General features: G+C 30.6%; 5 protein-coding genes across 10 annotated transcripts in view; 2 read left to right on the plus strand and 3 right to left on the minus strand.

The window, feature by feature from the left end:
• LOC111617873 (sodium/glucose cotransporter 4-like) overlaps positions 1-3,993 on the minus strand; it is an 18,848-nt gene extending 14,855 nt beyond the window's left edge. Inside the window, exons 1-4 of the mRNA XM_023359205.1 lie at positions 3,801-3,993; positions 2,806-2,877; positions 1,780-1,884; positions 497-556 (exon numbers count right to left, since the gene is read on the minus strand). Of these exons, the coding sequence (XP_023214973.1) occupies positions 497-556; positions 1,780-1,884; positions 2,806-2,877; positions 3,801-3,890 (327 nt within the window). The 5' untranslated portion in view covers positions 3,891-3,993. The remainder of the gene's footprint in view (positions 1-496; positions 557-1,779; positions 1,885-2,805; positions 2,878-3,800) is intronic.
• Positions 3,994-18,691: 14,698 nt separating this feature from the next.
• On the plus strand, positions 18,692-51,724 carry LOC111617874. The gene is made up of 5 exons (XM_023359206.1): positions 18,692-18,962; positions 33,306-33,374; positions 40,853-41,122; positions 45,774-45,908; positions 46,795-51,724. The coding sequence occupies exons 1-5, from the start codon at positions 18,884-18,886 to the stop codon at positions 48,870-48,872; spliced, it is 2,631 nt and encodes an 876-aa protein (XP_023214974.1). The 5' UTR covers positions 18,692-18,883; the 3' UTR covers positions 48,873-51,724.
• Positions 51,725-52,612: 888 nt separating this feature from the next.
• LOC111617875 (argininosuccinate lyase-like) lies at positions 52,613-69,961 on the plus strand. Of its 2 annotated transcripts, none has more exons than XM_023359208.1 (17): positions 52,613-52,844; positions 53,717-53,824; positions 54,931-55,017; positions 55,089-55,172; positions 55,283-55,342; positions 55,417-55,514; positions 58,473-58,550; positions 58,665-58,742; positions 58,816-58,865; positions 58,929-58,991; positions 59,599-59,710; positions 59,796-59,880; positions 62,460-62,519; positions 62,595-62,678; positions 62,759-62,839; positions 69,434-69,540; positions 69,604-69,961. In XM_023359208.1, the coding sequence occupies exons 1-17, from the start codon at positions 52,821-52,823 to the stop codon at positions 69,797-69,799; spliced, it is 1,455 nt and encodes a 484-aa protein (XP_023214976.1). In that variant the 5' UTR covers positions 52,613-52,820; the 3' UTR covers positions 69,800-69,961. The 2 variants fall into 2 exon arrangements, with proteins under 2 accessions (XP_023214976.1, XP_023214975.1); XM_023359207.1 differs by having other exon boundaries at positions 52,616-52,844; positions 59,596-59,710.
• Positions 69,962-71,033: 1,072 nt separating this feature from the next.
• LOC111617876 (protein-tyrosine sulfotransferase 2-like) lies at positions 71,034-111,989 on the minus strand. 5 transcript variants are annotated; one of them, XM_023359209.1, is made up of 5 exons: positions 111,751-111,989; positions 72,532-72,721; positions 72,213-72,452; positions 71,704-72,152; positions 71,034-71,632 (listed from the first exon to the last, which is right to left on the minus strand). In XM_023359209.1, exons 2-5 carry the CDS (start codon positions 72,661-72,663, stop codon positions 71,245-71,247), a joined length of 1,209 nt encoding a protein of 402 aa, XP_023214977.1. In that variant the 5' UTR covers positions 72,664-72,721; positions 111,751-111,989; the 3' UTR covers positions 71,034-71,244. The 5 variants fall into 5 exon arrangements, with proteins under 5 accessions (XP_023214977.1, XP_023214982.1, XP_023214978.1 ...); XM_023359214.1 differs by lacking the exon at positions 111,751-111,989 and adding an exon at positions 91,000-91,153; XM_023359210.1 differs by lacking the exon at positions 111,751-111,989 and adding an exon at positions 75,722-75,811.
• A 17,695-nt stretch (positions 111,990-129,684) lies between these two features.
• LOC111617860 overlaps positions 129,685-144,179 on the minus strand; it is a 14,653-nt gene continuing 158 nt past the window's right edge. Inside the window, exons 1-3 of the mRNA XM_023359187.1 lie at positions 143,185-144,179; positions 142,029-143,109; positions 129,685-129,738 (exon numbers count right to left, since the gene is read on the minus strand). The exon at positions 143,185-144,179 is cut by the window's right edge and continues 158 nt beyond it. Of these exons, the coding sequence (XP_023214955.1) occupies positions 129,685-129,738; positions 142,029-142,727 (753 nt within the window). The 5' untranslated portion in view covers positions 142,728-143,109; positions 143,185-144,179. The remainder of the gene's footprint in view (positions 129,739-142,028; positions 143,110-143,184) is intronic.

Genomic DNA, 144,179 nt, shown 5'->3' on the forward strand with positions numbered 1-144,179 from the left:
CTTGGGTTTGTTCTGAAGATAAACTCGTCTCTAGTTCCTTACAATTGATAAAACTTGAAACGATTTCTATAAAATTTGCAATTATTATAGATAACATTTTCTATATTTACAAGGACAAATTAAATAGCGAGATGTAAAGATGAGTAAGCATTGGTTCACTTATCAGATTTACTCATGCCACTTAAGATTAAGTGCTTCAAAGATACCGATCGAATTGTCTATCATGTTTAGTGTTCGGTAAACAATCCAGTAGCTAGATATTTACATTATTTATTTAATTTTCGGCATTTACAGTTCATTTTATTTACTGTTAATCAATAGCGAAGGAAAGTTTACGTTGTACACTCGGATACCAAAACGTGGAGACGTGTGACGCCACTTCATATGTGCCACCTCTTGTTGACTTTGGATACCGAATTATCGAAATTTAAGACTAGACCCCATGATCCTACACCCAAAAATTCACGCAGTAAAGCCAGTAAAACGTTATACTCACTCCGGATGCCATGTAAACAGGAACGAACAGCCATCCCAAAATTAACAGAATGTATAATGCCTAGGATAGAAAATTAAATTATAATTTAAAAAAAACAATAAAAATAATAAATTATTGAAGTATTTTAAAGTATAAATGTGTAAAGTACTTAAAAGATGAGCCGTAATTTATCTAAAAGCGTAAAAGTTAAACCTCTAAACACGGTCAAAATGGCCATTATTAAAAGGTTAATTATTACTTTATATACAATCGAATCTCCAGTAACGGCCACCTCCGAACAACGGCTATTGTTGGGTCTTTCCATCAGTGTCCGTTATTCAGAGGTTTGACTTTTACACTTTTAATTAAAGAGATAAATAAGTACTTACTCATACTTTACTCATTTATACTAAATTAAGATGTAAAATCGAAGTAAATACAGTAAAACCTGTTCAAAACGGAAACCTGCCACGTGAGACCTGTTAATTAACACAGGTTTTACTGTACTTTAAAATACAAATGCAATCTACTCTTACTTTACTTTATATACAGTCGAACATCTAATAACGTCCACCTCCTAACAACGGCCATTTTAGTACTTTATTTTTCATAAACTTTACTTGATTTTAAATCATAAAAGATAAATTACGTATAAAATACTAAAATTATTTAATGGCCGTTGTATCGGAGGTTCGACTATATATTACTATAATCGAAGTAAAATACAAGTACAAGTAAAAGAATTAATTAAATTTAAATTTATAAATGAAGAAGAAAGTAAATAAGAGCTTTTAAAAGTAAAACCTGTGTAAACCGGAATCGAACAGTACCGAATATACAAGTCGACCCCCCTATAACACTGTTGATTTTTCCGTTTTATATGAATTCCATGTTGTACGAGTCACTTAGATTTTACAAATACGTGTGCCGGGCTGTGAACGGCTCACGTATTTGTAAAATCTAAGTGACTCGTACAACATGGAATTCATATAAAACGGAAAAATCAACAGTATTATAGGGGGGTCGACTGGATTATTTCCGTTTTTGCACGTTTCCCCTTTAATCAGGTTCCGTTTTAGACAGGTTTTACTTTAATATATAAAAGCATAGAAGTAAAATTTACGGAAAAATAAACAATTGATAAAACTGAAATAGTTTTAATGCGGTATTTTATTATTATAAAGTGATACTGTTCAAACTTTGGACCCTGTTAGATAAGTAATTCGATTTACCTGTTCAGGTAAATTATATATAATACATAAAACAATATATTTAGTAAAAAATACACTTAAACATAAACTTACATTCAATTCGAACGTTGCAATTCCAATACCGGAACTTGCACCCGAACCAGCTAAACCAATAAAATGTCCACTTCCTATGTTGCTAGCAAATAGGGATGCACCAACCTGGAAGTTAATTAACGTTTATAATTAATTAATTAATTAAATTTAATTAAACTTATCTAAATTATTACTTAGTTAATTATATTCTAATTACTTCTAAATTCTTACGAATTTAAAATTCTGTTAAATAAGCGCGTATTTAAACTTTGAAGTATGGAACCGAGTATTGAAGGAAAACAATGTTAAAAATACATTTTAAATTGTTCTGTTTGAGTAATTTAACGGTTGAAATGAATATAAATCAATTAGAAATGTTTTCTTTTTCTTATTTTTAGTGTGAAGAGTGTGAAGTGGTGTTTTATTAGCGGTTAAAAAAAGGTGTCTTATGATGAAATTTTTAAATCGTTCGTAGAAAAATTTTTCATTAAACTTTTCTGAGAATTGTAAAATGCCTGAATCTAAATAGAAATCATTAACTCTACACGAAGAGAATACTTAAAAAACTAGTTTCCTCGTCTTATATAAAGGGTGGCCCAAAAGTCAGTTTAACCGCTGTAGACTGAAACGTTTCTGTCTGCAGGAATTTAAGTAGAACGAGCATAAAACAGGTGGTCCATAAAGATCGATAAAGTACTTTTTTTGGGGGGTTCATTAAAAATTGTTTAGTTAAACGGGTTGTAAGTGTACACGACAGTTAAGGATGCAAATTTGACACTACCTCACCCAATTTATTGTGTCGTTAGAGTTATTATTAGCAAGAAAAAAAAAAAAGAGAAGAGTCGATAAGGGACAGTCAAAGTTTGGGAAAGCCCTGACTTAACACAGCGAGCTGTTAATCGATTTTTGGGCCACCCTGTATATAAATATATTTAACAGTTTGTGGTGGATTACGAGCATTATAAATCCGGATCTTCGAGGGGGTGCCCTTATAGAAAACCCTTTAAAAACTACTATAATTCAGTTTACAAATTGTAGGGTACTTACAGGTATCCAGTGCATGCTCCTGTTTGCTAGGAAATACCCACTGACGCTGTCTCTTATGCTTTTGTATGACGACTAAAAATTAAAATAATTAAATTATTTAAATAATTTAATTTTAACAATGAATTTATTATTTTAAATTAAAATATAAACACGACTCCACCCCAGAAAATACATGAATCACATTTATAAAATGAATTGTCACGAAGAATAAACACTTTATAAATATTAAATAATTAAAATATTTATAAGAATTTTTGATTATTTAAGCAAAAAAACAAAAAAATATCCATTTTAAAACGCTGAGAGAATTAAAATTAAATTTATTATTTTATAAAAATCAATTCTGGGGTCGAATTGTTTAGAATTCTGTCGACTCGTCCCTATTGAGTAATTTATTTTAACGCACGGAAAAGAACGTTTAATTGTATTTCCTGCTGTAAAAAAATTAATTGAGTTGTGTATTTTTTTTTAATTATTTAATTCTCATTAATAATTTATTATATATTTCATGGGCAGAAATACAATTAAGAGCATCATTAATGGGCTTCTTATACAGTTTGTGAGCCATTTTTTTCTTGTATTTTTACTTAATTATCAGCGAACTGTCAGTTGTATCGACGGGTGACATATCGAAATTAACTAATGCTTAATTATAATTAAACGGGAATGTGCAATTATTTCTTAAAACGGAATTAAAATTATGCAAAGTTTAATTGATAAATTCGAATTTCGCAAATGATAAAGATCGTTACTTAATGCTGCTTTAACGTAATCCGCGCCTTAAACACGTAAATAAACGGGTTAAATTGGCCCAAAAATATGGACCCAAAAGTAAAAAAAAATAAATAAATGTAAAAAACTAAAAGGGAATTACTTAAATAAGTTTAAGTAATCGAATTGACGTCACAAATTAACTTTAAAATTAATAATCTAAGTAATTGTGGGAGATTTTCGTATTGTACTTACTGTTGTAGAACTTATTATAATTAACTTACCCATAATCCTACAGCTAAGACGAGTATAAAGTATATAACAATGACCAAAATGTCTTCCCAGTATAGTTCTGTATTACCTACTTTACCCATTGTTTGTGTTGTGTTCTGTATTAAAAGTTATCACAATTGCAAATAACCATAAACGAGCCGCATCAATGGAGCACTAACGATAAATACCTGCCGGATTTTACAACTACGGCGTTTGTGGGTACTGCGAACTGACGTCACAATACTAGAACAGGTGTTACACGATGTGATGTAACTCAGACGTCATTTCTCGTTTAGAAAACTTTATCCTTTATAATTATAACATCTTTTAACGTTAATACGCGAATAATACCTTATAAGATTACACTAGAAACACTAAAAAAATCATTGAAGTGTGACGTAACAAGCACGGAGGACATTACACCGAGATAACGAAGACACTGGTAGAAGTGTATTAGAGGTAGACCACACTAGAAACAATAAAGAAAATCGATGTTTAGGGGTTCTAGTGTAGTTTATGTGTGACGTAACTAATCTTGTGTAGGGTATAAACAGAGATAACGACACTTATAAAGGTGTATTTCGCACGTCAAGGTAGACTACACTAGAAACACTAAAAAAAATCGATATTTCGGGGTTCTAGTGTAGTTTACGTGTGACGTAACTAGTGTGGAGGGCATTACACCGAGACAACGACACTTATAAAGGTGTATTTCTCACGTTAGGTAGACCACACGCATAAAAACTATTTTAAAAATTAATATTTTATCGTTTTTTTTTACACGATTTTAATTCTAAAACACACCTTCGTGTGCAGAAAACTCTGCTAAGAAAGGAAGGATACAATGGGAAAGTGTACTTGGAACACGTTCTGACGATTCATTCCGTAAAGGAAAGACAAAAATTGTGCAACTTTTAACTCAAACATAAGCAATTTTATTACATAAAAATAATTTTTTCAGTGTTAAAGTTACAAAAAGGAAGTAACACGAGGTTTTCGTCTAGTAATATTTAAAGAAACGAGCGAGAAAAATTCGTCGGGACGAGACATTTTTCGTCTGTTATCAGCTCCTGATAATGATAATAAATTGAAAGTATAACACAAAGATAATTATTTAACACGATTTAAATTAACTTACAGATAATAGGGAGATAATTTAACATTGGAATTTTATAGTTTGAATCATTGTTATTGTTGTTGACACCAGAAAAATTGATGATAATTTGCGGCATGTTCTCGGTATTTACAATACAAGGAAATTACTTTGCATCTTTTAGTTTCGATTTCCAGTTTTGTAACCGGTTAATGTAGGCGTCAGGTCAAAAATTCAAACACATAAAATATAAAAATTTACACGTTTCTCCCTCAGAAAAAAATAAAGCAATGTCCGCAGTTTACAGGTGGCCGTGGTTACAGGTCGGACTGTACTTTTAAAACGTCCTTAATATACGAATATAGGTTATTAAATAACCTATATTTATAGTATCTTGCAATTATATAGTAACCTTGGCACTCTTTTTGTTTAACTTGTAGGGAAAATTCTGCGTTTTTTTTAACGAATAAAACTTAAAAATATAATTAATTTAATTAAAATTTTATTGTATTTTTTATGTTTTTAAAGACTTATTGAAGGTAAAAAAACGCGGATTTTATAGTGATGAGATAACGAGCGCCATTGTAAAAAATGCAATTTTATTGTAATCGATGAAGCGTGCTTCGTGTTCATTATTTTAAAATGTNTCTTCTAAAATTAATTTTAATATATATATATATTTAAATAATATAATTATCTGTCAAAGAATTCTAATTGTTAAACTAGAATTCACATACAGAGCATTGTAATGGATCCTTGAAATTCTGGATGCAGTCGAGCATTCAGCAATGGCAACCTGTCTACAACGGACGCCTCCATTTATCCGGAAACGTTTCTTTGTAAAAAGCCTACACTAAAACCTGTAAATAACGGCAATTATTACGTTCCTACCAGTGGCCGTTGTTTAGAGGTTTGACTGTATCAAGTATTATTTTGACTTCCTGTTAACACTGGGTGTTCAAATATGGTTAATCAAGACCTCTGACCCCAAGCTTTCTATATCCGGTCTCGATTTTCATCTATTTAACTTCATTAACAAAATATTTAACATTTCATTTCATTTTTTCCCTTATTTTTATGAATTTTAGTGATTAAAAAAATCAATTAAATGATAAATTACAATAACTTCGTTAATTTATTAATACAGTAAAACCTCCAATGACGCTCACCTTTAAACGGCGGCCATTTTTTAAGGAAGGTTTCTGTTTAAAATGCACGCAGAATCATCTCCGAACAACTCCTCCACTCCCTGAACGAGAGCCATTTTACGTTCTCGTCAGTGTCCGTTATTCGCAGGTTCGACTAAATTAAAATTAAGTTTCGGTTAATTTACATAGAGTGATAGTAAACATCAATAATTTACAGGAAATAAACACTTTAACTGGATCAAAAGTGTGTCATGACAGCGAGATTTCAATAGGATTTCGCAATTACTTGTGATATACGATTTAAAATTTCGTTTTACAGAGAAAGTCAAAAAATGACCCCAATATTTTTACATTTTTAGACTTAGGACACATTTAAATGTCGAGAAGTGCAAAAAAATTTGGGGTTTTTCCTCTGTATGCATGGTTGTTAGTGTGAGTGTATGAGGGGCACGATTATATTCCCCCATTTTAAAGCTTAATAACTCCTGTGCCTTTTGTCAGAAATTTCTGAAATTTTGCATAGAGGTTTGTATATTCGGGGAATAAATGTTCTTAAATTTTAGTGTTTAAAGGTCGAGAGGTTGAGGAGATAGAGAGATTCGTGTGTAGTATCTCGAACTTAATGACGATTTTACTCGTTATTTTGTTTGTTTTCAGAATGTCAACTTTGCAATATTTTATTAAATTTTGAGTGTATTTTAATTTATTTATGTAAAATATTAAATTAAATGTTATGAGTTTATATAAAGGTCTTTACAACTTGTAGAATGCTTACAATTTATTGGGCATTACGTATGAATTTTGGACATAATTTTAGACCTTTGTTTTTGTAAAACATTTCTATAAATATTTTATTATTCTTTTATAAAAATTCCATTTGTAACCGCTTCCTTCATTTCTCGCTTCATTACGTTAAAATCATTCATAGTATTTTGAAAGAGAAAGTATCTCACAAGCGATGGGATTTCCTGATCGTTTTCTTCACCCACCTTTTCCTGATTACTAAAATTCTCGAATTTCTGTTTATAAAATTACCAGAAAAAAAATTAATGTATTGTACATATAAAGAAAACATACATTTATTTCCGTTAATTACGTCAGTTTTCTTTGTTTAAATCATAATTGGATAGTCCATTGCAATTTAGGATGGCTGAATGCCTTCGCTTTGCATAATTCACGTTCTCAGCTTGTTTCTCTTGTTTTAACATAAATTATGGAAAAATAATACACATAAACAATGAAAGTAAATAATTATAATTAATTTTCTTTGTACAAGTCAAAATTTGATAGTCTTTTGCTATTTAAAATTGCTGAATGCCTTCCCTTTGCAAAATTCACTTTCTTGGCTCGTTTTCCTTTATTTTTGCGTAAATTATAAAAATATATAATGCTATTTTCAAGCGAATAAATGTTAATAATTCATATTTTTTTGCTAAACATAAGTGACATTACTATACATTGATGCAATTTGTAATTACTTCCCAATATGCAATCTCAGAGTTCATTCAGGAAAACCGATTAAAGATATGAAAATATTTAATTTATCCTTTATATACGAAGTGTATGATTATTATAAAGGTATTTAAATAGTAAATACTTAAAGAAATACCTTTTCAACGTTCATTCAAACAAGTTTAACTAGTTATCTACTGAATCAAACCGGTTCAATCACGAAAATATTTTAAATGTTTGATCGTATTTTAACAATAGAAATCTATAAAATTGCATAAAATAATTTTATTTAGTATCAATTTAATAATTAAACTTTAATTACTTAAATGTCTATTAATTAACATTAAATTGAGAAGTGTCACACTCAAAATTAGTGGCAAATGCACGATTTGGCATATATTTATTATATAATCTTCAAGGTCTTCTGTAACTGGTTGGATCTATTTTATCACCCTTATGTAGAGGACAATTTATTATAATTGTTTTTTTTTTATTGTCGGATGATCGAAACCAGATCATTTATCTATTTTTTTCCCCTCTCTTCTTACTCGAGGATTCATTTTCTCACGTTTATCTGAAGTTTGCAAAGGGTACTCCTGAAGATCCGAGAATGGATTTAAATCAGAGAAATTAATTTTAATTTTATATTTGTTATAATTTTCACTGTAATTTCACAACAAATGAGCTAGAATGTAATTTATTTAATATTATACGACCACAAATTTCTAAAACAGCTATGGGATACGATAAAGCAACACGTGGTCGATTTGACAAAGGGAGTGCCCGTAGAGAGGACTTTCTATGGTAAACTAGTCCATATTTAGGTGTAAGATACGTGAAGAAAACCCCGAAAACCCAACTTGGTCAGCTGAACTTGCATCCTAATGGACGTTAGTAGAATCTGGGAGAATAATTCTAGAAAAATTCTAGAATTGCTCGCCCAGATTCGAATTTCTGATTCTTTAACCGCCTCGGCCATAAAGCCTTCTTCTGTACTGAATTGTTTAGTATTATTGCAATACGTTTAAAGTACACAATCTATGAGTTACGTTTTAGAAAATTAACAAGGTATAAGGCCTGTAATAAAAGTCAATATGCCAAAATTTTTCCCTTTTAGCTTCAACAAAACGGCCGGATTTTTAAGCTAGACAAACTATAACTTAGGGCCTCATGCACGTGAAATTAGCCTAGAAGCGAGAATACAGGCCTACTCATTTAAGTTTATATATAAGAGGCCCTTCTCAACCTATTGGTGGAACAAGAGGGCCGGTGAGAAGTGTAAATTGGGCCCTTTTTAACAGCATTTCCATTAAATTAAAGTGTACTTTCTCCATTTAATTATTTTTGTATAATTGTTCTTCTTTCTGTTAATTAAAATGCTGCTATTTAGTAGTCCAGTAGATAAAAATTCTACAGTGTTTTAAGTTTTTATTATTAAATGCCAATAAACTTTGTGTCAATTTGGATTTTTTACGTGGCACTCGGTGGATGAATAAATAAATATATACAAATGTGTGATGCATTGCTTCAGTGGTCCTTCCTGGAAAATAAATAAATCCATTTTTGCTGACTCGTTCAATGAGTAATATATTTATAAACAAAATCGTCCACACGAAACTAACACCGGTCGCGGGTTCGGGCCACACCAACGGCTTGTTGCGTGGAATTTTTCGGGTTTACATCACGTGTATTACTAAATAGGGACCAATCTCCTATAGAAATTCCTCCCAGAAAGCCTCCCTCCTTGGCAGATGGCTCATGTGTTGATTTTCCTTATCCCATTTTATTTTCGTTTTCTTTCTCTGATAATCTCTGTTATATTATCACTATAATGGCGCCATTTATTCACCTGGTGGTGAGTTTTAGAACGTTCTTTTGGTAGAATTTTTCTCTTTAAAAAAACATTTCGATGAATATGATTGTACAGAAGGTGGACAATTATTGAACTGTACTTATGCTTACAAATGTATAATCGTTTATTTATATTCTATGTTAAATACAAAGTAATCATAATGTAGCAATTATTTAGGAAAAATTATTAATTAGTCATTATTTACCAATTATCCTTAGAAAAACTTTTAGTTACTTTAGATACAGTACATTTACTGTATCTACCTGTTCTGTTACAAACAACATTACCATTTGAAGTGGAGAGAAAAACAGTAGTTTGATGAATGAAACCATCAGGAATTTTAAACAATAAACAATAAACAAACATTCTGGTTACACATGTATCATTTCTACAAACAAGGTCATTTGAGTTCGAAACTTATGGTGTCAGTTTACCGCTCGGAGGAATTCGGGAACGGGTCCATATTTGGGGTGGTCCATCCTAAATATGTCGAGTCTCTTCCTTGCCATCCGACCGCCCTATTGTGAGCCCCGAATCCTCAATAGGCTCGAATAAAGATCCTCTTTCTACCCACAGGCAATAGCGCGTTATCCTATGGGGAAAGAAAGGGAAATTTACTGAGGCCCCCACCAATTTTTTTAAATAAAATATTCTTGGAAGAAAAATAGCTGAAGTCAATACTGTATATGGGGTTCCCTAATTCAAATTCGTCTGGGCTCCATGAAATTATAACGCTCCGCATGATGGAAAGAATAAAAAATAAAACCTGATCCAATCCTCAGAGCATACTGCAAATATGTCTACACACTGAAGTTAAATTATTGTTTATTTATTTATTTTTTAAATAAGACATTTTTAGATTGTAGATTCTCAAATAGCAATAAGTTTCGTAGTCATTCTGGCTGTTTATTCATAACAATTCTATAAAATAAACTTGTTTTATTGTTCGATTTTTATAAGTAATGCCGTCATTTTCTTATTTTCTTTTCAGAAACTAGAAATCAAAAGTTATTTTTTTATTTTTCCAATATTCAATTCCTTTTCTAATTCTTAGAAGTGAATAAAGAGCTTTAAACGTACTTTAAAATCCATAAAAATAATTATTAATGACATATCATTATATCGAAAAGATAAAGAAGAATCGATCTTCTTTGTCAACTTGTTTTCCAAAATGGACTATTATAAGATATAATTGAAGGACGTTTTTCCTTTTTTAAACTCTTAACTGCCATTTATTTTTCTAGAAGACACGTTAATAATTTTCATTAAGTTGTCAGAATTTTTTGAAGTGTGTTGATAAACGGTTGGTTGCAATTGACAAGTGAATTTTCAAAAATTATCAACAGTCAAGTGAAGAAATATTTTAAAAAGCAAAGTAAACTTTAAACTTGTATATATGTATATACATTATTATAGTGTATATACTCTAACACGTGTACAATCTTAATATATTCCAATATATATTAAACACTGAACCACCAGTGGAAGAATGGATAAAACCACTGAGCACTACTAGTTAATCCTGTGTTCTTGCCCGCTAACAGGCTGACCACATGGAGTTTTCCGGGTCTTCTTCACGTTAGTAACACCTAAATATGGGCCAGTTTTTTATAGAAAGTCCTCCTGGGAGACATCTCCCTGTTGGCAGATCGCCCACGTGTCGCGGTGCCCTATACAACAAATCCAATCCTAAATACTAATCGCGGGTGACTGACCAACGACCTAGTCATGTGGAGTTTTTCGGCTTTTCTTCACGTGTTTAACACCTAAATAGGGACGATATTCCCATAGGAAGCATCCCTTTCGCCTCTCCCATGTCCAAAATTCTTTCCAGTAGTCATCTCCTCTTGACAGATCGCCTATTGGTTGCGTTGCATTATCCCACGCTACCTCTCATGCCTTTTTAGAAATTGTAGTGTCATATAATATTGAATAAATTACATTACAACCTGCTTGTTGTGAAGTTATTGAGAAAATTACAACAAATTTAAAATGCAAATTTATTTTTCTGATTTAAATCCTTTCTCGGATCTTCAGGAGTACCCTTTGCAGACTTCAGGTAAAACGCGAGAAAATGCATCGTCTAATAAGCTATATAATAAAATAGTTTGAAATATAATCCAAGGTTAATTCAGTTTGAATTTTTTAGTTGAAAATTAAAAAAAATATATATTAAATTTAAATTTTATGCTGGTGAACATCGAAATGAAATTCTAACGAAACCAGAAATCGCTATTCTAGACCTTTCGGCATAAGCAGATAAAAGTTTCTAATTTATAAATTTTGTATTATTAATTGTTATTAAACTAATAGAAGATAAATAAAATTATAGTAAACATAGTTTAATTTCATAAATGTATTAAGTAATTACTTTTAGACTAAATATAGATTCGTCATTTCATTGTTTTTGAAATACATTTTCAGTAAAACTGCCTGTTATTTCGTAATAATAGGCTATATACTATACGATACTGTAATATAATATAAATTCACCATAAATCTCTATCTTCACAAGGTATGGAGGCTTACGTGCACCGACGTTCCTTAAAAAAAAACTATACCAGCTTAAGCAAAGCTACTGGCAGGATCTCCCAAGCTGGGCAGTTCGATGGATAAATGTCAGATTAAATAAGACACCTTGTTCTTTTTTAGTATACATTTGAGGGTCTGAAGTTACCAGGTTATAGTTTAGAATCTCACGTATTTAAATTTATTGCTTCTTGATTGAAGGGCCTCTTATCAGGATATGGGAAAAAAGGCCCTCTTAATGCAACAAGGTAGAAAGAGTATAGTTTTATATACAGGCTTACATTTATATTTTGAAAGTCTTTATATCATTCAAAAATAAATCTGTTGTTAAATAACATATTTAAGCATCAAATCCTATTAATTTAGTAATGCTTGGTTGAGCATTTCTCGTATCTTGGAGGCATTTTTCCTCTTCAATATACCGTGTAATTTGTAAATTATTTTCTGCATCAAATCTCCGAATCTCTTAAATACAAAGTAAATTTTAGTAGAATTCATTCAAAGGTCGAATTTAATCATTGGTTGATAAATATTTCGTTTAACACAATGCCTAAGCCACTTCCTAGTATCGTTACAAATTGTAAATGCTTATTTTAAGCATTATAAATATTATTCTTTTGTTTATTTACTCACATTATAGACTTGTTATAAAGGAGACTATTCACTAGAAAACAGAATTATAGCAATGCTCGATGATAATTTAGACACGAATAACGCTCTATCCTTTTGTTGAAGATTACAAGAAAGCCGAGTTTTCATTTTAGTTGTAATTAATAGAGAGGTTGCGGCCGAAGTTTTCATCTTTAAAACGTGAACGTCGAACGTCGAGCGCCGCTATCTTGTAAGCGGCGCTCGACGTTCGACGTTCACGTTTGAGAGATGAAAACTTAGGCCGCAACCTCTCTAATATGCTTGTACTGTATTGTTCGAGGTAAGCATAAGATTCCCTGTAAAGTGATGTAATCGCTATACTTAACATATCTATCATAATAATCGTTAACTATAGAACACATAGAACAAATTACATGTGCTCTTCAACTGTACAGTATAGGCCTAATGCAATACAAAAGCCTTTATGCAAAATACAAACCACCCGAAGGGATGTGTTATCTGTGCATATAATATGTACATTCAGTTAAATATTACCCACATATATCGTATTCTATGACTTCTAAATGTATAATAACGTAAATTTTTTGCCAGTGTATGGAGACTTTTGAATCACCCTGAGTAAATATTATTAAAATTTACGACGTGATTAGAAATTCCACAGAACGTAAACATGTTGTAAAGTTAAACACATTCATTTTTAACGCAATAATTGATATAAACTTAGGAAATTATTTCAAATAAAATGTTTATTTTACGAAAAATGATAACTTTCAAAATAAGAAAGAATTTTGAACCGTATTTTGAAAGCATTTCAAAATATTTTTCTCTGAAGTCACGAATTTATCTGTAAATTAATCATATAAAGGATATTAATGACTGATAATTCATGGCAGGATGTTATTTCACACGACGCTAAGCTGACTCTCACGAAATTTTTCTCATTAGATTTAAATAGAAAGTAAATACAAACCGCATAAACCAAATTACAGTAGACCTCCTATAATACTGTAGATAATTCCGTGTCATATGAATTCCATGTTGTACGAGTCACTTAGATTTTACAAATAGGTGTGCTGGGCTGTGAACGGTTCATGTATTTGTAAAATCGAAGTGACTCGTACAACATGGAATTCATATAACACGGAATTATCTACAGTGTTTTAGGGAGGTCTACTGTATTTATGATGCAAACTGCTAAACCAATCGAATGACGAATAAGATGAATAACAGCGTAATTAATATTGTTTCATGCAAAAAACACCGTTTTCATTTTCATGGTGTTTGGGTTTTAACATTTCATGGTATAAAGAAGGATTGGATTGGACGATCTAACATAGGAATATGCCTGCAGTTATCTAATCTCGAGCTATATGGGTATAACACGAATTTGTTGTGAGTGTACTCCTTCAGTAAGAACATTCACTGAACTAGTACCAAGAAATTGTATGAATATCACGTAATACTAACTCAGCAACATGTGATATTCACACCATTTTGTGTTATTACTCACAGAACTCGAGATTAGATACTCTGGAAGAACTTTCTATGGAAAATTACTTTTATTGAGGTGTTAGATGCGTGGAGTTTCAAGGAATTTTTTCACGTTTCTAGCACTTAAACAGGAGCCATTTTCCCGTAGAAAGTCCTAAAGTAAAGTATCCAACTTTGGCAAATCGCGTAAGTGTTGCGTTTCCTTATTCCATCAATCCGATCCATTTTACACGATTTAATATAGTATCTGGCCATTTTTATCAGTCTTTCAGAAATCCGGAATTACAGAAAATCGGCCATTTTTGAACAGTGGCGGCCTTAGGGGGTGGCGAGCAGGGCAATCGCCCGGGGCCTCGCTCTTGGAGGGGCCTCGCGCAACAACCCAGTAGAAAAAAGTTGATATTTAAAACTTTTTATTTTATCTTTGGCTATTAGTTATAACAATAAAATAAATTTAATTTATAGTACAGTATATATTAATATTAATAAGTGCCTACTATTTCAATTCACATACTTTGCACAAAGGACAAGGGCCTAGCAAAGATCTGCCGCCAAGAGCCTCGCAATGGATAAGGCCGCCGCTGTTTTTGAATTCGGTGGGCTGTAGTAAAACTGTAATTTGCCTCCCAGCCGCCTTATTTTGGTTTCAGTAGTGTGTGTCACTACTTCCAGTATGACTGCTGACATATGACGTTAAATATATTTTCGTCGGTTCACTCTCCATTGTTTCATATATTTTTCAGTATATATTTAGCTTACGTACAGAAAATTCAGAAATTCGGATCACTTCCGGTTCCAAGCTTGCCGGTTATTGTATTAAATTCTTCTATATATAAGCGTATAAAGATTGTTCGAAAGTCAGTTAACCGTGTTTGCTTGTATTTTTCACGTAACCTTGTGAATGTGACCCGCATACTCCCTTGAACCAAACATATATTGTATAAAATCATGAACACTGGCGAAAAGTACATCATTGAACACTACGAAGAGGGAGGGGATCAGAACTAGCTCAAAAACTGTAAACGTAATTAATTAATGGAGGGTCCCTATAGAGCCTATAGTAATATTGTTTTTTTTTTTTTTTTTTTTGTTATTTTGCAATAGCATCGTATATTAGAATATACTTATTTATTTATTTTTAAAATTAATTTAATAATAATAATAAATTTAATTATTTTGAAATCCAGTACAATGAAATTCTGTGTTTAATTACAATTAAAGCAGGCGTTAGTGTAACATTTTGGTTTTACGATCACCAGAGGGAGCTGTCTAACTAATAACATTTGTCTGCCGAAAACGTAATCCATAGATAAATAAAATTAATTAATATTTGAATGAAAGAAATTGTTTTGTTAATTTTAACTTGTTTGATATTTTTAAAAAACAATTTTCCAATGAAAATTAATTTAAAAGGAAGAAAATAGGCGCGTTGTCTGGTGAAGTTCCTTTTATAAAGCTGGGTGAACAAGCCAATGATAAAGCCCGGTTCAAATGAAACGGAGTACGTCATTGGCTTGCTTACCAGATATGTTAAATCTTAATGAAATATTTTCAAAAGTTACTAGCTTACATAACATTCAAATATTTTTTAAACACTATATTTATCTTATATTATTTATATTATCGTTATATATTCTAAAAAAAGCTCCATTTCATAATTAATCATTGGTACTGTACGTTTGGTACTGTACATTAAACTTTGGTATCTTTTCTGCGTATAATTAATTGGTTAATACACATAAAACTAGTGGCACCATCTATTGTAATGTACTGTATTTAAAGATCTTTTACCGTATTCAATTATAAAAAATAACTATTGATTTATATACTGCTGTAATTTCCCCATTGAAATTATATATAGGGAAAAAGGGATTAGAACACGAACGTGGCCTTCTATCACGTAGGCCACGGGCTGCACCGGTGTAAAGCAAAATTTGCTAAAGCATTGCAATGGCTTAGATCTGGCGAAATTCCCCGACTCTACTCCATAGGGTCAATATTTAGAATCAAGTATTTAAATTTTATAATGAGTGGGAATTTATATGTTTATTGGACTACAATTTGATAAAATTGTAGCCCAATAAATCATTTCACAGTCACTAAAGCAATTGTGACCTTTTTAGAAGTGATATACAAATTTTGTTTGTTACTTGTAGGCTTACACGTATGCAATTTTGTATTAAAATGTAGTTTGATCAATCATTTTTTAAATGCACATTATGATTGCTTTTCACACTGGGGACCACAAAAATTGTTCCCAATTGGGTCCCGCACCTCTTAAGGTCGACTCTGTCCCAGGAGATATTTTTTTTTAATAGAAAACTGGCCCCTATTTAAGTGGTAATTAATGTGTGAGAGCGTATGTATGAGTTAAACGATTTTATTCGCCCATTTTGAAGCTTAATAACTCCTGTGCTTTCTGTTTAAAATTTCTGAAATTTTGCAGGGAGGTTTGTATGTTACATGCATTAATGCTATTAAATTTTGGTGGTTGAAGGTTGAGAGGTGGAAAGATTGAAAGGGTCGTGTGTTATCACTCGAGTGTGGTTCGACTTAATGAATATGTTATTCGTAATTAGCATGTACAATTTTTTCACGAAACTCACCTCCACCCTCAAATTTAAGTTTTTTTTCCCCCGTTTTATAATAATAATATAAAAATTTAAATACCGTAATAACTCGTGTACAATTTGTATCCTTCCTGAATTAATGTAGGTCATAGCTTAAAGTAATTACTTATCGAGTTTTTATAAGAGCTTTTATATTTTTTTATGTTTACAACGCAAGACGACTGAACGACTTACGACAAACCATGCGTATACTGCATAATTTAATTAAATAAAGCGGATTTGTGGAGGAACCGGAATCGGATCCGGTCTAGAATCTCACTGGTTCATTTTTTTTACGCTTTGTTTACAATAAAAATCCAACGATTAGTGATCTCACTATTTTAAGTTACATTAACCATTAAATATAAAAGTATAAAACAATACAAGCAACAATATAACATATTGTGGTACTGTATAGTACATACTATTTACTGTGATACATACTTTATTGTGATATTTACTGTGATACATACATACATACATACTATTGTTATATGTAATTATGGCATTAGTGATACAAAGATGCTATATTATAACTTTGAGAATGTACTATTACAATTGTTTATACGCACGTGGACGATTTTCCGAGGGGGATGCCTTCCTGAAGGAATTTCTACAGGAAACTGGCCCTGTTTAGGTTCGGTTATATTCGTATTCGTACGGAAACGTGATGCATAGGGGATCTGCCGAGGAGAATGCCTTCCGGTAGGTCTTTTATGGAAAACTGGCTTCAGTGGCGTACCGTAGTGGGGGCGGCAGGGGCGGCCCGCCCCGGGCGGCACTTTTTAGGGGGCGGCAAAATTACCTTTCAGGGGCGGCAAAATTTCACAATAAATAATAATAATATCTTGTAAAAACTTGAAAGATCCTAATCTATACTTGCATCGCGCCTACAATAGTGCTTTCGTCCGGATAGTCCGGGAATCGGCTCGCCGTCCGGGTGAAGTAGTAATTTTTTCATCCGAGGAAATCCTGCGAAACCTGTTGACCTTTTCTTTTCTTTTTCTTTTATTTTTTATTTTTTGCTCGTACGATTCATTCGCGTTCATATACACCACTAATATCCAATAGAACTATTTTAAACAGGTCGCTGCACTACCACCGAATTTTTCATTGCTTGTTCTGTGACAAAACTGAATTTTGGCTATTTAAATTGAAATACCTAAATAAAGGGGAGCCGAAATTTTCCTCCGCCCCGGGCGGCTGACACCCACGGTACGCCACTGTACTGACTGGCTTTAGTGTTATTAACGTGAAGAAAACGTTACTAACATGGTACCTAACTCATTGGCGAACGCTATCCCAAGACAAAATAGAAATATTCAGTAGATTTATCCACTCGGCACTCCTGTTTAGGTATTACATATATAAAGAAAACCCGAAAACTCCACGTAACCAGTCCGTTGATAATGCACAAATCCCCGAATAATGTTTAGTAGTTTTATCCACTCGCCTACAGTTACAATTATACGTGACAATATCAGCTGTATTGTCATACGTAATAGTGAAATGTATGGCTACCTAATCAAGCGTGTTATTTATCAATATCATTCATTTTATAATTTTGTCATTTAAATAAAACACCGAAAACCGAAACCTCTAAATAAATAACGAAAATATAGAGTTTACAGTTATTATATACTCTACAAATAATTTCGTCATTTATTTAAATCCCATTATAAAACATCGGTTTAAAAATGCATCAAGCAATAAAAGAGTAATACAAAAAATTCAAAAAATTTTTGGACTATTTCCATCTGCCGAATATAAATATTTCGTATGACAATAAAATTAAAAAAAAAAGTAAAATATTTGTGTATTTTAGAATCTAGATCGCTGCGATTTCCAACAGTGACCTTTATTCTAAATATAAATTCCTTGCCAACGCTACTTATCTTCTTATACTTTTAATTAATTAATAAATTTTCGTTTCCGAATCGTCCTTAAAATATTCAAACGAAAAATAAAACGTACACAAATTTAATTATTTATTTTTTACACAAAGTAATAATATTTAGTGTTTAAAATACAGTATGACTTCACAGATTAAGGCCATTGACGTAGTACAGTAAAGGCTAATTTATACCAACAGATGGCGCTGTTTATTTACTCATGCGCAATATGTTTTAGAATGTAATCGGCCATTAAGTGGTAAGCGATAGTGTTGATCAGAATGTAGATTATCAATAAATTAAAGGAGAAAATCAATAGAAATAAGTAAATTATCCAGTGTATCGGAATGTAAGCTTCGATTATATTACAATATGACATTAAATATTTATACCGAGAGAAGGTAAATTGCGATCGAATGCTACAAACTGGAGAGATGAATTCTGTAGTATTTGTCATATTTTTGCTTATATCTAAAAGCGTGGAAGGGAAAGCAGGTAAATAATTGCTTATTTTCTAACTAATTGCTTACTTATTTAACATTAAGTAATCACTTTCTACCTGGTTTCATTCACAGATTTTGAATCAATATAATTTTGTTTTTTATGTTGCTGAAGTGATTTTATCATGTTTTTAAGTTAAATATCTCACAGATATATTCGTCAGATACTTAATAAACACTGCTGCGAGCAGTAGGTGCGGTTGCAGCAGTTAAAGAGACTGCGGCGGTACGATTAGTTGGGACCTTGTCGCAGTCATAAACTGTACCCCGGGAGAGAAAAAGTCAAAGGAACAGTACCTCTATATGCGACCCTTTGCAGGATAGGCCCCCCGAAATCTGGTCGCTTCCCGATCGCGTGGCTTTGCTAAGACTCGCGTTTAACTATTTTGTCCGTGTGAATGTGGTGTTAGCATGGAGAATAGGTAGTATACTGGTTTGTGGTAAAAACTCACCGTTGGAGGTGAATATCTAGGGAAGGGTCACGTGTACGGGTGTTGTTCCTTCGAAATTTTTGCTTGTATTGGCGGGTGGTAAATTCCTTGGTGCTTTTCCGTTAACTTGGACGCCATTCGATTCAATTACAATGAATATGTTTATACACATGTGTATGAACATATTCATTATAATGTTAAATGTGTGAATTACAAAATAAAATATAGATTTCGCTAAAAATAGTAGTAAAAATGACTGGTGCCCAGTTAAAGAAAAAGTACCTCATTTGGAGTTTGCATATTACTATGGTTGTTGCGTGTTCCCAGTCTAGTCTTATACTGGAAAATGTCAGTTTATTACAAAACAAAATGGAAAAAGTTACGGATTTGTTTAATTTTTTTCCAAGTTAGCTCATCGTAAAATAATAACCAACTATAATTTACGCATAATTGTCGTACTGATATTTACAATACTATACTTACTGATAAGTAAATATGTAAATAAAATAAGCAACTATAGAAAATATAGGTTATTAAAAATAGCACTGTTAAATTTTGCCCGAAATTTAAATTCCAGTACCAGTAAATCTACTGGCTTGTGACAAATTTGAATACTGGTAATTCTACTTGGCCGATAATATTTTTATATCTGTTTCTATATATGTGATTGTAAAGTACCGGATAGTTTATTTTAAATTACTTTTATTACGTTATCACGTGTTCGAGTTATATGAAATTACACGATTAGGATTTTGTTATAATTTGTTTCTATTTTGAATATAATTTAGAAAATAAAATAAAACTAGAACTTGTAACTGTATTAATAAATCATAAAATTTTTTAATATTAAAATCACTAGTAATTACTTTTATAGGTTAAAATTTATTTCTGGCTTAAGAATTGATATCGTAAAAGTGATTTTATAGCTTTACAGGATTGTAAATCATTAAGATTTAAAATTATAAATATCAAATACAGGCTATTAAAAAAGTTATTTCCTTTACCTAAGTATTCAACCTTATTCAATGAAAAGACGTTCTTTATTATAGTATTAAATTTTGTTACATTAAGAACATTTAGCTTTTTATTTTTTTATAAAATAGAAATTGAATTTTGAAACTCAAAATGTTTAAAAGTAGAGAGCAACTGGAAAAAATTAAGTCATGCATTTGACATACATTAACTATGCCCGTAAGGTATGAAACTTTAATAGGGATCACAAAAGTCATGGTAAAGGAAGTATTGATAATGATAATAAATATTTTACTAATTTTATTAAATTCTCTTTATTATAATAAAACTAATTATACTATACTATTACTCCCTGTAATAATACTTAGTATTCTAAATTTGCATAATTATTTAATAAAATATATTCTAATACTATATATTGAATAACATTTAAGTCTTGGCGGAATAAGAACAATACATTGAAAACAGAAGACTAACAGATAATATTTTAAACTAATATTATATGAAACGTTTAGTGGGTTGAACAGACCTATTAATTTCCACTGTTATCCATCTGCCTGTCTATTGTTCTCTATTTATCTTGAAAATGGAGTTACTTAGATGAAAATTCAAACCAGATACAGAAAGCTTAGTGCTAGAGGCCGCAATTAATTTTTAAATTAAAATATGATTAAAAATTGCAGCCTGGCGATGTCACGATAAGTAATTAAGATTTTTTTTTAATATTGTGTTACATTTCATATTTGTATCAGTGTTTTTATTAGCTGATATTTTAATCATCAGACTATCATTAAAATTTTATCAATGTAAGTAAACAAAATTATCAACTTATTTGATATTTAAAGTAAAATAGATATTTTGGAAATAAATAAATCAACTTAATGCAGATAACACTTTACAGTATCTGAACCATAAATATCCATACAATAATCATTATTTAGAAAGCATTTTAATATACGAAGTGATTTCAGAATTTTTACTTATCTTTTTCGACTTGTATAAAGTAATGAATTGCAATTAATTATTTAAATTGGTAATTCAGATTGTCTTACAAATATTTTTAAGATTATTATAATAAAATTTAAGTACAGAATATAATTGTAGCAAATATAAAATGAAATTCAAGTAGTAATAAAGTAATTAAAGGTAATAGACTTGTGCTAAAAAAAACTAATAACTATTAATTTTTGGCCTATATCTCAGGAACTACTCATCAGAACATCATGAAACTATAAGCAGAACCTTGTAACTTTTATGCAGTGAAAACAACTGGAAAGCAAAAATTTAATTAAATTACATCAAAACCAAAAACAAAAAGAAAAAATATTAAGTTTTGTTTTGCACAGTAATGATTAATATGGTGTGTGGGTGCTTTCTGCATATATACACACTGTACAACAGTTGCTCATGCTACTTATAAAATCTATTGACTCTCAGGAGCAAAGTCTGTTATTGAACATCATCATCATAAAGTTCCTAGAGTGCTCTTGGTGGAGGCTGAGAAAATGCAGCTCCACCAAGAACTGTTTTTCATCTGATCTGCAGTAAATTTCACTAGTCTACAGAAAAATATTTCATTGTACTGATGCTAGTGCAGTTAATTATGGGTGACATTTAAATAGTAATCTACAATTACTGTACGTACTTTGTTACATACAATAACTCTAGATTACTATTTGAAAGTCACCTGTAATCAACTGCATCAACGTCAATACGGTCAAATATTTTTCCATAGACTTGTGAAATTTTTTTGCAGACTGGCACCAGTTTATGAAGCAGAGTTTAGCTCTAGAGCAGAGTTTCCCAACTGGCCGTTGGGAAACTCTGCTCTAGAGCATTTCTCACATTCTCTATGGGATTTATATCCAGCAATTTTGCTGGCCATCCCTTGCAACTAATATTGTCACTGTCAAAAAACCCTACCAGGAGTGTAGCCTGTATGTGTGAGCACTATCATCCATGAAAATGAAGTCTGCACCCACAGTATCTCAGAAAAATCTTGTATTGAATTCCAAAACCTTGTCTCTGTACTTTTATGGTACTATATTGGGATTCTTGCCCTCTTCACATTCTGTTGTGATGAGAAACGTTTTGTAGACTACCTGGACTCATCTGTGGATTGGACAATTATGCTTGTCTTTTGGATATGAGTGTATGAACAAAAATTTTATATGAGCAATTTAGTTATTATTATTTTAAAGCTCTAAATTTTATTAAGGCAGTCTTTTCTTGTATTATAGGTTAAGTTTTTGACAAATTTATTATATTATTAATTATATCCAAATTAAGAACTTTGTCAGTGATTTGAAAATGTTAGGTTATCTGCTTGTAAAAATAATTTTTTCCCCCATAAAACTTGTTTATTCTTTTCAAGTGTTTTCATGAAAAGCTATGGGGCTAATTACCATTTATAAATATTATTATGTTCTGAAAGCTTTCATTTAAACATACTACAATTTAATAATCAGTTACTAGTACTTTAATTTACTAGTCAAATTTTATTTGTTTTTTCTATAAGTACTGGTATTTAATTACCAGAATTTATAAATTTAATTAGTGTTTCATGAATACATATGATTTTTAATCAAACTGAAAGATTAGGAATATTTGATTAGTAGGCCTGTGAAAATTAAGCAGCAGAGTAAACAAATTTATGTTAGTTTGTTTAGTAAGTGTTTAAAAATAATTACATCCTTCATTAAACTGTGGATACTTTTGATAAGAACAAATAATTTTTAAGAGATAGATATTGTACGTAGAAGATAATTAAGCAGTTTTAAAATCATTGGATGTTGAATTTGAAAACTAATAAAATTATTTATTTTTTAAAAAGTTAGTAAATAGTCTCTATAGAGGTGTCTCTACTACTAAATAATCATTAGTCCCACAAAAAAAGAATATTTAACAAGCAAAATAAAATTACAATAAAATACATTAAGAAAACAATTGGTAAAATATATATCTATACAGTCTATAATACTCGGGTGAATTCTCTGGGCTTGCTTAGCATATGCCGCATGCTTAAGAGAAAGTTTTGACTGTCAATATACTTTTTATATGAGAACAAATATGCCAATAATAATGTGTAAACTCTCTTATCAGTTGTGTTTGCTTTTACATTGATAGCTATTGGCTAGTCATTTTAAATCAGCGTGATGCTTGTGGGAACTCAATCACTTGCTCGTGTGGAGGTTTGCCACAGCAAATAAGTGTGCGTGCATGACGTCATTCGAAGCATTTAACGTGGCCAGATTGTATCGAAAGCTTGCGGTACCCAGTCAGCATACATATATTGTGTACAGGGGCATCTACATAGAGATTAATAGTCACGGACCCAGAAAATTTAAATTATCATCATAAATTTTTAATACTTTTTCATTATAATATATTTCATGTGTAGGTATAATGGGCCTTATAATAGTCCATGCTTTTTTATTCACACCAAATAATGATTCTGCCTATTGTTTGGTGCTAGAGATAGGCCTATTATTCTTATTACAACTTTCAGCATGCCCAAAAATTTTGGAAAGGATTTGCCCATGATAATACTGGATATGTAAAGAAATATTCATAATATATAAACAACTCCACTAATCCAATTACTTTAATTAAAACGAGATGATCTATCAAGTCTTTGGGGCTATAATTTGGCAGATCATCTGTTTTAATATTCATAATAATATAATTTTAAAAAATGTAACAAATATAATTAATGTACAGGATACAAAAATCTTTTCTCAACTGTTTTAAGTAATTGCATTTATGTTTTAAATTTAGGAATGTAAACTAAATTTTACTAATTTTAAAAATAATTCAAGTCACTAAAGATAAAACTAAAGAATTAGTTTAAAATGTAATCTGAAGATAGGAAGTAATTTTGTAGTGTTTTGATTTGATCTGGTGGCTTTTTGAATAATGAATTGAACATTCAGTGATTTAGAAATCAATATTTTATATATGTGTACAGGTATACCTCAAGTTACATCGTTCATGATTATACGTCGTTTGTCAAAAAATATATGGAAAAATAAACGTCAAGTTCAAGTCATTTTATTCGACTTTACGTCTGTTTGCCACATATATTGAAGTTGTAATATCACTAGAAAAGAGTTAAAGTACATAAAATCATATTAAAATATGTACATTTACAGTAAATGTTAATGTAATCATCATAAATCCTAGAGAACAAAACATGAAAATATCTGTGTTTCTGTGTTGTCGTCTTATTTAGGGGTCTTTAATATTGGTGTTTTCCACAGTAGCTCCAATATCTACCATTTGGTGTCGTCGTCAGAACCATTCGATATTGGTAAATTTAATATAAATTAGTTTATTTTCTACTGTCGCAAGATAATTTTAATAACTATTTGTTACTTAACCTTACAAAATCATCTTATTTTATAATGTCTTATAGCAAACCACATTCACAAATAAAGAGTGCACGATGTACTGTAAACATCGCCAAATTGTAAACATGTACCTTTACAAGTACATACTGTACGCATATGAATTCGTAAATTTAGATTACTTTTTCTGTACTATATTAAAAACTAAAATTTCTTTGTTTGTAAGCTTAAAATAGATTCTTATTAACCATATATTATTAAAAATGCATTTATAAATAAAATAAAGAACTGGGAATGGTTATTTGTGGTTTAGCCTGGTGACAAGTAAATTCGACTTACGTCATTTTTCGACTTAAGTTGCCTCTCCTGGAACCAATTACCGACATAAGGCGAGGTATACCTGTATATAGATTAATCCATTCCAAAATCCCAAAATATACTTAAAAACCATTTTAACTGGAATATAATACACGTTTAACAAGAAGTTTACAAGCCTAGCATGCATAAATTATAAAATAAAAATAAATGCAAAGAAATGAGAAAGTTTACAGTGAAATTTAACAAAGTTGTGCTCTATATATATATTATATAAAATGTAACATTTGAGAATGTGTTAAAATGAGGTGTTTTATTTTAGCCCTGTTTCCAATTTATGACATAATATATTTGAAACAAGCAGTAAACTGATATTTATGAGAACAGAATATTTTAATCACGAGTGCAACGAGATTTGAAATTCCCACAAGCTTTTATTAGATGGTTTATAGGTTGCAGTCTTCTTTCTCTTCATTTAATTCACACTGTGTTTGTTCATTAGGGGTAGTTCTATTCTTTCTAACACAGTTGTGCAGTTTTTCTCTATGTTATAAATGCTCTATCAGCAATTATAATTTTATTAATTGAAAGGTGATTTTATTTTACTTGTTTTCTGCTTAGTCTTAACTATCTAACTTTTGTTTTCTTGCCATTAAATAAAAGAATGTTTGATAACTTACATACTTATTTCTTTTATCTTGGTGAATAACCTAATCAACACTTTTGTTTATTTTATTTAGAATCATTGTTCATAGATAAATACGTATTCTGTAGTAAAGTAGAGTCTTGATAACCCGGCAGTCTGGATAACTCGGCCACACCCTGGCAGGGCAAAAAAATCCTTAGTTAATTAATTTTCATTATAGACAAGATTTATGCCTCATAAAGTATTTTTCTGAGGTCTGTCTTATCAGGTAAATTACCGTACACAGTGTATTCATTAATTTTCATTTTCATGTAGTAAAGGCTCTATGCCTTTATAAAGGACATACTTTTCCTTTGTTTAAGGGTATTTGGGCAGTTTATTCTCTGTTGTATTCTCAAGTAAACAATACATACAAGTACAGTACAGTATTTTCTGAGGAAACACTCATACTTATTTTTTTAACCCCATTCCCGATAACCTGGCATTTTCACAAACTCGGCCACCCTTCGGTCCACATTAGGCCGAGTTTTCGAGACTCTACTGTACTAATGTTATATACCAGAATAAGATACAAATTTTGATTAAGAAATAATAGACAAGCTTGTTTCTACTTACAAGATTTCAATTGACAAGAGGTTCAGGAACAAGTATGCTTGTATGTCAGTATTACACTGTATGTAATTGATATTATTTTATTTTTTCAATAGATAAAACAAAACTTAACTCTTGGATCTGTTAAAGCTGTTTAACATCATTATATAAATTGATTTATGTACATTTAATATATTTGCTAGAACAAGTACTGTTAACGGTAGGCAATGTTTGAATAGAATATAAACATATGTAGTTAAAAGATTGTTTTGACTTTCTAATCTGAAGAGAGAAACATTAATTAAGGAATCACATAAACTTCATTATTAGAATCATACTTTGTAGGCATCAAATTTAGTAAAAAAAATCGAACTGAAACGATAGAGAATTTAATTGGCTAATAAGTTATATGATAATTTGATTCTCTCTGGCTTATCCACCTCAATAAAAGTTATATAATGTTTTTTACTGCTTCAGTCTGTTTTTATGCTTACTCTCTCAATAAGTCTGAACGTATTTATTAGAACTGCACATTCTTATGCTAACTTTTTATAATATCTAATGCCCTGTGTGGAGACAAGCAGTATCAGCTTGTCCGTATCAAAACTGACCTGTAAATGAATATCCTATTACATTTATGACAGCACAAAATGAGTACAATCTGCCTTTGAAAACATGCATCATTCTAAGCAATCTTATATCTTGTGAACCGAATGCATGTAAAGCAAAATAATTAAATTACATAAAGTACAAAATAATATACTTGTATATGCTAACATACACATAATTTTATTTGTAACTTAAATGGTCTGGCTTCACACATTTCAAATGTTTATTCTAGAATCTTTTTTTTTTTTTCAAATTACTGTTTTGTTCAATATTAACTTACATAATGTACAGTAATTGTTTTAAAGATTATTTTCTGTTAAATTTTATAACTATGTTGATTTGGATTTTTAGAATGATATGAATGTATGATCTAATTGTTACACTGTTTATTTTAATATAATTGTTTTCCTAAGTGGTGATCCTTAAGTGTTGTTGTTGACCTTGTGTATTTTTTTGTTTTCTGCCATATACTATGCTCTTGTTTTAGAGAATAAAGAGTTTAATGTTGCAGGAACTATTCGGATAGTGTGACGTTAGTTTAATGTTGCTTATTTGATATTATGTACAATGAGAAATGACAGAATTTGGTAAATTCTGACAGTCTTAACACTACTTATTGATTTCAATCACTTCAGTAAGGTTATTAACTTGTATTATAAAAAATTATTTGATGTTTTTCCTCTTGTGTATGTTGTTTCTTTAACTTGAGTTTTATAAGGAATGATTCCAAAAAGCTTTGATACTCTAAATTTGTGTTTAATATAAAATTTCTAATAAAGATAAATATATATACAAAATTTTATTAAATAAAAATTGGTTCTTTAAGTAGATTGGTGTTATAAATATTCAAAATGATACACTTTTTTTTTTGCTTTAAATTTGAAAGCTTAATTTAAATTCTGTAAATGCTGTTCAGACTTCATAAGGCATGATTCTTTGCGTGTAAAATTTAAAATGTGTTTTGAGATTTTGTTAAGAGGTTATAAAATAATGAATAAAACAGTTGTAATGTTTGCCTTTGTAATTTATGAAACCGCATTTATTCTGTTCCAGTTTGGAAAGTTCAATTCTGGACAAACTAATAGGAGATTTTTAACAGAATGACAGTATAGATATTCAATATAATTAAATCTAAAACCGCTTTTATTTTTTGAATTAAAGCCTATTAAAGCTAATTTTTAATTAGCAGAATTTGATCTGAAGGTACGAAAGTATACCACCATTTAGTATAAAGAGTAATAATTAGATATTTGTTAATGATTTATAAAATTCTAAAAGACAAGATTTATCCAGAGTGGGACTTTAATTAATCAAGTAATGGCAAACTTCTGACCCATATGACGTTTTCAAGGTATTATAAATTATAAAAAGATATTTGATAGATTTCAAAACTTTGCATATGTAAAGTGAAAGCAGAGTCTGTTATAAAAAGTTTTAAAGGCCACCAATTATGAACTTCAGAGAGAAAAAAAATTATAATCAAATAAATGGCAGCAGATTTTGCATTAAATGAAATATTTGTTTCTGTTAAAATCACAATAGAGAGATTGGGGCCAATGTTTTCATCGCAAAAATGTGTAATTCGGACGTTCAGTGCCACCTCCCTGTAAGCCTAGAAGTTTGACAATGGCGTTTGAAACGTCAGTGGAATCACACTCGACATTCCACATGCCATTGTCAAACTTCTAGGCTTACAGGGAGGCAGCACTGAACGTCCGACATACACATTTTTTCAATGAAAATGTCAGCCTCAACCTTACTATTGTTTTCTTTATACTTAGTAGAGTTTATTGTTATTTTTATCATACAGATTAAAAATTAAATAAAGTAAAATTTGTAAGGTTTTTTTTATTTTTACTCAAATTAAATGTTTGATTTGTCATTTGAAGTTACTAAATTTTGAATTCAATTTTGACTCACTCTCGGTAAAAGAATTGCTGTAATCCGTAAATCCTACATACTGGACAAGCATTTTACCAACCACTCTATTCATACTTATATAGCCAAAAGGACTGGCGAGAACACACTATTATATTGTGTGCGCTTTGTATGAATAAAGTGCAGCTGACTATATACTATATGAAAGATCTATAGACATTAACTAATCTCAGTTGATATAGCAAGGTCATATATATATGATTATATTAGTTTTAAATTGATCAATGATAACTAAATTTGTAAAATGCTTAACCGGATACAGGTCCCTGNATACTATATGAAAGATCTATAGACATTAACTAATCTCAGTTGATATAGCAAGGTCATATATATATGATTATAGTAGTTTTAAATTGATCCATGATAACTAAATTTGTAAAATGCTTAACCGGATACAGGTCCCTGAATGTGGCCGAAAATGTTTGTTTATTAAATTGTTACCGCTTAAAAGTGTGAGAAAGGTGTGCATTTTCTTTATTATGTGATAGTTCCAGTTTACAGATTCAAGCAGTTCTTAGAGACTAATGCTTTTAATAATAATTTTCTATAATTACTACATAGTGCCTAACAGAAAATTAAGTAATTTGCATTATTTAATTAGTAGGATTTGTTTGCATTCTTCATATTAAATTTTTGTAGAAAGAAATGAAGTGATTTCACAATAATTATTTTCTTTCCTTGGTTTTATTGTTTGTTAATACTTCCATAACGTATAGCATATGGTAAATCTTTTGCCAGATCTTTTATTTTTATTGATTTTAAAATTTAATTAAATCGTTTTAATTTTTTAATAAATTTTACAATCAAGCAGGTAATAACAGATAATGCAATTTGTTTTCATTTAATTCAATAGTCTTTGGATAGAAGTCTTCTTAATTTAATGATTTTTCAAAATGAAATTTCTCAATTTTTATGTAGAAACACTTGAAGTGAAATACTTGTTTAGTAATTATTACTTGACAGTATTAACATATAACTCTATATAATTTCACATAAAACTGTTTGTTCGATAATAACTAGTTATATGGATTGGTAGTTAAAGTTTTTTCAGCTTGCTGTATATTTTCTAATATAATTCTTCAGAATTTATTAGCAAAGGTTAGGTATGTTTAATATCATAAAGAATTAATTTTATTCATTAGTAGTAAATCATGTTTTTACATAATTTTCAAACAGAAATAATTATATAAAGTTACAAAAATAGTAGAAGTTGTATTTAATAACAAACTGTTTTGTATTTTTATATACAATACACCACTGAATTTCAGGCACCTTTTGTTCCAAATTCTTTCCAGATTAACAGTTTTTCCAGACTAATTGTGATCATTTATAATAATAATAATGCATCAACACCTCTCAAACTTATTATCAATAATTATACACTTCCCATGTGTCTAAAGTATATTATGGACTGTTAGAAACTTAAACTGAATAAATATTAAATATAAATTATGTTTGACAATGCTACTGACTCTTTCATCTCTTAGAAGTCATAGATAGGGTTAAATTTAAGCAAAATAAATTAAGAATATCAGAAAATTGCGACATCATCACCAACAAGTACAGTATAAATAATGTAAATAAATGCCCTACACTCAATACCATCTATGACCACCCTGTATAATAGTCTGGCGGCTGCAGGAATTTTAAGTTTGCTCTCTTAATTTTGTCTGAATTAAAGGAGGTGCCTGAAAATTTAGTGGCGTACCTGTGTTTAATAAGAAATTATCATGGATGTAAGACCATTTAAAGTATTGGCTCATTTTAGAGAATATGAAGTTAATTGTTAATGGTATCAGGACTGTTGACTGTGTCAAGTTGTTAATTATTAAGGTAGTTAATCTGAGAAAGGGTTAATAAAATACAGAGGAAATTATACATTTTAATTTAGTAATTATTACTTATTTACTGAATTTTAATTGATTTGATAACGGAGTTATGATGGATCCACATAGAAAACAAGTAAAACAGCAAAACCGTACTTGGGACAAAACTATGTCTCGGAGACAGAATCACTTTGATGTTCAAGGCAGGTCTCGTTCTCATTTTCCTTTCTTCTTTGATATTGCTGCTTTTGGGTGCAATCGTTAAAACTTCGCCTGCCTTGGCCGCGAGGTCATCCACAAGCCATTTTTGGTGAATGTTCTGTCGGTAAAAATTTACTAAGAAACTGATAATTTACTTAATTTGTATTGGCAGCGCGATATTTACAATAGCGTTGATATATAATATAAATCCAAGATCACATGGCTGTCGACTCGAAATGTCAATTAACGTGAAGTGAAAAAATGTCTCTTCTACCTTGTTCCTGATGTCCACGTTGACCTCAACCACGTGTTCTGTGTCTTTTGTTCTGTTGTTAAAAATTTACTAAAAAACTGATAATTTACTTAATTTGTATCGGCAGAGTGATATTTGCAACAGTGTCAATATATAATATAAAACCAAGATTAGCACGAATCAAAAGGTAGTAAAAAGATGTCTCGTGCAGGCTCCCTCAGTCCTAAGGTCAGAGTTCACTTCTTAGAATGACTGTGGGTGGTACTGTCCCCTACCTGACTTCGGTGGGGTGAGGTGGCTGTTTTGCCTGTTTGTAGAAGGTTACCATTTTGGATTTTATTTTGACTCGATTCTAGGTCCTCTGACTACCTACGAGTCTGGATTTTTTTATGCGCAAACGATTTGGACACCTAATACTCTGTGCCAAATATCAACTCTCTACATATACTCCTTCATACCTCTATGCTGATAATATTAAGTGACAGTACGATTTTATAAAGAAGATATAGTCTTGTCAATTACATATGATATGTAGTATCATAATTTTCTAACTGTTTATATAGAGTTAAATTATATATATTTATTTTTCTTTGTATTTGGTACAATATAATTCAAATACTAGATAATAAAATCATTATTATTTAGTACATTAATTATAAATATATGCATGTGACTTGCTTTCAATATAAACATTCTCAATAAAGAACAGTGCTATTAAATATAAATTATTATAAATTAGAAAGTTGATCATTTTTTAATTATAGTCAATTTCTTGTTATAAATTGTATCTAAGCATATTATAAATTTGAAATTCTTGTTTATGTAGGAAAACAAACTGGATGTACAAGTAAAAAAGTAATAAATATGTCTTCTGAAATTCTAGTAATTCAAATTTACTTAATACAAATGTCTTTTTGGCCATGTCTAAAGGCCTTTCTTGTGTCCTTCTTCATCGTACAACCCGAGGAAAGATGAAAATGTTTGTTTTGAACAAATTTGAATTGCTGAATTTTGAAATCTGTATTCATTACTGAAATTCTTGTTATCCTTGAATGCAATCAAGTACTAATTAATTTATGACATTTAACTGTTTATATATAGTGGAATGCAGTCATAAATTTAAATTTTACACAATTACCATTTCACAAGTTTCATTTTGTAAGTTGGAATTTGATCAAAATTTTTTAAACCCACTTTAAAAAAATTAATTTTTAAAATCGTAAAGAGCTAATGTTGTGTTAATGAAATGCAGACCAAAGTTTTCAAAAATATAAAATTTGAATCTTGGTTTTAAAATGAGGAATTCAAGATATAACTAACTTTACTCTGATTATAATATGTGAAGATATATGATATAGCAGGGTTAATATATTTGCACTTACAAGGAGAACTTCACTACATGCAAGTTGCATAATACTTAGTACTAACATTTATATGATAGTTAAACACACACTGTTTACATATCTGGAAGGATATTTTTCTATGGTCAATACTTCTATTTCTTTTATAAGATAGGAACTTGCTTGCTTGTTAGACTGCTATCTGAAGAAAGTAAAACACAGATTATTTTGTGAGCGGAGTGAAGATGTTAAGCCATTTAAGTGATGTAATTGCATTATGACAAAACGTGTTGCATCACAGGTTGGCGAGAAAATCTGAAATCGGGTATTAAAATTTGCAGCTTTTAAAGAAAGAAAAAATAAATATTATTATAAAAGAAACCACACTTCTGTACACAAGTTTTAATTGAAATAGATTCAGCTACAAAATTCAAGTTGGTAGCATTTTATTGTACAGTACATATATTTGTTACGGTTCATTGCTAAAAAACTGTATTAATTTAAACAAATTGAAGGCAAAGCGATTTATCGGTGCAAAGAAAAGCATAAGTGCTTGCTAGCAATCGCATGGCCGAGGACACCAGCACGTTTCATCATAATGCAGTGATGTCACTGCTAATCAGCTTTACACCTTCACTCTGTTTAACAGATAGTCCATGCTTTACTTTCTTGTGAAAAAATATTGACCATAGAGAAATATCTTCCTAGATAGGTAAATAGTATATGTTTAACTACCGTATAAATGTTAGTACTGAATATTACACGACTTGCATGTAGTGACGTTTTCCTTGTTAGTCAAGAGATATTCAGTATTTGTAAGAAATAATTGTAAAAATGTACACTTCATTATACCATCTTAATTTATCACAGCACCTATGAAGGGAATTATGAACTATGAAGCCTATCATCTGCTGAATCTTTCAGAAATCTTCAATAAAAGTAAGTTGGGAATTTGATTACAGAAATTATTTCAAATACCATTTCCAAATTTATAGAAGATATTAATGTTAAAATCTTCAAAAATTGAATACTTTCAATTGTAATAACTAAAACATTTTTTAATACATATTTACATTTAAAATTTTAAAATATTATAGAGAAATGAAGCATAAAACAATAAAATACAAATACACAATATTAAATTATTTATTATTTACTTTTTAATGACGTTTTATTGATAAATTATCATTATTACAAGTAGAAGTAGTATTTTTATTCTTAAAGAATAAAAATTTAGAGAGAGAAAATGAATTGCAATTGATTTGAAAAATATTTGGAGATTAGAAATGTTATTCTTGAAAATAATTTACGATACATATTATACTTCTATTTTTACACTTTATAGTATTAATATTTGTTTCATATAATTTATTTTAAGACAAAATAGCAATATTACTTCATATATATATATGAAGTAATATATATATATGAAGTAATATATATATATATATAGTTTTAACATATATATATAAACAGTAGAATCTTGTTTTAATGGATCGTGGAATTGGAATAACAGATTTTCCAAAATAATGTATTTTTTTTCTCAGGTCAAGCCAAATCAATGTAATTTTACCTTCTTTTAGTGGATCTGTAAATTGGAATAACACACAGCACACAACTTTTCACAGTGCTAGTGTTGGTTTTGTGCGTTGTGTGTTTATACAATCCAAGTTTTGGAGAGATATTGGAATAACGGATTTTTTTTCTAGCCTCATCTATTGTAAACTTTGCATTTTTTTCAATGTTTATTTACTATTTAGGTGTTTCTGAGAATTTGTAGAGTTTGACGATGCGTTTGTTACATCTAGAGTCAGCAGGCTGATACAATTGAGGAGGAGCCACCTAGTGAACATTATGATGTTGTGCAATGCCAAAATTTAATGAAACCATCAAGTCGTGAGGACCTTCTGAAGAGTTTCGGCATAAACAAACAGGCTCTTTTTGCACTTAGAGTATAAAGTTTCCATCAGTTTTGTTATTACATACATACAACATAATACAGTGGTACCTCAGGTTACGAATGCCCCAGCATACGAAATTTTCAGGATATGACATGAAATTCAAACATATTTTTGCTCCACGATACGAACAAAAACTCACCATACGACGTTACATTAGTTCGCATTTTTCATTTGTTTTTCTTACTACAGTTATTTTTTTTAATGTATTACTTGGCTTTAATTTGAGTATGTTTTTCGCGTTGGAACGAATTATTTGGTTTTACGTGTAATCGTATGGGGAAAAATGATTCACCTTACGACATTTTCATGATACGATCTCAGTTTCGGAACGGATTAATTTCGTATCCTGAGGTACCACTGTATATGCTCTTGTAACGTACGCATTTCTATAGAATAAAGAATAGAGATTCCAAGAAGATAAATAATTTCAAGTATACATAATTCTTAAATGTAGAGGCTAAATGATTATTTTTGTGGAAAAATTCATTATTTGATCTCTAGATGTGGGAAATGTGTGGGAAATCCATTGTTCATGACATAAAGGATTCTTGGAACAACTGATGATTTTTGGTGACCCAAGCAATCTGTTAAAATGAGATTCTACTGTAAAGAAGTATGAAATTTGAAAAGCTTAATTATTATTAAACTTTTCAGAATTATTTAGAATTTAAAATTTGTACAGATGATGATAATTTTTTCACAAACATCTTATTTTCACTTTCCCGGCTCTGTTATATATAACAGAGAGACAAAATGGTAATCAGTTAAAAAAAATGAGTCTCAAGATTTTTACATTTTTGTACTCAGGATCTTTAAGTGTGGAAAAATGCAAAAAATCTCGGGGTTTTTACACCCCTGTATGTGGATATTTGTGTGGGCATGCGGCATGATTTTGTTCACCCTTTTTAAATGTTGCCGAGAAAGTTAAGCAACTTGTTGCTGGATTTTTTTATAGTTACAATTCAAAACAAGTTGTAACTGTTTCCAATTTTGAAGGGGAAAACAAACTCACTAAGTTGATCAATTTTGTATTTTGAATCACAAAACTTTCACAAAATAAAATTTGTGAAAGTTTAACAACCAAATTTATCTGAAAGTTTTTGTTCTTAATATTTTTATAGAATTTAATGCTTATACATAGTCATAAAAAATTAACAGTAATAATTATTCAGTAGAATTTCAGTCATTTGATATTTGTATTTTGTACCTTCCAATGATAAGTTTATTATTTGTTTTACAGTGTAAAATAAACATAAAGCGTAACACAATAACTAAACAAACACAACTGAATACAGTGTTTGAAAAGTTACTGTGCAGTGAGAAATTTCTAATGACAGAAAACTTACGGGTCTTGCATGCAATGCCTTACATATAAGTTGTATATACAGTCTCGCATTTCCATTTGTGGTAGATGACATCACTGCTCACTTATGTACGTTTTGGGGTTGGACTATAGTTTTTGGAAGACTTGCTTGCCGATTTCGTAATCTGTGGAATTGGGTCCACTCTCCAGACCTGGATTTTGGTATCTTTGGGACATTTCCAGCATTTGCTGTGGGACAAGCTGCAATATTGTATGCAAATTTTTAATAAAAATTAAATCTTTTCCACTGCACAGTAACTTTTCAGGTACCCTGTATATAAATATTTGGCAGGAGCTTGATGAAGTTGTGGAAATATTTGAATTCTAACAGACTAACAAAACTTAAAAAATATGTTTTTGTATTGTTTATGAACTTTTGAAAGTCATAAATAATAATTTATGACTTTCATAAGTTGTTTATGAAGTCTTTATGCCATTAAAGCCTTTGTTAACATGAATTTTTGTAAATTGAAAATAGTTTTATACCAAAAACTAAACATTTTTTAATAATTTCAATCAGATATATAAAGATGTTGCTGTAATTTCATTTTTTTTAGGTAATTTCATTTTTTTTAGGCTCTTTACAGTAGAAATTAATAATAAGCAGTCTTCGTTAAAGTAATAGTAATAAAAACTGCCATTCTCCTAAAATTGTTTTTTAAATATTTGAGTTTTGCTTTCTATATGTGATTGCTACTCATGCATATAAAACTCAGTTCAATCTATTATAATTAGTTTTTCATGAATAAAATATTTTGTAAAGATTAACCACTTGATATTGTTGAGTTATGAAATTTTTACAAAAGAGGAATTTGATTTTATCTTATCAGAAGCTATCTCGATATTCTCGAAGAATGTCTATATATCAGTCGACTTGATAAAATATACTTCTCTATATTTCTCCAAGTTTTTTGTCCTTATATATTTTCTCTTTGACGCTTATTGGAAATATCTCAAAAATTGCATTAATTTTCGGAATGGTTCAATGTAAAGTCTGACAAATTTTAAGTCCAAGCATTTCTAATTGCTATAAAAGGCAAGGAAATGCTATAAGTCTAATGAGAATGCAGTTACTTTATTAGATTAAAAAACGATTAGAATTGAAAGAAATAAAATTATCTTTTAATATGGTTTATAATAGACATCTAGTTTCATAATAATCAGTTATTTAAGGTCAAAAATTGAACATAAAACAGACATAAAAACACCTTATTGATTGTTAAACTGGACACTAAGTGAAAAATTTTCAAAATTTTGTACATAAAAGTCTTTATTTCAAATGATCATGATTCCAAACCGTTTACAAATTACAACTCACAGACATCTTCAATACTTATTCCAGGAGATGATTTATTGGAAAAATGAATGTTTTTAATCACTTTCGGAGACCTTCGTCAGGTTATAATTTAGTCATTATATAGCTAATTTTAGATTTAATAGATTCTACTATACTCTGTATTCTCAAGGCTTTTTATAACTAGTTTGGCAAGGAAGACAGCTAATGATGAGCCATTCAATAAACCTTTGTTCTTTCTATAAATCTTGCCAGAAAGTCTATTGATATGCAAATTAAGAAAGGTAAAATTCAATCTTATCTTTCAGAACAGTCATCGAAAGAATAAAAATGCAGCATTTTTTTAAACTGATCCAAATTAGAAATACACAGATTTAAAGTGCAGTATTTAAAAATACTTATTTACATTATCTGTAGTAATAGATCTGCGATTAAAGATTTAACAAATAAAATTACTTTTTAAATCATTTTCCAATATTCGTCAATCTATATACTTCAAATAAAACCTAATATTAAAATTAATTATTAAAATTTAATGTAAACTGAATCTAAACCTTGGTGGGAAGCTGTATCTTATTACACTGAATGTAGTTTTTTTCAGTAAATTTTTAAATTTATGTTGTGGAGACATACACTTCAAAAATATCAGAAAATAATGATTTAAAAATGATTTTATGTATCTTATGTATCAAAATCTGATTAATTTAATAAATTAGTTTGGAATAATGCTTGACGAATCTATAATTTCTGTCCGAAAAATAATTTTTGATATGTACTAAATCCGACAAACGGTTGCGATTGCCTGTCATTTTTAAACTGGCATAAGGAAATATGATTAATAAAACACTTGATAATTCCTCCAAAGAAATTTTATATGATTAATCATATCAATAAATTTGTGAAGTCACATCACAGATAATCTAATTGACCGAATGTACCACATTGAAATTATAAAATGATGGGCGACTGCAACTTTTTTGTCGGGTAAAGTAGTACTATGTAATGTAATGAAATAATATAAAAGTGTGCAAATTATACATAATTTAATGAACTTTTTGACATGTGCCACTTTGAAATATTCAAAAATAAAAAGTAGGCCAAGCAGAAAAACACTCGTAGGAAACTACATTGAATTCTTTTCAAATACAAAAGAAATTTATAACATTTATATAAATAAATGCGACATACAGGTTATTCAATTTTTATTATATCTGATCTAATTCCAGTTTAGATGCAGATAATCTGTTGCGAAATTTAATGTCAAAATATTTTTAAGGTTATTTAACATAAGAATTTTACTACTACAACACAACAAATACCTTTGTAAATCCAGTAAGATATTTAATATAACAATGAAAACTATATGTACTGACGAATATTTTCAATCGCAGCCAGATCTTTGTCGGGTCAAATAATGTTCTAAAAATAGAATGTAGAGGAACAAAATATAAAATTTTAAATGATCACATAATTTTTACAATAAAGTGTATGATAAAACAAAAGACGACAAGTATGTTTACAGCATTATTAACTGACGTGTAAGAAATTAAAAATGAATAAAATTTGTGAATATTTCAAAAAAACAATATTTGCACAAGTGCAAAATTAAACTATAACAGATTATCCTGGTTTATTGTATGGCAGGCTTTTTTCTTTCTTAAAGTTTATACACGTGCCTTTAATTTTGGATTAGTGAATTTCCAATGTCTCTTACTCCCGTATTCATCAACATGAGTTAGAGTTAAAAGTTAACTAATGAGCATTTGCGTACTAAAAGTAAAGCAAGCGGTGTTTGGTTAACTCGAGATTTAACTCTAACTCGTGTTGGTGAATACGGGGGTTAGAGTTCTGAGGTGGTTGACATGCTGGCATCATTGTTATGTTAAATATCTTACCAAATTTACAGAGGTATTTGTAGTGTTCTAGTAATTTATGGATATCTAGTCATAAGAAGTTAATACAGTTGAGAATTTTGTTACGTCAGTTATGTTGTTTTTATATTATTCAGTACAAATTTATGTAAGTAAATAAAGATATGGAAACAATACAGCCACTCTTCACTTAATGACTGTTGAGACTTACAACTACCTCTCCCTTTCTTAATCTTAGTCTAGTTTCTTCACTAAGTGAAGTGTTCACAAATCTCCAAGACTATGTAATTTGCTTATAATTTTGTACTTTATTAAGCATTTGAAGGATTTGGTGACTAAAATATTCATCTGAACTTCAATGTTTTTGGTACATCATTTTTATAAATTTTGCTGATTGTACTTTTATATTCTGTAATATGTAAGAGATGCAAATTAAAACAAAGTTTTAAGCTGGAGTTTCCTTTATCCAGAATAAATAAAAATGATTAAAAGCTTCTTGTTTAAAAACCAATTTCCTTAACAATCTAGTCATAGGAACAGAACCAGAAATAAGTGAGGAATGCCTTATTCATTTAAAGATAAATATTTTGATTAATGCCTTTTTCTATTAATATAATAAAAATCCTTTAAGTAGCTTAACCATTAGAACTAGCATCTTAAAGAATCATATAAGAGGTGCAGTAATTTTTCCTTTGCGAGTCTTTGCAAAAATGGATACTCAAGGGATTGATTTGAGTTGAGGGATTGACTGACTGACACAAGTTGGCAACTGCTGCTGTTGTTGAAATTCTTAAAAATAGCAAAATTTAAATCGATAGCCAAAAAAATTTAGAATATTACTTATCATTATTAGATAAGAAATTGCAATTCAAAAAAGATTTAAGTTAAATTTATTTATAATTAACAAGAAATGGCATCCTGGTGGCTGGCCTCTGCCAAACTACTTTGTAATTATCTAGTTTTAATAGTCCAATAATGGAATCTGACTGTTCACTTGATGTATTAAAAAAATTAATTTCTTCCACACCATTCAGTTATAATTAACAAAACATTTTTGAGTGGGAAATGAATGGAAACTTTAAAATCTTGTATGATGATTTAATATACTTGTTTGAATATTTGAAAATCTTTTAGAATTGTGAACATTAATAAATATTCATATAATACTTGATATTTAAGAAAACTAAATGGTGTTCCATTAATAATGCCAGATGTAAATTGAATGCTGTTGACATAGAGGTTTGTCAAATCTCATGTCAATATCTACAACCTGCCGGCAATTCTTGACTTGTTATGGAGATTTGATGCATTATGGCAGAACTGGGCCGGAATTATGTGGACACATCACGAGTAATTTTGTGAAAAGAGTACATTTGTGCCACCATAATTGCGAGGAATATTTGGCAGATACCATCTTTCATATGTAAAAGTAACTTAGCGCTGAAATGGGTTGTAATTTTACTTTAGTAAAAAGTAAAAATATCCACAGTTATTCAATAAACAATGCATTTTATTCCACAGTTAAATCCAGTATGCTATTGGGACACCATATATATGCTAGAATGAAAAACTTTTATTATTATTCAAAATAATTTTTCCAACTTACACATTTGGTTTTGTGCATGGAATTTTTTAACCTCATTTAAATTTAATGTACCAGTCTCTGTCGCATTGCTTTTCATGTATTCTCTACTTTCAAAATGTTTTTGTTTTAGTATTCATTTGACTTTGGAATGCAAGAACAGTAAATTGCAGGAATGAAATAGGTGATTTCGATCTACACTTTCAAAAAAGATGAATCGTTGTTTTACCATTTTAAATTTATGTATTTTTTAAATCAGTTATGAACATTTGTTTCTGACAATGAACACAAAACAGAAAAACATTATTTTATATTGTATCTAAAAATCACATTTTTGTTTTCATAGGTTCGTCTGTTTCCGAAGGTGCGTGTCTCGATCACAGAGGGAAGATCGTGGATCGGGGAGAACGTTACTTTCCGCTCGGAAGTGATCCCTGTACTCAGTGCACCTGCGTAAATGGAAAACCGGAAATGTGTATTTCTGTCTTCTGCTCTCCTCCAGAGAATTGCCGTCAGTATCACGCACTCAGTGACAAATGCTGTGAATTCGTATGTTTAGACAGAGATCATTCGGATAAAACGTATGGTGGTAACGGAAATATTACCAGAAAAGAAGGTATCGTCTTTTAATATTTTTATGCAATTTGTGTATTAATTCATTTATAGTTAGAATGAATAAATCGTTTTTTTAAAAATAAAATTTAAATTTGCTTTACTTGATTGCTCAGAAATGCTAGAGAAGCAATGATTGATTTTAATTGTATGTTCCAATAAAGCAGAATTCAGATTTTATTTTCTTTATTTCACTTTTATTGCAATTTATCAATACTTGACAATTAGACATTTAAATAAAAAATTTACAAATTTTCACACTTATATAAAATTAAATAATATAAATCTTAGTTTTTCTGTTTGATAAAGTAATAGAAATTAGAAGTAATCCCATGGTGCTACTTTAATGATAAAACAACAAATATAAACACAATTAAGGATAACTTTGAAATACATAACCCGAATTTTTCTTGTTGGTGATAAATTTATTTTACTGAAAGTGCTTGCAATGTTTTACTTGTTGTCTTGACATTAACACTAAAAGACGTGTTTTTTTTTCTTCTTTGGCTGTTATATATAACAGAGGGAAAGTATGGCGATTGGTTAGAAAACAACTCCGAGATTTTTACATTTTTGGACAGAGGAACCTTGGAACATCAAGAAATGTAAAAAAATTTGGAGGTTTTTTCTGTATGTGTGGGTGCATGTGTGTGAGGGACACAGTTTTGTTCACCCTCTTTGGAGCTTAATAACTTCTGTGCTTTTTGTCAAAAATTTCTGAAATTTTGCTGAGAGGTTTGCGTATTCGGGAATTGATGCTATTAAATTTTGGCAGTTAAAGGTCAAGGGATGGGGAGAATAAGGTCTTATCATATCCTGAATAAGGTCGGACTTAATGACAATTTTACTCATTATTAGCATTTACAATTTTTTATAAAACCCATTCCTACTCTCACAATTAATTTTTTTGTTATTTTATAATAATTAAAAAAAATATAAAAAGTTTTTTACTAAAATATCATAACAGATGGCGCCATCAAATGTTGCTGTGTTCTTTTTGTTTTATATACTAAATCATTCTTTTTTTTATAGTTTTATAGAAATAAAATTTATACGTTTAGAAAAATTTTCATAATAGTGAACACAAGCATAGTATATTTGCTTCAGTTAGATGTTGATAGTATTCTTTACATTAGAAATTTATAAGTGTAGAATTCCTATATGTATTTGGACTAAATTTAAAGGAACATTTAATGTTGTTGAATTTGTTACAATGCTATAATTTAACAATATTTTATTAATTGTTTGAGAGATATCAGATGGATTAAACTTTTCAAATTGTAGATTTATTAATCTGTTAGCTGGTGACCAAGGTTGGGTTATTTTAAGAAAAACAGATTAGAAAACTTTGCAGGGTTTTGCTATTTGGTGAATATATATGTTAAATAATTGCTTCTGTTACAGCATCAATAAATTTTGTTATTTATCTTTTAATCCTTTCTTAATGAAGTCTGTTTTTTTTATTTGTGTCTTTTTATAGACTTGTTCCATTGTATTTTACAGAACTCTTTTCAAATGATCTGTAGCAAGACAATTTAAAGTGATGTATTTCGAGTGACAATAATTACATTTTAAACAAATATTGAAAGTAAATGGAAATAATAAGATTTTCTAAATATTTTTTAAATATTCGTGCATCATTAGATTTTTGATTGGAAGTGGTAAATTACCGGTATTCCGTTGAATGAACTTTGATTAAATATTAACAATAGTTAGTCTGTTTTAGCCAGTTGCAAGTTGTTATTTAGATCTTCTGTTCTTAATAATTTAAATTGCTTTATTCATTTATGTTTCCAAAAGGAAAGTGTGAGATTCAGGAAATTGTTTTTCAGTAGAATGTTAGCTAAAAGCCAAATTATAAGAAACTTTTCTTTATTTCGTCTGTTTCTCACAGAATTAGCTTAACTATCAACATCCATCTGTTAGTACAGAGTCTTCAAGGTAACAAGCCTCCCTCCTCTCTTCAACCTGAGAAGTTTTGGGGATAGAATTTTAACAACTAATTGTTGATAGATGGGAATGTGGACTCTTAAACAATTACACAGTGAGAATATAACATCAATCAAAAGAAATAATAAACCATCTGCCTGGATTAGTCATATTCCCACTGTCTTAGCCGGCCCAGCGATGACACATATGGAGTGTCATCGCTACTAAACAAGGTCACCTGATCAAATTCCCACACCTGATGGGGATATAATGATCATGCACCCAATCTTTGGGGCGATCGTTCACCAAGGATTATTCTTTTATTTTGTAACTTATCATTCAGATCGTCTCCCCAGACATTTGCCTCTCAACTACTGAATAACAGTAGAGAGGTAGGATGATTAACCGATTTTAAGTAAATTCTCTCTTGGTTTGTTAGTTTGTAAGTACATTGGAACGTGAAGACCTGTATTTCTAGAATTTATTCAGGCTTGTAATCATTTAGTTTTTATATTTAATTTGTTGAATTTTAACAATGGTTGATTTCTCTCATGTATCGCCAACATCTTATTGACGACCTCACTAACCCTCTCACTTGCACTAACTAAATAAAAATTGAGAACCGCAGAGAAATGCATAACATAACAATTGCCATCCACTGACACTGTGAGATGTCTTCAAAGAACCAACATCAGAGAAAGGGTTAAGTCTCGTGCCTCAACCCCCAGCTTCTCAAATAAGTAATTGAATGTCAAGTTAATATATGTTGTGTTCTTGGTGATACCTTTGTCTGTAGTAATGAAATCATAGATTCGTTTGCTAAAATGACCATAAATAAATATGTAAATAAAAAGAAACAATAATTTTCTGAACAAATGTTGAGAGAAAAGATGAAATTCAATGACACTGTGAATCCAAAAACAAACCTGTCTGCAAAACTTCACAAAATACAATGTTGCCACAAACAAAAATACAAACTAAATGTTCTTTTTTGTAATAGAAGTCAAGAATTATAAATTCTAATCATTTTCATAATTAATAAAAAATAAATAAATTTACAATTCTTGGTTTAATTTATTTAATATTGGTTAATTAATGAGAAAAATCTAGCAATGAGTTGCTTAATTTTCCTAGCAACATTTGGTTGTGCCATCTGTTATATTTTATTTAAAAAAACTCTTTATATTTTTAATAATTATAAAATGGGTTTTTATAAAAAAAAATTGTGAATGCTAATAACAAAATTGTAATTAAGTCCGACCCTACTGGAGATACACACGATCCACTTTATCTCCTCACCCCCACAACCTTTAATCACCAAAATTTAGTAGCATCAATCTCCCTAATAAACAAACCTCCATGCAAAATTTCAGAAATTTATGACAAAAATTATGGGAGTTAAGCTTCAAACATGGTAAACAAAGTCATGCCCCACATGCATACACAAACAAATGCAAACATCCATACATAAAGAAAAAAAAATCCCCAAATTTTTTGCATTTCTCAACATTTCAAGGTCCCGAGTCCAAAAATGTAAAAATCTTTGCCAGACATTTTTTGACCGATTGCCATACATTTCCTCTGTTATATATAACAGCTGGGAAAGGAATAATATAATATTTATAATGATAGTATAAAAGTGAAGTTTTAAATGTTTCATTTTATATGAGTAATTTTGAATTTTACTTGGCGGGGAAAAATTCCAAAAGATCTATAATTTTAAAGTTTAATGAGAAAGACTTGCCCACCAGTGGCCGAGTGGTCTTCGTACCCTAAACACTGGGAGTTCGGTCGTGGGTTCGCACCGCGATCGGACAGGCTGGCTGCTTGGAGTTTTCCGGGTTTTCTCCTTGCCAATAACGACTAAATAGGAGGCCAGTTCCCCATAAAAGTCCTCCCGGAAGGCATTAGTTCCCCTCGCGCAACATCGCGCCCCAGAGAAGGCAACGGGAAACCACTCTGGGTAGTAACTTTCCCTAGTATACACCTTGGCGGATTACAAACCTACGCCAGGTGTCGCCGACGTCAGGAATCTGATATGGCACCAAGAAGAAGAAGAATGAGAAAGAGGGGGAAAAAATACAAATTGTACTTTTAATTATTTAATATGATGATTTATTGTTCGATCATTATAGAAGATGCAGAATAGTATTTGTGATCATATGATTTCACCGTAAAATTTCTTTTTCAAAAATTAAACAACTTAAAAATGTAAATTTATTTGTAGTCATAAGAAAATATTATTTAATTGAACATTTTTGGAGATAATTTATTTCTATCCTCAAAATAATACTGCTTGAATTTTGTAGTAGTAGAAGGCAGTAAAGGAAAATTTTTGAAAAGGATAGATAAAATAACTGTAAACATTCAAGAAATTTTCTCATTTAATATTTTTCTGTCGTCTTAGATTCAATTACATTTTTTTAAGTACTAGCATTATGTCTCATGGAAACTTTTCCAATACATTTATTTATTTTATATTTACTTTAGATTTGAATTAAATACTGAAATATATTCTATATAAATTAAAATCTCTTTTGAATAGAATATCCATAAAGTATATCAAATTATGTTCATGATTTATACAAAATTAAATTTTGTATAAACTGTTTGCTCTAAATTTTAAAATTTAGAACAAAAAATTTAGTGTTATTTAGAAAATAAATTAGTTTTCATTATTAATTACAACATAGTAATTTTAACTTCAATTAAATTTATCCTTTCAGACACAGAAACAATAAATGCAACAAATCTTGGATTGCGTCTCGTAGCGAGCACTGTCACGTCTTTTCTGATTCTTGCCCTGTTGTTATTTATGATACACAGACTTCATCAGCGTCGCCTTCTCTTAATGATAAGACGTAAGTTTCTAGTTGTCCTTAGCATGTTTTAAATTTAAATAAACCAAAACATGATATATCTATAATAAAAATATAGTAAACAAACTAAATACACATAAATTTTTTAAAGCTATAATTGCATATTTATTTATTTATAATTTGGAGAGACAAAAGAAATATTTTTTAAATTTTATTTAATTTTTTACATGGATGCAAATGTTTTAAAATTATTATTCAGATGTTAGTACATAATATTCATTAGAAGAGAGATGTTTAATTAATCGTTTATCAGATTAGTTGTTTTGAAAGACTTAAATATTTGTTTTAGTAGTATCATTTTAAAAAATTTACTATGCTTTATTATATATTAAAATTATATGAATTTATTACATGAATTATTGTAAATAACTGAAGTCACATGATAGTATATTTTCAAAGTGATTCTGGCTAAGGTCGTGAAAGTTTCTGAAAACAAACAAGAAATTTATTAAGATGTTTCAACATATCATATGCATGTCAGTCATTTTTTAATGTCTAGAAAGTGATTTTAAACCATTTTCAGAACTTAACTGAAGTTGTTCTAATATGTTTAATACATAAAAAGTAACAACAATTATAAATCAAAAGTAAAATAGAACATTTTTTTTCAAGGAGTCACAATCTAATTTAACAGACTGAAAGGTTCATTAAATAATAATGGAGTTAACTAATAATTCAAAGATGTAAAAATATCATTTTTGAACAGTTAATGAATACGATTTAAATAGTCTTTCTTTACAAATGTACATGCGTATAAAATTATTTTTGGTAGTTTGCGGCTAATTACTGATTGGAAGAATAATAATAAAATTTTGTTAAATACAGAACTAATGATGTGATTTAATTTCATTGTAATCATTTTTAATAGGTTTTCACGCTCGCCGTGTCGATAATGGTCCAAATGGCTCGCAGAGATATCCACTGGACGACGAAGGAAGTGTAGGTTATTTAGTTGGAGGAGATCACGTTGATTTCTCACAGTGTAGCGAACCGCCACCACCTTATGCCTTTTGGAAACCATCTGGAACGTACATTCCTCCGGGAGAAGCCCCACCACCGTACGAAGCATCCGTTGGCACAGTTCTTCCTAATTATAATGGTGCAGTTATAAGAAATTCTAATGAAAATGAAAATGTTGAAAATGATCAACAGAGACCCCAGCCACAACAAATTCCATCACTTATTCTTTCTACGACAATTTTACCCAACACTTATTTAAATTCTAACACCTCGGACACTTCAAACTGTCAACAGGCAGAAAGACACGGACGACTAGCAAGCATTTCTAGCGTTAGTATGATAAGTGATAATGACATAAATACCTTAAGATCGGACGCACATTACGAAGATGCGCCTGTCTATATGCCTAATAATGTTACAATTTTGCGAATCGGTCAAGGAGGTAGCATCGTTTCTACTGCATTGTGCGAAGAAGATTTAGCGAACGGAAATATTTTGCCTAACGAGTGCATCTCACCAAATGAGTGTGGTAATTTTTCTACTAATAAAAATAACAACTCTTCTATCAATAAGAAAGCAAAGCACAATTGTCGCTACAAGCACCATTCTTGCAGTGAGATTTTGGACCAACCTCAAAATTCTCTGTCAAGAAGAGAAGACAACAATAAGAGATGTAGTTTACAAACTTCTAATACTAATAAGTCAATTAATAAAGCATATCCCGATCCGACGTGGATGGGAGAAGGTAGTGAAACTTCGAGCAGTTCCAGTCCTACATACGAACAATGCACGTTTAGTCCTTCGAGCAGTGATTCGAGTTCTATGGAAGTAGATTTTTGTTTAGATTCTAATACTTTACATATAAAACAAATTGAAGATCAAACTGCAAAACCGTGCGTTACAAATAATTCTAGCTTCCAAGATGGACTTCCATGTGATAATGTTTCTACACCGGTGACTAGTGGAAGAAGAAAAAGTACTTCATTTGATAAAACTCTTCAACACCTTCGTAAATTTTCATTAGGACACCAGAAAAAGAAAAAGAAAAGTAAATTTGAAAGAGATCTTCCAGCAAATGAAAGTAATATCGAGAATAATTCAAAGTCAAAAAATTATTCTGTATCATATCAGTCAGGTGCCACTAATAATCCTGCGTTTCAGGAATGTGACCGTGTACATAAAACAGAAGTTAGTAATCAAAAAGTTTTCGATTCCTCCGACGGTGTCTTCCAACGTCCCGCTTCTCTATGCTTGGTCGTTAGAAATTCCTCAGAACTAACCGACGAACGTCCGCAATTAAAATCTGTCTCATTAGAATCTCAAGACGGGTGTACTCCAATTCCTGCAACCGTTGTCGCCGTACACTGTAGCGCCGCTGCCAAAGTCAATCGTCTCGGCACTGGCTGTCCGCACAGCATATCTATAAGTCCGGATTCAAATTCCGACGGATTACAAGCGTATATTTCCGAACAGTATGCCCTTCACGCAACGTCGCCTTATCAAGAATCCAGCCCGTCTAATTCTAAAAGTGGTATTTCGAGATCTGGTTCTATATGTTCCGAAACAGGAGAAAGACGTCATCACAGTAATAACTCTCCAAATAATTTTGAATGTTTACATTTCATATCAAGACATGGAAAGAGTCCAAATTTAAATAAAAATGTGAATTTATCCGACAGTTCAAATTTTTCAAAGGGTGCTCTGCATTGCGAAGATAACGCCTCCTTACATTTATCCGACTGCAGATTATATTCAAGAACTAATGGTTCTTCTGAAGATGACCGGAGACACAAAATGGGGACGGGCACGGAGAGTAGGTCGAGAAATTCGAATAAAGATTCTGAGAAATCACAACAGTTTTCGACAGACAATCCAAATCAAGAATTAGAATGTATATTTCCCAAAACTTCAAATGATAAATTTAAATTGTTAACATCTTTAAGCAAACCCGACGTTGCAGATGATTCTTGTAGTAGTCACCTGTGATAATTTTTCCCAGGTTTAAATAGAATTTCAAAGAATCGTAAACGAGTTGCTCAAGAATTAGAGACATTCGGTCGATCTTTCGAAGGATAGTTAAAAGAAAGTAAAGGGTAGGTTTAAAGCTTCGACATTACAGTTTGATTTATATATTTGTGGACAAACTTCTTGCCTAAAATAATATCCAAATATACTGCCACATATATAAAAACTGCATGTATTATACTGTATACAAACATCATATTATATATACTTTACACAGGCCGTTTCGAATAACTCAACTCTGTCTTTTTCAAATTGAAATTTTATACAGTTTTTAAGTAAAACTGTTTTATTTACGTAACAATTTAGAATACAAGATTAAATTTTTAATGGCAATAGGGCTATAATTCACTTTTAATTTATAAATTATACGATGAATTTTTACCAATTAGAAAAATGTTTGTTGTTGAATAGTTTAATTAGAAAACAAGGAAAAACACAATTAATTATATTGATTTTATTGTCCCTTTAGAAAAATTCAATGCGTTTTGAAAACATCTTTTTATAAATGTTCGTCAATCAGATGTTTTTATACAAACCGATGGCGAGTTCGGAAGCATCCATTAAAACAATTTTTTAGCATTGCTTTTAAAAAACAGAATATTCATTGGCCGAACATTTTATAATTTGAAAGAAAAGCATTTCAATATTATATAAACGTTAAGCATTTAGTTTTATAGTTTAAAACTTTATCTAACAAAGCATCAACTGTACTTCGACATACTATCAAATACGAAAGGCAGGGTTGAGTTATTCAAATTGCCTGTATATAATATAACATTACTTAATATGCCCAATATAAATACATATATAAATAAATATATTATATCGGATTTTCTTATAGGAATTTATTTGATATACAGTTTATTCTGTGATGTAAAAAGTGATATAATTATATAACCTTAAATTCATAGATTACTTTGAAAACTTATAGTTTGATTAGTAACTAATCAGACTTTAAATCCTCTCCAATGGAGAGAGTGAAAAAATATATATATATATCAATTATTATATTATCTCTTTCTTGATCTGAGTGTTGTTCCATAATATTTTAGCCATTTTTGTCTTGAAAATAATTTTATACTTTTTATTCGGGAATTAAAATCGAGGCGGATTCAGAAGGTTTTCAAAATGTCCTCTTGTCTTTATTTTCAAAATTCTATTTACCCGACTCATTTTTATGATGAGTCGAGTAAATAATCTCAAAGTTATTGGCATTATAGTTTCACGAACGTAATATTTTGTAATAATTTTGCTTGTAAACAGAATGTAGTATTTATTAAACAACAGTACATTGGCTCTACAAACGCTACTTAGATCTAACAAGTTAAATCTTTCTTCGCAATTACACTTTATACGTAGTAATTTTATTTAAAAATTAAGCCAATTTCTCATTACTCTAAAATTAAGAGCAATGTAACATTAACTTTAGAGAGAAGATAACGTTATATTGCTATTAATTAATCTAGAATAGTATATATAAACAAACGGCGAATCACCGAAAACTTTCTGAATCTCTCCCGCGCAAGCGTTCGTCATAGGAATATGGGAATAATACGACATTAAGCATATTAGCAATAACAGAAAATTTGAAATCCAAATGAGTATGTCAGTCTGTCTTGATGGAGAGTTAAATCAGTTTCGTCTCTGCACTTTGTAACCTTCTTAAATGTTTAATTTTGCACAATAACAATTTCGTACGCAGAAATCGGAGAAATGTCGAAAATCAAACATTGTTTCTTTGTGAGTTTTATCGGGCCAAAGCGCTTCAAATTTTACAAATAGCAATTATTTTTCAATTAAAAGTGGGCTATGAATGGGTCTCGTTTATGGAATAAGTGGAATATTGAATTTTTCGTAAATATTTTTAAATCGGCGGCGAGTCATTTATTTATTAGGAACTAGTATAAATTCTCCAATTTTAATGGTTTACTGACTGTAAATATTTTAAGAAAGGAAATTTTCGAGCCTAAAAAGTGAAGATTTCCGAAGTTGCAAAACCGGTCGATAAGATTGAATTGCACGAATATAAGCTTTATTTTCAAAATTAACGTCTGGATTTTGTAGGAGGATGTAAATTATAAATTGTTTTACGTTTGTGGATTATTACACGTGTCGGTGACACCATTAATCTTTCCGAACTTACAAAATTTGATCTATATAATCCTTTTAAAGTGTATAATATAAATTAATGTTTTGATTTTGTAATGTCTTACTTTATGAAATATTTTTGTAAAAAGTAAAATATTACTTTGTTAATTTTATTAGATTTTATTCACCGAGCGAGTGACGACAGATGATCGCTAAAATAAGTGTGAGAAAGTATTGATTAACCGAGTTTCTTTGATGCTAATTAATCTTATAATTTCATTTTTGGAAACTGTTCCCTGCCATTAACTAATTTAGAAATAATTATAAAATGCAAAACCACAAATTTTATTTTGTGTTAAAGAATTATATTGTTAATGAAAGAATTGTATTGGAAAATTGTAATTTGAGGTGTAAATTAATGATTACAAATCAAATGATGATAATTAGAGACTGTAAAGAGTTCTATTAAGTAGAGTCGGCATAAAAGAAGTATACGGATAGTCTTTGGTTAATGCGTTAGACATTCCTCAAATGTGGCATGTTCTCCGCACGGCACCCGTAACGACCCCTGAACCGCATTATACCAAAATGAGGTTTACAGTACAAAACTTGTCCATAATTAAAGCGCATCCTTACATTTAAGTGCATTAACAAAGGATTACCCGTATGTTGAACGTCCACGACTCGTTACGGGGTGTCTGAAAAGTTACCATGCAGCGAGAAAGTTATAACAACATCGAAGTTAAGCATCATGTTGTTGCACAAAAGACCTGTAACTTGTATGCAATACCGTACGGCGTAACTTTAACATCATTAGAAATTTTCACTCACAGTAACTTTTTGGACATCCCTTAGAAGATTGCAAAACGTTGATTTATTACTTTGCAATTTGTCCGCACTCTCGACGCTAGTAACGAATAGAATTCTTAAAATTGCCGGCCAAGAGCCGCACGTTTGATTTTTGATTTTTCGAAATGAACAAATGCCATATTTTTATGGATCGTATAATTGTGTTCGTATTATCAAAGAGTTCTTCACTCGCAGTCATTGTAAAGGCTACCGTAGAGGCGGCTCCATGCGTTCAGTATTCGCCGAACGCCGAGCGCCGAGCAATACCGAGTGGCGCGTTATAACATGCCAAACGGAAAGGGACAAATAGGCAGTTATTCTGCGAATACCAAAAGCGCGGAGCCACCTTAATATATAAAAGTACAAGAAATTTACAACACACTGTTTCCGATATTTTTTTTAATAACATAATCGTCATCTACTGTTACCTAGAGAACAATATACATTTTTTGTGACTTTATAGTTGTATTGAATATCTTAACAAAACCAAGTATACTGTAAGAAATATCTGTATAGCTGAATTAGAAAAATAAAAATATATAAAAGTATGAAAAATAATTTTGCAAATTATAGGTTTTTTTTTTATTCTTTGTAAATTTAATTAATTTTATTTAATGGATTAATATTTTTTTAATAAACTTATTTTTTCATTACGAAATAATTTTCATTCGTTTATATATTATATATAAAGATATATTTGCTAGACAATCATGAAACATATATTGTAAAGTAAACCTATGTATTCTGTACAGAATGCTAGTTTAAATAGAATTAAATAAAATTGTAATTCTTTTAAATGGTATCTTTGAAGTTGTATAATTTAATTTATTAATTCAAAAGTATTTAATTAAATTGCCTGGTGTTACGAAACGACAGAATGTAGTTTCCCACTAAGCTATTTTTTTTTTTTTATCATTTGATTGCAATTTCCTGTAGTGATGCAAACCTGTCTTATCCGGTTTCACTTCTGATATGGATAAAGAAAGTTCACAGAATGTAAGTAATTAATAATGTTTTCTTTTAAAAAAACCTGTGATATAATTTTATTGTTAATAAAATAATTAATTCTCATACTTCCTTTATGTTTAAGGCACAAATATATAATTTTTTTTTTAACATACACAATTTCCTATCCATACTTTCATATAATACTTAATCCCATTTAAAAGTATTGTTACTTATATTTAATTATTCGATAGAAATAAATTGTGAAACAAATGTCAGCTGCGTTATCAAGTAATTACATTGTCTGAAATACATAACAAATTACCGATAAAGTATTTATCGTTATTCTGTTTATATTAATTTTTACTGAAGTTTAAAATGACATTAAATACATTTTATCAAAACAATATAAATTTGGAACGTAACTATCCATTATGCAGGATATGTAGGAAAGTTAGATTGCCGGTTTACGCGTTTGCGGATCGGTCGTTGCAGTTTTGTGGAGCGACCTCCACGGTCGGCGGACTTTAACCCTCTCGATTTTTACCCATGGGGACACTTAAATTATTATGGAAAAAGTTCAAAAACTGAATTTTATACGGATGGCAAAATCTTAGATCGGCTCAATAATTACTTTGTACCACACACGAAAAAAATCTTTGACGTTTTCTTCCAACGGTTCTTGTCGCTAACAGGTATTCCTCAAGGCTCAATTTTACAAGGATTGGGTATAATGGTACTTTATGCTCTGTCTGTATTTTTAATTGATTTATTTATTTAAAGTTTCAATTGTTACATTTATTATCATTAATTTGGTTTTTTATTTTTACAATGAGGAAGAAAAAAATATTTATTTTTAACTGTGAAAGTAAGTAATGAATATAGGCGATCCAGCTAAATTGTTTTATCCCGTACTGTTACAGGATGAAAAATTATGGGGAGGTCGTTTCTCCGGGAAGCTTCATCCTCTTATGGAAAAATTCAACGCTTCTATTGGATTTGATAAACGTTTGTGGAAAGTTGATCTGACGGTATGCTTGTAAATAAATCTATATTTAAGTCGTATGATTGAAGTGCACGTGACTTTCATAAAGGCCCACGACGGGGTAGTCAGGAGGTAAGGGATGGAGTCCAATGTATCCAGATGGACTGCCCAAAAAATTCCAGGTGTTTTACAACTGATCTGGATTGATTTTGTGAAGTGATGGGCTGTCACTTTAGTTAGTAGACTGTCTTTAGCTTTTTAAATTTGCTTTATTAAATGATACATAAAAAAATTACCTTTAAACAGATTTTTAAACTGTAATTGAAAACGTTTTGAAACAATTATTGTATACATTATATAGGAATTTGTTTGTCTGGCTACTGTGTGTGGGCAAACGCAAAAGAGGAATGAAGAACCGACTGCATTAATTCGCCAGAAAATTGGGAACATCTCAACAAAATAACACTTTGCTACTCTTAACTATTGTTACATAAATAACATTTATTATTAGCATTAATATGTCAACTACAGTATAACAATTTCTATTATTATTATTTATGTAACTTCTGTTGCATCATAGGATAGTAATTGTAGCTATTATGTAGAGTTTTCCAGGTTTTTTCAGGTGTCTTAACACCCAGATAGAGGTCAGTTTCTGTGTAGAAAGTTCCGGTAAACAGTGGAATTCTTCCCCTAGCAAATTGACTGTATGTTGCATTGTTGTATTCCGTCAAGCCCCTCCTTAATAATTTGACTATAAGATTACATGGGAGCTATAAAATCTAGGCTAAAAGAGAAGCATGTGGAAGATGTACGGTCCAAGATAAACTCTACCGATCAAGCTCGATACAATAATTCTCGAGTATTATTGAACGTGATTTTAAAATGTGTGCGATTTTGGCTTTTGTGCATCTGTTTGAGACCATAACCATAATTTTTTCTACAGAGATGCACATTTCTGTGTGTGAAAATTTACATACAATTTTCATGTATACAATGCATCGATTACAAGGATTTTGTAACATATTAGACATATTTAGACAATTATTGTATGCATGTGTTCTGTTTGATAGTTTATGATTATTTTAATCATTAGCAATAATTTCACAGCCTTGTAACATAAAAAATTATTTATTTTTTATTGCTTTCAAGGCAAGTCAAGCATACGCAAATGCTTTACAAAAAGCAAAGTTAATATCCGAAAATGAGTGCCGTCAGATGAGAGATGCTCTTGAAAAGGTGTTTAATAATTATATAACTCGATATACTTTTAAAATATAAATTTTTATTTAATATTAAAGTTGCAATAGATAAAAGAAGAATGGGCCGAAGAGAAGTTTCAAATCAGAGATACAGACGAGGACGTTCATTCAGCAAATGAAAGGCGATTAAAGGTAGATGCCGATTTTATATTTGTTAAATTAATTCAGAGATGATGTAGTGTTAAAAAGAATTAGTTTGTGTAATCTATTTTAGAATTTATTATTATACTGAATATTTTTAGGAATTAATCGGTAACGATGTAGGGGGAAAGCTTCATACCGGAAGAAGCAGAAATGATCAGGTATTACTTCGTATCATTTTTATATGCTTATATTGTTTCTATATTCAAAAACACTTGCATTTTTTTAAATTAAGGTGTCTACAGATATGAGGTTGTGGTTAACGAATGAAATCGATACACTGGAATATTATTTGATAAATCTTATAAGTTCTTTACGTGAACGTGCCAAAAGGTATTTAAGAATTCATTCTTAACTTTTACAAGAGACGTTTTCTAAATTGGTGCTTCTCAAAGTGTTGGTATGCGGACCGGCATTGGTTCGAGAGCTGTCGGCTGCCGATCCGACGGTAAGTTTACGGGAAAGAAAACGTAGTAAAATATTGATAGTTGCATTGTTATAGTATTAGTTACGAGTGTACTGTTGTCTGGCATTCAAATACGATACAATAATATATTCGCAGAAATAATTCCAGTCCACCATACTAAGTTTGTGAAGCACTGCTCTAAACATTTTAAATACTTATACAGAAACTTAACCTTGCTTAATGTTGTCGGGTTCTCAGAAACTGGAACGTTAAGCAAAATGATGCCATAATTTTTGTTCTCTTATGTCCATAAAAAAAAGAGCATGGTTTTGATGTGATATTTTATGCCTTTCTATTGTGGCGCTTCTTGGGTGTTTACAGAGTGTCTGAAAAGTTACCATTCAACAAGAAATTTGTAACAACATTAAAGTTATGTGCACAGCATTGCATAAGAGAACCGTAAGTCTGCTCGCTCACAGTCATTCTGTTTTTTTAGACTTCAGTTTTCAGAAAACTGCTTAAAAATCACATAATCTCTCATGGAATCTGGCCTGCTGGGTCTTGGAACCTCTCCCCAGATTTTGGAGTCTCCAGGAGACATTTCTGGCATTTGTTGCAGGCAAAACTGCAATATTGTAGTAAAACTTCACTTTTATTAAAACTTTTCTATTATGCAGTAACTGTTTGGACACCCTGTATTTCCCACTTTGTATAAACAATTTTACTGTTTATAATCTTTTTCAAAGACATTATAATTAAATGATGTTACACAAAACTATGGTAAGTGAGGACTTGGTGTATAATCTACATAATACATTGACACTGAAAATGAACATTAAGTAGACAAAAGTATAAGTTCAAGTGGTATTTTTAGATTGTAAATAAATAAATTGTTTAAATGAAATGATAACATGCAAAAGTAATCAATTATATCTATTATTTTGATATGTTAAATAGTTTTGTAGTCACAAATTATAAGTTCACTGTAAATTTCATGCACAACCATAGAAAAAAGTATGAAAATGAAGTTATATCAAATGTTTGTTTATAGCATACAAAGAGATACATTACTATTAATAATCATTGGAAAAACAAGAAACATACCAAATGGATGTCAACTCAGAGAACCCGAAACTAAGGATTCTGTGGGAGTTTCTTCATAGATCTACTTACAAAGATGGGGAACAATTTTCAACAGTTGCGGAACGAAAACAAGTCATTCAAATACGTTGAAATGAAATTCTGGATGAGTTGTTGATTAAATTAACAACCTTCAAAGTAATTTCCAATGATATCGCTGTTGATGACAAGAAGTGCAATGAATACCATCCATTGTCCAATCTGGTAATCTCGTGTTGCACTGCGTTGGCAATGTCTTCTTGTTTACGGAATCGTTTCCCATGCGATAGAGCTTTCAACTTGGGTATCAAATCATAATCGTAGGGTGAAAGATCTGGGAAGTAGTTGGGATGAAGTAGTACTTCCCATCTCCAGTGCAGTAAACAGTTGTTAATACACTGTGCAGTGTGGGCTGTAGCATTATCGTGAAGGATGATTGCATTGTGCAGCAATTTGGTACTTTTATTCCTGATTATGTGGTGTAGTTTCTGCAGATAAGTGGTGTAGTAGGCTGCATTGGGAGTTTGACTGCGTGAAACAAAACGACACAAAAGAATTCCTCAAATGCCTTAAGTCAAAGTGACCATTAAGTTCACCAGAGACAGATTTTGACAAACTTTGTGCTTCTGCAGCAATTCTGGGTATTGCCATTCGGCAGACTGACGTTTGAGCTCGGGTTCATAGGTCCAGGTTTTGTTAATGGCAATGATCCTGTTTGGCATGGTGTCTCCTTTGTGTTCATATCGTTGCAAGTTTATACAACACATTATGAAATGTGTCGAATTAACTTGGGTATCAATGAGTTCTGTCAGTGCACTTGGCACCATTTGGTAGAAATTTTGCACATTTGCAGATTGTTTCATAAAATTTTATACACAGTTACCTGATCAATACCCGTTTGTGTTGCCAACTTCTGTAGAGACTGTCGCCCTTTGTCCTGTAAGAATTGGGTAATCACGGCATGAGTGACATTGGTACAAGGCATGTCAGCAGTTGCCATTCTTCCATGATCGAAAGCTGTTACCCACCTTGTAACAGTTCTGTATGGGTGAGTATGCTCACCGACAGCTTCTAAGAGTTGTGTGTAACATTTCCTTGCATTTTACCCACGAAGCACTGCAATTTTTACATATGCACGTCGTTCCAGCTGACTCACATCCATACCGAACAACGGCCGAAAATTAACCGACTTTGCTCTCCACTTACTCTCGACATACTCGAAAATCCACACACCTACACCATCCTTGTGCAACAATACATCTCAGTGTTGTAACCGTGTATCAGAAAATGTGGATTGCAGTGCTGGGATTCTGCAGAAAAAAAAAATGTTTCTACGACTTACAATTTCCCTTTACATGGGTCACTTACTGACTATATGGGAGCAGCAGTAAGGATCTAGAAGAGCAAGCCACATGTGCTCGTGAGCTGTAGTTTGGCCACCGAGGATATACATAAATTCCGTAAATTTGCTTATATGCACACACAAAGCAAATTTCTGTAACGTATAGAAATTATTATATAAAAAGACAAATAATTTAGTAGTAGGGCTTGTACAGTTAAATCAATAATTTTTTTAAAGTTATAGTTGTAAAAGAGTTTATAAAATATTTCTTGATATTTATTGATATCTGTTTGATGATAAACATGATGTAATACTAACAGTTATTTCATTTAATTAAAAATTTAAAATATTCTTTTTAAACATTTCAAATTTTCTTACAAAAAGGAAAAAAATTGTATTCTTATTTTTTTAAATTTTCAAATAGGGAAATAGATATTATTTTTCCTGGTTACACACACCTTCAAAGGGCACAACCCGTAAGATGGAGTCACTGGCTTCTTAGGTAAAAACTATTTATATATATTGTATTCTTTGTATTAAAATATTAATGGATAAATCAATAAATTTTAATTTCTTTATTTTCTCTAATTATTTGAATAAACTTTATCTTCTGTAGTTATGCCTGGTATTTTCAACAAGATGCAGGAAGATTAGAGTGCTTGAAGGAAAGAGTTAACGTATCTCCTTTGGGGAGGTAAGAAGTCTTTATTCTGCATTTTAAAAATATTAAATATTAAAATTGGTTGCAATAATATGTAATTTTTTAGCGGAGCTCTGGCCGGAAATCCCTTTGTGGATCGGGAATTATTAGCAGAAGGTAATTTGGCAATTATTTTTTTCCCCTTTATAAAGCTTTTCAGTAAACTTTGATTCTTTGCAGAATTGAATTTTTCTGGTTGCACTCAAAATAGCATGCACGCCGTTGGCGATAGAGATTTTATAGGTAAATTTTATTTTTTGTCACTTAAATATCATTGTGGTTTCATATTAACTTGTTAACATCTGTAAGTATGTAGTGATCTCTTGTACGTAGAGGATATACAGTAGTCTTTTCTCTTTTTTTAATGAAAAAGAAAAAGGACATCGATTTAGTGTGCAATTCTTTCTGAATTATTGTTAGTTGAGACATGGTCTGCACGCAACTGGCCCACCTAGTACTTCATGTTTTACGAAGGTAGTTTTTTGGAAAATTCCACATTTTATAAGTTAGTTGGAATTTTTACTTTATGCCTATAATACATGTTTCCATTCTGATTTTGAGAAATTGGAAATCAATTGTTAGTTTCTTTCATAATATTTCAATTTTAAAATGAATTCTAGTTTCATGCAAAAAAAGGGGTGGCGGAAAAAACTTAAAAATGAAGTTGGAACCCATAATCTTAAACGTGATAACTCCCCCATTTAGATGATGGCATATTTTCTATAAAATGTGGAATCTTGTAAATGCCATATGCCAACACTAGAGTGGCCACCTTTGTCGCTCGTGCATTTGTATCTTGGAGAACTTTTCTGGAAATGAAGAAAAAACTTTTTAATGTGTCTTTTAGCAGAATTTGTATTTTGGGCATCGTTGACATCCGTGCACTTGAGCAAATTGGCAGAGGACCTAATTATTTACAGCAGCAAAGAATTCGGTTTTGTCACCATTTCGGACGCTTACAGGTAAATATTTTATTATTTGGTCATGATTTTAAAGTAAAATTAATACTAAAAAGAAAACAATAAATTGAATAAAATGAAAAATTAGTACTGGTAGCAGTTTGATGCCTCAGAAGAAAAATGCAGACGGTCTCGAATTGATACGAGGAAAGACGGGAAGGATTATTGGACACGTAAGCATGTTTCTACCATTTTTTAAAATAGTTTATATTCTGGTAGAGCAAATACGTTGTTTACAAAATTTAAAATTTGTGGAGTGTTATGAAATGGTAAAATAATTATATAGAAGAGTTTACTTATTTCAAGTTTCTAAATCTGAGTGGTTTTGGATTCCCTCAACCGTAATGGTTTACATTACACATTACAAATTATGCCGTGAACAGTTACGGTCGAGAGTCCACAAAGAAGGGGTATGGGAATCCGAACGTGCTTGGAAGCGGAAACTTCTAATATGTAAACACCAATAAATGTTTATTCTTCTATACATTCCATTTGTCTTCCATGCTTTGGAAATGGCCAGTCTTATGATTTCTGTTTTGATTCTTGTCTTGGCATAATTTGTTAATATAGATTAAAAAAAAAAATCTATTGTTGTTGCACTTCAAAATTTGACTTCCAATGTTTGCAAATGGGTTACTGTGACTAAGTGGATGTCTTAATGTTTATTTCTGATCTTTGCATTTGTCTCCATAATGAAAAGTTCATTGTAGAAAATTCCCAAATACCAATCATACAAATGTTATTTGTGGAGATGCTCAAATTTATACACAAATCACTTAACAGTTTATCTTTGGTAACAATTAGAGATGGAATTTCATATTATAAAATAATTAAGATTACAAAAGTTGTTAGTTATCGTGAGTACATAACTAATGAGTCAAAACATTTAGAGGGTTCTTCGATGTCCACCGTTGACTTTTAATTTTAAATTTTGAAGTACTGTACCTTGACCGGTGGGTTAGAGATTTTTAAATTTACGAATGAATATTCTTCGAAAATTTTTGTTTTTTTAGTGGCATTGTAAATATTGCACGAACGGAACAAAGATCATAATTAATGTATGCGAACAAAAACACAGAAAATAATGGCTTTAAATCATTGGGAATTCTGTTATTTTAAAATTAATTCTTAAATGAATGTTTTAAGAATCTTTTTCACCTAGGTCACTTGTTTGGTGCTCACTAAACTTTTTGAAGATTGTACATAAATTGATGATATTGTGGCACCAGTATAGCAGTCGACACCGATCGGTAGTTAGATATATGGTAATATTAATTATATTTGACTTGCAATGGTCATAACTTGAGTAAAATCTTATCTTTTTATATTATAAAGTATAAAATCATGTCTTTGTAACGATACATTCAAATGCTCTGTAATAAATAACTAGTTGAGAATAAGAATTTAAGCTCTTTTTATTATTGTCAATACATAAATATTCTGTAACTAATATATTCAATGGTCATTTTAAAATTATTCATTATTATTGTATCCATGATAATTTATATAAGTTTTGAATTACCCTAGCTTTCGGGCAAGAGCTGTATTCTTTACTCGTCTTAAAACTGGGAGCACACATTATTAGTGTGAGCCCGAGGGTTTACAGGGCGTAAATTTTTGAGTTTAACATATTTTTACATTAGAGGATGAAAAAAATTTATCACACGTTATAACAGAAATAGATCGGATGTCGAATCTTACACATCGTCCGTTTGTTAATTAGTCAATGTGCGCGTGATAATCAGTCAGCATAACAAGTGAACGACGTGTTGGCTCAGTGCTAACGACGATCACATAAAAACGATCATCACGGAAAGTTCCGGTCGATCGCCCCCTCAGTGCGACTGTCCTCCGAGCGATCATCTGGAAGGTCTGAATACAGTGTCTCCCGTCCCGATCCTGTCCAAGGAGAAGCTGGTAGAAGATATAAGCCTGTGACAGACAGCCAGCTTCCATAGTCCAGGATGATTGTCGCATACCGTCCTCCAACATAAGGTATAAATGACCGCCAATATCACTCTCTCACTCTAGAGCCTGTGTAAACTCTCTCACGAGACATAGTGAATAGTTAGAGCGATTATAGATATATTTGTATTTCTGCATCTAGGCAATAATCAGTAACTTGTATACTCCTGTAAATTACTTTAGTTATAGAATAAACATTTATTTTGTTATTTGTTAAACCTGTCTCCTGTCTATCCGAGGAAACCTGTCGACTTACCGACGCACTCCCCACTCATTTTGCCCTCATAGCCATCCGAACGACTCCGAGATCGGGCTTCACCAGCCTGTGCAGATTAAGTGGTCAGTGCCAGATTAACCCCTGACCCACTGCGTATCTCACATTATCTTTATGTGTAGTAATGCGACTGGCAGGAATAAACTTAACCTAATGGTGGTGGTTATTGGGAAATCAGTGAAAGTGAGACCTTTAAACACAAATGCAAACCTTTACAAGTAAGCACAGAATCACTATGTAGAATTTATTGTATGGAAACACTGTCAATTGGTTACATAGATTTTATTATACAAAAAGAAATGCATTTTGGACTATTTGCCCATTCTGGTACACAATAAATAGTTAAAACCTATATTCTGTATGTTTCTCTTAGGTTTTCAAAGAGTGATTGCTATCTGGCAAGGTTTACTTTACTTTTCATATTTGGATTAATTGGAATTTCAGATTATAAATATGGTAGGACTCCAATAATTTCATTTGAATTAAAATAAAATATTTTTTCTTTTTTTTAAGTGTACTGGAATTCTGGTTTTGCTCAAAGGTCTTCCAAGTACTTTCAATAAGGATTTGCAGGTATTTGGCCAGAAGAACAAATATCGCATTTCTAATCGAGATTCGTCCTTCTAAAAACGCTCATTTCTGTTTCAGGAAGACAAAGAGGCAATGTTTGACACGTACAACACCATAAGTATGGCATTACGGATTGCCGCTGGTACTGTGAGAACCTTAAAGGTATATTAATTCCCTCCATTCCTTTAAGGAAAGAATGGAATTAGCTTTTCCGGACTAAGACATATGTTAAAATATTTCAGGTTAATCCGGAAGCCTGTCTGGCCGCTCTTTCTCCGGACATGCTGGCAACAGACATTGCCTATTATCTAGTACGAAAAGGGGTAAGTAGAGAGACAAAATAATATTGTTTAAATTATACTGATGCTGAAAAGCTTTACAAAAAACTTTGTTACTAATTTAATGTAATAATTGCACATTATTTACATAATTATATAAATTTTTGGGTATTTTGCTTTTTGTGTATTATGTTGGATGAGTGTGTGCCACACTTGAGGGAATGGATGTTAAAGAACATACCTGAGCCTTTGGAAGACACTGTAAGATGTCATTCACTAAAATTTAAAATAATTATTTTATTATTCAAATAACAGCATAGTGACAGTGGGTAACAAGTTGTCGTTACCAATTGTGCTGCTAAGTGTAATTCCTATGTTTTCATAATCTAATTGTATAGTAATAAAACGAAAATTATTTTAAATATCTAATTTAAAACTAATCTACAATGCTAAGCTTATCTCAATGGAATCGGTTTTAAGCAATTCATTCTTGTGTTTAATAGTCGGTGCGCATGCCGTTAATGAATATATTCGACAAAGAAAAATGCTTACACCAGAGAATAAGCTCCCTAATTTTTAAACTAATGATTTGTGTTACAGTTCATTAATAACATTTTGTATAAAGAGAGATGTTAAATGATTCTATATAGCTTACGAGTTGTAACCACCAAATTGTTGGAAAAGTTGCCACTGAAATACAAATTGACCAAAGGACTGTCATGCTTAAATCCAGCTTATACAAGGAATAGAGAGAAAGTGCAAAAACTGCTAGATATAACATTAGAAATTCTTATGGCTAATAACTGAATAAATAATTCTACAGCTGATTAAAATTGCTAAGCAACGCAAAGACATTTTCTATGATTATTTTGTGATATTTACCCACTATGAATTGCATTATTTGTAAAAATTGTATAAGGTTCACGTTATAAGGTTGACAATATCAATTTGAATTTCTATATTTTAATAAAATTGTATATCACATATAGGTTCAACATGATAATCTTCAGCACATTTTGAAGCAACAATACATGAATTGATTAATCAAAATGAAAAAAAATTAATAAAGGAAATTGAATAGCCCTATAACTGAGTTTTAGTTAGTTTACAATTTATTTGATGTTGCCATTTTTAAATTATGCAGCAAGTTGCTTTCAACTAGTCAGGGAAATTGAAAATAGGAAATTGCTGCTTTAGTATCACTAATTTTCATCTATTGTTTCTGCTTCTTTTGTTGGTTAGAGTGAAAATGTATGCAGAAGAAATGCAAGGAATTCTCATGTCTCTTCTGCATCAACTCACTTTATGAATAATTTAGGTTAACAGTAATCGTAAAGAGTCTTTGGGAAAGGATTATTTAGAGTAGCCTTTCGTGAATGGTCTTTGTTTGCTTTTCTTTTTGGTGTAAAGAGGAAGGAAAAAATAATTTATTTACAACAATACAGAAGAGCTGGATGCTACAGGGATTAATTTATACAATTCTCTCAAGAATGCAGCAGTAATATCCAGAATTTAGTATGCAAGTGGATGAAGATGTAACAGAAGTTTCGAGGCCGTTTCAAGTAAGCCTAAATAAACTTTTTCAAGGAGTAATTTACAGGAAATGTCACACTTGATTTATAAAATCATATGTATTGCTAATTTCTCGATTTAGAATATAAATCCTGCCGACTCTGACCAATAGGGGCGAAGGTTATCCAAGTAGGTGGAATGTTTCCACTGATAGTGTGATAAACGAGGAGGTACACACATACAGTAATACACATAAATTACTATATTGTACTTCTATTACAATTGGCTCTATACAGAAGTTTTACCGAGCTTTATTACGTTATACCTGGTGAATTTATTATTATAGGAAATGAGCTCATAAGATTTCACAACTACAATATACAGCAATGTATAGTCTTTAGTAACTTACCGACTACAGTAATATAATGCCACGGTATCACAGATAATTAATAAATGTTTGACACCTGGAAGTCCAAGTATTTTACTGTTGAGAAATTTTAAATTAGACAAATTCTTTCAAAAAAGTATATGTTATATGTTCCTAATTAGCAGAAGTTTACCGTATTTTCAAACATTGTGCTGCTATTATACTTTTTGTATAATAGCAGCACAATGTTTGAAAATACATGTTTTTGTACACAATGTTTTTGTATAATGTTAGTGCTGAGAATTTCTCTGGTATACAGAATTTGACACTTCCCTCACACTAGGGAAAAGGCCATATTTATTTTTAGAAATGCTTGATAAATTATTTAGAGAAAATAGTCATTAAGTTACTAGAATGACTCAAACACAGTACACAGATATTTTAATTCATGTGTTACATGTATAACATGTAAGCTATTACAGTATAGTTGAGATCAGTAGGAATAATAAAATCATATTAATCTGAAACTGAGAATATACTTATGATAAAGAAGGTTAATTCTTCATTAATAATTATTTAGCGAATGCAGCCCTGCATTAACTGACTTATTCACCATGTTAATTAGAATTTATTAGTAAATATTCTCACACTATCGAAAAAATTTATCTTCTATAAAATTTTTATCATATGTAAACTGACAGTGAGGAACAGCCCTTTTCCCAGTCTAAAGACAGAGCAGAGGAAATCTTTATTCAAGTCAACAGTGCCACTTGCTAATTACAAATCAAAGATATGCACGCGTGTATTAAAACATGACATAATTACGGCCTTGCATTTCTGGTGCTGCTTGTCCCTCGTCTGCAGTCTACGGGCAGCAAATATTAAAATTTTTAAAAAACACAAAAAGTATATAAATATAAGCATGTTAAAAAGCTGAATCAACTTGTCTATGAATGTAAACTTCATGTGAAGATCTAAAATAAAATCTATTGAGTGTAAACTTGATGTGAAGTTATTGGATGGGGAAGAAGAAAAATATAAATGACATTTTGAGGAATCAATTCATTAAGGAAAGTGACAAATACCAACAAAATATGGAACAAATTTTAAATCTAATTCTATTCTATTGTCACGAGAGTTGAATACTTATTGCAGACCTTTGTGAAGGGGGTAGAAGGGCCCAGGATGTCGTTTGGTATTCTGATTACATCATGCTGTCAAATGCGTGTATGCCAGCATGTTTGTTTTAAAAAACTTGCATTTAAACTTTGATTTTAACTGGCTTGTTTTGACGACTGTTACAAAATTTCAAAAGGTATAGGTTGTAATCCTTACAACCTGTAAATTGCAGAGAATGACGAGCCGACATTTTAACTATGCGTATCTTTGATCTGCAATCGGCAAGTGGTACTATCGACTTTAATAAAGGCTTCCTTTGGTCTGTCTTTTGACCACAATAAGGAACAGCCATTTTTCTACTCAATGTTATTTAAGACAATAATGCAATTTAACATCAACCGACCTCCGACCTACCAATTGTGATCTGTAGATTGAGTTCTACATAGGTCAGCAATCTACAACTCAGAACATGTTTTGTCAGATATTGGGTCAGATGATCCGGATGGCTGATCTTTGCAGATCCACAAAGTGATTTCTACAGAGGATTTTTCAGTTATTTTTGAACAAGTTTGTTACATTAACTTCTCTTGTAATAAATCGTTATGCAAATTTTTATTTGCTGAAGATGTCCTCCATTACTTCTGTAAATTGAATATCAATCTTGAATCAGTCCTTTTTGCAAATTTTCCAAACAGCTTTTGTTTTAGCCAACCAAATCCAAAAACTGGCTTTGCAACTGTTCATGGGTATGTCCTTGTTGTGTTGATGTAGCTAATTCTCAAGATGTTTGAGCTTGCTTTGTCGTCATGCAGAAATACTTTACACATTTCACTGGGGTATGTACACGGCAGTTTCTTTTCAAAGAATGGTTTCAGGACCATTAGTACCATCCAGATATTTTTACTTTTGAGAGTAATGAGCAGAAATGTGCCTTGTTCCAACAAAGTCTACAAGCACAAGTCCTCGAGGATAGTTTTCTCCATGTTTCTCAGAATAAATTTTCCATATGTCATTACACTTCAGAAGATACACCCAGCACTCATCCAAAGTAACAGCAAATTTACTTGTCTTTTTGTTTAAATTTGATAATTTATGAACGGCAGTCTTTACCAGTGGCTGGTGTTCAGATCTTTTGGAATGAAGTGATTAATGAATTCCAGTGACACTTGACTCTGCCATTGCTGTTGGGGTAAGAGGATTTGTTATGATGACAGAATTCCTTACTTTCCTGGTTGGATTTCTTTGTGATTCCTGGGCAATTCCAATATCATTTGAAACATTAGCATTCCTAAAGATACAATCTCTAATTTTCCTTCTCTAAAAGTGGAATTTGGTTGTATGACAGTGGAAGTTTGAATGAGTTCAGAAGTCAACAAGTTTAAATGAAAAATATTCAAAACGTTCTAACTTGTTGACTTCTGAAATTTGAATCATAGTAAAATGTCACATGCACAGTAATAACTGGAAGTGCATGCTTTTTTTTTCAATAACAAGGCTGCAAAATTGTTACAAAATAACTGAAAAACTCTATACAAGGATGAGTGTTGTTAGAATTCCAGAACGTTAATATGTTCATCTGTTATCTTTATTCCATGTTATAGAACATGAAGTTCTGTGCAGAGATAGGTGTGGGCTAGAATTACAACCATTTTCAAAAATATTTGTAAAATTAGATTCCAGATTATCAGTTTGGAGACTCCAATGAATTGTGATTGTGAATGGACTTTATGGACCACTATTGACACCATTTACATTTTGACTAAGTACTTTTATAGAAAGAGAGAGAATTGACCACTTTCTTGCATAAAGATTATCTTCACAAAAATCTAGAAGCTAGTTGCTGGAGATTCCGGAGTTGCGACGGGGTCCAAAGGGCCAAAATGAGTCATCCTACCGCACAGGTTTGATGGCATCCCATTTTGAAAGATGGAGGAGGACCTCCACCTGCTCCTAATTCATTTTGACATGTTTCCAAAGCCAATTTCAAAAGCTACTTACAATGCTATAATATATATTTAGCCACATAGCTACATTTGACAACTCCCTATTGTTCACCATCTCATTTCTTTGAGTAAAGATTTATTACATTAAATTTGGTGTTTGCAAGTAGGTCTTCCCTGGAACACATCAGTTTGATGTTCTGTTATCTGGCAGGCTAGCATCCTCAAAATGGTGCTAATATTCAAAGAGTTGTTTTTGAGAGGAACTTTATGACATTAGAACCAAGTATATGTAATGTTCCATCATTGTATACCAGGGGTTTGCTATCGTGGTCTAGAGTATTCTCGACCCTTGTAACTATTTGTTACCCCCTTCTGTATGTAAGATACACAGACGACACACTATTAGCATTGTCCTATTCCTGCTATCCATGTACTAGTTAAAGAAACAAAATACTCATCATCTTTACTGAGCTGTATCTAATGACAATCTGGATAAAGTTAGTATAGGTTAATACTAGTTGCAACAAACACAATAATTGGTATTCAGATGTGTGGAATACAATATATTTCATTAAAATTCTAATATTTGTCATAACATGATTTGGCTTGTTCTTTAAATAAGAACAAGGAAGGTCAAGATGTCCATAGAATAGGAAATGCAAAAATTTGAGTTCTCATTCATTTGATCAAGTTAATAAGGAACTTAACATTGAAATGAAATGACAATAAGATGCTTCACAAACTTACATTCTATAAATATAGTTTTTTTTTCATATTGTTAGAAGTATTAAAAAGTATCTGACATTTTATGACCTGTAAATAGAATTGTATATTCTTGCAAATAGACAAAATTAATTTTTCCTTTCCAAAGATTTGATTACTCTTTGTGTGAAAAAGTCTTGATTTACTTCTGATACGTACAGAAGACTAATTATTTAAATACCATTTTCTGTTATAAGAATAAATATAAAAGAACATCTTTCTTAGTTCCAATAGGTAAGAAATCTTTGAATCCTAAAAAATGCAATTTAATGTACAGTACGTTATCCAATAGCAGATACTTCCAACAATTGTTAAATAGTGGTTCGAATTTAAACCTAAATCTTCGAGCCAAAGGAATTACTTTGGGGAGAAGAGAGGCGGTCTGTTTTTTAATTACCAAATGGATCACAACTACGGAAATGGGTACAAATGTTTCAAATTAGTCTTTTACGACATACGCTTTTAAGCAAATGAATTTTGCCTTCCTATTGTTTCGGAAAAAATCAAAATAAAATTATGGAGAAGAAAAATGGTTATTACTCTGAGAGATTTGTACGAGGAAAGATCTACAGACAAGCGTATTACGGCATGACTTTTAATGCACATTTTACGGCCGTGGTCTGGAATTAGTATGGGATATCAAAATCTGCTACACGCATACATAAGTGACAGATATTTCAAATAAAGATTAAAATGTGTTAGCTTCTAAATCACAGAAGCAGGCAGAAGACAGTGTTCTAATGTTATAACTTTTACTCAAAGATAATAAAAAATAAATTACCTATTTAATATTGTACAATAATGCTCCTCATTAGGTTGCTCTTAAAATAATCAGATGAAATAAAAGAGAATTTATCTGTCTCAAGCAAAAGTTTTGGTAAAAAAGTTAATTTAGGGCTTACAACTTTAATACTAAATTTGATATTTATTTTTCAGGTAGCATTTAGAAAGGCACACGAGTGTGCGGGTAAAGCGGTGGCCCTGGCAGAAGAAAAGGGGACGTCTCTCCCGGAATTATCGGTCGCCGACCTCCAAAAAATCTCGTAGGTTTGCAGTATGTCTGAGCATTTTTAAAATCGTAAACTTTCACAACGATGTATTTTCAGGAACGAGTTCGACGAAGACGTGGCTGAGCTGTGGGACTACGAGGGAAGCGTAGAAAGATACTGTTGCACTGGCGGCACAAGCAGATCCAGCGTGCAATCCCAGATAGCCCTGCTGGGAAGATGGATCGAAGCTCGCGACCCTCACGTTACTTTTGGCAAAAGTGCAGACGAAGATCTTCCCCACACCAGAATGTAGAATGCCCCTTTTAATGAAGAGTATTGTTACTAAATGGAAAATGTGTGTGAAGAGGTTGAGATCCAGTTAGTAATAAATTTTAAAATTTAGAGGAAAATGTTGTTTTTTTTCATACAGATGTACCTATTTGCCCAGCTGTGAATTAAACAAACAAAAAAAGCAGATTGTAGTTGTAAGGAAAATGGTGAAATGCCCTATTTTAATGACAATTAAAACATGAAAGTCCTAATTTTAACTGTCATTTCTAAATCTATTCATATTATAAAGATTAAGCCAGTTGCTCTATTGTATTTATTGATTATTCTATGTATTGTCAAGTAGAGGTAGTATTACAGCAAACACCAGTTGTCATACCATCACACTTCCTGGTTTTCATTATTAAAATTTAGTAATTTTTAAAACTATGAATATTCAAAACCTCTATTATAATAGAAATAATAAACTTAAATTTTAATCAAGCAACTGTTTTCCTTCCTTGTAAATAATCATGGTAATTGCTAATTACCTTTAAAATATATTGTAAACACAATAAAATCATCCTCCTTTGTCAAATTTCTGGTTATAAATTAATCGCCATTGTATTATTTATCCGGTACAATCCCCCTCTTCATTAATTAGTATTAATTTTACTTCGCTGCAGTTTTCTGCACCTGCTTAATGTTAAAGTACTGGTGCTAACACCAGAAATTACACGGTGGAGTCGCACAAATTCTATCATTAATTAAACGCTTGTAACTGATTAAGACAATAATAATAATCGATATAACAACGGTTTACAAGTTACATTAACAGTCGAAGTCCGAATAAGATAAACGTACGTCACACACCGGGAAACAAAAATCGACGACTACGATGTGTGTTGCGTACAGTTCGAGAACGTGAGTTGGGTATTATTCACTCGGAGAAAGACTTAATCTTATTTGTATGACGTCACAATGTTTGTAGGCAATAACAATACCAAGCGATACTTCTCCATTCATCACCCTCCTTATCTTTCCGGCGCATAAGAATTACTTATAAAATCATTAATCTTTACCCATCTGGATTATCTTTTGTAGTATTTACCTTCATCAATTTTGCAAAAATCTTCGTAACTCGCATTCTATCGCTAACCTCACTTTCCACGTCAGTCACCTTTTTAATTAACACATTAATCACGTGCATAAGATGACCCCTCCGAAGTGATTAATTACGGTGGGAAACGTATTGGCGATTCATTGAAACAGGGATAAAATTTTTTCGAATTTTTTTTTTAATATTCATAATCGATAAAACAATTTAGATAATATACACGTAATCCTATCAAATCGATGGAAATTTTGTGTCCTGTGTGGCTTCACCCATCCGACAGAATGTAGAAGTGTAACGTGTTTATATACCTTGTTGGTCCGCATCGTTAAAAGTTATATACCCAGTTTAAAATGGATCACAGTACCTTTGTGTTTTTATATTGGCATCTGTTTTAGTAGATTTAATTTAGCTAACCTGGAAGAAATGTTTTTGAAGTGCTCCACGTTGTCCGTACTGGAAGATAAGTCTTTCACTTTGTTTTGTACCGCCTGTTTGCGAATTTTCTCGCGCTCTTCTATTAGTTTCTTCTCCTTCTCCGCCCAAATCACTTGGTTGTCCACTATTTCTTTGGTGTTCCTCAACACGAAACTGTCCGGTTTTCCGTAATTCGGGGGATTCCCGTTGGGATCGTAACCTAAAACGGCCAACATGGGCGCTATGTTGGCCATGTCTCGAACAACGTCTTCGGGTATATTACCCACCCACTTGCTCAGAGCCTCAAGATTAATAGGTTTGATGACTTGGTCCGTGGATCGCTCCAACCTGTAATAAAGAACACCGCGTTAGAAGACGTCGGGGTGGAGATTCCCGACAAAATTGGAAAACTGGCCTACTTGGATAGGGATATTCCTCCCGGTTTGTCCACCAAATCTTCGTGGTGCAGAACGGAATCGTTCCAGGGAACCTCCAGAAATTCTAGTATCTTCTCCATTCCCTGTTTGGGATGGAGCACCAACTGTTCGTAATAAACGGGGTAGCATATTTTGGGACCCAACTGTTGGCACTGGTAGTACATGGCCTGCATGGCCACGTTCCACTTCTTGAGACACTGTCTGTAGTCGGTGAGATCGAAACCGGTTATGGTGACTTTGCGCGTGATGATGGAATGCACCACCGCCCTGCCGTCGCGTATCAACAATATGTACTTGGCTCTGGGGAAGAGGGAATTTAAATACACGGCAGACCTTAAAGTGAAGGGGTCTTTGTTGCACAGACGCGGTGCGGGCTCTCCGTGCCTTGCTATAATCTCGAGTATGAAGGCGGCCACGGCGTTATCGAGAACCTAGGAGGACAGCAAACTGTAAACACTCCACGACTCGAGTGACCGCAACCGTGCACTTACCTCTCCGGTGATTCCCGCTTCCTGTAGTCTCTTGTACTCGATCGGTGCTTTTAGCCACTGCTGTTTAATACTGAGTAACCTGGGGATGACCCTGGTCTCCTCTCCGCATCTGATGTCGGGATGTGCATCCAACAGCACTCTCAACAGAGTGGTCCCGCTGCGGGGCATTCCCCCAATGAAGATTAGTTGCATGTTTCTGTCGTAAACATATTTTTTATTATCGGGACCCACGATGTATTTCTGAAACCACACCAAGCGCGCGCTGTTAGTTGAAAGGACAGGGAAACGAAAGCACGCTCGCGCGCTCACCTTAACTTACCTGCGGGGGTAACATCATGGGTCTGTTATCGTAGCTGATGCAAGGAGATTTGGAGTAATAGAGGAAAAGTAAACCGATGCATCCCAAAACGGCCAGGAGCACCAAATATTTTCGAGCCCAACGTCCTCCCATCTTTGGGATTTTGCCGAAATGCTACCTTATCTCTACGGGAATCATATCTGAATCATTCCTGAAAAAAGAAAAATCGATTTTTTTTAAGTCAACGTGTAGGGCAATAATCGATTTTTAACTACTAACATTAAAGTAATCTCTAGAAGAGACCTGACGTGGAGACGATCGGCTTCGGAGCAGCACCTAACGACTGAAGTCGAACCCTACGCACCGAGCTGTGCCTGTACCGACTGCGCCCTCTGGTTGCCGCTAAACAAAGTACGAACCTATCACGTGACCATCTCGACACCGCAACGTGTTTTTTAATGTTTAAAAACGCTGGAAGGCGATAATTAGCTTAATTAAAGCTAAGCGAAGACACCACCAAAAATTTTAGAGGAGGAGGAATAGCGTTTTTTTTTTTTTTTTATAGGAGCCACTCGAAATAACGAGGGAACGACGTCCGTGACAAACAAATCTGCATTGTTAACAAAGCGTAAACGTCCCTAAAGGTCTTTCGAATATTCAAACGTTAGAACGGCTTCCACATTTGCATACGAATGAGGAGTGCCGATAAAAATACCTACGAGAGGGTTGGCAATTTAAATATACTTTTTAATTAGTTACAGAAGGTTGTATTAGTTACACTGCCGAAGAAATTATAAAGTTTAACCTTTATAATGACTAAAGAAAGTGGTACAAAGAGCTCGGTCCGGGATACCTTTTGTAACGATTATCAATTAAAACACTCGACTAATTAATTCAGGAATTGCTCTCATTATTTTCGCGTGGCTAAAATATGTATCTGTCAAAATTTCTGATCAACAGATGTAACGTTACGAACAGTTACTCCGCCCAATTATCGATAAAACAAGCTGGCATCTGGCACGTAAATCCCCCGTTTGAATTTAAATTAAAGGAAAATATACACTTATACCTTACAAAATTTAATTTTCAAACCGATTTTGGACCCCCCTCTATACCGTAAACAAAACGGGATTTTAAGTGATTCTCCTATTAAATTGATGCGTGGAGGAGGAGTGAGCATCCTGTGACCGTCTCCGACTTAAGAAGTGCCGAGTTTATACAATTTTTAAGCATTATATCGAAGATAAATCGATATTAAAACGAGGGAAGCAAAATTTGATTTGAAAATCGATAGAAAAGAGCGTGACGAATCGCGGTTTTGTCGCAGGAAAAAAAAAATGAGTGATTAGTCTGACGAAATCAGTATTAAACTCGACATTCTCCATCCGGTATTTTTTCTTTACAAGAATAATTGACTTCTAAACGTTACGTCTCGCGTAATTTCGGGGTTATTCTTTATATCGAGTGATTCAATAAAGTAAAAGAAGACAATCACATTCCGTCCCGTACGCTCCTAAGTTATTTATAGAGATTAAATATCATTTATCACTTATTTATAAGCGTTTTTTGAGAGGCGACGTCCCCTGTAAATTCGTCTTTTTCGCATCGAAATGTACTCGGAGGGGAAGACGACCGCACGGGCGCCTATAAGGGAAAAAAAGATTCGATTGCTAACGTAAAATTAGATTATATTTTGTTTGCGCCAGCGGAATGTATAAAAATTCTATAAATATTATATTTTTTTATCTATAAATTTTGTTAGGACATATCAAATTTATCGAACAAAATAACATACCTTATCAAGGATGAGGGATGTTCGAAATCGTGGAAGAAAAACGTGATGCTGAACACGTGGTAAACGACGTGATGTTTCATTTATGGAGTATAAACTCGTATTTTATCGTTAGAGGAGCATACCTCTTTAAATATTTGAGGCATAGTCGACGACCCGAGAGCATTAAATCTACTTTTATAACGGGGAGGAATGAGGAGAGGAGACATTCCGCAAGACAAAAATAGGATATTAAAATCGAATTAGAGGAATCTCGGATGAAGTATTAACTTATATATCAGAAAACCTCAATGTTTTGACAGGTTTAACACGCGACAGTCTTTGACTGAGCGTGGAATTCTTTGCGTGCTTTCGCATAATGAATGTAACGCCTTAAATTTCTAGTTACGAAGATCTCCATCAAATTCGCTAATCTTCTCCTTCTCCAAAGAGATAAAGATGGAAATTATCAATCTTTGGACAATTGGAATTTCCTACTCTCATTTATATGTGCGGACACGTTCGTTTTGAGCCTCCATTACACTGAAAATCGCTCTTTCTTTTTACATTTCTCGTTTAAAATGTTACATTTTACAGGTTTTTTTATGAGGTTACAATCAAATCTCCTAGTTTAATTCCTAGGAGAGGTGGAGAATTGCCTTTTAAATTCGATTAGGAACACGTCAAGAGCGACTTTTAAACACGATATTGGTCGAAGATGCTTGTGATTTCATATATAAGACGATCATCTCTACGAGTTAACTTATATAAAATCTGGAAAATTTATCATCTCAGCCGTAAACAAGCTGTAAAATGCTCGACCTTATCATCATCCAACAATGCTGTTAAGTAGAAAATTTAAACATACGAGCGAATATATCGTCACCGGATCATTTTTGTTGGGTTCTATGACGCATTTTTCTTCTTTATCACGATATAATCGATAAGGATTTCCCTTTCCTACAATACGCTGTCGTCTCGCCTATATTTATAGTATCAATTATCACCAGACATTAATAATAAGGATAAGAAAAGTATGATGATTTCATAGAAAATCTAATATAGAAAGTTAAAATAAATTCGATAATAGTTTCTGTGGAAGATGCCGACAGCATTTTCTCCAATTCCCAATTGTTACTTGGCATTAGTTATCTTGCGAATCACACAATCTTACTTGTTACGAAATTAACCGCATACATTATGCTAGACAAAGGGAGAAGCGGAGGATGAATGGCGCATCTTGCAGTTAAATTTGAAGTAAAAATAGTCGAAATAATGATATTTTGGAGTTGATAGTGTGTGTGGGGGGAGGATTATATAATTGATTCGATTATAATCGACGTTGAAGTGTACGGATCGACAGACCGACGTCGTGACTGGAATTGCAAAGGTGTCGAATTTTTTGATTTATTTGAATGCTCGAGGGGTAGAAAATCTTACCTTTTATAACGCCAAAACCTCGCGATAACGACTTAAACTTTATAGAATCGCCGAACGAAAAGAACGTTACGAATTATTTAAAAAAAAAGAAATAAAATGGAAGAACCGCGTGAAAAGAATCGAATTTTCGAATATTTCTCGTTTGAATTTAATTTATTAATAACTGAAACGAGCACGTGATCATGTATGCACTCGTTTTCTTTATTGTAATCCACGCGGATCCATAGGATAAAAACATTTAGAGGAGGAAGAGGAAGATGGAGATAGGAGGGAAGCTGCTAAATGAATTATGTGACAGGAACAATACTGTTGGGGTGAAGTTTGCCACTAGCAAATTTACAAAAAATGAATAAGTAAGAAAGATATTTATCACGTCACATCGAGATATATATATATAGGGTGGTGTATCTCTTTTCGACCTTCTACATACGTATAAATTTACAATAACTTCACACCACTCCGTCGTATAAGTACAGATTAATGTATAAATATACAATTTCTAAATTCTCTAGCTTATATTAAGATAAATCAGTGTGTTCCTCTATTTGTCTGTCCGAACGGATCGAAGAAAACCATCATAAAACTTGAAACTGGAATGAGGTATTATATATGTTACTATATATTTACTTGAAAGTATTTAAGTTAAACACTATTAAAGCTATTCAAACCTTCATAAATGCTATTTAAAACACTATTTAAATTGGTTATAAAATAAGGAAAACACTAGAAAAAAATAGAAGTGAAAAGCATATTCTGGTATTATTCTAGTGAACGAAATTAAAATTTTTCCTTAATTAATTCCTGTTCGAAGGAATCCTACAATTTAAACGGGTTAATTGTTATAAAATTTAATTCGCATGACAATAAATTCATTTTTTTTTTAATTGTTAGATAACTTTTAAGTAAAATAATCTCGTTAAAATTTAAAACGGATCGATTTTAATGATTATAATCTGAGGATTATTTTAATAATTCGATCAATTATTATAGAAAAAAAAGGGGGGAGGAATTTCTATGTAAAAATAGTTTATTCGGATGGCCTCTTAACGGGGTTTTACGCTGTTTAATGTTGATGTAGCGAATAAAATTAATTCGAACAATAAAATTTCTGACAATGATACGCATTAAAGCTTATTCTAACACGGATAATTGTCTTTTGTACAAGTGTTTTTAGTAATTTTAACAAATAAAGTACTTATAAATAGTGTAATTTAGAAAATAAAATGGCCGCTGTAGTTGCGTTAAATTATTTTAACGATTCTCTAGTGTTTGTTTAGTGGGTTTTAACAATAAAATCCTCTTTTCTGGTGGATATTAAGTTAATTTTGAGTAAAGAAAGCGTAACTGCTGTAAAATATTAAGGATTTTTTTTAAGGAAAAGCGCTTAATTTATGTCTAAATTGTTAATATGTCGGTGAACAAACGTACACGAAACACGGTAGGTTGAATTTTGGTGTGTAAAAGTACATTCTTCACTAAAATAAAGCATACTTTCCTTAGAATATGACTTAAAACAAGAACCTCGATATACTGTAAAGATCTTCCCTAAGATCTATCGGAGGGTAATCAAACGGAACTCTTCGAAAACCTCCAACAACAACCACCTCTGAATAGCGGCCATTTAAAAAAAAAGGACGTTCTTACAGGTGTTATCGGAGGTTCTATTCTATTCTATACGATTTCAAACTCAAATTGGCGTATAGATCTCATTATTACGTACAATTCCTATTGTCTGGAATACCTCGGTTTAGCGTCAACTAAATGACGCTAAATCGAAACAATTACGTTTAATCGTCTAATTTTAACTGCTTTGCGGGATCATCCTCCACATAATGATGCCTCTTCGCCATTTTCCACTTGTTATATACAATACCTCCCTCTCTAATACAGCTAAAATTGTATATATTACTGGTATGAATAGTTAGGAAGGTTTCCTCATCATCAACTGTCAATTACACTTCGAGAAAACACGGAAAAATCATTTGAAGCTTGTCATAATCTTAAGTGTTTACGACGAAAAGGCGAGTTAAATTACACTTTCAAGTATTTATTTATAGTCCAAAATTAAATATTTAAAACGGTATTGTTGTTATAGTGTGTCTGATACACGATGAGGTAAGGTAATAAACCCAAATATCGGAACGATACACTTAAAATCGCGTCACAAACGAACTTAAGGAGACTTTTTCTTCGATTTAGCGCCACTCTTCGCCCGTAAAACTAGCACTAAATTGAGTGTGGAGTCAAACCGGAGCGATTCGAATAACGATTATATAAAGCTAAACCTCGATATAGCGTCCATTTCGTAAACGGGATAGATATTAAATAAAGAATCCTTTCGGTGTGTAACTTACTATATTCGTTGTAACGATTTGACTCGATTTAACGCCAGTTTCGGAGTTGTAAATTCTAAATTATATAGAAAACAAGTTATATTTCTTTCAGAAGAGAAGAAGAGGGGGGGAAAAAGGAAAATAAAATCCAACTTCGAAGAAATCCTTTAAATTTTTTAGATTCCTAAATTTCTGGATATAGAAAATTGAGATTGTTCTCTCTTATTTATTTCTAAATAAAATTCACTTCACACAACACGAAAAACATTCGAAATATTCCCTATTATTTAGGGATTTTTCAGGAAATTAAGTAATTTGAACAATAAAAATGGAGTTCGGATATATCGAAGAAAGATAAATTGGACACTCGGATAGAGAGAGGTGTGTTATTTCTCAGAAAAATAAATAAAATCGCCTGTTGTTATTACTCCTCCCTCCTTGGTATGTGTATAAAAATGGCGCATTTGGTCTTCCTTCTTTCGAAACGAAAACCAATTTCCCTGTAAAATTTCTTTCAATTTTCGCCGTTTATAAATGGATTTTCACTAGTGTAGTCCATAAAATAACTGACCAATTTCGTTCTCATCCCCCTCCCCATGCTAGGTACAGATGTTAAGTGATCTTTTATAAAAGGGGTAATTTCGATTTAAAGGGAATGATTCCCTCCTATTAAAAAGAAGTTTAATCCAAGCTTAGTAAAAATTTATTGGATACTAAATTTTCATTTTAAGAGGTGTGTGTGGTGTGTTTGTTGGTCGATTTTCAATTCTTAAACGAAAATAATTCGCAGTTTCTCGATAATTTCGGGGGGTTTTACTCGATAATCGTCTTTAAAATAGAATAATGCAATCAATTGCCGGAAAATTTGACACAGTAATCAACAGAAAAATCCCCAATTAGTAAACTACATCACCCTTCTTACCTGTAATCTACTTCTAGCATCGGATAAACGAACGGGGGGAAATTCCCTAATTATCCCTCGATACAAGTAGAGGGTGGCCCAGAAATCAGTTAACAGAGAGGCATCTCTAACAGCTTGGAAACACGTCTTGGACTTTTGGGCCACCCTTTGCGAATTTTTTTAAAGTCCGTTCGATTAAGGAAATTGCCCATTAAAATAGTATTAATTGGGATTAAATTTAGTGGGAACGTAGGAGAATTTTACGTGTAAATTATGCATATTTTCCGCTTTAATTTATGAATTTGTATGCAAATTAAAGGCGCCAATTACTTGAAACTAATTGAACCGGATCGAAGTGGAAGAATCGAAAATAAATTCGCGTTTTAATTGAAATTTCGAATATTTTAATTAAAATTATATTATATTAATGTTCGAAGATAAAATAAATTGTAGAAATTCTCGCTCAAATTTTCATTTAAGATTTTAAAATCAATTTTTCGGTCGAGAATTTCTAGTAGAAGTTAGGATATTTTAAAAATTATTCTCATTCTAACAGCTGATTGGTCGAGGAGTTGATTGGTTTGGAGATCGACCAATCGCTGCGCGATTATCCAAAAGACGTGCCAATCAGCGAGCGAGTTTTCGGTTTTCAAAAATTTAAATGGAAACGATCGGGCGGCCATTTTAAAAAGTGTTCCTAATTTTACGTCAATCTGACGTCATCCTTACATTTCTATCATTATAAAAATGTAAGAATGACGTCAAATTGACGTATTTTTTACTCTCTCAAAAATTATAGTTTAAATACAGATCGGATTTACACGCAAGACACAATTTGAGGCATTTCTACACATTTAGCGCCATTAATCATAAAAAAAATAAACACGGCCAAACCTGCGTACAACGGCCACCGGCGGGAATATAAAAATGGTCGCCGTTCGGAGGTTATTTTGTATGAATTCTAAATACAAACATTCCTGAATAAACGGAGGTGTCCGTTGTTAACAGTTTGCCATTATCGAATGCTTACTGTATGTACTGTACACTTCTCTGTATTCTAATTTAACAATTATTGGAGATTCGAGTGAATTTCACGGAGGAAATTTATATAATTTATACAGAGTTTTGATATTTTTTCCGGAGCGTATTTCTTGATTTACGGGGAAAAATATAAAATTTAAAATATCTATTACATCATAAGGCACACAGAAAAACATGAAAGAAGTCCCATTTCCCATTTGAACAATTTATATAAGAGGTAAAACGTAAATATTTATCAATATTTCAGTCGATTTTTCAGATGAAAGAGCCTCTTTCACGTCCATTCGAATTCCGGGAGAATCTCTTTTAATTTATTACGCTTAAAAACGAACGTTTACTTATTATTTTGCCGTCTGTTATATTACTTTATAATAATTAATCAATCTCATAACAGATGGCACCACACACAATTTTAACTCGTGCAGGGAAAGTTACGCAACTCGATGATAGATTGTTTTTTCTCCTCTATAAAAGGACGAAGACATTACTTAATTTCGGGGATGTTTTTAATTTTATAAAAATACTTAAATAAATGAATGGGAGGTATTATTTACTTCAATTTATTTGGAATTATTTGCAAGAAATTACACGTCCATTTGCATATTTTATGGAAAGTTAATTAGTAATTCATCTCTCCATTCTACGTTTTGTCTCCATAAATCAAAGGATGCGGATGAAGAGGAAACTTTGAAGATTGGATATTTTAATCTCTATCGTCTTTACGCTAATAACTGTAATTTAAAATAGGTTTTTTTTTGGTCGTTCGTTTTGATCAATCTTCACTAAAGTACTATCATTAGTTTACCGATAACGAAATATGGGTTTGCACTGTTATCGACCGGCAAATTTACTTTGATATAATACTTATACTTAAACTATTCGTACTTATTAATATAGTATAGTATCTGACGCCATACGATAAGGAGACATTTTGAATTATTCTTTTTTTTTGGCAGACATCTTTTTTTGCTGAGTATTGATTAACGTTTCATAATGTATCTCTCTCTCTCTCTCTCGAAGCCACTCGATAGACTTCAAAATACAAGAATCGATACGTGTGTCGGTCTGCTAAACAAACTCGTGTATTTTTACAGTTCTAGCAAAGACATTCGGAAGAGGGGAGATGTACATTTGCGAAAATACACTGTGACTTGTATTTTTGTGAAGATTTACGTGTTTTTCCCTTCTCCTGTAATCCTATTTTTTGTGTATTTCCTCTCTCCTTTGGGCGCATTTTTAGTGAAGATTTTTGTATATTTTTCCCCTACTATGGGCGCAGTTTTAGTGAAGTTTTTTGTATATTTTCCCTCTCCTGTACGCGTAATTTTAGTGAAGAGTTTTGTATATTTATCCTCTCCTGTGGGCGCATTTTTACTGAATATTTCTGTATATTTTCTCTCTTCCGTGGGAATATTTTTAGTAAAGAATTTCGTACTTTCCCCTCCCGTGCAAGCGAGTAAGATTACTTAATTACTATGAAGATAAGCGATTAATAATCTAAAATTAAACTGAATTTTAGACATAAAAATCATTTGTTTTTAACATTAAAAAATCAATAAAGTATATAAAATCTAATTTGCATTTTTATAAATAAATGTATAGACTTTGCATCATATTTTAGAATCGTTAAATTCACAAAATAATAATATGCAGCTTTATTTTTTTATTCTTATAATTTATTTTCTGAATTTATTACTCGTTTATATGAAAATTACTAATAAATCCAAGGCAATAATCGTATCACGTTACTCTTTTTTTTTCTGTCTCCTCTCTCCTTTTTATCACGGAGAAAAGACAGCAATAAAGAATACAAAACGGGATTGAATGAGGTGGAAGGAAGAGGGGGAAAATCATCTGTAAATTACACGAAATAGTGTTTTTGAAGTCGATAAAGTGGCCAAACAACGATTAAAATTGGCAGTTTTATTGAAAAATCTTTTATCTACTGGAAATTTCGCTTGGTGTAAACAAGAATTAATAGTGACACTTTATAGGCAATAGAGATTAATTCTGTTTCTAGTTCCGATATTCAATTTTGTACGTCATTAAAGTGAAGCAATATAAATTATTGATAAACAGTTCAAAACAGGGGAGATTTTCCTCGAATTCCATTATATTAAATTCATAGTCGAATCTCGTTATAGTGTCAATAAATAGCCGGATCTTACCCACAAAATTTGAGAACCCTTCTGTAGCTTGGATGGTCGTCACCAAACCACGCGACTTTCGGATCCCCCCGAACCCTTATTCTTTTAGTTACCTCGATTTAGTGACAATTTGGGAAAGGATCAAATAGTAACGCTAAATCGAAATTTGAGTATATTTAAGCTCTGACAAAAAAAAGGATTTTAATTCCTTCACGTAACACTGAAAATACACCAAACTTAATGGAATGGAGTAAAAGAAAACCCTCTTAGTATGAAAATTCTTTAGTTTTTTTAAGCATTTTTACGAATTTTACTTTAGAAATCGAATAAGAAAATAATATATTCCCCTCTTCCACTCAGAGTTTCGAGGGTGGAAACAAAGGGAAGGCAATATTAAAATATTTTCGAAGTTATTATAAAAATATCCATTCGCTGACAACAATTCATCAGAGCGTAAAAGAAAAAGAAAAGGGGGAAACAACTGTTTGTTTTAATGGAAGAGTGTAAGTTGCATATCGTCACTACTCCCTAGTGATTGTTGCATTCTTGCAACAGGAAAAAAAGAACTAAGTAACAACTGCGCGAGTTAATATTAATGAAAGAAACAATAACAACAAAAAAAATCTATTAAAAGAAAGTGGGAGAGAGAAGAAACAATTGGAATAAGGACGAACAACTAACTACAAAATCACGTGGTACACACAGAATTTTTACACCGGTTCTACTGTTACTTTAAATAATTTCTTAAATTTTTTATGCCTGTAGGGAATAAAAAAAAACAGGAGAAGAAACGAGCGCGAATCGACACATGCCAATAATTTGTCAGAAACTTTTCTACACGAGATAAACTTCCTTTTTTAATATTGCAACGTTGGAAACGATTTCCTTGTTAATATTGCAGTGTCCGAGCTAAATCTAATAGAGACAACAAATATAGAAGATGCATTCATCAATCACGATTGTACATCGAAGAGGAGGATGCACACAATTGAAGATTCTTTACTTCGTTGATTCTTGACGGTTTCCAGCTAAGAAATGCTTTATTCTTATTAATACCCGTTCGTGTTTATAGCTTAATCTTCTTTTGCAACGACTCGTAGGTGAGATATGAAGAACAAAGTAAGTTTTAAAGCTTGGTTATTATCATTTAATGGAGGAAAAGGCCTCTTATGTTACAGCTTAGGACCTCGGTAAGTCTATATCCAGCCTTGTTCATAAGATGAAGATGAATTTGCACCATATAGAATGAAACTTTCTTACTTTTTATGCAAAAATATGATGTTTATCATCATCATTTTTTATAGAGGATAACGTAGAATATAATAATGAAGACAATCTTCCACTTTAAGATATCGAAGCCATTTTTGAAGAGAGACGTAAGAGGAAAACTTCTGTTTCTTCTTACAATACATAGGCAAAAAAACAAATATTTCGAATCGAAAGTATTAAGTGGTCTATTATTTCCAACAACAGAAAATACAGGATTATAGGGAATGTAAGAAAACTCCACCTAATCCTCCCCGCTCGATAACAACATCTAACGAAGCGTAACGACTTTCTCAATGAAATTTTTCGGTAATGACGTTACTTAAGAACCTACAAAGAATTAAAGGCGAAGAGAATTCCTTCTGTCCTCGTTTTGTTAACGATAAAGATGGACGACTCTCTCTCCGACGAGTCGAACCAAAGATAAATTCGTGAGGAAATAAGGACGTACGACTGTTGGTACCTTCAGTCCACGTCGACGATAACTCTTCAAATATTTAACTTTGGACTCGGATGTGCTCTAAACCTTGTCGTTTTCCCAGAATGGATGGATGTTGAGTTTACCAATGTGGACCTCTCCCCCTCCATCGTTAGGTCACACGACTTCCTACCCCCCGAAAAAAAACCTTATCAATAATATTTACGCTCGTTTCCTCCTCTTCCAATTTCGATACCTTCGTATAAATTTATGACTCGTTTTTTCAGCGTGTATTGAGATTGGGTGAGATTCACTTCGTGTTTGGTTCACCCGACCTTCGACAGAGATAAAATTTGTTTATAATATAGCACGGAGCCTCATCTTTTCTTCTCTTCCTGAGAGAATTTTGTCCAAAAAAATATAAAATTTTTATGATAAAGATATAACCGATGCGATTATAAACACAAAAATTCTACAATGTGACGTTTACTAAAAGGTTTTAAAATACAGGAAACACAAAAGGGAAGGCACTTGATGAATTACGAATAATCCTCATCCTTCTCCATCACTTAAACTAAGAAAAAAAGGTACTCATATCTGTATGAAGAGTAGACTCGAAATTCCATCATCTGTAATGCGAAAAAAAGTTTTACTGTCGTTATATCGAGTTTTTCCGTTTAAAACGAAGTAATTACAAGCAAACAACAGTTCTACGTAACGTAACATATGTATTAAGCGAATACAAGAGAATTTCTTTCTATTTTTCGCTAAGAATTCTCGCCTTATCTACATACTTTCTAAGAATTATATATAAAAACGTGAAAGTAATTAAACATTTTAATGAAAACTGCTCCGAAAATGCACTAATTAAGAAAGGAGCTTGTGTTTTTCGTTGTGTTATTTATTTACTTGTATTTTTACGTTCGGTGCGAAGTAACAAAAGACGTGAGGAGAAACTTCTTTTTTTTTTGACAATATATATGATATTTTCTGGTGCTATCTCGTAAAGAGCTTAAGATATCGGAAATCTGATGGCTGCATTATCTTCTACTCCCTGTTTTCTTCTTTACAACCCATTACTAAATACGAATATTCTTCGGTTCAGGAGGAGATAAAGTTCCAAAACTCAATCTCGCTGATTATTATATAGATTTATAACACAGACGGTGAATCGAGGATAAGTTCACTCCTTAATCTTCATTAATGAATGAGAATTAAGTTCTCGAAATAGAATATAAAAACCGATAATTAATTAACTGACATTCGAGTTAATTAATTTCCGTTTTGAAAAAAAGTAAATTTAATTACACGTGACATCACAGTACAAATAATTTAATGATGTACAAAGGTGTATAGTCAAACCTCAATATAGCATCACCTCCTAATGGATACTTGTGAACGAATCTTCCCCGTAAATACTCTCCATTATCTGTGAATTAGTAAATACAATGTATTCTCTACATAGTGAATTTCCAAAGGAATGATCCACAACAAAGGTTCACACTATGTTAGAATAGCAAACAACTAACATTATATCGAGTTAGCAGTGTACTCTATATAGTTACAACTGTACAGTACATGTAAAACACTTGACTTTCAAACTCAAATTTGTGCGTAGAACCTCGTTATAACGTATAATTTTTATTGCGTGGATGCTTCGTTATATCGCTACACTCGATTTAGTACCAATTCCAGATATTGAGACTAAACCCAAGTTGATTTAAATATTAAATTTCGCCATATAAACTAGAGGCTAGAGCAAAACAAATAATGGATTCCAATGCAATTTCGAGCACCTTATCGATAATATCCACACGATGTATTGCGTTAGAGAGGTGTGGGAGTGATACGCCATATCCGAATAAGAAATAAAATAGAGTGATAGAACGGGAGTATCACTCACGTGTTCTATATACTCGAATGCAGGAGGAATCAATTGAAAGTGTTTCACTGTCGATTCAAATATTACACTTCTCTTTCCACCTCTATAAAGGGGTTTAAATACGACCGAAAACAAGCTTCTAAAGTGTTTACCAGACACGTAAAAAATTGAAGAGTTTCTTCCAATGTCGACGAGTGGAAATGGAGTAAACTGAGATCACTCAACACTTTCGAAAGGTATAAACAGATAAAAAAAAAAATAGAATATATTCGATTGAAAGTGCATACAGAAATAAACAATGGTTAGAAGGTACGGTCAGCCCTCTAGAGAAAGAAATTCGTTTGGCCATTGACCATATAAATATCCGATAGAAGGTATACGATCGATGCCTAACCGTAAAACTCTTTAAATAAGGAATGATAGCCTCTTAAACACGAGACTTAGAAGTGTTTCAGGAGGGGTAGATATAGATAAATTAAGTGATCAAGTAAATAGAAAAATAAAAGTTATTCGTCGGAAACTATCGACGGATTCGATAGTTTACGAGGTATGATTCCGCCAAATTTGGCTTAATGTCTAGAAAGTGTAACGGGGTGGCCCAAAATTCGATTGACAAATATAGCGAATGTTTGACCATAGAAACACCTGACTTTTGGACCACTCCTTATATGCGTTGAAATTGCAAAAGCGAATGTAATTAATATTATTAATTTAAACGCGAAGTATCACAGGCGAGGGAACTTTGGCTTCTGTCTTGTTGCACAATGCAATTTGGCGATGGAGCGGAAATTATTACAGAGAGAAATCTACGGAGTCAGCAAATGGAGAAAGTCTATGTATATAAAGAAAGTATGGCGCATTATGAGGGTAATCCCGAGTTCTTATAAAAAAAAGAAATTGCTTCGTTATGTTAAAAGCACGTTTACCATCTCGGCCATTTTATTTTATGAAATATACTTGGAATATTCTTGAATAAAGGTAAGCAATATATAATAAAGAAGGTATACAAGTGCCACGTTTAAATCGAAGAACCTTTGAATCGAGGCACTTGTATACCTTCTTTACGTCAGAAAACACGAAATTAATTTTTATGTTTTCTTACAAAAACATCATCTGATATTTTCGTCGAATTGGTTCAAAAATAAAGATTAAAAAGAAAAAACTCTCCCGTTTCGAAAAGTACGATCCAACCTCGATTTAACACCGCCTCTATAGCACTAAATCGAGTATGAATAATCGTACATTTAATAACTCGCAAATACCGAACGGTTCTCGATTTAGCATTCGTTGGAATGATCCCTTCGAAAGTATTCGTTGGCTCTATTCACGATAGCGCTATATCGAAGTTCGATCGTATTTGTAACATTTAAAAAAGTTTGAGTAAGTGTTCGCATCATTCGCCTTCTTTCAGTAACATACAGGGTGGTCTAAAAGTCAGCTAACCCGTTATAAAGACTAAATTCAAATACTTTATTACCTATAAACTTTGTGGATATTGTTAGAAATGTAATTGTGTATAAAGCAAGAAGTATCGCAACATTGTGTTCTATCTCGTGTTTACATTCTTTATCGGGAAGAAGGCTAGAAATAATTTATTTTTTTCCGTTTGTTTGTTCTTCGTTCTTCTTTTGTTTACGGTTTTTTTACCCTCCTAAAGCTAATGACAATACCCGAAATTTATTTCCATTGCCGTAATCAAGAAAATAAATAAACTTGGTTGCTCTCTAGAGATCTTTATTCGCCTCTTTGTGTGTTTATGGATGCATCTTTCTTCCCGAAAATATGGCATCTACTTCATATGACATACCCATTTTTCGTGAAGAGCATGTTCTAATTGTCTTTTAGTTATATATATATAAACCCTAGTGTTTTAGCTTGTATTTTTAATAACTGTTCTATGAATATCTCTCTTCGATTGTCTTCCTCCATTTTTTGACCGAATGATGTCACTCAAACTAATTACAATTACGATTGATTGTAGTCCAGCGGGTAATTTAATTCGAATAATTAATAGGAAAGTCATATGGCACGTTAACCAGTCTGTTCATACGTATCGTATCGGAATTAACTGCATATTTTTCGTATAATGTCATTAATTTGCCATAAAATAAAGGTCAAAAGTATTAAAATTATGAAATAAATTCGTATTTTTTAACATACTTGACGGTATTAAAGTATAAAATAACAAAGTCTCGATACAGCGTTCCCTAAATAGCGCCAACAAATACTCGTGAATGGGGTTTTCCCTTAAATATTAGAGAAATTTACACAGTGGGTGTGAATTATATAAATGTGCATTGTAAACATCATCGTTAAACTCTAGTGCCAGTTACAGAGGCGATAAATCGAATTTTCTGTATCTATCTGGGCTTTGAATTTCTGATAAAATTCCCTAAAAAAATGAGTAATTTCGAATAAAATACTTGACTCTGCTTTCTGTCAAATTAGCAAGAACTAGATTTATCACTTGACACTAGAAGAATTCTAAAAGGTAATTAATTGAACAGTATGTTATCTCCACTTAAATACTTAAAGCATTATTTTAATTCAACTATAAAATTAAGCGTGACTTAATGAAAGGCTCACTCATTAATTAATTAAAAGATAATTAACTGAATAATATCAAGTCTAATATTTAATTTCGTAGTGATGCTATGCGCAAATGAATAATCTATTTCATTAGGTATAAGAAGAAAAAGTCAAGTATTCCAGTCAAAAATACATTATACACTCGACGTAACGTTCTCTTATAAACCGAATTTTATGTTAAGTATTCGGGTAAATCACGTAAATACAAAAAAAATACAATAATTTTTAAAATCTACACACATGAAACCTCGATTTAGCGCCACAATCCGTTCGCCCCTAAGCAGGCGTTAAACAGAAAACAATACGAATTAACACACTGTAACGAGATCTACACAAAGGTTTAACTCGAGTGATTTGGGGTAAAATTACAATTCACAGTTCTATTATATTCGCACTTCGATATAGCGCCATATTAGACAGCATTAACCTGGCGTAAAGCATCATTGAATGCCGGCAATGGGTCGTGACCGTAAATATTAAATTGAGAGTCCAACAAATGCTGGCGCTAAATCAAAGTTTGACTGTACTGTATTTGTTGATTTCACTTCACAAACATTCGGATTAACGCTATATCGAGGTACGGGCTGTATTCTAAAATCTCCGAATAAATATGGCAGCTCTTCGTTAAACTATAATGAATGTAATTCGCCCGATATAAATAGCTTATTTAATTGAAATATACCTCCATATTTTTATTATTATTATTCATAATTCGAATCACGACGCGCCACCCAACGGGAAAAATCGGAAATTCGTGATATATACGAGAAGGCCATGATGAAACAAGCAACGTCATTGGTTCGGTTATAAGCAATCGCAAACTTAGTTACATATACAGTAAAATCTGCGTAAACCGGAATCGCATTGAACAGGTTTATTTTAAAGTAGAAAGTCGCTCGGTTCTGTAGAATTTACGCAGGTTTCCGCTTTTAACAGGTTTTACTCTACATACATACTTGGCTGCCGACGTTACCTCGTATTTAGATGAATGTAATTACTTTAACTTACATAAATTACGGTAAATAATTAATGATTTCTAAATGAATTGCCCTTAGTTTCATATTAATTGCCTCGTAATTAGAGATCGATAGAATATTTGGAGAAAGTTTGACCGCCATTTAATCATAGATCTAGTTTCTTTCCGCCATTAACGACACGACACACGTACCATACTTATGCCTTGTATTTTATACACTAAATGAAATATAATGCAATTTAAATACTATACTGTACATCACCTTACTGATAATACAGATAAATACGGCTACTCTTTAGATATAAAACCAATTATAGAGAAGTATCGAAGCGTTTTATAAGAAAGTAGGAAAGAAAATAGATAAGATAATGGGTCAGAAAAATAAATAAAAAAATGGCTTCCTTGTTTTGTTCGCCGGAAGAATCTATCACAAAGGAAAACAGCCAAAAAACAAAGGAAAAAAATGCCTAACATCATGAGTAATTTTTACGAAACGGTAATTATTTTAGATACAGTAAAACCTGTGTAAGCCGGATTCGCACGCCACCGAATATTTTTCCTTAATGTAAAACAATCGCTCGATTTCGAAGTTTTTTTTTCGTTTAGGCAGGTTACGCTGCGTATAATTTTAAATATATAAGCAATAGAAACTTCCATTACCGTAATTTTTGCCTTTCAAGATCTTATAAAAAATTGGAATTGCGTATGTACGATAAGGAAAATATACAGTCAATATTCCACCCCGCAAGGCGCCAATGTTTACTTCTATTCGTAAACGGATCTTCCCTGTATTGTTTGAAGTACAGTAAAACCGGTTCAAAACGGGTACCGTGTGAGTCCGGTTTACACAGGTTTTACTGTACATCACTTTAGATTTAGATACCAATTTCAGATGGAAACAAAGCAAATTTCAGTTCTGCTTTCGTACAGAAACAGTACTTATGTAATAGTGTTTATACTATCAATGGCCGTTTTCGATTATCCGGGCAGGTCTCTTATTCCCTATTATCATCCAGATTAATGGAATTTCCACTGTATAACGTAAACATAATTAGAATAAAATCGATTTAGTGCATAAAAACAGCTTAAATTATTAAACAAAGATAAAATTATTTATATAACTTAAGTATACAGTATATAAACTGTAAACAGAGAAACAGCAAGAGTAATCTATTAAAGGAAATTTCTGATTTGAAAAACAACTTTTGATTTTTACTTTTTTATTTTTAGCCTCAAGTAATCAATAGAAAGTATTTTAAATGGAAATTTCCTGTTTAAATTTTTCACTTCTTACCAGTTTTTCAGGCGATTTTATAATATTTAAATGACAGACAGGAGGGAAACTTTTGTGTTAACGTACGTAAATTTTACCCTATTAAATTAATTAAGATACATTATAAAAGAGTGTAATTTATTTTGAATCGAATCAGCTTATTCTCAATTAACACCAAGATAAATACAGGTAAAGGTCTGTCGGCACTGAACAGGTGCGAATACAACACGTACTGTACGGTACACAGTACGACTGTAGTATTCGTGTACCGTTCGGCAGTGGTACAAAACATTACTATCGTCGTTAAGGAAGATCAGGAAATAGTAAACATACATTCGTGCAGACTTAACATTTAATGAGGTCCTTGTATAAACACACGTAAAAAAGAAAACCCGAAATTCTAGATAACTAAACATGCTGAATGATTCACTAGTAAATAATGAAACACTTACAAAATTACCGTTTTTGTGTAGTAAAAACTCGTATCTAGTATATTTTAATTAGTTCATCTAGCAGGAAATCTAATTCAGGGTGATTCGAGACGTTTCCATACAAAACAGACACCTGAAGCTGCAATTGTGATGCAACATCCATCGCGTAACATCGAATGTGTCAACATGCACCTGTCACGAGAGTGAGTGACGCATGCGACACATGTAAACTCAATTCGGTGTATTCCATATTCCTACGACTTATAAATTACTATATAATAAAGTGAATTCCTTTGTCTATATATATAGGCCTATATATAAAACACTTTTGAGTCATCCTGTGTAGAGATGTAGACTTAAAACAAGGCCCTTTAGGGAATAAATGTTTCATAAATAATAATAAAAACATATACGAATTTATCGTCACATTTATCTATGACAAATTTAGCTATTTATCGCTCGGTTTAGTGAACTGGCACTAAACCGAGTATGGCACAATACTGAAGAATACCACAGGAAAAAATTTATATGTAGTAATGAGATCTAGAAGTTCGGTGGTAAAAATCTCACTTACAACAATAGACAGATCCGAAGTATTCTCTTTTTAATATAGAGAAGATCCAGTTTACGAGAGTAACACTATAACGAGGTTTTAACTGTGTATTCGTTCTTAATATACGTGTACATAAGTTAGTTAATAAACAGTCGAAAGAAACTTTGAATCTCATTTTATAAAGAAAAATCTGCTTATGAAACAGTTTTCTAGAATTTTTCATGAGTGTTGTGTATAAAAACTTGGGCACAAAGTACTGACTGCCTAAAAGAAAAATAAACTCTATACGTTTGCATCGATTTTATTTATATTTAAAATATTAAAGATAAAAATAGTATGTTAAACGTTCTAAACAGAACCTATTTACAGTCAATGGCACGTGAAAAATTGCAGTATTCATGTTATTTCATGCGGATGCTCTGTAATGTGTAACAAATTTATTGAAATATAAAGTCAATTCTCTTATACAAAATGGCAGCAGTGTCACGTTTTTATTGATTACACGCCAAGAGATGTTACAGCGCGTGGTGTAACGCTGCAACGTAACAAAAATGGCCACTTAGATGAGTAAATGTAACACAGTTTAGATTCTATCAAACGGGTAAAGATCGTAACAGAAATAAAGTCAAACCTCGATATAACGCTCGCCGATCCCAACTGAATTAAACAGAGAACACTTCGGTAGCTGTTAATTACCGAATGTTCCATTTTGCATCATGTGACTTTCGAACACCCCGGTTGAAATTCGGGTGCAGACCTCGTTACTGCGTATATTATTTATTCTTATCGTTTCGGGTACTTCGGTTTACCGCCACGCCCGAACTTCGGATGGCGCTAAATCGAGGTCTGAATGTGTTTATAAAAGTCTTCAGTTAAGTATTACAATACTTTAGAATAATTTTAATAATTTGAAAAATATATTCATAAAATAATTAGTTACCGGCTAACAATCAGTGCATGGCATTTATAAAATATTAAACAGGGGGGGAAGATTTTATCAAGAGCTTAATATCAATATCGCTTCCGGTATTAATCTTTAACAGATAAAAGCTTGCTGTTAATAACAGTTCATCTATATTAAATGAAAGTGAAGCAAATCGCCTGTTAAGCTTTTATAATGGAAAGCCACATGTTGTCTTTCACATCATTAGGATACTTTTTCTTCGACAAAAAAATACGGCAATCATCGTTTTATGATAATGTTAAAATACATACTCTATATTTATCTCGAAATATTGAATATTCCGATATTCTATAAAACATTTCGTTCGTTAGTCTTTTTTTTTTTTAATGTAACTTAATAGGATGGAAGAGTTCATGTACGGTCTTAACGAGTGTTTCGCAGCATTATTGTGGACGCCATTCCTTTTGTACTTAGCCTTAAAATACGGAATATCTTTTTTTGGACCCTTAAAAAAGATAGCAAATCGCTCCCTTTTTGTATTTTATAGCCTTAAAAAAAGTGTCTCCTTTAGTGTTTTTTAGCTTTAAAACAAAGAAGCGAATAGCTCGTAGGGCGATTTTTAGCCTTAAAACAAAGCGCAAATCGCTCCTGTTGATGTTTTAACCTTAAAATATAGAGAAAATAGCTCCTGTTCATGTTTTTCAGCCTTAAAACAGAGAGCAAGTCGCTCCTGTTGATGTTTTTCAGCCTTAAAACAGAGAGCAAATCGCCCACTTTTTGGCACTTTTTAACTTCAAAATAATGAAAAACGCGCTCAAAAATTATCGTTAATTTACAATCGAAATTTCACACTAAAAGTTATTTATCCCTAACAACAGTTACTTTTTCCCACACGAGACAGTCATTTCTGAGAGTCTCCATCAGGAAACATAGATCCCTACAATAAAAGAGGTGACAATGACTTTAACAGTTCCAAAAAAATAAATAAAAATATCAATAAGAAATGTGAATTTTTTTAAACAGAAGCTCACAGAATGGAAGACAAAAGTCGGAACTAGTTCGGTAAAAGAACACTAAAAAAAAAAAAAAAATAAAATAAAAAGAAATTCAGTTTTTGATATCAACAATCCGTGACAGTCGCGATTCGAATCGATAAACTCGAAAAGATTGAAGACGGACGAGTCGACTTCATTCAGAAAAAAACGGACAGAAGAAATCTCGTGTAATTCATCTCGGACGGAACACGTAACGGTTGCTAAGCGACAAATGTAGATATGACAGATGTCATCTGTTACTATAGTAACATCGGTTACCATCCCGGAATCGGAAAAACTAAGCCAATGACAATTAACAAACTCCGGGAACAACTTATCAACCGGGCATCGTCATCGTCATCACGTCTGCTGACTTTTTTTACTTCCACCCCCACGAGTTTTTTGTTACGTCACAATGTGGGAGAATAGAATAAACTGTTTCAATTATTCCTAACCTCGAAAAAGGCTCGGAAATTGTTAATCGATAGGATAAAGTAAAATTCCAAAATCGATAGTTTGTCACGCATCTCACGACTTTCGGAAAGAATTCACGTAGTTAAACATTCGAACGTGTACTGAAAAATTCCCCTTACTTTACAATCTTATTCTATTTGCGTGTACAAAATGAATAAAAGAGCAATTCTGCTTTTTAAAAAAATAATAATGTTTTATGAAAGGTAGACAGACATACAAACGGACGTGATTATATTTCTCCCAGTAAGAAAAGAAAATGGCTTTCGGTACAGAAATTACTCGATTATTAAAGATTGAATACGTAAGAAGAAATCTCTTGTTGTTGAATTAAATCATAATCATAATAAAATAATAATTCCAATCTCCTTATAATTCTGCTATTATATATTCAATTGTTAAGGATATTAAGTTACAGAACGATTTTTTTAAACAACAAAAATATTAAATGTTTACATTTAAACATTCTTATAAATGACAAAAAAAAACCAAAACAAAAAATACATTAAGCTAAATAATGCGTGCAGAGTGGCCCAAAAGTCGGTTAACCCAGATAAGTGCAAAGGCATTGGTCTCGGTTAACCGACTTTTGGGCGATATTAATAAATTCCTTGATACTTTTAAAATAGAATCTGCTTTATAACTGTTAAGATCTGTGATAATTGAATACACAGGTTATAAAATAGTTTTAAGTAGTTAAGAGAATATTATTATTATTATTATTATTATTATATATCATCTTAGTGAACTGACTTTTGGGTCACTGTGTGTGTGGTGTATGTATACACATACACACATCACAGACAGACAGAATGACCCAAAAATCAGTTAACCAAGATATACAGTTGCTTTATCAAAACCACAGTCATCATCATGATACTTCCAATCAAATTTAGTCTCCCTTAAAATACATATTGGTTAACTAATTTTTGGGCCACACTGTTTAGATGTGTATGTGTAAAGTTAACCTTTATGAAGTATTTTCAATCACGGTTAAAAATTTATGTATTCAAAATAAGTAAATCGAAATCAATTTTGATTTCTTCCATAAAAATTTTAATAATTTAAATAAAATAAAAAAAAAAGAAAAGAAAAATACAATTTCAATAAGCTATAAACAGAATTGGAATATTAATAATAGACGAGGAATTCGCATTAATATTTGATTTCTGTAAATAAAAATTCGATTGTAAAGTTGAATATTTTATGACCCGTCTTAATATTAAAATATATATAAATTTATTATTAAGTAAATCGCCAGACATAATATTACTGGAATGAAGCGTTATGTCTTCATTAATTTTGATTTTTGACTAGGAAAATTCCAATTTATTTACATTGTTTTCTAAGTCCTAAATGAATAATTAAGGAAAAAAAAAAAAAAAAAAAAAAAAAAAATGACAAGTAAATATTTTGAAATTACATCTTCCAAAATTAATGAATTTAAATCAGATCTGTACACTATTTAAAATAAATAAAAGAAAAATAGAGAAAGTTTATACAACTTTTCTAATTGGGAAATTTGGTGTTCTATTCTTTGTATTGGACTAATGCTAGATTTGTTATTTAATTACTGTCCTCTACAGAAGAATTAATTATTCACTAATGTAAGAGAATAATATATCAGATTACCACTCATTCATTAAGGCATAATTTCGCTAATTTTCATGCAAATGGAGACGGAGCTACTTTTGTCGGCGTTGGCGGGCGAAGAGAGATATTTTAATTTAAAATTAATTTGATGGTAATTTTGCAATTATTTTTTCCGGTTTATAAATGTAATTTGCCTACCCATTAATATTTATGGCAGTTTTATATAATGTATAGAAAACTTCATGCTTGTAAGCATCTCAATGAGTATTTTGAAATAAAATGTAATGTGTGTGTGATCAATTTATCACAAAAATAAGTACATATTTAAATTTGCCAGTGTTTATTAAACTAATGTAATTAATCTTTTATTATTTATTTGTATAAAAATAAAATAGCTATGCTTCATTGAAAATTTCATGCTTTTTACTGCATCGCCAAGCTTATGTTACTAAAAAACTCACTAGTTAAATTTTTCTCACCATAAAAACTGGATTTCTTTTTTTTATAAAACTAAATATGAAATTCTTTTTATATAAATACATTTAAGCATAAGTATGTATATAGTAATGTAAACTCTACAAGTACTACTAATTCTACATTATACAGTAAACTTAATCACACAATTACTTGAATACAGGACCATCAAAGACCCTTATCTCAAAGCCGAGGGATAGAGAAAGTCCCTTTTGTCATTATTTTAACAAATGAAACACATAGAATATTTCTTTATTAATAAAAAGCAGTCATAAAGATTTTATTTGTTTTTGTTAGTAAAAGTAACACTAATTAATAGTGACCACAAGGACCCCACAGTTTTATTTGGGCACTGGAAATAATTTCCCAGTACCCTTCTCTTGATAACTTTACGCATGCATATACATAAAATACAACATAGGTAAGTAAAATATATATAACGTAACATTAAATTCGAAAATTCTTTTAATTTATACTGTAAAAACAGTATACAAGTATAGTATGCTTCTATGTATACTACTATGCACATAGTGTTAATACATGTATGTAGAATGCATGCAAGTATACATATACATAACTATACATACTTGTATAGTTAGCATAGCTTGCATAGTAAGTATAACAGTAATTGTACAGTACTTTTTGTTATAAAATTAATAATTATTCTCAAATTTAATCTTCATTTACATTTATAAGTACTTAACAATAGTCTCTTACACATGTGTAAGTACATATATATATGTATATGTGTGTGTGTTTAAGTATACTGCTGTGTACTTAGTATAGTATAGCTAATATATCTTGTAGTAATAATATAGTAACACTTGGATATTATATTTTAAGTATTTTACAAATAATTTTTTAATAATTTGTATATTTTGTAACGATTTTTTAAATTCAATTTTTATTCTAAAAAACAAAATTCTTCAAAATAAACATATTAATGAAATATTTCAATTATTTTTTTGGTTTAATTACAAAAGAAATATAAAAAAAAGACAATATTTGAAGTCAAAAACATTCCCTTTTCTCATTAAAGTGACAATGTATTTTTTTTAATTAAAAATTTTCATTAAATGTAAAAGTGCAGTTTTCATTTACATGGTTCATTCAAAAGAGAAGAAAAGAAAAATCGGTTAGGAATCTAAGAATTAAAAATATTTTTTTAGTTAAGGTCAAAACTGGAGTAAATGTAAACAAAATGCAGAAAAATCTCCAAAGCAAATTTTTATTTTATACTTTATAACTGTTTTTACATTATTAAACCTCCTTTTATATATCTTTTAATAATCCTGGATGAATTAATAAAAATTTAAGCACAGATTAAATAATCGGAGAGTAATATATGCAATACATGGAGTACCGAAAAATTTAATTTAAAATAAACAATGTGAACTTTCTCGTAAATATTTACAAATATAGCTCGAATGTAAAGCTACTAAAAATAACAGGCATTATTCGGTATAAATACTATTAAAAAATGAACGAAAAAAAGCAAAATATTGCATGTCATACCAACATTAATGAAAGAAAAATGTCTATATGCTGCGCTAATGTCGTAACTCATACATAATTTGAAACGAGAATAAATAATTCATGATCTACATGCAAAAAAATAATGTTTCCTAAATTTGCAATAGCTTTCGACGAAATCAATTTACATTCTTTTTTGTTTTTTTAAACAGAAACCATCGAAAGTGTCTTTCTTCCATCTTTTTTAATTCAACAAAAGAAACTTTTTCAAAAGAAATCCCAGTAGAACATTTGGATATTATCACTATTCATTTGTTACAATTTTGAGCTAAATTACTATAATTATTAACCGAATAAATATAAATTTTTTGAATATTTATATTGTACGTCAGATGTTCAGCGACAGTTTCCTGTAAGCCTAGAAGTTTGACAATGGTGTTTGGAATGTCAAGCATGATTCCACTGACTATCCAAACACCATTGTCAAACTTCTAGGCTTACAGGAAAGTGGCGCTGAACGTCCAACGTACACGTTTTCGCATTTAAAACTTTGTCATTTAGCAGAATATTAATTAATTATATAACAAGTCAGACAAGAAAGAAAAATAATTTAAATTTTGTAATTAAAATGATTTTTCTGTTGTTTGAATCACTGTGAATCCTGTATGAAAGAATGCACACATTACAAATAGACAATAGAAATAAAGACAGAAACAAATAAACAAATGCAAACACTCAAGCAGATAGACACACAAACACATTGTATTAATTAATTAAACATATTGAATAATAGTCAACAGTTGTATATCCACAACTGTTTCATAGTTTGGTATAAAGAAAGAAGGAACAAAGCATAATATTTTCATCACAATTATAGGAAGTAAAGAAGAGATAACATAAGCAACTAAATATCAATAATACTCTGACAACAAATAGGATTATCAACAGATAAATCTGGAGATATTGGGATAATAATGAAGTTTGGCAAAGCTTTATATTAAAAGAAAATGTCACAAAAATTGCCAAAACAGAATAAAAGAATTCAGAAAGGACAGAGAAAAATCAATTTTCTGCAAGAAAGAACTGATTAAATCATATAATTTCATTCAAAACAAAAAAAAAGAAACATTTTTCATAACTAAATTACATCAAGATGATAGTAAATAGGATATTTTTTTTCTAAATAATTTTGTTTACTTTTAATCACATATCTTGCCCTTTTCGTCAGAACAAACGTGGAAGATATTATCAATTTTCCATTAAAACAATCACTCAACTGCAATCTAAAAAAAAGAAAATATTGTAAATAACGATTTTCCACAATTCCCATCTCATTTTTTGCCTTCTACCTTATAAAAAAAACACACAATTTACATTTAAGTAAACGTTAAATTTAATTACACGCCTGCCTCTGATAACACTTTCAACAGACTTTAAATGTGTTAATAATAATTATCATTATTTGAAGTATCGACAGTGTTTTTTTAACGAAATAACACAACGAAATTCTTTTCACTTAAAGAATTTAAAGTATTAATTATAAGAAAACAGACCACTCCTATAATTTCCTCAAATAATTATATTTAATTTGATTGATGATCTGGATACAACCATTTATAACTTTTTAGTTAAGAGGTTACATCATTTTTTCTTCCTTCTATTCGACTATTGCATTTAGTTTGATCAATATTAGAGGCCAATAAATCAGTAATGGTATAAGTTCCTTCTCCTATTTTCATTAAACAAAGCTCATACATTTTCTACCTTTCATATTCTTAAAAGCCTAATCCATTCTTTCTTCCATTCTTTTGTTTTCCAAACGATACTTTCACTCTTCTTAACTTCATAAACAAACAAACATTAAGAGCTTAGTCCAGAGCTTATTATTATTATTTTTAAAATCCAAATTTATATTCATTTAGGCTAAAAAAAACCGATAATCTTAACAAATGAATTAAATATTTTTCGTTTGAATCTTCTACACTTTTGAAACGTTGAAATTCAATATTTAAATAGATTAAGTTACTATTTAGACGTGTTTTACTTCGAGTTTTCACAAGAAACTCGCGATTTTTCCTCAATGAATGTGCTATTCTTCATCAGAAATCATTCAATCCTTTGGCAAGAAACTTGCCATTCTCCAACAAGAAGACGACAATACTCGGGTTAATTTTAAGAAATATTTAACAGCATATCAACTTTGTATTGTCGCCAATTTTCATAACCAAAATTTAGAAAATAATGATTATATTTAATACATTGAATCAACCATTTCGCATTAATAGCGAACAGTCAATAATAATAATGTTCAGTTCATTCTTGTCCATACCTCCCTTATATAAATAATACCGGTGACTGCATCTAAAAATAATTATGAAATTCGACTCTATTCATAACTCAAGCATAAAATTAATTAAAAAGTTATAAAAGAAATAATAATAATAATAATAATAATAATAATAAAACATCTCATCCAGTATAGAGTATCATATATCACTTTTATCATTCTTCTTTTCAAGTTCTCATCTTAAAATCTCCGATTAAAATAGAAAATTCAATGAACTGTTAAAGAAAACTTTATATTATCTTCTGTAAAGGCTTTTATGTAATTATAATATGATTAACTCCTACTCCATTCGAGATACGACACGTAACCCTTTCTCTCTCCCCAACCCCTCGACCTTTAACCACCAAAATTTAACGCTGTCGAGCCCTCTAATACACAAACCTCCCGGCAAGATTTCAGTCTTTTTCGACAAAAGGCTCAGGAGTTATTAAGTTTTCCCCCCACATACATAACCCCTCCCATTTCAAGGTCCCGAGTGTAGAAATGTAAAAATTTAAGGGTCATATTTTTGACCGATCGCCATACTTTCCCTCTGTTATATATATAACAAGCGTTAAAGTAATTTTTCATATCCAAAAATTAATAAAAAATACAATATATTGAATTCACCATATGAACAGGACAATATATATTAAATTACCGAAGATATATTTCTACGGTTGTGATGTGGCAAATTCTTTCAGCACTACTTGGATTTTAGACAACATAAAAATGCTATTATGGGATTATAGATCGTATGGATTATATCAAAACATCTCGTAGGCGCCTGTTAAATATCATATAAATTATAATAAAAGTTGTAGTGTATACTTGTAAGATTTTGTCCTTCTAAGTAAATTATGAAGGTAAATTTATATTAATTACTACAGCTATAATTTTCTAACTCAAGATTGAACCCTTTTACCCTCTTCTGAAGACATTTTATGGCAGATGAGTCTATTTTCTATCACTTTTATCACATTATTCTAATATCTGAATATGTCAGAGTATAAACTACAAAGGACTGATCGATATTACTTGAAAAATTCCTTGAATAGAAGACGAAAATCGCAAAATTTATCAACTTTAATGCTTTAATCCACAATAAAAATCAATAATAAATGTTTAAAAAAAATCAAGCAACGAGTTGCTTAACTTTCCTGGCAAAAAAGTTAAAATCGTATATGGCGCCATCTGTTATGAGATACTGATATTATTAATAGTTATAAAATCGCAAAGAGCTTAATTTTGAAGGCAGAAATTAAAAAAAAAAAAAAGGTAAATGCTAATAACGAGTAACATCTAAACTAAGTACGATCCCACTTGATATGTGACACATCACCCCATCTAGCTCTCCGCCTCTTCGACCTTTAACCTCCAAAATTTAATAGCATCAATCTCCCCAACACACCAACTACCCTGCAAAATTTCAGAAATGCTCGTCAAAAAGTATAGGAGTTATTAAACCACAAAGTGGGTGAACAAAATCTGTGCCACCCACAGACCTCTTCAGACTTTACATGTTTGAAGAGATTGGAACCGGAAAAAGCTTCTATAACACAATTTATACAAGAAGAATGGCCATATAACGTTACAGTATTATAGTTTAGTCCATAAATTCCAGTAATATTTATATGATGTATGTTAGAAAATCGTAATGGACCTTAAAAGCTAAGAAGTATAGCTCGTGAGTTATAATACACCCTCGTTTATACAGATTTATAAAAGAGAAAATAGAGTAAAAAAAAGGGGGTTTTGTGATTTATAAATACTTCCACAATTTGTTCTAAAAAAAAAAAAAAACACTGCAAATTAGATTAGAAAAGTCTGTCGGGCTGGCTTTTTCGTGATAATTTAATCACTCTTCAAAGGAAATTTTCTGAAATTATTAAAAATTGAACGTAAAGTCTTGGCACCAGAAGAGAAATTCTGTGTTAAAAGTGTGATGATAACAGCGTGAACAGAGATTACTTTTAAAGTAAGTCGTTGGAGAAAGCGTTATTTATGTGAATTTTGTCATTGTTGCGTGTGGAAAGGGAAATTGCCCCAGAGAAAAGAAACAAAAATAGCTTTCCTTTTAATAAAATGAAGCGCTAAGAAAACCATGAAAAAGAGGAGGAAATAAGTAAAAACATCGTTAAAATTTTTAACAATAATGAAAATAGAAACCCACTTAACAGCGAAAATTTTACTTTTGTCACTATATTATACCTTTATCTCGCTTAATATTGTATCCTTTTACATATAGAAATGTAAAAAAAAACGTAAGAAAATAATTATAATTCACCGTATAAACTCGCTTCCGAGAGAGAATATTGATGAAATCAGTTGTAGGTTCTCCTCTTGAATGTGAAATTACCTTTCGAGGAATAAATAAAACTTCACATTCAACAAAAGTTTCTACAACTTGGGAGAAATCACTTCAATACATGTATATATATATATCGAGCAATCAAACTTTCCTCGATAAAAAAACGCAATTTTTTCTTAATTTCAACCTTTATAATTCATAATAATTCATACATATTTATGTCACGACCCCGAATACATAATAACACCACATTTGCATGCATTTATTTAATAATTTTCAATCATTTTCTCAGATTTTATCACATTAAAGTTTGCTTTTATTGTTAAGATAAGATCTTATCAGCATAACTTTTCATACGTGGCATTGCTCTTATCATACAATTAACTCTGGCACATTGTGGCAATTAATTTGCATTATTGTTGCAATGTTAAAGCATAAAAAAAATGGGCATGACATTATCTTAAAACCAATTTTTTTTTATATACTTCAAAAACATATTTCGAGAGGGCTGAATTCAAAAAATTCTCTGCATTTTCCATTCTATTCTGATCAGAATGGATTTTTGTTTGATTCTCTTTTGCCATTCCTATTTAGTTTTTCAACTATCAATCATTTCTCTGTAAGCTCTGATACTTTCCGCATCTTATATTTTTTAACGTGATATTTCTTACTCAAATTCTTTGGCTTCTCTTCCTAATATTCTAGATTTAACCCATTTCAACTTTTCTATCATTTTTGTTTTTTTTTTTTAAATGCAAAGTCCGAGTTTAATATAGTTCAGTTTTTCTTTTAGATTTATATAACGTTATTTCCATATTTTACACGCTTTATATTTCGGGTAATAATTTTTCTTGTAGGATATTATTGTTATTTGTATAAATATTTAATGTTTAAAATATTAAACTGTAAAATCTACTCAATATATTTTGCTTATTTTATAGTCTGTTTATTTCAAATGTCCGAAAATTTCTAAATAAACAGAAAAGGCATAAAAATTAAAATTATTTTTATTCGAAAATGTTTTCGTATATTTTGTTTTTAATAACCAAAATTTTAGATATATTTAAATTAGTATAATATTCATTCATTCTCAGTCATTCCCTCATTCCAAATGCTGGTTCAGAGTTTATCAATCTCTTCTATCCTCTCACAATCTTCCTTTACGTATCATCTCCATCCTCTCCTGTTCTCTCACAACCTCTTCCTTCATGCACCATGTCCATCCTCTCACAATCTTCCTTCACGTATCATCTCCATATGTACCATCTCCATCCTCTCACAATCTTCCTTCACGTATCATCTCCATCCTCTCCTGTTCTCTCACAGCCTTCCTTCACGTATCATCTCCATCCTCTCCTGTTCTCTCACAGCCTTCCTTCATGTACCATCTCCATCCTCTCAAAATCTTCCTTTACGTATCATCGCCATCCTCTCAAAATCTTCCTTTACGTATCATCGCCATCCTCTCACAGCCTTCCTTCATGTGCCATCTCCATCCTCTCACAATTTTCCTTCCCATATCATCTCCATCCTCTTTAATCTGATTCCTCCACCTCTTCCAATAGGACAAAAGAAAGCTCGAAGAGTGAGGAAAATAATCATTACCATACAAAATTCACTAACAAAATTTATTAAATTTCCTCCGGATATCTTAATTTCTTTAACACGTCTCACGTTAAGTTGATTTATATTAAAGAAAGCCTAATAATATGCAAAAAAACAAGCTAAAGTATAGTTAATAAAAATTTAATTAATAGACGAATTTAAAAAAAAAAGGTCAAATCCAATTAACTACTAAATGAAATCAATAAACCCGTATTATATGAGACATGTTCTCAGAATAACTTGATTCTAACCTCGTAATTCACTTCAGGAATTTCCAATTTCGCCATAATTGGTGAATGATAGGGACATAAACCCGTGACGTCAACACACAACTTTCATCTCGAGGATTAAAATATCGTTTCAAATAATTCGTTTAATGCAATTCTTATTTAGAAAGTTTCCACTTCTTAATATGTTTATTATCATTTTTTTTTAACAAGAGTTTTTACTATACGAGAAAGGAAGGAAATTTTATCTATATACACATAAAAAGCCAAACTTCCTGAAGAACTAATCTTTATCCTGTTATACATTTAACATCAAGAGAAGTACTCTAAGCCGATTATCAATTAAAAGAAAAAAGAAAAAAAAAATTGAATATATATTAACTTTATCTTGTTAAGTTTGGCAACAAACTTTGTTAATAACTAATATAAGAAGTAAAGTATATACAGTACGGCCCGAAAGTCAATTAACCGTGTCGTATTTTTTCATGATTTTTAATTAGAGAATTTCATGATTAGAAGAGCTTTTCACTATTTAAATTTATAAATGTGCGTGAGTAAAAATGCAAATTAATTTAAAAATTTTTACAATACTTTTTTTTTGCATGTTTAGAAATATGTAAATGAGATGGTAGTTGAAATTTTGCGAGTAAATCCTATTGAATTTTTGAAACTTGTGGATCGTAAATCGATTAAACTAGACAATATATCATTGCAAGTTAACGAACTTTTTTGTCTTCTACTCCGTCTGGACGTTAATAAACTTGGAAAATATTCAAATGTTTTGCATGAATAAACAAATTGTAGCAAAAACGAATATGGGATAACGTCACACATTCAATGATTCCGAGTTAAAATAAGCGCATTTGTTCCTTCGAAATTAACTGGGGAGTGATTAACTAATTTAAAAATAAAAACCGGCAACGTTGTTGCTGGCAATTCTTTATCCGTTTTCATCCCTAACAGTTGCTACCATTGCGTTTTTAAGTCTTCAGATTGGTTCGGAAGATAACAGAGTGGGGCCATATTTCACGTATTAATATTTCGATTTTCCTGAAAATTTCTAGAAACATTTTATCCTAATACATAATCTTCCTTGCAAAGTTTCATAAATTTTCGACGAAAGATACAGGTGTTATTAAGCTTGAAAGGGGGTAACAGAATCATGTTCCTCGCACAAACAAAAACAACCCCTTTTTTTCATTTCTCGATGTTTTAAGGTCCCCCTTGTAAATATCTATGTTTTTCTTGCACTTAAAAATGTCCGAATTTATTCAAATTATTCAGTATTCAAACACAAATTTAAAACAGAATGCGAGTTCTTAAATCAAGTCGGTAAAGAATTTTCGCATTAACCATCATTTTTCATTGATAAAAAAGGAGAAGAAAAAGAAAAAAACAGTTGTTTCGTACATAAAATGCGAGTGTCTGACCAGAAGTTGTAGAAGAATTGCTTTAAAATAAATTCTAAATATAGTGAATGCAAAATTTTTTCGAGTTTTACTGCATGCGGAGAAAGCAAATTTATCGAAAGTAATAACCATTGCCTAGATGTTTAATGGACAACATAAATTTTAAGAATGAGACTTTGATATTACTTAAAGTAAAATAATAATAAATGAAAACATAAATCTAACAATAATTAGATAATTTTCGTGGGTTGTAAAAGCCTACTTCGCCGCTAACAAATGCCTTTGGATTCTTTTTCGTAGAACTGTTTTGACATCTTCAATACGTTCGGATGATGTTTTTCGATGGTACTGTTGACTTTCTTTAGTAAATTGATGTTTCTGGGTTACTGCAATACACCCTCTCTCTATACATCTTGTTTCTAGACACCATTCAAGAGTGAAGCATCCGAGCGAGACTATTGCGACGAAAAGCATTTTCGAATTTTTCCACACACATCGAGTTTCCTTTTGTATAAAACATTTTTTTCTTTCTTTTTCTATTGATCAATAACAAATGTTGCATCAATCGAATGCACCTAACCTAACCAAAACAATCCATCGCATAAGATTTACAAGAAGAAAATAAAAGTAACACACAAAACACAAAGCAATTTCGCTTTGTGTTGTGTGTTAAAATTAAATATTTTAATGAGGAGGAATAGAAATTTTAAAGGTTCTTACATCATTAATGACCCCTAAGAGTATCGTAAAATTATAACGTGATTAATTATTGTGACAATTTTAAATTAAAATATCACATAAGTATACAGTTAAGAGGGGCCTTCTGTACTAATCTTTCCATATCTGGTCTCGATTTTCATCTAAATTCGACATTAAGACAGGACAGACGGACGACATAGGCCTGTAATTTATAAATTGCATCCCAATTAAGATTGCTGTATCGATTTTCGTAAAATTAATTTTTTAATCTTCTATTTTCTAGTAAATTTCCAAATTATTCTACTGTATAAACCTACACCTAAAACCTTACAATTAATAGTGCATTATTAGTACAAGAAATAGGATAAGAACAATAACAGTAAGTTAATATGAGGTATTATTTTACTATTGTATTATATTATGAACTGTACTATAAGACAATACTGTAACACAAGTAGATCCTTATACTATTACAGTCGAACTTCTAACAGTAGCCATTTTTTCAGGAAGGTTTCTTTTTTAAATACGTACAAAATAATCTCTAAACGACGGTCACACTATAAACTTTATTTTGAAGTAAATAAATGTTCCGAATTGAATATATTTCGAGCAGAATATTAAATATTTCACTACAATTTGCATGTTTCACGTATTGATTACTACAGAAGCCAGATACTGGTTGCAACATGATACAAATTTTTATACAATATTTCATGGGTAGATAATGACGATTTTTGGATCTGTTCTAGTTCAAAACACATCGAACCGATTGAATAATACAAATATATATATATATTTTTATTGTCTTAAACTATTTTATAATAACTATAATAGTATCGATCATACAAAACTTGGTGACTTCTACTTAACTATTTTTAGCATTTGAAACGACAGAATGGGGAGGAAAAAGGCAAAAAATATTCTCAAAATCAACAAAATATTAATAAAATTTCGAATTTGATTAAATCCACTAGAGTTTGGGATCAAATAAATCAATACTGGAGCTTCCAACAACATTATTTTTATATATAACCATCCTCAACACAATCTACATTGCATACGAAATTCTGTATAAGATTATCTATCAAATATTGAATGTTGTAAGAAATGCATGTATCTTATTAATTAAATATGTCGTTTCGCGTATAAACATTTTATTTATGTATAATAATCGATATTATTTCATAAATTACTCTTTAATGGATAGACAGGGTCATAAATTAATGCATCTACACTCGTCGTAATTTCATGTACACAATATAATTAATCTATAACTGAGTAAGAGCTGATAATATAAAAATATACAGGAAATAATTTTAAAATCTGGTGTGACGTATACATGCGGCACAATGTATATGTGTGTTTTGCGTATCGTACACGATAATAAAATCATTATTTATAATCCAATTTATAATTTTATCATCAATAATTAATCTTATATATCTGGTGTATATGCATGTGTGTTTGTGTATAGGTACAGTACATATAAATAATGACATATGTCTGTGTTTATTTAGGCTATAAATAAAACTTATATATGTACTTTAAATGCCATTCGATAATATATAACCTAATTTATTACTTTTTTCATGTTATAAAAGTTAAAACAAGAGCTGCAAGAATAAAAAAAAACTTACTTTAAAAACAAATAAATACATTTTGCAGTTTTGTAATTTCCACAATATTTATTCTTTTGTGTTTCTTCTTCTTAAAGTAGCCCAACTTTCAGAAAATAAAAAAGATATAAACTTATTCAGCTACATCGTTATTTCCTTAAGCCAGAAAATCTGTTCATAAATCCTTATCTATCAAGGCAGAACACTCGAGTACAGGAATCGCAGTTTAAATCTCCGGAGGGGGTTAATCCTGTAAATCTCAAAAGAGAACAATCGACATTATGTTTCCCTTCGCAATTCTCATTACTCAAATTGCAGCCGACTACGGAACTGACCATTAAGATAAGCATTCGTACTTATCCGATGTCATCAAGTAATCCGGAGGAGTGAAACAATTCGGCTGTTAGCATCACGACCTTGTGATTAAAATTGTAACAAGAAGCGAGTAGTGCCCTTCTTTCTATACGTCGCACGACTCCCTCCTTGGCTGCAAGTTTCTAAAAACAGATTTTAACAGGCTCGTAATTTAAATTTATAAAGTCCACGCGCTGCTCTACCGTACGGGTAAAAATACCTAATTAAATGTGGCTGGCTGCGTGCCAAATGTTTGGCTATGGTGTCATATTCGTGAGAACTGATAAAACTAATCGATTGTACTACCGATAAGGAAAACATTTCCGTAAGAGATAGCTTCGTACCCTAACGTAGTTTGCTACTTTCCATCATATCCTAGTCGAATTTATGCTTAATATTACACGAAACAATCGAGGGATCTCGCGTTTAAATGCGGCAGAAACTATGCAAATTAGGATTATGAAATTTTTCCAGATTTCAATTTCGCATGCACTCGTTTCTAATGACAAAGCGGCTCTATCGAACCGAACAGATTACTTCCGTACGTCTGTCGCAGTCGAGACTTCATCTATCAAGTTAGGCTGTCTCCAAGGCGACTGGTTTACATCCTTCGTTTCTCGCCTTTCGCCCGATCACGTGTCTACGTGTTAATTAGGGCCCGGATCGATGGAATGACTGATGTGGACGGTGAACACCAAACACTGGTGTCCGTGTATTGTCTGCAGGGATCGGGGTGTGACTACAACTTTACGAACTCTTCGAAAGCAAAGAAACTGTGGGTGAACTGTGACGGATCCGTGATCTTATTACTCCTATTGTCGACACCCTATAATGTATCACGCCCGGTTAATCGACCAATGCGAATGAACAATACTAAATAGAAAAGCTAGCGTGTAACTCAACGAAATCTTAAGTGTCAGCGACCCTGACCGAAAGCTAAATAAGAGATAAACCTACTTACAAACTACTTAATTTTCAAAATGACGACCTATTATCACAGCCTAGAAATCATTAGAGAGTTCGTAAATATCCACTAATAACAGGTATTGAGAGGAGCTGTTTACGTAGAAAGAAAAAAGAAAAAATTCTATTTTCTTTCGAATTTAGAAAAGATAATTTTCTGGAAAAAAAAAGGGGAAACCAATCTAACAATTCCTTAGGGGGAAAGAGAAAAACAGACATGCTGTTTCATTGTGCGCTCACCCGTTTTCTGTCCCAAATTGCGATGATAGCCTGAAAACACTCGACTGGAGTTAACAGTGAGATGTATTTTCTTCCAAACTTGACTGATTTAATATTGATCTAGAGGGGGATTAACTTAAAAAAAAAAAAAAATCGATAAGCTTCAACAATAAGAGTGAGCTTCTTAAAACGTAAATATTTAACTAGGGTAAGGCAATGCTATTAATTAAAGAAAAACAATTTTACAAACTTAGTACTTCCTAAAATAATAATTAAATTTTATAATTAAATATGGCTGTTATAAGCTTACAAAAAAAAAGGGAAGGAAGACCAGTACATTCTCTTTATTCACCCTTACAAAGTACTAGGACATCATTTTCCCAATTAAATTATTTCTCCAGATTTAAAAAATCTGTTTTATGAAATACCTTAATTAAATAACTGGAAAAACTACATTCTCTGTGATTTCAGTAAATAAAATCATTATAAATTCCTCTTCTTTTTTTTATTTTAAAGTTCTTTCTTCTTAAAAAAAGAAAAAGTAAGCACAAGCAATGACTTCAATAATAAATGAATGTAAAACACCACACAAACCTCCATTAAAAATGATGAAATGTGTGGTTGATGCAGCCACAATACATATAAAATTATGCTGTTTAAATAATAAAATAAATGTAAATAGTTCTTAATTAATTAGTTTTAATTTAACTCGAACTATCCCATAGAAAAAATTTTGTAATTAAATTAAGAGAGATGAATTAGAATTATTATTTATTAAAATGTTTGCAGCAATTTTTTCATAAGTAATAAAGAAAATTACATCTTTATAGCATTTCAAAGCCAATTACACAGAAGTAAATGGTATTGTAATATTTAAATTTGTATTTTTAATGCTAAATAGTTAAGTAGTGTAAAAGCAAACGAAGGTATCAAAATATCTAAAATTATAACAACAAAATTTAATTGGAAATACTATTCTAAAGGGATTATATTACTTAGAATTATTGTTATGAGCAGGAAGAAGAAGAAAAGAAAAAAAAATAAATAATAATAATAAGCATAAAATTTGAAACAGGAGTATCTTATTGATCCATTCAAAATACATTTAAGATAAAGTTTCACCTTGAGAGTATTTTGCTTAATTCAATTAAACTTAATTCAGTTTAAGGTTTATTTTTTTCTTTATTTTTAAAGTAAAAATAAATATATAAAACCTTCGTCCAAAGTTAAATTCTTAAGACAGATATAAAAAAAAAATAATTATTAAGCAGAAAAATTTTCATCTCATTTTAAAATTTCATCATAAGTTTATGTACTGAATAGCATTTTTAAATATAAAAATTAATATGTAACATAATCCAGATTTCAAAAATACTTTGAAAAATCATTATTTTCTATATTATTAAATTTATATGTAAAGTAATATAATATATACATATAGAATTCAGTAATTTCAATGATTTTTCTGTTATATAATATAGAATTTTATATATTTAACATTTTGAAATTAAAATGTTTATAATTAAACATTTAATAAAACTGTTTTATTATTTTTGTTTTTGACTTTAGTCCCGCAGACATCAAGAGGGCCATTTTTTTAAAATCAATGTGAAGCCCACAATGGGACAATCTGGTAGTAAGGACTTGATATATCCAGAATGAACTACTACTGTAAAAATTCCTAGGTATTTTTGGCCCATCCAGATTTGTTCCTGGAACCTTCAGCATAGTAGGCTAACACCACTCAACCATCAGGCTGTCAATAAAAGTGATTTACAGAGATCATTTTAAGCATAGAAATGTCGTTAAATGAGGAAAATGCTGATATCTTTAGAACAAACTTTGAATTTAAAACTTATCTATCAATCATAGAAAATATTTTAAATTCAAAATTTCTTTTATAAACTTTATGAAGCTAAACTTATTTTGTAAATTCATAGAGAAGCTACATGTTAAAGTTCCTCTTTGAGCTTCTCTACGAATCTAAGCCCCTTCTATGAGCATCTCAATAAATTTAAACTTCTCCCAGTAGTATCTAAATAAATGCAAACACCTATTAGCTTCTGTACAAATCTATCTAAAATCTACAACTACGTTCCTTCTATGAGCCTCTGTATTAATCTAAACCTCATCTATGAGCCTTTGTATTAATGTAAACCTCACCTATGAGCCTCTGTATTAATGTAAACTGCTTCTATGAGCCTATGTATTAATCTAAACCTCATCTATGAGTAAACCTCACCCATGAGCCTCTGTATTAATGTAAACCGCTTGTATGAGCCTCTGTATAAATTTAAACCCTTCTATGAACATCTGTATGAATGTAAGCCTCTTCTATGAGCTTCTTCAAGTTACAGAAGCTTTAACATTAAAGCTTGACATTTATATGCTGAGTACACTTTAAAAACATTGAAGTAAATATGAAAATGATTAAAAATTAATATTTCTGATTATTTACATTGCTAACAATCATCAGAATGGCCACTCTATTCGAATATTCCAGTTTATTATTTTAATAAATTAAAAAATAAAAAACCTCACCTTTTACATTACTTGACTGAATCTCTACGTATGATAAATCAATGAAGCACCTCTCTTGTCCTTCTGAACGATTTTAAAATGGTGCCGATCATCGTCTACGATATTTAAACACTTACTCGATGATAAAATGATACAATTATGAGAGAAATTTAATAAACAAACACGTTCTAACGTCGAGAGATCGAACGTCATACACACGTTCATCAGGCTTAGCTGCTAAATAACCAGACGTAAACAGCACTAGGCGCCCCCTGATGGTTGAAATTATCAACATTTAGCGGTAACATTTTTAATTTAAAAAAAAAAAAAAATTAAATTATTGAACGCGTTACGCTGTGTTACGTTATTAAAAAATCATTAAAATAAAAGAAAATTAATACTTTTAATTCCTCGTTTATATATATAGGCCTATATAAATAAACGGATTCGGTTAAGTAGAACTTCACGTTTATGTTGCGGAACATTTACTAAGAGCCGACAACTTATATTTTATTAATGAATTTTTCTACTTTTCTGTTGATTTTTTTTCACGCTCGTGATTTTGTTATAGTTCTTTGAATACTAAAATTCAAAATTACATCGTTATAAGTATTAATTATGAATGATGACGTTATATTTAAAGAGCGCAACATAAAGCGGCATGAAGGATGACCTGCTATATATATATGCATTGTATAACACATAAGAAAAAAAGTCTAATAACTTTAATAAATGCAAAAATTACATTAAAATTTAAACAATTTATAGTGTAGGCACACAGAGAGAATGTCGAATAAAGTTTTTAAAAAATTACTATAAAGACAAAGCTGATAGGAAGAAGGACAGGGGAAGACCAAAGAGAATATGGTACAATGATGTAAAGAGAATGAGAGAAGAGTGTAGTTATGACGGGAAAAATGGAAAGACTTCTGGATGATCAGAAAGCATATCAGTGCCCTTAATTGTATGAAAATTAACATTGAAAACATGTAAGGAAAAACACTCAATGACCAGCAATGCATTTAATACATAAATGAACATTTTGATAATCTTCATCAACCATTATCAGTTTACCATCTCTTGAGTTAGTCTGATGATCATCTTCAGGATAATCTAACAACGCATACCTTCAGTAACCATTGATAACCAGATTATATTAATGATGATGAAAAGGATCTGTTCATATATTGCTAGATGATACAAGTTGTTTATTTTTACATATTCAGTGAATAACTAGTTCAAGATAATTTGACTGATAATTTCATCTGAATGGCCACATTTTATTTTATTAATGGTGGAAAATCCAGTATATTTTTTCAGTTTTTGTCTTGTAATTTTCAATTATTTCTTAAAATGTGATATTTTTTTCCTCATAAAACAACTATCAAAGATTGAGATCAAAAAATGCTAAGCTAAGATCAAATTTTATTTAAAGAAATTATTTTTTTTAATTACAGAATTGCAGAAAATTAAAACTGGATGACTAGAATAGAACAAAATCTTTGAGCTATTAATTATAACTAAATACATCCACATCTTAAATCTCCAGCAATACTTTAATGATATTTACTAATGTTTTTGATGTGATTGTAGGAAAGGAAAGTTCTGTTTAAGCCATACATTATCAACTAAATCTCAGGAGGTTGTTAACAATTCATAGGGGCAACCTTGTCCCATCGGAAAAATCTGAAGTTTATAAAATTTGTATGTTTATTACTACTAATAATGCCAACATAGTAGAACCCTGATTATTTGAGATAATGTGGACCAATGCTATCTCAGATAACTGAAAACTTGGATTGAGAATTACAAATATAAAAAGGTTTATATGATACATCACTTTTATGCTTCTTTTTATACCTTCTCTCTCTCTCCTCAACGAATGGTTGGTGGACAAACATGGATGTGTGCAGTCTTATAGCTTCTCTCTTTACTTAGCTAGCTGTTTTATCTGTTAGTAAGGACTTTTCCATAATAACTTGTTGAGATATTCCACTCTAGGTCTTCCACGTCGCCTTTTGCCCGCTATCTTTCCTTCCAATAAAATATTTAATATTTTTCATCCATTCCGAGTGTCACATTAGGTGGCCACTCATGTCACTTCTTTCCTCTATCATTCTCAAAATCTGTCTCTTCTCTGTTACCTCTTTCAAAACATCCTCATTCGTCTTTCTCTCAATACATGACACTCACATCATTCTTTGCCAGCACCACATCTCAAAGGCCTCCAGTTTTCTTTTCTCTGCTGTTTGGAGTGTCCATGTCTCCCAAACAGTACAATGCTATGTTCCAGATTAAACTCTTAATGAATCACTTCCTAACATTGATTGATATATTTTTCGATGTTAACATCCATCTATCGTTTCCTATAGAATGCCTGTTTTGCTTGGGCTATTCTTGCTGTAACATCTCTTTCACTCCTTCCGTCTGAGATAATTACACTTCCTACATACATGAACTCACTGACTTCTAATTTTTCACTGTCCAAATAGATGTTCATTCCTCCTTGTTCCTTTTTTGTTGAACATCTCATTATCTTCATGTTTTTCCTATTTATTCTCATCCCAATCTTTTAAACTGTTCATTTAAATTTTCAAGAACAATCTGTAGATTGTCTACATCTTCCACTATCATTGCGATGTTGTTAGCAAATCTTATTGTGCTGTACAACTTTCCATTCACTTTTATACCTTTTGTATTAGTAACATAGAATTCTTTCGTTGCCTCTTGTATGTATATGTTGAACAATAGTAACAATAATCCAGAAACTTGTCTCACTCCTTTTATACCTTATTGAATTTAATTATATATAAGAAACAACACTTTTCAGAATAAAAATGTTTATTATTATTGTCACATTTTAATATGAATGGTTTGTCTCATATTAGTTAAATGATAAAAAGTAACAGAAACAAATCATTTTAAACTTTTAAAAATTGAAGTACAGTATAAGTAAAGTAGCATATTCACTTACAGGTCAGATAATGCAGGATCTTCCAACATGTTCATGTTGCTTGCTACTTACATAACTTAGGACTAGGTAACTAGTGTGCAAGGCAATNTCTATATTATTTTTAATTGTTTATGACATTATTCTAAGAGATTTGCATTAGTTTCTTAATGAAGTTAACATTAAGATAAACATTTTGTAGGTTATGAAAATAAAAATGAATTTGTGGGATGAATAATATTTGCACAATAAACTGTCAAAAATGCTATTCTTAGAGAGCATCAGGCAAAGGTCGTTAATCAGGATTAAATTTCTCTTTATCTCCTCATCTTTTAATGATGCTGATGATATTAATTCTAATCAAAGAAAAGATAAATGTATCTTCTAATATATATTTGTAAATTACTATAATTAAAGTATATTTAATGCTATAATTCCTATCAATTTTTAATTTTAATAATATTAATTAATTCCGAATACATTATTTTTATGGTTTAGGATAGTTCAAAAGTCAGTTAACCGTGTTTTATTTATTGTTTTACACGTACATAGTAATTGTATTAAGGTTGTTTAAACTGACTTTTGGGCCGCACTTTATATACAATTTTTTATAACATACCTTTCTTTGAACACTTTAAAAATATCCTTAAATTTAATTTTAAATACAATAACTTTTTATTTTAATTATTTAAAATTCCTATTGTTTGTAATTAGATGAGAATATTCAACTAGAAAATAATAATTAATTAAGCCATTAAATATCATTTGGTAGTTAATTAGTTATTATTAATTTTTAATTGTATACAATACCCATAGAAGATCCAATTAATTATTAAACACATCATAATTTTATTCATTAGATAATAAAGATCGTCTTGAACATAAATAAATACAATTACCTCTTCAATTTTAATGAGATTTACAATGAAGAGATCAAATACGCCTCTTACATTTACAATAAATTCAATTCTTATCATTGGAATTATACAGCTTATAATGCTTTTATTTAAGTAAATACTTAAAATTAATTATTTTGTCCAGCAACGATCCACCTGTTCTAATACAGTATTTAGTCTCGTGTGTGACCTATTTACGCTCCGTCTACGTTGATAAATAACTTTCTTTAAATATAATTTACACACATAAACTGTATTTGAAGTCTTCTTACAAATACACAAGGCTAGGTGTGTGTGTGTGTTAAATTCACACAGAATAAATCTGCTTTATTGTATCAAATAATAGGTTCACAATATAAACAATATACAGGAACAGTTCTATACTCGTTGCAAGGGTCAAATACTCGCTTTGAAGTACCTTATCTGTAAAGGGGTCATCTTAAAATGCCTCTACTGATAACCTACATCGGTAATTCGAGGATGAGTGTAATATAAACACTCGATAATACTTTACTTTAAACAGATGCACGTTATCATAATGAATCCAGATCCGGATCCGAAACCAAATCCAAATCTCAGCTTAGTCAGTGGTACCCATTTGCCGTTTGTATAATATATACTTTCGCTTTCATCACATAAAATTAGGCTATTCTTACTTTTTTTAAACTTAATAATACTGGCTGAAAAAAGGGGAAATACTAGTCAAAATTTTTTTCTGTTAGATCCAATGATTCCCTTGGCTACGGGACTGAATAAATCATGTGGGTCTTCAATATAGGGCGTCTGGCACATTCAATACAATGTATGAGTTAACTCTATGGTTCTACTATGGTAAATAATATAAGACCAAACAGAAAATATAAAATTCTTACGGAATCAAGTCTCTGCTATGAGAAGTCATTGTTTTTTTTTATGCTGTTAGACACGAAATGAAACTCTTAGTTAAATTCTTTATGTCGATCTTTCAAGCGCAGTGTTCCGTTATAATAAACAAACATTGATCTAGTAATTCGTAATAAAATATTTAAATTAATTATTTTTTCATCTGTCAAGGAGAAGGTCTTCCGGGATAATTTTCTATGAGAAACTAGTCCTTATTTCGGGGTATTAAGGTAATGCAACATATGGACCATCTGTCAAGGAGGATGTTCTCCGAGAGATTTTCTAAGGGAAGCTAAGCTGGTCCTTATCTTATTTATGTGTTAGACATGTGAACTCCACTTGGACAGGTGCGAACCCATGATAAACCTAACGTTCATTATTAGTTTTGGTACTGATGGGCATTAATCAACCATTGATCTGGATGGAAAGGGTCATTCAGCCATTTTTGATTTGTATTGGCTGCACCAAAAATGGTAGTATCATCATTTATCAAGAAAGCAGAGTTAATAAATTTAATTCTCAATTATACATAATTAATATTATTATTATTTTCTTAATAGTGATGCAATTAAGAATAATTATTTCCGAATGCCATACTCAACGATGTTCAAAAGTAGTGCGGGAAAATTTTTGATTTGGAACGTCACTGATTCTAATTGTGGTGTCACCAAGAAGCTCGTCATCAGCACACAACAGCCTACTTCAGACATGATAAAGTAGTTCTTACATCACTTGGCCTTGCTAAATCTTAAGAGGATTTATTTATAATTTTATTTATCAATTGATTTNTTTATTCGTTCCTCTGATGATGATAATGTTTATTTAATGAAAGTGCTTGCGAGTAACATCTTGTATACAACAAACAAATCAAATAGAGATAAATTTTTAAAAAATTTTAATTGCCAATAAGAAGTAAAATTTTCAAAGTCATTAAGTGAAATCGCAGTTGAGATATCTTTAAATAGACATTAATACACACATGGAATTTTTTCCCTTTTGACTTTTTTGGATTCAGGGTGTCTCAAAACATCAAGTATTCACTTAACACTACATTATATTTTCATATATAAAATTTCAAAATGTACGTTAATTACTTTAATATTTTGAAGCAGCATTTTGCGTATGGGAACAATATAATTCTACAAAATATTCATAAGAGTCCAACTTTAATCCTACAATACACTGTTACCCAGGATGTCTAGTCTCAAATTCTGTGAGTAGCAACACAAACATGGTTGAAAATACTATGTGGTACCAATTCAATCAGTGAGACCACTAGTTGAATGAGTTCATGACATGTGATACTCCCAACATGTTCATGTTGCTTGCTACTTACATAACTTAGGACTAGGTAACTAGTGTGCAAGGCAATAGGACTCTACACTTTATACATTATACTACAATTAAGCTTTATACTTGTGTGTTAAAAAATCAACTGGTCTTTTCTTCCAAAATCTCTTAATTAACAGGTAAATGTGCTTTTTTCAAATAACAACTATGGTTAAGAGCATGATCATATTATCTTTATATATATGCCAGAATTTTCTGTCTATAGTCATCTAAGCAAACTAGTTGGACTGACGAGAAANATGTTAAAAATAAGAGATTTTTATAAATCAATTAATTCATATAAAAGTAGAAATCGGATAAAATATTCAAATAAGTAAATACTTTCAGCAGTTTTTAAATAAATTCTATTTTTGATTTTGATTCTTTAGTGAAGCTATTGATGCGAAACGGAGTTTTTTTTTTAAAATTTAACGCTTGAGAAAATATGTAAATGATTTACTTATTTTTAGAATAAATTTATGTATTTATAAAATATATCAATAAATAAAATTATTTTTAAGTCAGAGCTCTTGTTCGGATTCCAATTGTGCTTGGTGTGAGGTCATTCCTCTTCATCGAATAAATTAATTTAAAAACGTTAAGATCTTTATTTCTAGAAAGGTGTAAGCCATAAAGTTATAGCTTTTTTACTTTTGCTTAAGATAATAAGAGCAGTTAGGAATTACACGTAAAATTCTTCTTACGTGTAATTCCTTCTTCTCTAAGCTGGAAAATTGTCATAAAGTAATTAGAGCTAGAAATGTCATAATATCGAAGATGTTCCAATATTTATAGCTTAAAGCAGTGATTTAAAAAAAATTTACTTGTTTTACCTCCAATTATAAAAATGCAATCAATTAATTATTTACATATAAATTTCTCTTGTTATTTTTTTTTTCCAGATTACTTTTAATTGATTAAAAAATTTTGTGTATAATTCGGATTTCAGAGTTAAATATTTAAATTTAAAGATTAAATATTCTGTATTATTCAGTTAAATTTTCTTTAATTTACTTTGAAAATTACGATTCGATTATCCTCCCGTGTAAGAAGTAATCATTTCAAGCTGCTTTGGTGGTGTGCACCCGCAATGGATCCATGGACTTCTCACCAATCGCATACATTGACAAAACCATTGAACACTGGTAGTTGGTCGTGGGTTCGCACCTGGCCAAGTGGAATTTTCCAGGCGTTCTTTACGTTAGTAATACCTAAATAGGAGTCAGTTCCCATAAAAAAACCTCCCGGAAGGCATTTTCTTTCTGCAGATCGCATTGGCGTAACCTATTAAAACCAAACGAAACTTTCTATGGAAAAATGGCCCCTATTTAGGTGTTAACGTGAAGAAAATCCGAAAAACCTTACGTGCCAGCCTCATGTGCGAACCCACGACTAATGTTCAGTGGTTTTATATACTCAGGCACTGCCAGTGTAGTATAATAAAATAAATATATAGATCCACTGCTAAATTGATGTATATCCTTTAAAATAACAACAGAACATTCTAAACTCACAAGTCATCATGACAAATCTTTTAAGTATAGAATAGTTTTTATTTTAAATTCTTAAAGAATGACTAAGAAATATCCCACGAACTTGTCCTACTTTTCTAAGTGTCTTCCATTATTATTTTGTCACATTATAATATTTGATATTAAAATTTACCACCACTCGTAACAAAATTTTATTAGTCATAAATAATTTTAACATTTCCCATCACTAAACTTGATATTTTGTGGTTTATGTGGTTATGTCAGTGGTACACTTATACCGCATAAGATAGATATATTAACACAAATGAATCTACTAGTATCATTTTCACGTTTTATTCAACAAAATGCCTTGGGGCACATACAACAATATGTCGTTCCGGGATGTTTATCACAATGTCCTATTTTTTAAGGAAATAACATACACCTTGACCTACAACAACTCTGACAATATCCCATACACTTTCTTGTATTGATATTAAGTATTTCATTATCAATGAATTCTCAATTAAATAAATAGGTTATATATAAATAAATTAATTAAATAAATAAATAAATAAATTTTTAAAATAATTTATCACACATTTTTAAGTGATTTTTTTTCTTTTTGTAGATGGAACATTAATCCTACAGCTACATTTTTTTTTAATAAGCAAGCAACATATTTAATAATAAAAATTAATCAAAAGAATATAGAGAAAGGTAGACAAAATTTTATTAAAAAAAATATGTATGTCAATATATTACTTTCACATATTTATTTATATAAAATTGCTATTAATATACAGGTATTTAAAAATCTATGTATTTTTGACTTCGGGAGATGCTGAGGGTAGCACCGGAAAGAGAAGAATCAGTGAAATACTCGATCCATCTTTAACAGAAGAGCTGCATCTTCATCAAAAATTTTTAAATGAGCGCGAGCCCAGAATTAAATGTTCTGAAGCCGCAATTTCCTTCGTTATACTTCAGATAGTTTTCAAACCTTCCAGCTATTCATTTCCTGTTTTTACTGGCAGATAATAAATTAAGAAACCAAATAATGATATTAAATTTTAGATAAAACTTATATTTTCATGTCCACCATTCTCAAATTCTTTTAAGAGCTTAACAAATCACACACAAACTGTTGACAAAAATTACAAACTAACAGTCCATTAAAACATGCAAAATTTAAGCCAGACAACTTGAGATTCCGAAATCATCAGTAATTTATATATTATCACAAACATCAAGATGTAAAATATTAATTTTATACAATATATAATACTATATTTATATATAATTAGGTATATAGTTATCACAAAAGCTTCTAAAATATTTAACAAACATTTATTTTTTTTTAATATCAAAAAACCATGACATTTAGATAAAACTTAAACATTGCAATTCGAAAATGGCACACACCGAAATTGCATAATTTATGGTGTATATATATATTAATAGAAACAATTAGATGGGGACAGGATGAATAGAGGATGACCGTAAAGCATTAATTGATGGTCGGCGCAGAAAAATACATATCAACGATGATGTTAGTAAAATTCGGAAACAAGTGTATAATCCAACGGCTTTCATTCTAATCTTACAAATATAGAAAAATTTATAAAAATGCATTTTATTTTCCACAAATAGATGACACCTGACATTTTGGTTTTTATTACCTCTTTAATATTTAATTATATCCACATATATTAAATGTATTATTATAATGATATGTAATGTGTAGTTTAATTATGTGTCCAATTTTATAAAAGGGGGTGTAAATGTCGGTGAACACTTTCTATCTTATAAATAAGAATCACAGATAATTTTATAAAATTATTAAATTAAACGTAATGTAAAAAACAAAATCATTAATTAAAATTTTAAAAAAAAAAAGTAAAAATAATTTTCTTAACTAATTTTTAACTTTAAAAAAATATATTTAAAGATTATCTGTTTAAAATTTAATCTCTAATTCAATTAACTTACTATAAATATTTGAAATAAATCATTTAATTAATATTTTTTGATAAATTATAAAGAAACAAATATGACCATTTAAGTAAAGAAATCAATAATGCTGATGTTGTATTTATGCAGAATTATTTTCAACATTTTAAAAGAAATTTAAACAACTTTCCAACTTTAAAGTATATATTTTTTTCCTTTTGAGATGTTTCATTTCATTTGTCCAATTGGTGACTTTGTCTTTTCAATTTCTTCCTGATTTCATATTCCTAAAAAAAAAATAAAAAAACAAAATAACTTGCTTAATATTATTGATTTAAAACTTAATATTATTTCTAAAAAAAATACTAAAATTTATTAAATAACACTTAAAATTTAAACAATTTATAGTGTAGGCACACAGAGAGAATGTCGAATAAAGTTTTTAAAAAATTACTATAAAGACAAAGCTGATAGGAAGAAGGACAGGGGAAGACCAAAGAGAATATGGTACAATGATGTAAAGAGAATGAGAGAAGAGTGTAGTTATGACGGGAAAAATGGAAAGACTTCTGGATGATCAGAAAGCATATCAGTGCCCTTAATTGTATGAAAATTAACATTGAAAACATGTAAGGAAAAACACTCAATGACCAGCAATGCATTTAATACATAAATGAACATTTTGATAATCTTCATCAACCATTATCAGTTTACCATCTCTTGAGTTAGTCTGATGATCATCTTCAGGATAATCTAACAACGCATACCTTCAGTAACCATTGATAACCAGATTATATTAATGATGATGAAAAGGATCTGTTCATATATTGCTAGATGATACAAGTTGTTTATTTTTACATATTCAGTGAATAACTAGTTCAAGATAATTTGACTGATAATTTCATCTGAATGGCCACATTTTATTTTATTAATGGTGGAAAATCCAGTATATTTTTTCAGTTTTTGTCTTGTAATTTTCAATTATTTCTTAAAATGTGATATTTTTTTCCTCATAAAACAACTATCAAAGATTGAGATCAAAAAATGCTAAGCTAAGATCAAATTTTATTTAAAGAAATTATTTTTTTTAATTACAGAATTGCAAAAAATTAAAACTGGATGACTAGAATAGAACAAAATCTTTGAGCTATTAATTATAACTAAATACATCCACATCTTAAATCTCCAGCAATACTTTAATGATATTTACTAATGTTTTTGATGTGATTGTAGGAAAGGAAAGTTCTGTTTAAGCCATACATTATCAACTAAATCTCAGGAGGTTGTTAACAATTCATAGGGGCAACCTTGTCCCATCGGAAAAATCTGAAGTTTATAAAATTTGTATGTTTATTACTACTAATAATGCCAACATAGTAGAACCCTGATTATTTGAGATAATGTGGACCAATGCTATCTCAGATAACTGAAAACTTGGATTGAGAATTACAAATATAAAAAGGTTTATATGATACATCACTTTTATGCTTCTTTTTATACCTTCTCTCTCTCTCCTCAACGAATGGTTGGTGGACAAACATGGATGTGTGCAGTCTTATAGCTTCTCTCTTTACTTAGCTAGCTGTTTTATCTGTTAGTAAGGACTTTTCCATAATAACTTGTTGAGATATTCCACTCTAGGTCTTCCACATCGCCTTTTGCCCGCTATCTTTCCTTCCAATAAAATATTTAATATTTTTCATCCATTCCGAGTGTCACATTAGGTGGCCACTCATGTCACTTCTTTCCTCTATCATTCTCAAAATCTGTCTCTTCTCTGTTACCTCTTTCAAAACATCCTCATTCGTCTTTCTCTCAATACATGACACTCACATCATTCTTTGCCAGCACCACATCTCAAAGGCCTCCAGTTTTCTTTTCTCTGCTGTTTGGAGTGTCCATGTCTCCCAAACAGTACAATGCTATGTTCCAGATTAAACTCTTAATGAATCACTTCCTAACATTGATTGATATATTTTTCGATGTTAACATCCATCTATCGTTTCCTATAGAATGCCTGTTTTGCTTGGGCTATTCTTGCTGTAACATCTCTTTCACTCCTTCCGTCTGAGATAATTACACTTCCTACATACATGAACTCACTGACTTCTAATTTTTCACTGTCCAAATAGATGTTCATTCCTCCTTGTTCCTTTTTTGTTGAACATCTCATTATCTTCATGTTTTTCCTATTTATTCTCATCCCAATCTTTTAAACTGTTCATTTAAATTTTCAAGAACAATCTGTAGATTGTCTACATCTTCCACTATCATTGCGATGTTGTTAGCAAATCTTATTGTGCTGTACAACTTTCCATTCACTTTTATACCTTTTGTATTAGTAACATAGAATTCTTTCGTTGCCTCTTGTATGTATATGTTGAACAATAGTAACAATAATCCAGAAACTTGTCTCACTCCTTTTATACCTTATTGAATTTAATTATATATAAGAAACAACACTTTTCAGAATAAAAATGTTTATTATTATTGTCACATTTTAATATGAATGGTTTGTCTCATATTAGTTAAATGATAAAAAGTAACAGAAACAAATCATTTTAAACTTTTAAAAATTGAAGTACAGTATAAGTAAAGTAGCATATTCACTTACAGGTCAGATAATGCAGGATCTTCCAACATGTTCATGTTGCTTGCTACTTACATAACTTAGGACTAGGTAACTAGTGTGCAAGGCAATAGGACTCTACACTTTATACATTATACTACAATTAAGCTTTATACTTGTGTGTTAAAAAATCAGCTGGTCTTTTCTTCCAAAATCTCTTAATTAACAGGTAAATGTGCTTTTTTCAAATAACAACTATGGTTAAGAGCATGATCATATTATCTTTATATATATGCCAGAATTTTCTGTCTATAGTCATCTAAGCAAACTGGTTGGACTGACGAGAAACTAGAGTCCAAAATGCATTTCCAATGTTAATATAAGCATATATATACACTTTTGGATCTGATCTCTGACTCCATTTTCATCACTTGACCTACACGGTGTGATTAGTCTGAAAAAATTGGCCAAATTTAGGCCACATCAAGATACAAAATTAGGCCCCATCATTAATACTTATTCAAATTTGTTGAAATTTTCCATTGGTCAGGTTTCTAACAATCAAAAGATTTCTCACAGAATAATAATAAACACATTTGTTATATTGGACACACACAAAAATTACATATTAAAACAGTATCATAAAGTATATATGAACAGCACATACCACATGTATATCCTTATCTTCAGGGACAAAGTGCAGTGAATAATAACCAGCTTTTGGAGGTCATATGACCTTACTTTAAGGCAATACTGTACCTATTTGTTTTTTATACAGTACATTCCATTAGAGAGCATTTAGAAAGCATTTTGAAGTATGGATATTCACATCTTTTCAGTGTGGTCTCCTACTGAATCCTAGGAAGAAGTGATATGATGGGTAAATAAATGAAAACCAATATTATGTATGCTAAAATTGTGTGATAATGAATTTTAACGTTTCCAAGTGCATTTATAAGTTACACAGAGCTTCTAAGACAGGGGTAACAAACCTATAGCATATGTGGCACATTAGGAGAACCAATTGACATGTAATGTATCATAAAATTTCGGTTTATCACCCATCTTTTTCGATAATCCTTTCGGTTTAACACCTGATCATCCTTTTCTAAATCAGCTTCTTTACATTTATTCCAATTAAAGCTTTTCATTTCATTTCTTTAAATATCATTATGTAAAGTTCAAAACTACAGTGCGCACAAATATTTTTAAAGATAATTATACTCACTATACAGTATAACACACGGATTCAAAAAGGTTTGCTGTCCCTGTTCTAAGACATGAAAAAATGAAGAGAACCATTAACAACTCCCTGGATGATCTGATTACTTCATTAATCATATATATACATACATACATACGATTAAAAACAAATTAATTTAAAGCATTTATACTAATTCTTTGAATTAATTATTACATTTAATCAAATTAATGGATATCCCAATACATTCATTAACTGTGACCTATTAAATAAATTACATTTATTCATTATTTCAACTTCCTTAAGTAAACCTTTTATCTGGCAAGTGCATTAGATGTTATCAGCTACTTTCAACAGTCACGAACAAATCATCATCAATACCATTTTTCCACTTACACGAACAAGTCCAAATTTAGAATTGTTGTAACTATCAGCTATAGCATATCAGAAATCCTTCCCTACACTATATAAATATAAAATAAGAGGCCTTAAGTTTTAGCTTGTTATATATAAACTTAAGCTTTGTATATAAATTGTGTAATCTATGTATTAATCTAATCACAATGATTGTTTTTAAGTATTTTTTTAATTGTATGTTTATACAATTTGTTTTTTTCTTTCATATTTTATTTCACTATTATTAGGGGTCTTGTTGTTCATACAGGGAGCAATCTATAATCTCATGACACTTCCTATTGTAAATGTAATAAATAAATAGACTTGTTCATGATTAGATTAACCTACTTTTTATGTAAAGACTTTTATACAAACACAATAAGTTACTTCAATTTTACATCTAATTTATATTAAATAAATACATTCATCACATAAAAAACCTACACTAAATTTCTAAGCAGCTTCTTTCCTTTATCAATTTCAATTCTCCCATAAACTAAGTTTGACTTAAAATACAACATGATTTAATAATAATAAAACTTCTTCATATTAAATAGGAATTGCAATTATGATTTTAAATCATATCTCCATTATTATTGCTACAATTTATCCGAAATATCATTATCATTTATTTATCATCACTTTTTAATTTTATATTCAAAGTTTTATGATTAAATTCAGGAAAATCTAATTTCCATCAAATATGTTCTTGCCTTGATGAAGCCAATGTTAATGGACAAGGTACTTTTACATTGTATTATGTTCTAGTACTGATTCCCAAAATGGATGCTACCACTCCTTGAGGTTGGTAGAAGACTCAAGGTAGTGCTGGAAGGCAAGGGGCAGTAGGAATGTTGGATAACAAGGGAAAAAAAAATTCATTTTGAAATAAAAGTAAAAAAGTATATTTACAAAATAGGGTAGTCTGAAAAGTTTGGGAAACACTGCTCTAGAATTATGATAACATGACCATTAGTAGTGCCAATGAACACAGATGGCAAATTAAGCCAACATTGGAGCATCAACTATAATCTTATTTTGACCTTGATGACAATAAATGCTAAGTGATTCATTTAATGAATCAGCATTATAGGTCATCAAGATCATCGTAGAGATTTACTGATTAAGATAGATTGAGGTTGAGATAGTTACTGACGTTTATTGTCATCTTAATTTTACTACTTGCACATATAAATGTATAAAGATAAGCTGCCAGACAAGATGAAAGATACTGTACAAAAAACCAACTTAATAGACCGTCACTAATAAAAATCTATTATCAAACAACGGAAAAATATAAAGTTGTAATAGATAAATGATAGTATTTATATAAAATTTCTTTAATGTTGATAAACAAAAAATATAGAATTAAAGACCTATTACATTATATAAATAAAAATAATATAGAAAATGAAACTCGAAAATAAAGAAGTTTGATGCATTTATGCTAAATTTAAAATGACAGCACTGTGGTGACTGCTGGTTTAAAACTAGAGAAATATTTTCTATACAATATCAAGTTTAGATCACATCAATCACAGAAATCTATGATTGATGCAGTTTAAATAAAATTTGACAATATCCAGAAAATATCAGAAAGATTTCAAATGTTACAAAAGAAAAATAAATACAAAAGGACAATAAATTTTTCCTATAGAGTATAGACTATTCATACTTTTTAAATCCATTTGTTTACTTATCAACAATGTTTTTAACCTACAAATATATTTGAGTAAACAGAAAGCAATTAATTACCAAAGGTATCTATTTATTAAAGCTAAATTGATCATTTTAACATATGAAATTCATTAATAAACTATTTTCAGAATTAATTTAATTTAATAAAAACTGAATTAAATAAATCTTAAATGAAAATAATATAAATAACAACCTGCAAAGAACCGTATAATAATTTAAAATTAATATTTTATAAAATTCTAAAACAAACAGAAAAATCATTAAATTTCTTTATAAAGCTGATTATTCTGTAACAGACTGAATAACTGACATAATAATTATTATTTATCTCATCCACTGGAGCATCAATCTATACGGAGGTGATGTTTTTGAAAATAAATTTTAATTTATGTACTTTTGACAAGATTCATTATAAACATTGTGGCTGTTTGTTGTAAAATAAATTACTAGAAATTATTATTGAAAAGAAATTAAATTTACTTAATTGAAATGTAAACTTTAATTATCAGATTACTTTTAAAATGACTTAACACAATGGTGATCTTTTGTCTTATTTTCTGTCTGGATAACAATTTAAGTTAACGATAACATTGTTTAAAAAGCAATAAAAATATTTATTTTCTCATGTGTATTTAATGGAATTTAGTTATATATTTAGCAATTTTTGAAATAATTTAAACCAGTCGTCTTTCTCAACCTTTTGTTTGGAGTTTTTTTTCTAATAATGCTGCAAAAAAATTTAAAATAACTTACTTTATAGTTATATTTATATCCAAAATCATTTGTCTAGTAGTATTACATTCCTGCGTGTCCAGTGCAATTCCAATGTTTATTGCACCAAAAAACTAATTTGTGTCCTCTGGGGTTAACATTGCCTCATTGAGAAATGCTAATTTAGACAATTCAAAGATAGCCTAATTTATGTTTCTATAATTAAGAACAATTATGTTTATGATAACTATAAACATTCAGTTTATCAGATTTTATGCCACTTATAAGTGCCAACTGGTTTAAAATTTGAAGAAAACATTCTAGTCCGTGTAAAAAAAATTATGCAAAAAGTCAGCATCCAAAAAATAAGATATATAAAGTTATATGAATTATTAAGCACTAAGTTTTGGCATTTTGGAGGACTTATCACGTACTATTAGTGCTCATTAATTCTTATATTGTAATATAAAGACGAAAAGCAAATCAATAGTATTGTAGCTTATAACANTAATATACAGGTATTTAAAAATCTATGTATTTTTGACTTCGGGAGATGCTGAGGGTAGCACCGGAAAGAGAAGAATCAGTGAAATACTCGATCCATCTTTAACAGAAGAGCTGCATCTTCATCAAAAATTTTTAAATGAGCGCGAGCCCAGAATTAAATGTTCTGAAGCCGCAATTTCCTTCGTTATACTTCAGATAGTTTTCAAACCTTCCAGCTATTCATTTCCTGTTTTTACTGGCAGATAATAAATTAAGAAACCAAATAATGATATTAAATTTTAGATAAAACTTATATTTTCATGTCCACCATTCTCAAATTCTTTTAAGAGCTTAACAAATCACACACAAACTGTTGACAAAAATTACAAACTAACAGTCCATTAAAACATGCAAAATTTAAGCCAGACAACTTGAGATTCCGAAATCATCAGTAATTTATATATTATCACAAACATCAAGATGTAAAATATTAATTTTATACAATATATAATACTATATTTATATATAATTAGGTATATAGTTATCACAAAAGCTTCTAAAATATTTAACAAACATTTATTTTTTTTTAATATCAAAAAACCATGACATTTAGATAAAACTTAAACATTGCAATTCGAAAATGGCACACACCGAAATTGCATAATTTATGGTGTATATATATATTAATAGAAACAATTAGATGGGGACAGGATGAATAGAGGATGACCGTAAAGCATTAATTGATGGTCGGCGCAGAAAAATACATATCAACGATGATGTTAGTAAAATTCGGAAACAAGTGTATAATCCAACGGCTTTCATTCTAATCTTACAAATATAGAAAAATTTATAAAAATGCATTTTATTTTCCACAAATAGATGACACCTGACATTTTGGTTTTTATTACCTCTTTAATATTTAATTATATCCACATATATTAAATGTATTATTATAATGATATGTAATGTGTAGTTTAATTATGTGTCCAATTTTATAAAAGGGGGTGTAAATGTCGGTGAACACTTTCTATCTTATAAATAAGAATCACAGATAATTTTATAAAATTATTAAATTAAACGTAATGTAAAAAACAAAATCATTAATTAAAATTTTAAAAAAAAAAAGTAAAAATAATTTTCTTAACTAATTTTTAACTTTAAAAAAATATATTTAAAGATTATCTGTTTAAAATTTAATCTCTAATTCAATTAACTTACTATAAATATTTGAAATAAATCATTTAATTAATATTTTTTGATAAATTATAAAGAAACAAATATGACCATTTAAGTAAAGAAATCAATAATGCTGATGTTGTATTTATGCAGAATTATTTTCAACATTTTAAAAGAAATTTAAACAACTTTCCAACTTTAAAGTATATATTTTTTTCCTTTTGAGATGTTTCATTTCATTTGTCCAATTGGTGACTTTGTCTTTTCAATTTCTTCCTGATTTCATATTCCTAAAAAAAAAATAAAAAAACAAAATAACTTGCTTAATATTATTGATTTAAAACTTAATATTATTTCTAAAAAAAATACTAAAATTTATTAAATAACACTTAAAATTTAAACAATTTATAGTGTAGGCACACAGAGAGAATGTCGAATAAAGTTTTTAAAAAATTACTATAAAGACAAAGCTGATAGGAAGAAGGACAGGGGAAGACCAAAGAGAATATGGTACAATGATGTAAAGAGAATGAGAGAAGAGTGTAGTTATGACGGGAAAAATGGAAAGACTTCTGGATGATCAGAAAGCATATCAGTGCCCTTAATTGTATGAAAATTAACATTGAAAACATGTAAGGAAAAACACTCAATGACCAGCAATGCATTTAATACATAAATGAACATTTTGATAATCTTCATCAACCATTATCAGTTTACCATCTCTTGAGTTAGTCTGATGATCATCTTCAGGATAATCTAACAACGCATACCTTCAGTAACCATTGATAACCAGATTATATTAATGATGATGAAAAGGATCTGTTCATATATTGCTAGATGATACAAGTTGTTTATTTTTACATATTCAGTGAATAACTAGTTCAAGATAATTTGACTGATAATTTCATCTGAATGGCCACATTTTATTTTATTAATGGTGGAAAATCCAGTATATTTTTTCAGTTTTTGTCTTGTAATTTTCAATTATTTCTTAAAATGTGATATTTTTTTCCTCATAAAACAACTATCAAAGATTGAGATCAAAAAATGCTAAGCTAAGATCAAATTTTATTTAAAGAAATTATTTTTTTTAATTACAGAATTGCAAAAAATTAAAACTGGATGACTAGAATAGAACAAAATCTTTGAGCTATTAATTATAACTAAATACATCCACATCTTAAATCTCCAGCAATACTTTAATGATATTTACTAATGTTTTTGATGTGATTGTAGGAAAGGAAAGTTCTGTTTAAGCCATACATTATCAACTAAATCTCAGGAGGTTGTTAACAATTCATAGGGGCAACCTTGTCCCATCGGAAAAATCTGAAGTTTATAAAATTTGTATGTTTATTACTACTAATAATGCCAACATAGTAGAACCCTGATTATTTGAGATAATGTGGACCAATGCTATCTCAGATAACTGAAAACTTGGATTGAGAATTACAAATATAAAAAGGTTTATATGATACATCACTTTTATGCTTCTTTTTATACCTTCTCTCTCTCTCCTCAACGAATGGTTGGTGGACAAACATGGATGTGTGCAGTCTTATAGCTTCTCTCTTTACTTAGCTAGCTGTTTTATCTGTTAGTAAGGACTTTTCCATAATAACTTGTTGAGATATTCCACTCTAGGTCTTCCACGTCGCCTTTTGCCCGCTATCTTTCCTTCCAATAAAATATTCATCCATTCCGAGTGTCACATTAGGTGGCCACTCATGTCACTTCTTTCCTCTATCATTCTCAAAATCTGTCTCTTCTCTGTTACCTCTTTCAAAACATCCTCATTCGTCTTTCTCTCAATACATGACACTCACATCATTCTTTGCCAGCACCACATCTCAAAGGCCTCCAGTTTTCTTTTCTCTGCTGTTTGGAGTGTCCATGTCTCCCAAACAGTACAATGCTATGTTCCAGATTAAACTCTTAATTAATCACTTCCTAACATTGATTGATATATTTTTCGATGTTAACATCCATCTATCGTTTCCTATAGAATGCCTGTTTTGCTTGGGCTATTCTTGCTGTAACATCTCTTTCACTCCTTCCGTCTGAGATAATTACACTTCCTACATACATGAACTCACTGACTTCTAATTTTTCACTGTCCAAATAGATGTTCATTCCTCCTTGTTCCTTTTTTGTTGAACATCTCATTATCTTCATGTTTTTCCTATTTATTCTCATCCCAATCTTTTAAACTGTTCATTTAAATTTTCAAGAACAATCTGTAGATTGTCTACATCTTCCACTATCATTGCGATGTTGTTAGCAAATCTTATTGTGCTGTACAACTTTCCATTCACTTTTATACCTTTTGTATTAGTAACATAGAATTCTTTCGTTGCCTCTTGTATGTATATGTTGAACAATAGTAACAATAATCCAGAAACTTGTCTCACTCCTTTTATACCTTATTGAATTTAATTATATATAAGAAACAACACTTTTCAGAATAAAAATGTTTATTATTATTGTCACATTTTAATATGAATGGTTTGTCTCATATTAGTTAAATGATAAAAAGTAACAGAAACAAATCATTTTAAACTTTTAAAAATTGAAGTACAGTATAAGTAAAGTAGCATATTCACTTACAGGTCAGATAATGCAGGATCTTCCAACATGTTCATGTTGCTTGCTACTTACATAACTTAGGACTAGGTAACTAGTGTGCAAGGCAATAGGACTCTACACTTTATACATTATACTACAATTAAGCTTTATACTTGTGTGTTAAAAAATCAGCTGGTCTTTTCTTCCAAAATCTCTTAATTAACAGGTAAATGTGCTTTTTTCAAATAACAACTATGGTTAAGAGCATGATCATATTATCTTTATATATATGCCAGAATTTTCTGTCTATAGTCATCTAAGCAAACTGGTTGGACTGACGAGAAACTAGAGTCCAAAATGCATTTCCAATGTTAATATAAGCATATATATACACTTTTGGATCTGATCTCTGACTCCATTTTCATCACTTGACCTACACGGTGTGATTAGTCTGAAAAAATTGGCCAAATTTAGGCCACATCAAGATACAAAATTAGGCCCCATCATTAATACTTATTCAAATTTGTTGAAATTTTCCATTGGTCAGGTTTCTAACAATCAAAAGATTTCTCACAGAATAATAATAAACACATTTGTTATATTGGACACACACAAAAATTACATATTAAAACAGTATCATAAAGTATATATGAACAGCACATACCACATGTATATCCTTATCTTCAGGGACAAAGTGCAGTGAATAATAACCAGCTTTTGGAGGTCATATGACCTTACTTTAAGGCAATACTGTACCTATTTGTTTTTTATACAGTACATTCCATTAGAGAGCATTTAGAAAGCATTTTGAAGTATGGATATTCACATCTTTTCAGTGTGGTCTCCTACTGAATCCTAGGAAGAAGTGATATGATGGGTAAATAAATGAAAACCAATATTATGTATGCTAAAATTGTGTGATAATGAATTTTAACATTTCCAAGTGCATTATAAGTTACACAGAGCTTCTAAGACAGGGGTAACAAACCTATAGCATATGTGGCACATTAGGAGAACCAATTGACATGTAATGTATCATAAAATTTCGGTTTATCACCCATCTTTTTCGATAATCCTTTCGGTTTAACACCTGATCATCCTTTTCTAAATCAGCTTTTTTACATTTATTCCAATTAAAGCTTTTCATTTCATTTCTTTAAATATCATTATGTAAAGTTCAAAACTACAGTGCGCACAAATATTTTTAAAGATAATTATACTCACTATACAGTATAACACACGGATTCAAAAAGGTTTGCTGTCCCTGTTCTAAGACATGAAAAAATGAAGAGAACCATTAACAACTCCCTGGATGATCTGATTACTTCATTAATCATATATATACATACATACATACGATTAAAAACAAATTAATTTAAAGCATTTATACTAATTCTTTGAATTAATTATTACATTTAATCAAATTAATGGATATCCCAATACATTCATTAACTGTGACCTATTAAATAAATTACATTTATTCATTATTTCAACTTCCTTAAGTAAACCTTTTATCTGGCAAGTGCATTAGATGTTATCAGCTACTTTCAACAGTCACGAACAAATCATCATCAATACCATTTTTCCACTTACACGAACAAGTCCAAATTTAGAATTGTTGTAACTATCAGCTATAGCATATCAGAAATCCTTCCCTACACTATATAAATATAAAATAAGAGGCCTTAAGTTTTAGCTTGTTATATATAAACTTAAGCTTTGTATATAAATTGTGTAATCTATGTATTAATCTAATCACAATGATTGTTTTTAAGTATTTTTTTAATTGTATGTTTATACAATTTGTTTTTTTCTTTCATATTTTATTTCACTATTATTAGGGGTCTTGTTGTTCATACAGGGAGCAATCTATAATCTCATGACACTTCCTATTGTAAATGTAATAAATAAATAGACTTGTTCATGATTAGATTAACCTACTTTTTATGTAAAGACTTTTATACAAACACAATAAGTTACTTCAATTTTACATCTAATTTATATTAAATAAATACATTCATCACATAAAAAACCTACACTAAATTTCTAAGCAGCTTCTTTCCTTTATCAGTTTCAATTCTACCATAAACTAAGTTTGACTTAAAATACAACATGATTTAATAATAATAAAACTTCTTCATATTAAATAGGAATTGCAATTATGATTTTAAATCATATCTCCATTATTATTGCTACAATTTATCCGAAATATCATTATCATTTATTTATCATCACTTTTTAATTTTATATTCAAAGTTTTATGATTAAATTCAGGAAAATCTAATTTCCATCAAATATGTTCTTGCCTTGATGAAGCCAATGTTAATGGACAAGGTACTTTTACATTGTATTATGTTCTAGTACTGATTCCCAAAATGGATGCTACCACTCCTTGAGGTTGGTAGAAGACTCAAGGTAGTGCTGGAAGGCAAGGGGCAGTAGGAATGTTGGATAACAAGGGAAAAAAAAATTCATTTTGAAATAAAAGTAAAAAAGTATATTTACAAAATAGGGTAGTCTGAAAAGTTTGGGAAACACTGCTCTAGAATTATGATAACATGACCATTAGTAGTGCCAATGAACACAGATGGCAAATTAAGCCAACATTGGAGCATCAACTATAATCTTATTTTGACCTTGATGACAATAAATGCTAAGTGATTCATTTAATGAATCAGCATTATAGGTCATCAAGATCATCGTAGAGATTTACTGATTAAGATAGATTGAGGTTGAGATAGTTACTGACGTTTATTGTCATCTTAATTTTACTACTTGCACATATAAATGTATAAAGATAAGCTGCCAGACAAGATGAAAGATACTGTACAAAAAACCAACTTAATAGACCGTCACTAATAAAAATCTATTATCAAACAACGGAAAAATATAAAGTTGTAATAGATAAATGATAGTATTTATATAAAATTTCTTTAATGTTGATAAACAAAAAATATAGAATTAAAGACCTATTACATTATATAAATAAAAATAATATAGAAAATGAAACTCGAAAATAAAGAAGTTTGATGCATTTATGCTAAATTTAAAATGACAGCACTGTGGTGACTGCTGGTTTAAAACTAGAGAAATATTTTCTATACAATATCAAGTTTAGATCACATCAATCACAGAAATCTATGATTGATGCAGTTTAAATAAAATTTGACAATATCCAGAAAATATCAGAAAGATTTCAAATGTTACAAAAGAAAAATAAATACAAAAGGACAATAAATTTTTCCTATAGAGTATAGACTATTCATACTTTTTAAATCCATTTGTTTACTTATCAACAATGTTTTTAACCTACAAATATATTTGAGTAAACCGAAAGCAATTAATTACCAAAGGTATCTATTTATTAAAGCTAAATTGATCATTTTAACATATGAAATTCATTAATAAACTATTTTCAGAATTAATTTAATTTAATAAAAACTGAATTAAATAAATCTTAAATGAAAATAATATAAATAACAACCTGCAAAGAACCGTATAATAATTTAAAATTAATATTTTATAAAATTCTAAAACAAACAGAAAAATCATTAAATTTCTTTATAAAGCTGATTATTCTGTAACAGACTGAATAACTGACATAATAATTATTATTTATCTCATCCACTGGAGCATCAATCTATACGGAGGTGATGTTTTTGAAAATAAATTTTAATTTATGTACTTTTGACAAGATTCATTATAAACATTGTGGCTGTTTGTTGTAAAATAAATTACTAGAAATTATTATTGAAAAGAAATTAAATTTACTTAATTGAAATGTAAACTTTAATTATCAGATTACTTTTAAAATGACTTAACACAATGGTGATCTTTTGTCTTATTTTCTGTCTGGATAACAATTTAAGTTAACGATAACATTGTTTAAAAAGCAATAAAAATATTTATTTTCTCATGTGTATTTAATGGAATTTAGTTATATATTTAGCAATTTTTGAAATAATTTAAACCAGTCGTCTTTCTCAACCTTTTGTTTGGAGTTTTTTTTCTAATAACGCTGCAAAAAAATTTAAAATAACTTACTTTATAGTTATATTTATATCCAAAATCATTTGTCTAGTAGTATTACATTCCTGCGTGTCCAGTGCAATTCCAATGTTTATTGCACCAAAAAACTAATTTGTGTCCTCTGGGGTTAACATTGCCTCATTGAGAAATGCTAATTTAGACAATTCAAAGATAGCCTAATTTATGTTTCTATAATTAAGAACAATTATGTTTATGATAACTATAAACATTCAGTTTATCAGATTTTATGCCACTTATAAGTGCCAACTGGTTTAAAATTTGAAGAAAACATTCTAGTCCGTGTAAAAAAAATTATGCAAAAAGTCAGCATCCAAAAAATAAGATATATAAAGTTATATGAATTATTAAGCACTAAGTTTTGGCATTTTGGAGGACTTATCACGTACTATTAGTGCTCATTAATTCTTATATTGTAATATAAAGACGAAAAGCAAATCAATAGTATTGTAGCTTATAACAATAAATCAATACAATTTATAAGCTTGTTTACAGTATTTTTTTAAAACTCTTTCTGCCTTGTGGGCAGTAAGAGGGCCTTTCTTCAGCAAGTCCATTATGAATTTGGCCAGACTCATAATGGAGCAGATGAATGGTGAAGGATAAAGCTTGACACATCCGGACAGACCACTATCTTGAAAAATTCTTGGAGTTATTCAGGTTTACAGTATTCAATAATTTTTTCTTTGTTTTTGAAGATTTTTTTGTGGTTTTATGCATTTTACCGCTCAGAGAGCACAAAAACGCCAAAGAATAAGGGTGTCTGCTGGTTAGTGGAAGAGGTTTTTGAAGATTTAAATTGCAGTATTCTCATTATGTTTGTTGGATATAAAAATAAAAAACATTTACCTGTGCCATTTATAAAAATAAGATGAAACATTATTGTATCTTGGTATTTAAATTTTGGTACAGTAGAACCTCGAAAACTCGGCTCTCGATAACCCGGCACTCCGGATAACTCGGTCACACCCTGGCAGGCCAAAAAAATCCTTAGTTAATTAATTTTCATTATAGACAGCTTTGTAAAAGTATAAAAGCTCTCATAAAATATTTTTCTGAGGTCTGTCTTATCAGGTAAATTACTGTACACAGTGTATTCATTAATTTTCATTTTCATGTAGTGAAGGCTCTATGCCTTCATAAAGTACGTACTTTTCCTTTGTTTAAGGGTATTTGGGCAGTTTATTCTCTGTTGTATTCTCCAGCAAACAATACATACAAATACAGTACACTATTTTCTGAGAAAACACGCATACTTATCCTTTTTTTAAGCCCAATTCCGATAACCCGGCATTTTCACAAACTCGGCCACCCTTCGGTCCACATTAGGCCGAGTTTTCGAGGTTCTACTGTATTTATTTCTACCTTTTTTATATTTTAACCTTCTAAAAGTTAATTTTTCTTAATTAATATTATCAGATAAAATCATTGTGATCAAATGACCTTGTATGTAGTACATTAATTAATATTCTAAGTAGAGGTTTGCTGCCGGGTGGAAGGCAAATGCGAAAATTTAGCATTCTATGTGTAAAACCATAAATGTTAGGATTAAACATTTTTGAGATTATGGCTCATTTACAGATAAAAACAAAACACATCATTCAAAAATATGATGAACTTAGATAAAACATTATCAACCTACAGAAATTATTTTAAAAAACAATAAAAATATTTTTAAATAATATTTTTCTTTAAGGAATTTTAATATGAATGGTTTGTCTCATATTAGTTAAATGATAAAAAGTAACAGAAACAAATCATTTTAAACTTTTAAAAATTGAAGTACAGTATAAGTAAAGTAGCATATTCACTTACAGGTCAGATAATGCAGGATCTTTGTTAATCAGGGTTCTACAATCCGTTTTACATATGAGCCACGAACATAATGCTGACCAGATGCAAAGCTGAACATTAAAGGGACATTTAACAAGCCAAGTGACATAGTTATGTAAAAAGGTTTTAAGTGGTAGCTTTGAACTCATTGGGAAGGAAATTCAACTGTTATAAGCTTGCTCAGATCCCAGGTTAAGTTTTATTTGGGAGAAATATACATCTTAACAATCCTTGTAATCCTATGATATCAGCCCTCTCTGAACACTGGGCACTATTTTCAAATACAGTATTTCTTTCTAAAGCATTGGGCAGAACTTGTTAAAGAATTAAAATATTTTTTTAGTTTTAGGTACTGCTAGTTTGAATGTTATACTTGTATAAGTAGTGTATATATATATTTATTTTATTTATTTAACTTTTTATNAAACAATAAAAATATTTTTAAATAATATTTTTCTTTAAGGAATTTTAATATGAATGGATTTGATTCTCAACAGATTAGTTTATCTGTGAAGCTTAGAATCGAGATTGTCATTAGTGAAAGAAAGAATGAACAACAGTTAATCTTTTTGGATCAATACAAGCTAAACGACATGTTTGTTACTTTTAAAAAATGTTTTTCATTCAAATAATGCTGTGGAGACAGACATCACATTGCATCTCGTGCATCTGCTTAATGAGATGCAGATGTAACGTCCCTCTCCTTTGGAAGAGGGGAAGCTTTACATCTGCATTTCAGTTGCTTGCCTCTCTCCTTTAAAGGAGTATTCACAAGTTAGTGGAAAAAGCTGTAGGAGAGGGAGGGTTTGTAACCAGATGTGATTTTCTTTTAGTCAATCCACTATCCTGCTTTGGACTTCAACAGAACTTTAGGATTACTGAGATGATGACCACTACAATTACTGAAAGAATTACCAAGCAAATGGAAATGTCAGTTGACAATTAATTTCTATCCTCCATTCAACATTTATATCGACATTTAAAACAAAACTAACAGAGCAGCAATATCGTATTTACTTGCATATAACACAAGGTTTTTATTCATTTACCACAGCTTCAAATTCCTAGGTTGTCCTATAGGTGTGAGCGAAAGATTCTTTGCATTTTTGCAAATAATTTTTGTGAACCTTGTATTTGCATTTTTTCCCAAATGATTACCCTCTTGTACTTAAAAACATAAGTATTTTATCTGGGTCATTTGAATCGTTCTTGTATATTGTCAGGAGTACAGATTGAAATTCCAGATTGAAATTTCAAAATCACACAGGAGCCCATTTTAATCTGTTCCTATGTGAAAACGCTGATTATTCGAAAATCAGAATTTGGAGAAACTTGTAAGTATAACTGACGAAGAGTGGTTCGACTGTTAAAAATTAGCAAAAAATTAAAAAAAAGGTTTCCGATTGTCCAGCTTTACACAAACAAATTGTCAATTTTACAAGATTTTCCCTTAAAGTTTAAAATGCCAGTAATTTTTGCAGGATGACACTGTGTACATTTACGTTCATTTGATATTTTACTTATGGTTAAACGAAATAAAATTAGAATTGTACAAATAAATCTAATTTTTTTTTTTTAATCCTTAAAGTCACACCTCGTCCTACGTTCGAGTAAAATATGGTATTTACAAAATAAAGATAATAAAATAAATCATAAAATGTACGAAAAATTGTTGCAATAACATTGTAGTTTTTTGGTATTGGGACTTTTAGGTCATTTATTTAATGGCAATGAAGACATTATTAATTAAAAGCGTCATCCTGCTACTCTAGGAGACTAAGGATTTAATCCAGGCAGGTAAAAATCTCCAGGAATTTTCCATTGGTTGTCTGTTCCAGATACATAAAGTCCTGGTCTTTCATCGCTTGACTGCTCTCATTATGGGTCTTGCTGAACCCATGGCATGATTAAAAGGTCATTTTAGTGCCCTCATGGCAGAAAGAATGCAAAATGAAAAGCAAAAATTATTTTATTTTGTAGCACTCCTATTCCTATTCAGACTTCTGCCTTAGATTCATGAATAAATTTATATTATAATTTATTCATGAATTATAAAAAACATTTAACTTTGGAATGTGCTAACAAAATTAAGTAAAATTTATTGCAATATTTAAAAAAAAACTTGTCATGTTGAGATTTTATAAATTATTAATTTATAATATTAGAGTATTATTTTTCACTACTAGTGATAAAATGTATGAAAAGGCCATAAACCACATTCAGTTTTTCCTTCACTGATACTACCTATTTATACAGTAAATATTTATATTATTTTCTTATACAGCTTAATATGATCAAAAACATAAGAAATTAAAGTGTTTAATGGTTTTAAGGTATTTGTAAGTGTTTTATTATTTTTTTTATTTAATGTTTTATGATACAAAAATTAATTTAATGAAAGGTTCTTCTATTCTTCATCAATTTAATTTTTTAAGTTATTTAATTAATGTCAAGGAACTCTTATTTTCATGCTACAATGGTATCAAAATTTGACAATTCTCTTCGTACAGTGGAGTATGGATAAATGAATATTTTATAAACAAGCTGTAAAATAAATGTAGTTTTATTTTATCGTTCCTTGGAGTAATTTATTTCATTTAAAATTTGAAAAGTAAGAATATCAATCTAAGAAACTACTCCAACTTTTTATTAACCTGGACATTAAATTCTTCATTTTTAAATACAGAAATTAAATATAGAAAAGTCATTCTAAGTCTGTTTGACTTTCTTAAATCTCTTTCGAAGGTATCTAAATGATTTTCTGAATTTTCTATTCTTAGAACACAATCCCGGATACTTAGGATGTTTATTTTTTTAAGTTTCAGAAATTATACTCTAAGAATAGAAAGCTGAAGATGGACATTTGAAAATAACTGAAAATACTTGTGTTGTTTTTGACATTCAATTCTTTTGTACCTATTCAGAAAAAAACACAATTTAATGTTCAAATTATTATTTTAAATTTTCACAACATTATCTATAAGATTAAATGTAAATATAGATAATGACTACAGTTAAAACTTAAATTAAAAAACATTTCTAAAGAATAAAATATTTAGCAAATTCAGATTATTTTTGACATTTGGAAGTATTTGTAAATATATAAACAACAAATTCTGTTAGACTATTGTAAAAATTCAAATGAAAGAAAAAATTGACAAGTCAAGCTGAGCTGTCAAGTGCAGTTTTATCATATTGTTTCACTTGAAAATATGACAAATATTTCCAAAATATAGACAAAATTACTATATTTTAAATTAAAAAATTGTAAGTTTTAATTTATTCTAATGTACATAAATTATTATTATTATTATAAAGTAATATTTTTCTTTTCTGTATATCTAGATTCAATCAGGACATACACTACTATGTGACTAAATTATTCGATTGGATTTTTAATTGATATGACTTAAAGTCATATCGTGTCACTATATATTTTCAATGTTTCTCCGTAAAATCTCATCTAAATGAGCGCATGAATGTATTTTATGAATGAATTTTAATCAATAAAATAACTTTTTGTTGCCAGTTTATCATGTCACTTTTGTGTCTAGCTGTCAGTTTTGTTGACGAGAAATTCAATAATCAAGCAGTCAATAAAATAAAAATTTCAAATTCTTTGATAGATTTCATAAAACTATTTCAATAAATAATTTTATATTATTAAATGTTAGAATTTTAATCTGTTTAGAATTTTTTTAATTGGGATGATCATAAAATATTTAAAATGATTTTTATTTAAATACTAATGACAAACAAAAATAATCAAAAATAAATTTGGAGCAATGCCTCTAACAAGTTGTAACAGTTCAGTGTGTCCTCTACCTCAGTGTTCCGCAACCGATGTGCCGTCACATGGTGAAAGGTATAATGTGAACTTTTACATATTCTGTTAATTTCAAATTTTATTTATATATTTTTATCACAGTTGTTGTGTTTCTTATGTATGTATGTTGTTGTGTTTCTTATGTTATCTTTTGTACGTACAGTTGTCCCTTGATAATCCGACAGGTATGGGACCAAAGGTGTGTCAGATTACCGAAAATAATTACATATTTCGCATTGTTTTGCTAGCAGTAACTTACAATATTCTCTACTCCAACTGTTCGAACAGAACTGCTCACATAAAACACACGAAATGTGTGTCATCGTGTAANATTTTAGCTACCTGAGAGTCTTTTAATCCATCTCTTATTGCTAATTGCAACGTGTGAACAGCACATCGCATATGCTGGATTTGAAACATATTGGACGCTTCCTCCACAATATCATCTAAATATTCCTCTTTTTCTATTATAGGCTCGATTTGTGTGTCAATGGAGAATATTTCATGAATGTCTTCTAATGGAATCTCATTATCTTGATTCATTTTCTCAGTTATTTTTAACATATTCGAAGCATTATCTGTTACAATACACAAAATATTCTCCTTTTTAATTTTAAAATCTTCTAATACCTCTTGAACCAACTTCTGCAGATACTCTCCTGTGTGATGAGCCATAGTATCTTTTACTGCTAATGTCTTCGTAACAATTGTATTATTCTCATCAATAAATCGAACATTAATTGCAAAATAATTCACTCGATGACGAGTGCATGCATCCATTTTAATAAATATCAAGCGATCCTTCAGTTTTTTCCGGAGTTCATCTTTTTTCAAAACAGCCTCTTCAATTATAAGCCTTCTGATGTTTTCTCTATCTAGTGAAACTCCAAGTTTTCTCGCCATTTCACCGTTTAAGCCTAAAAAGGCTGGCCGTGAAAAAAAGATTAAAGGCACACTATCTTGCACCACCATTTCAATTATCAGATTTTTAAATTTTGCACCCGTCATTGTTACTGTAACTTTATCCGAAGCAAAGAATTTGCATACTTGTGTTTGTACTGAACTTAATTTTTGGATATTTTCTAATTTTAAAATAGATGAAGTGTTTCTACTGTTATCTTTTTCATTTACTTCTTGTAGAATTTTAGGATGTAGACGTTGCAAATGTCTTTTTAGATTACCTGCTCTTGTAGGTGCATTTTTTTTTCAGAACTAGCAAAAGCGCTAATTTTTGCTTCACATACATGTTTGCCATCATCATTTTCTACAATGCATTTACACTGATAATATTTTCCATCCGTAGTAAGTTTATAATATTCAAAAACTGCAGACTTTGAATTTGAAAATACTTTCTTTTCCATTGTGAAATTGTGAAAGGGTAATTAGGTATCTAACAATATTTAAGTATATAAAATTAGATATAACTCTTAAAAATAATATGTAGATAAATATAATTCATACTTACAAGTCACAAGTAAAATAATCTGAACTTGAGAATCGTAGTAAAAACCCTTTAAGTACTTTTTTCCGAGTTAACCCAGGTTAGACAAAAAGGACGCAAGTACGAATCCTGAATTAATCCTGAATCGGACAAGGAAGTCGGTCTCCCTCAGAGAAATAGTAGTAATGACCAAACAGCACGTGTTCATATTGGGATTATTCCTGGAACTACTGCACACCTTACTAGAACACCCTCCCCTCAAACCGATTCCCTTCGATGTTTACGTAAGGACGTCCCGCGAAAGTTCACCAAGCAGCTGGCTAAAGGTCAAATAGTTGTAAATTTTGGAGACCCCAGTGTCTCGTTACAACTTGTTTTTAATGCAATAAAATGACAAATAAAACATCTCTAACGATATATTTATTTTAAATTATTTCATATTATTCTAATATTTTTACTATAAAATCGCGTTGGGGGTGAAATTTTTCGCAGATACTTTTACATTTTAATTTTTCTATGGAAAACAAAAAAAGAGAAATGCCGGAGTCGGAGTCGACACATTTTTTTCCGACTCCGACTCCTCTAGCCAGAAATTCCTCCTGACTCCGACTCCAACTCCACAGCCCTGGTTATAATTGTCAATTGGGTTACCATTTCTATAATTTCAATATTAAAATTTTTTATGCTATAACTTGTATGCAATTCATTTTTGACTTACAATTTATGTAATGATTATTGACTATTTTTGAATATAATTATGAAACAATCCAAAAAGTGGGACATTTATCATGACAGTTTTAAAATTGGGACATGTCAAAAGGTAGGACTATCCTGTCTACTTCAAGATGTCTGGTCAATTTAATTTAAACAAATTTTTCATACATATTTTTAACTATTAAAGCTCAAAAACTAATTTCATTGCAGAACTCCAAATTTTAATGTTGGAATCCTAAGGTTTCACAGAATATAAGTTGGGAATCAGCGCTTTATCTTTATCATTTATAATGTTTTGACTTTAC

The sequence above is a fragment of the Centruroides sculpturatus genome, unplaced genomic scaffold (genome assembly GCF_000671375.1).
Source record: "Centruroides sculpturatus isolate CEXI.00-Female unplaced genomic scaffold, Cexi_2.0 scaffold173, whole genome shotgun sequence".
Lineage (NCBI taxonomy): Eukaryota > Metazoa > Arthropoda > Arachnida > Scorpiones > Buthidae > Centruroides > Centruroides sculpturatus.

Coding starts and splice junctions, on each gene's coding strand:
- LOC111617874 (XM_023359206.1), top strand. CDS start 18,884: ATGCTACAAACTGGAGAGATGAATTCTGTAGTATTTGTCATATTTTTG. Junction 18,963..33,305: donor AAGCGTGGAAGGGAAAGCAG/GTAAATAATTGC, acceptor AATTTATCACAG/CACCTATGAAGGGAATTATG. Junction 45,909..46,794: donor CCTTCTCTTAATGATAAGAC/GTAAGTTTCTAG, acceptor CATTTTTAATAG/GTTTTCACGCTCGCCGTGTC.
- LOC111617875 (XM_023359207.1), top strand. CDS start 52,821: ATGGATAAAGAAAGTTCACAGAAT. Junction 58,866..58,928: donor TCGGGAATTATTAGCAGAAG/GTAATTTGGCAA, acceptor GATTCTTTGCAG/AATTGAATTTTTCTGGTTGC. Junction 62,840..69,433: donor ATTATCTAGTACGAAAAGGG/GTAAGTAGAGAG, acceptor TTTATTTTTCAG/GTAGCATTTAGAAAGGCACA.
- LOC111617876 (XM_023359209.1), bottom strand. CDS start 72,663: ATGGGAGGACGTTGGGCTCGAAAATATTTGGTGCTCCTGGCCGTTTTG. Junction 72,453..72,531: donor CCATGATGTTACCCCCGCAG/GTAAGTTAAGGT, acceptor GTGTGGTTTCAG/AAATACATCGTGGGTCCCGA. Junction 72,153..72,212: donor AAGCGGGAATCACCGGAGAG/GTAAGTGCACGG, acceptor CTGTCCTCCTAG/GTTCTCGATAACGCCGTGGC.